Source organism: Thermobia domestica, unplaced genomic scaffold, assembly GCF_964235325.1.
Source record: "Thermobia domestica unplaced genomic scaffold, izTheDome1.hap1.1 HAP1_SCAFFOLD_219, whole genome shotgun sequence".
Lineage (NCBI taxonomy): Eukaryota > Metazoa > Arthropoda > Insecta > Zygentoma > Lepismatidae > Thermobia > Thermobia domestica.
The window spans coordinates 122,369-266,547 of NW_027655942.1; the positions used below are offsets into that span (position 1 = coordinate 122,369).

General features: G+C 34.1%; 1 protein-coding gene across 1 annotated transcript; it reads right to left on the reverse strand.

The window, feature by feature from the left end:
• Positions 1-4,429: 4,429 nt before the first annotated feature.
• LOC145676566 (uncharacterized) lies at positions 4,430-110,986 on the reverse strand. The gene is made up of 7 exons (XM_081747402.1): positions 110,751-110,986; positions 67,878-68,075; positions 67,480-67,633; positions 34,528-34,652; positions 17,518-17,620; positions 4,553-4,832; positions 4,430-4,455 (listed from the first exon to the last, which is right to left on the reverse strand). The coding sequence occupies exons 1-7, from the start codon at positions 110,984-110,986 to the stop codon at positions 4,430-4,432; spliced, it is 1,122 nt and encodes a 373-aa protein (XP_081603528.1).
• Between the last annotated feature and the right edge of the window lie 33,193 nt (positions 110,987-144,179).

Here is a 144,179-nt window from a genome sequence, read left to right on the forward strand (position 1 = left end):
TTGGCAAGCTGATCTTGTAGAAATGGATAGCGGAGTATTAAAAGGCGTTTCCAAATTAAATAAAGGCTATAAGTATTTGCTAACTATTAGAGATGTGTTTTCGAAATATGCGTTTGCTATTCCTGTTAAAGATAAGAGCGGTAAGAATGTTACAGAAGCGTTTGAATCCATATTAAGCACGAGAAAACCTAGTAACGTACAAACTGATCAAGGCAAAGGGTTTTACAATAAAGAATTTAAGAAGTTGATGGAGGAAAATAAGATTAATCATTACTCAACCTATAGTGGTAAGAAAGCTTCATATGTTGAGAGATTCAATAGAACACTTAAAAAAACATGTGGAAAAGGTTCACAACACAACGAAATTATGAATGGATAGAAATATTACCAAAACTAGTTAGCGATTATAATAATCGTGTGCATAGAACAATTGGTTTAAGGCCTACAGAAGTTAATAAGAAGAATGAGCAAACAATATTGGAGAAAATGTATAAGAAAGAATATAAGCGTGTCAAACCCAAATACAAATTAGGTGATCATGTTCGTATAAGTAAATCGAAAGGATTATTTGAGAAAGGATATACACCTAATTGGTCAACAGAAGTATTTGTTATCAGCGAAGTTATTCCATCTAATCCACTTACGTATAGAATTAAAGATTTAGAAGAAGAGGATGTGCAAGGTAGATTTTACGAACCAGAACTATTAAACACAATCCATAAAGATGAATACTTGGTAGAATAGGATTTGAGATAGAAAGGTGACAAAGTATATGTTAAATGGTTAGGATTTGATGATTCGCATAATAGCTGGATAGATAAAACTAGTGTTGTAATGTAAATATAAATGTATTTTATGAAATAATAACCATAAAAGGCTAGTTTGAATGAGATAAGGGTAACGAAATGTTATCCTTCAAGCAACAAAGGGAGACGATTCGTTCTTATTAAACAAATTATTCCAGTCATCTAGCTTAAACACAAATTGAACGATTCGTTCCTATTAAACACAATCATTATTCATCTTGGCTTAAACACAAGTGGAACGAATCATTCCTATTAAACACAATCATCATTCATCTTAGCTTCAACACAAGTGGAACGATTCGTTCCTATTAAACACAATCATCATTCATCTTAGCTTAAAATCATGTGGAACGATTCGTTTGTATTTAACAAAGGATATTCTTACCTTCGATAAAACTAGCTGGTAACGATACAAAGTTAAAAATAATGATATTCTATATAATAACTAAGAGTACTATAGATAGTTCTCTTAGTTTAAACACTATTTGCTACGAACAGATAAAAGACAATTATTGGTATGGTGTTTTTGGTGATTTTAAACTGATTATAGATAAGAGTACGGGATACTTTAACGCTACTAAGTTACGTCGAATGAGAGAAAGAAACAATGAAGCGAAAAATTGAATACTAATAAGCCTGTTGTAATAAGCTGTTTGAAAGCGAATCTGTCTGAAAAAAGCAGAATTATAATATACACCGTATCTCAATATCAGAATATTTCATTTACATATGTGGCCATAAATAAAAGATTTATCCTGCTTCTGCGTTTCTCGCTTGCGCGTTTACGGGAAGACTTACTCGCTAGTTGTGTGCTTCATCATGCTGACTTCACGGATAGGGAGTAGTCAGAAAGGGGCTGAGGAATTAGGCTTTTCGAATAGACCTGACGACAAATGGGTTGTGTGTTACATCAATTTTTGTAACTGCGATCTCTTCCTTTTAGTAGTGATATGTAGTTTGCAAGTGCAGTGAAAATGAGAATAAACTGTATCACTTAGCAATATGCTAATATTTAATTATTTGATTAATTTTCCAAATTATTAATTGTTTCTTTGAAGCAATTTGGACTTCTATGTGGATTAAAGTAGGGTTAAAGAAAGTAAAAATAGGCTTGGTGTAGTCAATTCTGTAATCTTTATCTTAATAGAGCAATATGTAGTCAAAATACTATTCATTTTTTCCATATGTTATATTTTTGATTAGGAAACATGTTTTTTCTTGGAAAGTATACGGATTTTGGCTTTGCTTTTCTGTTTATGATCTTTCGAGTAATTTGTGATAAGTTTGATCTTGGTAGCGAAGGAACTGTTCTTTGAGATGAGAAATTAATGCGGAACTTTATAGGACATGAGTTTTACTTATACTACAGACGGCACAGGTGTTATTAAGTTGATGAGATTTATGTTTAGATCTATTTAGAGATTGTCGATGTACATTTGAAAATATTTATTATCAGTGGAGGTATTAAGCAAATTCTTCACGACTGAATATATTTATCTTTGACCATTTGCTGTAGCTATTAGGAATTCATCAGCGGAAGAAATTTTAAGTTGCAATTATTTAAATAAAGATATTTATTAGAGAGGCTCTACTAAATAGCAGAAGTACTTGTCTTATCGAGATGAAATTTTTATGCGTTTCATTGATGTAATCTGGCCGAATATCCGCACTAGCCGCAACCGAATTACACCCTACTAAGCATATATTAAAAACAATGTGTATTTTTTGATCAAGGGGATTTTCATAGAACCTAAACTAGAAAATATACACTGCAGTGTCTGAAAATTGATTTTGCCACTCCACCGAGGGAATATGTGCATCTTTAGTTTGGGGCCATGTTTCTAAATATATCAACCTAACTTTTAAAGTCGACTCATATGGACATTTAGACAGTGGATTTTATCTTTTCTCCGTATAGCAGCGTCCAGCCTTACAGTAAATGATGTTGAATAGTATGTCACACACGATGAAAGAAAACATGTCGTTAATCGTACTATGCATCACGTTACCTTTTCCAAGGCTCTAGATTTCGAACGTATGGCTCTTATTCAGTTTTACTTCTACATTTGTATAATTAATTAACAGTCCAATACTCTAGTGCACCTACATATTTACAGATTCAAACGGTGATACTTTTCATTAATTAATTTCTTTCAGAACTTAGGCGTAAATGAATCATATTCTGGATTTCAGTAGCTCTTCTTTTTAATCTGCATCCGTAATCACCGCGTTCTTCGGGATTACACATAGATTGTTATTGAAATTCCACATTTTTAAAAATTATGAGATGCCTTCCGTATAAAACTCTGGGTTTCGAGAGAAGCGAGGTACTTCGTCTTAGTATTTAAATTCTCTCTATATTCAAAGTCTCTCTATATGTTTGTAAATAAGTTATTGGAAAAATTTAACCAATTATACTTTATAGTAGTAAACCTACCTTCACCTTTCTTATTATTTTGCAACTATTGTTTGCAACTTTAATTTTAATTCAGTTCCTTGCAATTTAGCTTAGTTGCCTTCAGTTAATTTTTTTAAAATTTCTTTCTGTTCATTCGTATGTTCTCTGCTCGTGTGCTACAAAATCATGCTACTTAGTGCTTCTGTAATATTAACCATTTCATTTATACAGGATGTTCTGAAAACAAGCTTGGAAGATCTGCAAAACTTGAAAATCTTTCCATGTGGTTGTGAGGTAAATTTCCTGTGATAACCAGAAGATTGTCGTGTCATGTCATCTTGATTTAGGACATTAGTACTTGGCCATCAGGAAAATGAGGATAAGCTGGTTTGGTATATTGACGTATTCCATGGTGACTTTGGGCACACGTGGAATAATCATCCGACGTTTCTATCTTACATCACACACCAGTTGGGGGACATCACTTAGATGGATTCGGATTCTTTTGGCATTCTCTGTGTGTTGCGACATATGACGATTATAGTAGATGTTGAAAGCAGATGGAACAAGTATTATCTTCCTCGTAACCATGACGTAACTTCAATTCTGTGGGTCACATAGTATTAGCAATATTCTTTTCTAGCCTGATAGTTGCCACATAACTCCCTTTGGAAAAATAAATTATTTATGAGTCTGGATAGTTACATATTTTCCTAGTCTAAATTTTATTAAGGTTCTAGTCACCATAACATAGTGGTAGATTCCATCGAACGTTTACTTTCAGCATTTAACACAAAGTTCTGGCGTATTACACTTGTGTACCTTTATATAAATAATATTAATTTGAATGTTTACACCTGAATAAAATTGTAATCCAAATTAAGGTAATATCACTTGACTTGAGAGTGCTCACTCTGAAATAAAGGGTTTAAGGGTTATCAAAAAGTGAATTTTACTTTTTTTAGTTTTATCTATAAGATTTTGTGTGCTTTTATAAAGTACGACACTATGTTAGCAGTTCTGATGATACGCAGGGACTGAATTTCGTGCTGTTCAGAAAATGAGTATAAGTTAGTAAGTTTATTTTCGCGAACAGTGATTAAAGGATGCAAGTTCCTTTCAAGCAATGATTACATGGTAAAACATAATTCAAAATCCAGTTACGTATCGTATCGCGATATGATCATGGTGGCTAATTTTTAGTCTATGCTGTAAGAAACAAAGTTTATTGATGAGCTCCTAAGCTCAACTCTAATAAAACATTAAATTATAACATACTTATATGCGATTAGATAAGGTCAAAGGAATAATATAAGAACAGTTTCATAATATTATTAATAAAACTTACCATGAACTTGGAATATTACTGGCGAACACTGGCATATCTCCATACTTCGTTCGTATGTACACTGAAGTGTGCACTGGTATTTCGTGTAAACAGGGCTAATAGTCAATATTTTCTCATCCCTGAAGTAACATTTTCTTTGCTGTGGAGTTAAGCCTCGGACATCCGGAGAACTTATAGTAGCAAGTATTTCTGTAGTATACACTCTGAAGTACCCTGCTTTATCGTAAACTATCTTTCGAAGAATGCTCTGAGGACTATCGTATGGAGAAAGCACGAATACCTGTTTAAAGAAAGGAATCAAGTTACAGAGATATTATTAAATCGGAGTTTAAGAACTTACTTTCATTTCCTTTCTCTCTGTGTCTCTTGTCTCTCACACACACAAACCCACGTACGACCATATATACGTTGAATGTCGTATATAAGTGTTAAATACTGTAAATGATAATTATGTAAAAGCATTCATATCTAGGTACCCAACCTACATACTGGTTGTTTGTAGATATCGTAGTAATTTTACTACATTACAAAATATTTAGAAAGAAGCTAATAATAAAGTGTTACTATAGTATTTTGTTGCGTAGGTATATAATAAGTAAACTTTTTTTCAATTCATCCACAGGTGAATTTCTAGTAAACAAAAATGGGAAATAGATCTATCATGCACGTTCCATCCAAATAAACCCAACATCACTCTAGAAGGCATTCAGTTCGTTGCATAAGTGACCAACAGCTACTAATAACTTGCTCATTTTGAGCTCACAAGATGTTAGGGAGAGTATCCTTGTTAGCCGTTCTAGCAAGTGGATCCTTCTATTAAAACATTCAATAAGGATCCGGTATTTTCGACAGTGTTGTGCTTTATCCGTCTTCAAGATGTTACGCTCTTTTGGGACTAAATCTAATCCTAAGATACATAAGTAGAACTGTTTTCAATAATGTTTTGAAGAGGAAGGTACTTGCAGGTTAATATTGTTAAAGTCTCTGGGAGTACGTAAGCTGTATGAATGCTGCGGCTGACATGTTCGAACACAAACATCACCCTGTAATACAACAGTTTTTAAGTAATGCATAGCTCAGAATTGTCATGAATTGTTTGAGAAGAGCCGAAATTCCATGTTTCAAAACAACCACTACTGCACAATTATAGCCCCAAAGAATACTTGTCGAGTGGTATATAATTGCAACCATGGACATCCTTTTACAGTGACGTGTCTCAGGTAATTTTGGCAACCACGTCTGCTGGATTTAAAACTGGACCTAACCAAATGTTTCTTCCATTTAAGTATTTTATTAAGTACTACCGCTTTATATTTGAACGTTTCTTTGCTTGAAATATAAAATTAAACTCTTTACATTTTCATGATTCCCAAAGGTAGGTGAGTTGTGCCCTTTAATTATGGAGCGTCCTTATGCGGGAATAGCAACTGCATCTCTATTCTCCTCCTGGATTTCTTGTATAATACGGCTACATATTATTAGGCTCCAAAAAAGCACTGCATTAATAATTCATTGTTTATAAGCAAACCCCATGGATACTTAATGTGTCGAAATCCTGAATTATTCCAGTTAAACATATTTGATTTTTATAATTCAAGTTAATCTGTCAACAACTCGAAAATCATTGATGAAAGATAGTAATATATAATAAAATCTTTTCGGACCCCAGGTCTTTGCTGGATATATTGTTAGGATGCCCTCAGTGACATCTGTCATTTCCTTATTGTCATTTCCTTATTGACTAACAAACTAACTAATTAAATCTATGGCCTATGGAACCCAGAGGTTCAATACCGTGTTCACAAAAGCTCTCCACTGACTTCTATCCTTAGCTAACTGCATCCAGTTTCTACTTTGTATTACAATATCTACAAGATTCATCTTAATATTGTCCTCCCATCTGCGCCTAGGTCTTCCTAATGGTCGTTTTCCGATTGGTCTTCCAGCCAATACTTTGAAAGCGTTTCTACTTTCTTCCATTCTAGGTACATGACCCGCCCATCTAAGTCTCCTAGTTCCTCGTTATCAAGTTTCCACCATTCCCCATTCCCGTTCCTCTTGGGTCCGAATATTCGTCTCACGATCATGTTCTCAAATACTTTAAGTCTATGTTCTTTCCTCAGAGTAAGCGACCATGCTTCGCAGCCATAGAAAACAACAAACATGATTATCGTTTTGTATATTTTAAGTTTCAAATTCCTCGACAGAATTCGCGACGACAAGAGATTTTGAACCGAATAGTAACACGAATTCCCTGCTTTTAGTCCATATTTACTTTCTCCGTGAATATGATTTTCCTTTGTTAATATTCATCCTAGATATTTGAAACTATCCACTTTATCAAAAGTATTATTTAATATTTTAATGCATCCATAATTTGCTGTATTCCGGTCCCGACGCACTTCCATGTATTTAGTTTTCTCTGCATTTACTTCTAAACCCATGTCCCTGCAAGCGTTTAATAATATCTCTGCATTTCTTTATATTGTTCTCCTTTTATCACCTATTAAATTTACATCATCAGCATATGCCATAACCTGGTGAATACCGTTCAACTGTAAGCCCTGGTTGCTATCTTTGACTTTCCTTATAGAATACTCCAGAACGAAGTAAAATAATAATGGGGACAACGCATCTCCTTCTTTCAGGTCATTTTCGACGTGAAAGCACTTGGACAAAAATTTTCCTACCCGGACTTTACTTTGGGATTCATTTAAACATATCGTATTTAATCTAATTAGCTTTCTCGGTATTCCAAGTTCAGTAAGGACGTTGTAAAATGTTTTCTCCTAACCGAGTCTTTCGCCTTTCTAAAATCAATAAATAGTTGATGTACCGGGGTATTGTATTCCCACTTTTTTCGTAGTATTTGGCAAATGGCAGTAGTAGGCCCCGGCGTATGGCTCGCCGAGTCAGCAAAAATTTTCTCGATTCTGATTGGCTGAGAGAGGTCACGTGACGTTAGGACCCGCCCAAGCGGGAAATTCAAATTTTCTGGTCACGTGGTATGACGTCATGAGTCACCCTGCGGGGAAATCCCTCACCAGAGATTTTTGAAATTTGTTCCCTTTTACGGGTAAGATAAGTGTTTCTGATTGGTTGACAAATGTCACGTGATCTTAGACCCCGGGATATTTGAAATTCGTTCCATTTTACGTGTAAGATGAATGCTTTGGTACCACGATGTTGATTGGCTGACAGAGGTCACATGATCTTAAGCCATGTGACTTTTGAAATTCGTCCCCTTTTTACGAGTAAGATGAGTGCTTTGGTACCTTGATTTTGATTGGCCGACAGAGGTCACATGATCTTAGACCCGCCACACGGTGAACAGATTACATGGTATAACGTGGGAAAACCCCTCACTCATTTGTTTCCATTTTACGGGTTAGATGATTGCTTTGGTACCACGATGTTGATTGGTTGATAGAAATCGCATAATCTTACACCCCACCCCAATGCTAGACATTCAGAGTGCTATGACGACGATCCACCCTAGACCTGGATTTTAGAATTTTGTTCCCTTTTATGGTTATCCTTAAAGTTCCCATGGAAGGTTCAACCTCCTCTTAAATAACCTTTTTGGTATCATGATATTGTACTGAAGTTTACATTAAATATTATCATTCTCTTTGGCAGATAAGATGATTACCAGCTTTCTTACCTTGATGGAGATCCTGTCCTTGAATTAGTAGCCTATGTCTCTGGAAGTAACAATGGTGAAAGAGGGGTCCATCGTTGTCGCTTGTAGATTTCTCATAACACATTGTTGTGAGTTTAAGCGATTTTTTAAACGCTCAGTAAGCGCTTCATTAATGGAAACAGTGTTGCCAGATTTTTTCTTACCTAAACTGCTCCGATTCTTTTCGAAACTGTTCCGCAGAGTGCAAGAAATTTTAAACTAAAATTTTTTCGAACTAAAAAGATTGTAACAAAAATTTCAAACAAAAAATTTTCGAACTAAATATTTTGAAACAAAAATTTAAAAAAAATTTCGAACTAAAAAATTTAAACAAATTTTTCGAAAAAAAATTTTAAACAAAACTTTCGAACTAAATTTTCAAATCAAAAAAAATTTCCAACTAATTTTTTTTAAATTTTCGAACCCAAAAAAATTTAGCATGCACTCTTTTTATTTAAGCGGTTAGCGTACATGCTTCTAACGTGGAAGGCCCTGGTTCAATCCTCGGCGGGGTTTGCTTTTCACATCGGATCGCTGTCAAGCCTTTTCTGAAATTTAATATTCTCACGCGTTATCATACATTCTTTTCAAAACTAAGCTAAATAGTTGACGTACACACCTCTGGCCCAGGTTCAATCTCGGGTGATTGCTGGAATGTCACGTTAAGCTGAAGGGACACTAAACTAAAACAATGGTTTCAAAGGGTATCGAACAATATTATTCTCAGGCATAGTTTGTGAAATTTTGTAATGCATTCTTTTCAAAACTAAGCGCACACATCTTTGACCATGGTTCAATTCCCGACGGGAGTTCACATTCAACATTAAGCTAAAGGGGCGCTAAACCATATCATTTAAAGTGCTTACTTCTAATGTGTGGGGGTTCCTGATTCGTACTCCCACTTTCCCATTCCACTAATTTCTTCATAGTCTAAATATTTCGTACTAAAAGTAAAACAGTGTATTCGTGATCCGCCCACAAATATGAAATAAAAATGATTTTCGAATCTTGTGTGAAAAATAAAATCTCACTGAACTTACCTCAAATTCAATGAACAAAAAGTCGGTGCAGTAAAGCTTCTTAAATGAAGACACTTTTAAAAGTAGACCTTCTCACTTGATAGTTAAGAGCGGTGTAGGATTTGAAAAATGAAATTTAGATTTTTATTTAGGTCGCTGTGAAAACGACGTCACCGTCAACCAATCAGAAACGAGGAAATTTATAAAATGACATCACAACGAACCAATCAAAACGCTCGCTGCTTTTGTCATGAATCACGAACCAAAACGATGTGTAACAATCGATCGTGACGTCATTCACGTTTCTCAATAGTTACAACATCTAGTATCGCAATTCCGATCATGACATCATCCCAAATGCCTTCTGTCAGGATCATGTCACTACTTGTCGTAACTGTGACGACATTTCATTTTCCTCATATTCCATACGAGAATGTCAATGTTTGCTTTTTTTCATGAATCATGCTGACACGTTCGTAGTAAAACAAAAGTAATACAACATCCGCTGACGCTTGCATTTCAATCATATGTACTTCTATGTCAACACACAAAGAAGTCTATCAGCATTTTATTTTAATCCACGAACGGAAGCGTTACACTGTCAGATTTATTTTCTTAAAGTATATGTGTATCCTTTTCAAGAACCATGGTTCGAAACCCACCAAGCATGATTAAATCCGATCTCATTTAAGCGGTTAGCATACACATCTTTGGTTTGAAAGACCTGAGTTCGATTCCTGAAAAAACATTTCTTAGGATTTTTCTAAAACTTGGTTTAAATTTCTAGTTCGAAAATTTTAAAAGTTTAGTTCGATAAAAAGTTTGATTTGAAAATTTTTAGATGTGATTTACATCTTTAGTTCGAAACTTTAGTTTTTAAAAAATGTTTTAGTTCGACAAAATTTTGTTTCAATTTTTGGGTCGAAAAATTTTTATTTGAAAATTTAGTTCGAAAGTTTTTAGTTTAAAATATTTTTTTCGTTCGAAAAATTTTTAATTTTTTTAGTTCGAAATTTTTTTGGGTTCGAAAATTTAAAAAAAATTAGTTCGAAATTTTTTTGATTTGAAAATTTAGTTCGAAAGTTTTGTTTAAAAATTTTTTTCGAAAAATTTGTTTAAATTTTTTAGTTCGAAATTTTTTTTTGAAATTTTTGTTTCAAAATATTTAGTTCGAAAATTTTTTGTTTTACATGTGCCGGGGCCTACTGCTATGGCAAATATTTGGTCGATACTTGATCGGTTTCGTCTAAATCCGCACGGATAATCTCCAATAAGTTCATCTGCGTATGAGACCAGTCTTGCTAATAGAATATTTGAAAGGATTTTATAGGATGTTGCAGAAGAGAAGTGCCTCGATAATTATTACAGTCAGTTTTGTTGCCTTTCTTGTGAATTGGAACAATGATTGATTCTTTCCACTCTTGTGGCAATTCTTCTTTGTTCCAGATAAGGAGAATGAGTTTGTGTATCTTGTTCCACAATATTTTGCTTCCAGCTAATATTACCTCACCCGGAATTTTATCTACACCCTGAGATTTGTGTTTCTTGAATTTCTTTATAGCGTTTTCTACTTCTATTCGGTTGGGTTCTGGAATATACGATTCTGCGGTGTGTATCTCCTTTTCTCCACTCACACTAGTTTTTGGTTGCGTGTTAAGCAAATCGTCAAAGAAATCTTTCCATCTATTTAATATGCTATCTGTGTCAGTGAGAACTGTACCGTCTGCTTTCTTTAATATATAAGCACGAGGTTGATAGCCTTTCTTGAATTCGTTGATTCGCTTATACATGTACCGGATGTTTTTATTTTTTCTATTATCTTCAAGTTCCATAATTTAACCTTTCAGAAAATCGCGTTTCTTTGTTCTAAAAGTTTTGGAACTTTCCTGCCTGATATCTGCGAACTTTTGTGTAGTTATTTCATTCGGATTTTGTAGCCAGCTTGATTTTTCCTGTTTTCTCTTCTCTGCTAATTTTATGCATACCTGGTCGAACCATGGTTTGTTCGTACGTATTTCCGCGTGTCCCAGTTTTTCTTTTGCTGAAATTTTGATGCTAATTCTAATTTCAGTCCAGGTATCCTCAACACTAGTGAACTCCGAATCTTCTAAAGCCGAGAATCTATTCGAAACTTCAATCTGGTATATCTCTCTTACCTGGCTCTCTTGTAATTTCTTTAAATTGAATTTCTTCGTTTTCGAACAATGAATTTTACCTTTATTCAACGATAACTTCTCTCGTATTATCGCTGCCAACAGGTAGTTGTCAGTGTCACAATCAGCCCCTCTAAACGACCGGACATCAATTATGCTACATTGCCTTCTTCTATCTACTAAAACTTGATCTGCATTGACAAAACAATCATTTCCTTATGCTTTGGAACGTTGTGCAAAGTATTCGGGGCAATGGGGTCAACATACTAGCTTTATTGAGTACTAGTTTGTCGCAATCCTACCCCCGTCACTGTATTTTACTCTCACGATAGTATAAGTTCCCAATGACTGGAATTTGTCCATTTCCAATTTTTTACTTAATTATTTCCCTTGACCATAGCTATAAGTTGGTACTACCAAAATCTAGCCCGCGTTCATGTAAGGAATGAAGCAGTGGTCTATGTCTCAAATAAGGAAGTTTGTAAGGTGGCATATTTTATGAACATTGCACGTATCATTTCCAATAATTCTATGTACACGAGCAGAAGTGCATACACACACTTACAATTTTCATATCCAGGAACGTTAGCCACCCAACATTTATTTGACCATATGATTTAGCATTGTCCATGGGACCTTAAACTGATTCCGGAAAGTAAAAATTATGGAATTGGCCATCCCTAGCTAGTAGCTGTTAAAAGAAAAACACAATAATGAATATATATTCTTGTATTAGTTTCTTGTTGTTGGATATGTCTTTATCACTTACGTAGACAATTGCTACTGCAGTTATTTACTGCTTTATGAAAAAGGTCTTATTTTCACACACAAAAAGCCGCCGGTATACCTGAAACATTATCGTGATCCCACCTGCAGCTGCTCCAAAGCACTGAGAAATACTTTTTAACCAGACGAAAGGCAGTTAAGGGAAAGAAATCTCAACAAATATTCTAATAACATTCGCTTATTGTCAACATACCTATGTACAGTAAATACAAATTTATAATTTCTGACTTTACGAAGTACACAATGTAATTGTTCAATAATCAACATAAGCAGGCATTCATTAAATTATATTAATATAATAATTAATAAAACTAATAAGAGGGTGATTGATGACTTAGTGGTAGAGTTTTCATCTATGGTATTCTAACCCAGGACATGTGGTTTTCAATGGCTAATTTTGTGTTCGAAAATTTTTCCGGTGGTACTCTTGGTTACCTTTCTTGTATTTGTTCCATCATCAATCATTAACGAATTTAGTTTACCAAACTGTATAGCCATATATTCGTTCTGTCCGTCAGTGAAACAAACAGTCTCAAGAACTATCTGATGGATTACCATCAATTTTGGCCACGATGTACAAAGTCAATAGTTAAGAATCGAGTTCCCTGATGAATGTAATATTCAAAGCGGAAGCGGTACAAATCAACCATTTCTGGTTTTAACGTTAATCATTATACAGAGAATATGGTAATAGATAGCGAGAAGCGGTTTCCAGTAATGGACATATATAACATTGATGTAGATAGAATGTTACCCAATTTGTGCATCTGCTGAAAATAATGAGCTTAGGTATTTAGAGAGAATGTGTGCTTGGTAAAGAAAGTAGAGAATTAGCTGAGTCAGGCACGTAGCTAGAATATGGTAATAGGAAGGGGGGTTTTGTAACGAAATACTGTGGTCATTTACAAGGGGCTCAATCATTCTAAACTATTTTATTAGCAACATATACTGGTTCGTTTAGTCAAGATTTCTAATGGGGGGATGATATGAAATACTGTGGTTACACACCACGGGCTCGATCAATATAAATATTTTACTGACTACATACCCATATTGATTGGTTAGGACAATAAAATGGGGATATGTTAGTAAGTATTTTAATAAGAAGGTTTGATGAAATCTCGAGTAAAAGAATATAAAAAAGTATTGAAAAATATATAGTCTTCCGAGGTTATTCGGACGGTGTCGAAAATTGCGCCTGCGATTACCTCCACCGGGAAGTTTGAGCCCTGTGAAATAAAAGAACCTATTCGAGCTTACGGTTTTACTCGGAGGGGCTGACATTACAGCATAAACAATCCTTCCCGCCACACCCATGCCATTTGTGATTTATTTTCATTGTGGCTATATAAGGGGAGAACAGACTTCAATATAAGCCAAAAAAACACAACGGACCAACGCAATCACTGCTTCTTCCAGAGATGATTTTGGGGGAACACTGGCCTCCCCAGAGCTCTCAGAGTGCCCCCATGGAGGAGACCAAAATAATATGTCTTTAATATAATAATAAATAGAATAGTACCAGCAGTGACACCCCTCCGGAATATTAATTGTGCCCCCCGGAACATTTTTTTGAAAGAACGACTGAACGCAATTATGTGTTTGAAGTGTAATTCCAGCAAGTAAACACATTGTACATAGTTTTCTTGATAATATTACTGAAGTAATTTTACATTCACTCTTCATTTTCTTTTCTATATTTTGTGTCCTGAAAAGCCAAACAACTCGCAAAGATTGTGAACATAGATATCTGGGTAGAGCCAAACAGCCTTTTGTAGATCAAATTATACTTTTTGATTATATTATATCAGTCATTTATAATTTTATTGTAAATTTTGTAGTATAATGAAAAATTATATTTGTATGGATTGTCCTTTAGTGAACTAAAATGGTATTTTTTCGTTTGTTCGGAATATTGTAACGGATGAAGTAACTCACTGAGACGATGAGAGGCAAGCCTAGTTCAAGTGTGAGTGGAAGTTACTTTACACAATACAAAAATAAGTTGAATTGTAGGGCACAAACATCTCAGTGCAAATATATAGCCGGCGCATTTTTCCCTCTTTTTGGGGTAGGGCGCAAACATCCCAGTGCAAATATATTGCGGGCGCATTTTTACCTATTTTTGTGGTAGGGCGCAAATTTCCCGTGCGCAAAATTCTCGCATTCAAGGAAAATATAATGTCCGTGAAGTTGACAAGCGACTTATGTCAGACCCCAATTTCGAGTTTAAACGTCGCTAGTGCTACTTTAGTGTCCCCTGACGTGCCCAAGATAGTGACTTTTTTGCGACTATTGTTTATCTGTTATTTATTGCTAGTCTGCAGAGTAGTCCTTACATTAATATGGAATTGTCCTTGATAATCATTGCGTATTTACAAGCAGTTTATTATTACTTTTAGAAGATATCAAAAAACAACAGATAAAATCTACTACTTATCGGTTCATATTTTTCTTTTACAGTACATAAACGATTATTATTATTATTATTATTATTATTATTATTATTATTATTATTAATAATAATAATAATAATAATAATAATAATAATAATATACTATTCCAGCATAAAAAATTATCAATTGCATCACAGTGGCAACAAGCGACGCATATTTTAACTTCATGAAAATTCGTTTCTTACGATTTGCTGGAAAGCAATTTATTATAACATTTTCATTATGTCAAGTTGTTTATCTGAGTGTGACATATGTCATACCTCTGGACAATATCACAGTAAAACAAGAATTAAATATTAGGAGTAGATCGCACTTTTGGACCACATCTCATTAACCATGGAAAGATTGAGTAGTGTAAAGTTTAGGATGTAAGTTTCAGCTTAACTTGCATCATACATTCTTAGAATTACAAAAAGGAAATTTGTTCCTTTGCATTTGAACAAAATTCTTAGGATTACAAAAAGAAAAAATATTTTTACCGAATTCCGGAATTGTTCTGAATTCCGGATTTTTCCGAATTCCGGATTTTGTATGAATTCCGGAATTTTCCGAATTCCGATTTTTTTCTGAATTCCGGATTTTTTTCCGAATTTCGGATTTTTTCCGAAAACCGTAATTTTCCGATTTTACTTTCCGGATTCCGGAAAGTCAAAATTCCGGAATTGGCCATCCCTAATCTAAAACAATTTAACCCAATAAATTTCATATATTGTTTAAGTTTTCTTTCTTGAATTCTAAGGTACTGGTAATGCAGTGTTGTGAAAAATAAGCTCCCTTGAAAAATAGAATCTTAAAATTAAGTGTAAACCTGGTATTACTTACACTGGACGTTTTAAATAAAACACGGGTTTTCTAAGTGTGGTTATATAGACTAATAGTGCAGTTGAAATATGTCTTGCCATTACTCTGATTTCAGAAACTATTACACGTAGAACCCATAAACTTGTTTGTTTACCATGCATCCTAGTATGAGAAATTAAAGATAAATTACGAAGTGTTTCTCCCAGAGAAATTCAAAAGATGGTCTTGATTATCTTCTTTTAACACCTACTAGATATTTGGAACTCTTGGATATATAAGTGATATTATTGAATAAATTAAGTAAAAAGTAATATAAATGGAATAAATTCGCTCATTGATCCTAAGCTGAGGACACTGTGGAATTTTACGAAAAGTGAACCAAAGGGGAGCAAGCATCTTTGAACTGTTTCTCGCCTTTAACCATAGCTGTAAAACAGTTATGCTTAGGTAACTCATGTTCATTTTTTCTGAGAGTATAGACAAGCCAAACAATATAGACAATTTTGAAATTCATGAATTAAGAACGCTGTAAACGGTTATAAAATTTCTTTGTCAAGGGATTAAAATTTTGAAGACAGACTACTTAGTAATTCTGTTCTGTAGCGTACATAGATTTATTTGAAATATTCAACAGACAATCGTGACTTTTATAGTATATGTACAATACGGAATATCATATAATAAGACAAGTTGGATAATTATAGATACCAGGAGAAGGCTTAATTTAAGTTTAGGATAATTGAGTTTCACGGTCACACATCTTGCAGAACAGTTTGCATGAAACGGAGCTAATTACTCGGTTTCGAATATTAGAAAGTAAGTTTTTAAAATAACGTCGACAAAAGAAGAATATTTATTTCAAGGTGTCGTTTATTGACTAAAAATTGGAACAAGGATTTGTATGGATTTCTTGAAACTTTTTTTTCGGAGACGGCGACTGTATTTCGTCTTAACAGCAAAAATTTCTTTACGAGCAATTTTTGAGTTTCTTCAGCGTAGTTTCAGCATAGTAGAAGTCAATTGAAAAGTATTTTAAGTTAGAAAAAAATGTATTTCTTCTAAAAAGTGTACAAAAGTTTCAAATGCTTTCTAGAAATCTTATTCTTACCGTATAACGGACGTACATTAAACTTGTTAAAATTATAAGAACATTACATTAGTCATGCAGAAATCACTGGCATTTTCTTGTGAAAAACTAGGGTGGGTATCCTCTTTAAACAATATGAACGTTTCGTACACATTGCATTTTGAAGAAGAAGGGAAAACTAGAATATTACCTTCTATCATCTGAACTGATTACATAATGAAATACAGCTTGAGAAAAACTTCATGGTAATTTAAGGCAACACCGGAAGTTACCTTTAAACATCGTCAGAAGCCTGTGGTGCTGCCACTTCATTGTATACACTCACATCAATCTATACAGCACATACTCGAAATGTATTTCGTCTCCTTATACACGATTGTTTATAACGAAACAACTTGGCGTTACATTGAAAAGGGTATGAATTAATTATGTAAAATAAATCTTGTACACTAGCGTTGTTTATTCGAAGCTTTCAACAATAATTTCGACTTTTATAACCATAACTTATTAGAATATGAATGTGTTATAAGACAGTAAGACGAATTGCTTCGTTGAATTAATTTAGCTGTTTGGGTCATATTCCTTTCAGAGTCAAACAGAGTCAACAGAGAGTAATCGCAATGTATGGTGTAATGCATTTAGTCCTATTTATGATTGATTTATTTACATGTTTTATAAATGTTCTTTTAAAAAAATATAAATAATGACAAATAGATATGCCATATCTTGACATAAAAGAATTAAAGTGTGATACAAATTAACGCATCAGAACATTGTGTGTAAGACTGATCTCACAGGATGGCCATTTTATTCTGGAAACACAATTAGTATTTAGAAGTAATATAGTTGATAAAGATTAAAGATGAAATATATTTAAATTTCTAGTAGTGCTGTAATTCTAGACAAAATGATAGTCTTAATTATAACAAATTGCAAAAGAGGTGTGCAATCTTTTAAAAATAATATAAGTGTATAGATTACCTGGGTCCCAAGTGGTATAAATAAAAGAGCTCTGTACTTTGCTTTGTCAAGACTTCTCACCGATGTATTATCTGTTAGTTCTTCTCCATATGCATATCCATTCCTGGAACACAAAATGATATTATGCTTATAAGCGTATGTATATTGTATTGTCGAGTACGAGTCAAATATTTAAATTAATAGTTGGTTATTAGAAATAATACTTCATGAATCTGTAGAATTATTTCTGGTTATAGTTTCAGGATTGCACATCAATAAAGAATGTGGACGGAAACCATCTGACCAAATTCTAAGGGCCCAAAGATAACTGTATTCACATTATAAAATAAATAAAGTATGATTTATCTCCGGATTGCCCAAGATACAAACATTGTGCACGATATTGTACAAGATATTGTGCTTATATGTTCCAGAAAAGTAAGCTTACTGTCAATGATAACACCAAGATCTCTGAAAGAGAAGAAGGATTTTGTTCTTATGGCCAATTTTTTAAATGTTATTTATAGGTTCCTTTTTAGAGAAATCGAAATAGAAGCACTTTTTTCTATGATTAATCTAAGTTTTCGAGAGTTACACCAGTTAAAAAAATTGAAACATCGTTTTGAAAAGCAAGAACATCGTTCTCGGATTGAACTTGTCTTTAGAGTTTGCAATCATCAGCTAATATTGGTAGAGCTGTCTGTAAACAAAGAAGTCAGACCGTCCATGTGTAATTGTAACAGAAGTGGACCCAGAACACTGCCTTGAGAACTCCAAAAGTTAATGTAATAAAGTCAGCAAAGTAACCTGAAACTGAAACTCGTTGTGTCCTGTTACTGAGTTAGGTTTCCGGAAGACTAAGTAATTTGTCATGTATATTGAATGTAGAACTGAGTTTGTATATAAGACGATGGTGTGGATGAGAATCGAAATTATTAGACAGGTCGAAATACAAAATGTCGAGCTTAGAATTTTCTGAGTGTTTGTCCACCTGGCAAAAAGCCGTGTGGTGAGGAATTTATAAATGAAGTAACAAATTGAAAGATCCTGTTTTAGATAATCTTTTCACAGACAAGTGAGGGAGGTGATAATAAAGAAGTAGGTCGATAGGCGGACAAATCATTTTTATATTTACCAGACTTATGAATAGGAATGATATTATCTCTCTTCGAACAGATGGGAAAGGTACCTTCTGCAAAACAGCGTTTTAGTAAATGCGAAAGGCGTTGAGAAAGCAAACTGGCAGCACTGCGTAAGAAAGAAGTGTAGATATTATCTGTCCCTAAGGCGCGCTATGGGCCAATGTCAAGAGAAGGGAAAGTACTTCGGTCTGTGTGTTGTTGATAAACACAAATACTCAGAACAAACAGGTTGAAGAGTGTAGGGGAAGGAAGGAGATGTGGGAGTGGATTAAGCAAAGTTACTACCAAAATATTCATTAAACAACTTTCCCTGTCTTTTTATTGACGCTAGCAAAGATTTTTGTAGGTCTGTTCCGTCGGAATACGATAACTATTTCTTCGATTGTTTATTAGGGTACAGTAACAGCTAGGCTTATTACTTGTATCGATTGTGATGTGTTCAATGTACCCCTCATACTTTCTTTTCATAAGATATTTACTATGTCTTCTATATCTGTAAAGTTTTTATAAGTATAATCACGAGGAAAATTATTCCACATCTTCCTTCAGTTGTTTCTTCTTCGTTTTTATTTATTTAATATTTTGTTGCGAAGTATGCATTTAGTTCCTCATGAAACCACGACGGGGAACTTTGAAGATGACCTTTTACGGAAATGTACAAAATCTTTAACCACAGCCTGTATGGCGTCAGTAGATAAATCAGCTGCATCGTCAAATGAGCCTTTGGCACGTAAGCTCAATGAAAAAGTATGAACAACTCAGTCTACGAGGCTTTTTTCCACCGGGGTAAAGCAGTCACTGATATTTGTCGTTAGAATATTATGTGTTTGAGGAAAGAACATACGGAATGAAATAACACACTGATCAAATGGGAAAACTTTAACTTTGGGACTACAACCATTGATTTGTTGGTTGACACAATATAGTCAAGGTCATTATCGCCTACAGTAGGATGCATATTTAATAAGAATTTTGTCCTTTATGCATTTATGAATATAATAGAATTTAAACACGAATGAACTACACATAGTTTTAATGTATGGCTAGGGAAATTATCAATTGTATTTATATTTATAAGTGAACCCGAAAATAGCTACGATGTTGACAACATTGAAACCTTAGTTTCATGCAGCAAACGAATAATTTTAACGTACGGTTCCAGACATGTAACGCATGTATTGCAGTGCTTTGGAGCGCATAATTATCACTATGTGCAAAGAAAATATAACCTACCAAATAAACGGAATTAAAAAAATATGTTTTGCTCTTTATAATTAGCTTTCAATAAACGTAATAATGACTATACAATTACTTTCAGTAATGTTGTTTAAAAGGATAAAATAATTAAATTAGGAGCAAAAGATTTAACTATTGCCTTTCGTCCACTCTCAACACTGTAACAAGAAAATTTCGTATGAAACATATGATTATATTTAGTTCTGAATCTTTTAAAATCTTTTCGAATAGACATTTCGAATAGGAATACAGAATAGAACTAAAACAGTAATGTATAAGTAGTAATGGTTTTTATATGGATTCAACGTCCGCGGAACAGGATAAATATTTATTCTTATTACTATATTTGCAGTTAGTACACATAGGTGCACTACTTTAAGTTCGAGCATTGATTTCACATAGTTTGAACATCATAGTTTCACACTCTAAAACGATACGTACTGTTATTTTTTATTTTGCCATTGGACTATCTACCCATGTTTGATTAGGGCATATTTGTTACTTCGATAGGAGGACTGTTTAAAAAATTTGCTAGTTTCTTCTTTTCATTGAATTCCTCTGTTAGTTTCTTACACATGAATGTCAATGTTTAGATACCAATGTTATTCTGTTGTAGCCAATATTTATCAAAATTTTATGACGAAAAAGGACTAAATAAAATCTGAGAAAGCCCTTTTAGGTGATCTAAAAATGCGCTTCGGGGAGTTAAGTTTCAGGGCTCAAACTTTCCTTCTTTCACTGTTGGCAGTTAAAGAACGTTAGCCCATATTGAGGTACAGTGCGTCTAGTTTAGTTATTTTATACTATTATCTAATACTGTGTTCTACTATTGAAACCTTCAATCGTTTTAAAAATTCAAAGTAAACGAGGGTGTTATTTATACAACCTCATTTAGCGGATAATGCTCCATATTTTACTTTTTGGCATATTCTTGTTCCTCATGGAACAATGGGTCAATTGTGTTTTTAAACATTCATGCACAACTTCTTTCACCTCTTGAATTCATGGGAGTGTTTGCTTTTCATCACCTCTTTGGATGCTCCCAAACCATGAAACTATGGTTGAGATCTGAAAAAGAGGAAGGGTGTGTAGACACTCAAATTTAATATTCTGGATTGTGAATACCAGTGAATTGACAGAATAAGTTTCGGAAAATGTTTTTGAAGAGTGAGACATCTGAGTATGCCGTAAGTATGGTATTTCATATTGTTCTGTAATGTAAAACAGAAAACTTCGATCTAATGAATAATTAGTTATCCTTTAGACATGCATTGCAATATTTTCGTGTCCTCGGCTCGATTTTTCAATGTTGTTTTTAAGTGTCACTATAATATACTATGTCAAGTTAATCCAATGTTCTCGTGATTGCTGCCAGAGTGAATGTTGCTTTGCTGAGCTTTAGTTACGATACAGCGGTAATATATTCAGTTTTATGAGTTGAAGTGTACTTTTCGTAAAGCTTATATTGGAGTCTTATGGAATTGCTGTGTTTCTATTGATTGTTGTTATAGGCCAATGGCGTGCTCTGATATTACCGGCAAAATAATCTCTGATTGGATGATGCTTCCTTCCGTACTGAAAAGCTGCAGATCGGATGTCAGGTAGATGGTACCTTCGGCTCCGTTGATGGAGTGTTTGTGAGTACAAGTGAATACAGTTTCACGTATTTTCCTGTCGAGAACTGTTTGTTTCCTTTTAGAACTTCAATTTGGTTCCACATAGCCATATGATTGTATTGTATAGAGCTATGGTCTCTTGCAGATTTTTCAGGTTGTTTCAATCTTGTGTCGCTGGTGTTCTTTCATTCTGTTTTCAATATTCCTTCCCGTTTCACCTATGTAAGTGGCGTTACATTTACATGTGATCATATAGATGCCCCGTGTCTTCAACCCGAATAGGTCTTTTGCGGCTGTTAGTAAACTGTTGATCTTCGGTGGGAGACAGTGTACCGTCTTGAAGTTGAATTTCTTCAGTAGTCTTGCTATTTGGTTGGAAGGTTTGTCATGTATGGAATTACTGCAATATTTTCCTTGTCTGCCGTACTCTTTTGTGGTGCAATTTGTGATACTGCATTTTCTCATGGCTGTTTTGATCTGCTTCGACTAATAACCATTGAATTTTAATGCTGTATCCAGGTTAGATAGTTCTAGGCTTATATTATCTGCATCTACTCTTTGGAATGCTCCATGTATTAGAGTATTAGGATCCCTATCTTGAGTACAGAATCATGAAAACGGTACCATCGAGGTAGAGATCAGTGTGCGTGGATTTCCTGTAGATTGAGTCGCCCTGATGACAGCATGTAATATTTTCAGCAGACAAAGGCACAACGTAAGTATATAGTTTTGTGACAATCAGAAAAAAGTGAAGCATGGATAATATTTGGGTGGACTATTTCACTTTGTACCAACTGGAAAAAGCGAAAGGACATTATAGCTTTTGTATTTTTCAAATAAACGAAGGAATAAGTTTGAATGGCCAATTCCATTTAGTACCAAGCAGAAAAAGTGAAGAAGGTCAATTTTGACTGACTCAGCATTTTACACCTCTTTGTACCATTTAAATAAACTGATTATAATTTGGCTGGTGTATTTATTTTTTACCAACCAGAAAAAAGCGAAGAATGTCCATTTTAAATAATTCAGGTTTTTATATCATTTTGTACTACTGAAATAAATGAAGCAATAAATCTGAGAGGGATATTACGTTTTGTAGGAACTAGCAAAACACGAAGAAGGTCAATTTTAACTAGCTCAGAATTTTATATCTTCTGTACTCCTTAAACTAATGAAGGAATAAAACTGTACTAACCTTAAAAACGCGTAGAAGAACCATTTTAACTAGCTGGGTATTTTATACCATTTTGCAATATTTAAATAAACAAAAAAATAAATTTTTACTAACCAGAGAGGGTGGAAAAGAATCAGTTTAACTATCCCAGAATTTATGTACTTTTGTGCTACTGAAATAAACAAACTAATAAATTTAAATGCTCTTTTTTTGTCAATCAGAAGAAGTTTCTTTTTAACTAACTCAGTATTTCTATAACATTTTGTACTATGCAAGTAAACGAAGAAATGAAATTGGGTGGAGTGTTTACTTTTTAACAAACCGAAAAAAATGAAAAATGAATAAAATGTGGGTGGACTATTTTTTTTGTACCAACTGGGAAGAGTGAAGGACCATTATAGCTTTTGCACTATTCAAATAAACGAAGGAATAAATTTAGCTGGAATATTCAATTTTGACACTACGAGAAGAAGCAAAGGAATGCAATTTTAACTAAGAAGTTTATACCTTTCGTACTTTTTAAACAAACAAAGGGGTATATATTTGAGTGGCCTATGTTTTTGTCAACCCGAAAAAGAACCATTTTAGGTAACTCAGAATTTTATACCATTCTGGGGGATTCAAACAAACGAAGGAATAAATTTGAGTGGACTATTTAGTTGCGGTGCACATATTTTTGTGTCACCCAGAGAAAGGGCCATTTTAAAGTTTTGCACACTAATTTTTGTACAAGCGGGGACTAATTACTATGTCTGTGCACTTTATGTATACATTCAAATTAAACGAAGAAGCACCAATTTTCAAATTCGAATCTTTTGTACCTGCAGGAAAAAAATCAGTTTTAAATAAGCAACACATTGTTGTGATACTTCGTGTGTGGTAAAACTCTAGGATCATGGACCAAAATGCTAAACAAATTTTGCTTTGCTACATAAATTATAATTGTGTCTCACGTTACTGCTTGGCTCACAGTTATATGGTTAATGGACGTGCATTTAGCGAATTAAGTCCAAAGTTTCCCGGCCACTATCTAAATATTTGACGTAAGATTTAACCATCATGAGCTGCCATGGTGTACAGAAGAAAAATATTCAAGTAGAAAAGAATAACGACATACAATCAATTTTAAATTAATTCTGTAGAACAGACTCCATAGCAATTAGCGGTATTAATGGATGAAGACGTACTAAAGAAAATTATGAAAGACAACGAATTATGACGATAATATAAAATAGAAGAAAGTGCATGTTTGGCCATTTTTGATCATCGCGCTGATACAGCAAAAGCGAGAGCCAAAACCAGACGAGTAACGGACCATATCAAAGGAAAAATCAGCTTACCAAGGAAGAAAAAGTTTTTAAAGTTCTTTGTTATTCACCATCTATAAAAATTGCTGAATTATCAGCTGTGAACAGATTTATTCAATTCTCAAAACTATTATTCTTTGTGTTGATGAGGATATATAAGCTTCTCAATATCAATACACTTTAAATAAAATAAAAAGAATACGTATTCCTTACCTAAGAATTCTCTTGTTAGTATAGTGAAGGTCCTAAGGTACAGCCTATTGACCGCAATTTCGTTTTTTATATAACATATGGCACCCTAATAATGTGAAAGGCAAACGGCAATTAACAATATTTTAAAAATATAATCTCATTAAACAAAAGCTGCTTAATTTCCATTTCTTTTTACATGACGAGAGGCAATGAAAATATATTTAGCAGTGCATCTTGTCTAGCATTTTGGCCCATGACTCTAGAGTTTTACAACATACAACGTATCACAAAAATGTGTTGCTTTTTTTAAAGCGGAATATTTTTTCTGTTGGTAAAATTATTCGAACTTAAAAACTGGCCCTTCTTCCTTTAGTTTGAATGGTGCACAAAAGGGCACAAACATAGTAATATGACCCTCCTTGTGCAAAAATTGGTCAACAAAACTTTAGACTGGGTGACAGAGAAATATACAAAAAACACCACAACTAAATAGGCCACTCAAATTTATTCCTTAGTTTGTTTGAATCCTCAGAAAGGTATAAAATTCTGAGTTACTCAAAATGGTCCTTTTTCGGGTTGACAAAAACATTGGTCACACAAATGTATCCCTTTGTTTGTTTAAAAAGTACAAAAAGTTATAAAATTCTTAGTTAAAATAGAATTTCTTTGATTTTTCTCGTAGGTACAAAATTGAATACTCCAGCTAACTTTATTCCTTGGTTTATTTGAATTGTGCAAAAGCTATAATGGCCCTTCACTTTTTCCAGTTAGTACAAAAGCAAATAGCCCACCCAAATTGTATTAATTTATCACATCTTTCTGGTTTGTTAAAAAGTAAACATTCCATCCAATCCCATTTCTTCGTTTACTTGCATGGAAATTCTGTGTTACTTAAAATAAACCTTCTTCTAGGTGACACAATAAAACAGAGCATTCAAATATATTTCTTTGTTTTTTTGAGTAGTACAAAAAGTATATGGATTTTGAGCTAGTTTAAATGATTCCATTTCTCCTTTCCTTGTTAGTACAGATTTATTCTTTTGTTTATATAAATAGTACTAAATTTGATAAAATTCTCAGCTAATTAAAATGATCCTTCTTCGGAATTTTTAGGTTAGCAGGAATTTATTCCTTCGTTTTTTTAAAGAGTACAGAAGGTATAAAATTCTTAGCTAGATAATATGCTAGCTTTTATTCTTATTCTAAAAGCTAGCTAATTCTTAGCTTTTTCCTAGTTCTTACAAAATTAAATAGCCCGATCAAGTTTATTCCTTCGTTTATTGAGTAATATAAAATGTTATAAAATTCTAAGTTATTTAATATGGTCCTACTTAGCTTTTTTGTGCTTGGTACGAAACTAAATAGAAGATCCAAATTATCTTCAGTTTGTTTAAATGGTACAAAATGCTGAGTTAGTTAAAATGAATCTTGTTCACTTTTCTCTGCTTGGTAGAAAATTGTATAGGCCAATCAAATGTATACCTTTGTTTATTTCAAGAATAGAAAAGCTATAATGGCCCTACTCTGTTCCAGTTGGTACAAAATGAAATAGTCCACTCAAATTTTATTCATTCTTCACTTTTTTCTGGTTGGCACAAAACTATACACTCCATTCAAATTTATTTTTTCGTTTATTTGAACGGTGCAAATTGGTATAGAAATTCTGTGTTATTTAAAATGAACCTTCTTCTGGTTCACACCAAAAAGTAACCAGTCAAATTTATCCCTTCGTTTATTTGAATAGCACAAAAAGGTACAGAAATTTTGAGCTGGTAGGAATGGCTTTTCTCGTTTCTATAAAAGTAAAACATCTAAATTTATTCTTCCTATTATTTGAGTAGTACAAAAGATACATAGATTCAGAGCTAATTAAAATGTTGCTTCTTTTACCTTTTCGGTTACTACAAATTTATTCGTTTGTTTGTTTAAATAATACAAAATAGTATACAATACTCAGCTAGTTAAAATAGCCGTTCTTCGTTTTTTTCTGGTAAGTGCAAATATATTCATATGTTTATTTCAGTTGTACAAAATGATATAAAATTCTGAGTCATTCTGATGATGATTCTTCGTCTTTGCAGTTTTAAGGTTAGTATAAAACTAAATATACCACTCAAATTTATTTCTTCGTTTATTTCAATAGCACAAAAGAGAGAAGAATTTATGAGCTTGTTAAATGGGCCATCATTTTTTCTGGTTGACATGAAAGTAAACGACTCAAATTTATCCCTTCGTTTTTATAAATAGTGCAAAAGCTGTAAACTACTCCGCTTATTAAAAATGGTCCTTATTTGATTTTCTCCTCGTTAGCACAAAAAGTTGAACTCGAAGTTTATTCTTTCGTTTATTTGAACAGTACAAAAAAACACATAAATTCTGAGCTAGTTAAAATGGGCATTTTGCATTGTTTCTGGTTACTACAAATGTAATTTTTATTAAGTTAAATAGTACAAAATTGTGTAATTTACTCAGCTAATTAAAATGGAACTTCTTCGGTCTTATTCTGGTTGGTACAAATGGCAGTAAATCAAATTATTCTTTCGTTTATATTAGTAGTTTAATGGAAAACAAATTCTGAGCTAGTTAAAATGGGATTTCTGTTTGGTGAAAACTTATATACGTCACTAAAATTTATCCCTTCGTTTGATTAAATAGTAGAGTATAATATAAAGTTTTCAGCTAGTTAAAATGGCATATCTGCTTTTTCCACTTTGGTACAAAAGTAAATATCATACCCAAATTTATTGATTCTTTACTTTTTGTTCCTTTTACAAAACTGAATATGTCACACAAATTTATCCGTCGTTCTGCTTAGAAGTTATTAAGGCTTAAACATTTGACCTTCGACCTCCACCTTTAGCAATTTCTGGACATATATTAGTTTATGTCTTGTTACTAAGTGTAGAAACAGAACCTCAGTTACGTTGCTCCGTTTACGAGTTATTCGAGTTTAAATATTTGACTTTTACCTCGATGATCAGTACATTTGGGATATGTAGTACTAGATATCCTATTACTAAACGTGCAAAAAACACTCTAAATATGTGGCTTCGTTTACGAGTTACTCGAGTCTAAATATTTGGCCTTTGATCACGGAGGTCATTAGTTTTGTCACATGTAGTTGATGCTCTATTAATAAATGTGGAAACAGCAACTCAATACGTTGCTCCGTTTACCAGTTATTCGAGTTTAAATATCAGACCTTTGCCCTCGATGGACAATACTTTTCGGGCAAGTAGTAGTTGATGACCTGTTACTAAGTGTGGAAATGCCAGCTCAATATGTGGCCTCGTTTACAAGTTACTCGGTTCTAAAGTTTTGAGTTTTCACTTCGATGGTCAGTATTTTGTGATATGTAGTACTTGATGACCTGTTACTAAATGTAGAAACACCACCTCAATACGTTGCTCCGTTTACGATTTATTCGATCTTTTTTCTCTCGCCTCGATGATCAATACCTTTGGAACATGTAGAATTTGATGACCTATTATTAAATGAAGAAACACCATATCAATATGTGGCTTTCTTTTCAAGTTATTTGGGTTTAAATTTTGTCTTTTGACCTCGGTGGTCAGTACTTTTGGGAGACGTAGTATTAGATGAATGAGTGTGTAATTTCTGCTATGTTACGTAGGGTTGATAAAATGTAATGATTACACTCCTGCTATTGGTTCATATTCTCTGCCGTATTAAATAGGGATGGAAAATGTGCTCATAATCTTATGTAATTTTTGCTTTGTTAAACTTTGGTTGAAAGGAAAGCCATACTTTTTATACAGAGGAGTGAAAAAGATGTTCGTAGTCTTATGTAATTTCAGTTATGTTATATAGGGGTTGAAAAATAAGGCATACTACTTTATTAACTCTATGTTAAGTAGTGGTTAAAATAGGGTTGACTCTGCTCTCTTTTATTGGCTCTGCTACGTGATCGTTTGTTATGTTAAAATAGGTGTTGAATAAAGTGAGCATAAAAGAGTGCGAATAGACCCCTAAGAAGTGGTCATAAAAAAGAACGAATTTTCGGGGTGTTTAATTTTCCATGGTTGGATGGCACGTGTGTCATGGCGTATCGTGTGACATTAGACTATCCAGTACTTCGTATCAGGTGGGACCTTTATTGGCCTGTTACGGCCCAGATTGGTAATCATTCATTACTTAAGACCTTTTGTAAAATCTTATTGGAAATCAAACGTTGATGTCTTCCCTTGATTCCTTCTGTTTGGTTAGAATTTCCGTGGAACGAAAACTCGCTTTTTGCTCTTTCCATTGGTTTAAGGCTATTTCGAAGCAGTGTGTTGGTGAGATCAAAATGTGTGAATAGTTATCACATGTTTTATTTCGTTTAATAACAAAATAAGGCTCAGCCAAACGCAAAACCACATTTTGTGTTTTTAGTTGTTGTGTTCTTTTGTATCCCAATATAAAGCATATAGTACGATGGATAGTATGTTTCTTAATCTGCTCTCTATCACTGAATGCTTCTGTGTTCGAGGAAGTTCAGAACACCAGGTAGGTTTGTCCTTTGCATGGAAAACCTTTTCATTATTTCTGAACTGATTCCCAACATCTCGAATCTCAGAATCACCAATCATATCAGAAACATCAGATGCCTCACTTTCCCAATCACTTTTGCTATCATCAAGTTCACTGCGCATAATATCCTCATCTCTATCCTCCAATAACTATCGAATTACTTCATTAGACAGCACAACCTTAAAAGAAGCTATCATTTCTGACTTCCAGTAACATTAACACACACTAACAATTCCACTACCTGCACCACAAATATCAACTGATAATAACGTGCCATATAATTAATGGTTTAAAGGACATTCAACCCTTCTTACCACTCAAATATATAACACAAACTAGGAACTAGTCCATTGAAGTCCCTTGACGATATGTGCTGTTAAATTAAAATATATATTATTTAAATATATCCTAGCCTGTATTTCTTGAATTCCGAATTGTCCTCAAACCTTGCATTACCTACACATCTATAAAGAGACACGTATTGAGCAATAAATCATTCCAGCCTAATAAAAATTATACGCGATGAGTCCATTGGAATCATGTTGGCCGTTTAGGGGTCACGAAATGAAATTGAACTCTTTACAATTCGAAAGAAATGGTGATGTAGGAAAGTGAAAGAGAAAATATGAATTAAAGGCAGAAAAACATCTATACAGCATTTGAGTGCAATATTAGACGATCCTCTATCATTGATTCCCTGGGTGGTCTGTAGTCGCCCTTCAGGAACATGGAAGCTCGGCTGTCGAAAATTACTTAGCTCTGAGAGAAACTCAACAGAGTTAGGATAATCTTATAGCCTGGAATAACTCGGAATATATATATATATATCTAAAAAGAAGATAATCTTGACACTTAAAATAGAAAAATTTGAAATGAAATCCTTAAGTTTCACGTCCAACAGTTATGCAGACTATAGTAAAGGAGGCGGTGAATGTAAGAAATAAAAGAAATGATGCAATGAAGTAATTGCTGAAAACGAGAGAACGCGAGAAAACTCACGCACACGGTTTTTGTCCAGGAGAAAGCTTACTTGGCTTTTACTGAGATCGTACCAAGGAACCCAGGTACCAGAAATGAAGCTCTACCACTGAGCTACTGCGGCACCGACATTGAAGAAACGATACATAACTGTAAAGGTTTCCGTTATCGGCATGGGTAAAGTATTGGTTCCAAATTCAAGAGTGGCGGTGAGTTTCGTTCTACATCATCATTGTTGGTCAAATCCGTCTAACGAAATGCTATCTCTGTCGTTTTCCTCTAAGGTATGGGCCGTTGAATTCTTACTTTAAAGAATAGAAGGCCAGCTGATGTAATGTAAAATGTGTACCTTAACGTAAGATAAGATGAGGTTTAGAGACGCAAACAAAGGAACAATCTGTATGTTTATTCATTAACAAATACTAAAGGAAACAGTCAACGCAAAGTAGAAATTACATTTTGGTGAACGTCTAAATGTGTTATAAGTTGAGCTGAAATGAACGAAAAATAAATGTAATCTGAGCATTGATCTGATAATATAAATTCACAGACTATGGTATCAAGTTTATTATTCTTTTAGGATCTCAGTCCAATATAATGTTCACAAAACTTGTTAGTGTTTTTGTTATTAGTATCTATATCACATTATTCATTGTGCTCAACAATATATCTTCACATAAGTACTTCTTTACTGTTGACTTTCAGGTGCTGAATTATTACTCGATATGACTTGTGGAGGTAGTAGATTAAATTCTATTTCATAGAAATTAGAGAATACTTTTTAGAAAGCTGATTTCCCATGCCGCTATGGCAGCCATTGTATTGTATAACTTATATCAGTCGGTTCACACTCCATGAGCAAACTTGCTACGTTCATGCAAAATCAGTATCAACATACGAAACGAAACGATTGAAATTGCATTTTAGTTTTAGTATACATCTGTATTTTATATAACACAAACTGTTAAATCTTAAGTGTTGGGCAAAAATTCATTAACACTGAAACTGAAAATTCAGCGACTATTTTATATTACGTGCTCTGGTGATCATAATGTTTGATCATAATTTTCAGTTCAGCATAACTGGTGTATGAGAAAGTCAGATGTTTGAGAACAATTGTGTTTATTGCAATAGGTATTGGAAATATGCAGTTAAATAGTTTGCCAAATTAAACGTTTTCTTCTAGTAATTTCCATTATAACAATTTTTGAGTTCTATGTAATAAGGGCCCATAACGAGAAACCATGTTCTGAGAAAACCGCGTGTAAACACTTCAAATAAAGATATATTTTTCTATTTAACGTGTTTACATGTGCACCCTACAAGAGGAACATATATTCATTCTTTCTCTTCTACAAAATCCAAATAAACTAACAGTTTGTTTCACTATAATATAAATATGATTTTTTAAAAGAAGCTTGCACAGGCCCTTTTTACAGAGAACGGCTTTGCAGGATTCTCGCATACGTGCATCGCAGCAGTCATATTGTGCAGTCGCTGGGGATGTCAGAACCGACAAGTTGCGCCCAGGATTTTGTATACATTGAACTTAACAAAATGTGAGGTACGGGATCTAACCTCGGTTGCATTCAAATAAAATCAAACATATCCAAAGAAACAGACTGTGATGTAAAAGGGGATGAAAATGGGTGAGAAGGGAGCAACTTTTAGAATAGGTTAACCTACTTGCACTTACTTGCAGATCAGGTTGTTGCCTTCTTGACAATTCTTCCCATGGGCTGAAGTCCGTCCATCTCTGTATTTCGCTGGCTGGTCGTCCAAGTAATCGAAGGTTAAGAGTCACGAAACCGGGACAGGGAAACCAACTTTACGAGGACCGCAAGTTTAGTCAGAGTCAAAACTTCTTTTCAGAAAAAAAATCATCGTCGTTAACAGCTAAGTGACGTTAGCTGAAACAAAGGTACTCTATAGGACAGAACAAGGCTAAGTTAGTCGTAAGTTTCAAAATGAAGTTCGAGGTCTACATCTTAACTCGTCGCTAATTCCATGTCGACTGTCTCTTCCAAAATTCTCTCAATCGATTTTGTATAGCGTCCCTTCCAGGTTCATATCCTCGGTTATTCACTCTGTTTTCCATGTAGATGAAAAAGTGTGCGCTCGTAGATTAACCAAGGTAAGGTGATGGTAGGAATGTGGGCGGGGAAGCAATCTGTTGTTTTCATTAATTGAGAAATTACAAATGTAAAAAAGAAATGACAATCAGCAATAAGACTTCCTAGTGAGAAAGGCAAATGAACTTAGAAAAAAAGTCGAAAGGTGATTTAACTTTAAATGAATAGTTATCCTTTTCACTGTAATGATTTTTTTTTAAATAAAATGTCCCATAGTTCAAAATAAGATAGAGTGTCAAGTGTCTAAATACACATATATTCACAGTATGATACACTTTGTGAAATTGAATAAAGAAACGTAATTAAAAAGTAAGAAAAACAGTATAAAGTAAACAGAAATATAGATGCGTAACAATAATTAGTCAATTTAGTAGTCAATTTATTATGTAGAAACTGGATATGTATGAGTCCTGGACACAACAAACTGTTTATGCATTATGCAGGGCTGGTAAAACATACTCGTGAAGATCATCTCTATCCCCGCTGTTTGTCTCTTGGTTGACGGCTTGGAATTGATAAAACATTTCCTCGTACCAATCAACATCATATAGGTCCAGAAAAGAGAACAAACTTTGTACCTATCGTTGTTTGGCTCCGTTATGTCTACTCTCTACTACGCCTGACAGCAGAGCATCTTGTTGTTCCTTTTTCAGTTTCATCAGTTTCCTTTTTCCCCAGCATTTAAATACTTGCTCCTGTCCACTAATGGAAATTGCTTTTCGCTAAAATCTTTGCCACTAATGGTTGTATAGTTCTCATTTTAAGTTTTTTATTTTTATTTGCATTAGGGTCACTTTTGGACTGTCTTTTCTGTTTTTTCGAACTATAATCCAACTCGTTCTAGCATCCTGTGACATTTTAATCGTTGTTCAAACAATCTTGCTATCAACATAACTGCAGCAGATATTCGCTTTCGTCTCACGACGACCTCTATTCCTCTACTGTAGCAACATCAAGACAAGATATCGGAACGAAATTTTGCAGATGTACACAACTAATATCAAAGAATTTGAAAATGCAATCTCACTGAAAAGGACCTATGGTGCTATGGAACATTATTACATAGAGTCCTCAATTATCAACTCTATCGACAACTCAAATTGTGTTAAAACAAACTTAATCTTTCTGTATAATGTTTCAAAGAAAAAAATTCATATTGCTTTATATCTTCACAATCGTATAATATATTTAGATTAATCTATAATGAGCTTATTGACACCATTAGAAAATATTATATTGGCAGTACGACAAGAAACCGGAGTAATTTCTTAACTTAAATACAATACATTGAAATTGTTAAACGCATATAATAGAGCTCAAGCGAATGAAATAAAATCAAGAAACTTAATTTGAGAGTCTTATATATATATATATATATATATATATATATATATATATATATATATATATATATTAAAAAGGGTGTGTGGGGGAGGAAAAATGAAAGGTAACTCCACCTACACACAAGCCGTCAAAATAACTAAAACGGAGGATTTAGCTCGTAATACAGTTATTGGATTCGGACGGCTGTCCTTTGAAGTAAAAGATCGTTGGAGATATAAGAGAAATTTATGAAGAATTTTTATGAAAAGAAGAGAGACAGTGTTTGGGATAGGAGTATTGGCTAGGAAAGGTGTACCTTTATTATGACGTCCGGGCGTGCGTTGGTTCCTCCTAGTGTCTCGCTTACTTTTTATGGATCCGGTTTTGGATTACTGGCAAGATATTGCGGGCTTCCGCCAGTTTGTAGAAGGCGGTCGAAGCTAATTTTAACTTTGAATTGTTACTCCCGGCTTCAAATCAATATCGCTATTTCTCGAGACGGAAGTAACCGGGGCTATTTAAGGAGAGCCTCCAGGCTCGGCAACTATTTCCGTTGATATTAAAAGCGAGTTTTAGACGTTATAGGAGATTTGGTATTTAGGTGTTGGGAGGAGTTAGAAAGGTGTTTTTTTGTAACAGTATTACAAGATAGAGAAAATAATTATAATAAACACATAATATAGATAAAATGCTGATGCAGCAAAACAACGATCAGTTGGCTGTTGACAGTTTTGAGCGCAAGTTTTTTACACACATATTTTTTGTTAGAAATTATACTCGTAAAATAATAGGTTTTTTTTTAGAAATATACTAAAACTCCACTAAACATAAAATAAAATTACAGAAACATGTTGCCAACATTATTGTCCGCATCAATTAATAAATCTTTAATAACAGTTTTTTTTAACCCATGCATGAACACACTGGTTTCTTTGCAATATATATATATATATATATATATATATATATATATATATATATATATATATATATATATATATATATATATATATATAGCTATAAGAAATAGATGTCAGAAAGAGAAACAAATAACATTTATCTTGACGAAAAGCATTTATTGAGATAAGAATTGAAACACAAAGTTGAAACAACTGGAGGAATCAAATAATTGTAAAAACATCTTTATTGAACGACCCACAATCGTAATTTGTAACATTTAATTGTTTGTAAGAACACCATTTGACAGTTTCAATTGTAAAGTAAATTTAGATACGTCAGAGGATTATAAAAGGTGATAGAAAAAACTAAAGCAAGGATATTAGGTATTTTTAATTGGTTTGAATATGGGTTTCTAACCAAATATATTGAATTAAACAAGGAAATCATTTTGAATTAGAACGTTTTCATGTCAGGCTAGAAAGTACAAGTGTAACTTACTTGATTATTGCTGGTAAAGCAGAGTCATACGCAATGCATGGTCCTAAAGCTGTGTTAAGCATATCGCCAGTTATACTCACGTTACTGAAAATATCCATATACACCATTTTAGGCATTTTCCGTGCCTGAAAAGTATAAATACAATAGCAATATATAAATATATTAATTAACTTAAATATATGTTTAACGATATTTACATCTATTACTCTAATAAAATTATAAGTAGTTTTTGAATATATTTTCTGAATATGTTATTACACGTGTGGTGATTTGAAGATTTTTCCTTATAAAACTTAAATCTAGAAGTACATCATTTGGACATGTTCTTTTAAATATCGCTTTGAAATATGAATGAATAATATTTGAAGGAATCTGTGTTTGAGAGAGATCATATTAGAAATGTCATATTACAACATAAGTATACAGGATGCTGGCAGTCGATGAAAAGAATATTAGCATTGCATTATAGAAGATGATGCTTGAATATTAGTAGAAAATTTCTTTTAAAAAGCTTAAGATATGTTTCCGTTCAAGAAACAAATCTTAGTATCTTATATTCTTCACATATTTGAGCTGCTTGAAATTTAAAATGAACTTACTACATTTTAATGTTCTGTAGGAAATTTGTATTGGTAGAAAACGTGGTAGAGAAAATAAAATTTAATATTGAAATGAAGAATGTAATTATTGTGACAAGTTAACTTATTGTTGGTGTTTGACTTGTTGCACTTGTGAAGTGTTACACGTTTCCACATGCCAATGGACAGTGTTGTACAAACAACCACGCACTTCGTTCAACGTAATTGAGACGTGTATGATAGGGAATATATATTTCAAGACAGTACGGCTCATCTCTAAAATACGCGAAATAAAAGGGGACAAGTTGGACTAATTTTCTGAGACTGGTGGAAGTACCTTAAAGAAAAGTACTTTATATAATGATATAAATAATTAAATAAATAGTGGGATTGTAGACATGCTTCTGCTTTTGTTGCATTTTATCACTGCTAGTGCGCGTGGATTATTATTTGCTTGAATTGGCCAGGTATTCCAAATTATTTCTTGTCATTAATACAAAGGTTGGATTTTTAGTAACGACAGCACTCCCATACATATACTCGTGAAAAAAGTAACCCATTATAACTCTTACTAACCGTAGGTTAGATGCCGACTCTCCCTCAGAGCACAGAGGACATGTACTCGCCTGCCCTCCCCTCCATACACGCGCAGCGCCAGCAGTAAGAAGGCAATTCTGAGTGAGTGCTTGGGACTAGTGATGCAAGGGTTCGAAAAATAAACCGGCTTTTTTGGGAAAAAACTCGGTTTTTTCTGCTTCGCTTTTTTGCTTGGGAAATTTTGGGCTTTTTTTGAAAATTTTGCTTTAAACTGATAAAGCAGACTTAGTTTCGCTTCTCTACAACAGAAAATCTCATTTAATTAGTGGTTGATGCAGATAATAATATGAAACCTCGAAAATAAACCATGAATTTCAAAAAGATTTTTTAAAATTCTTAACATATTTACACCATGAATTCCAAAGGATTAACATTTATATGTAATAATATTTTAACCTCTTATATATAATAAGTACTTTAAAAATGATACATAAATAACTAGCAAAATTGTATGTAGTATTTTTACTTCAAAATATCACACACCCTATTTTTGAAGCAAAATAAAGAAAAACATGAGAGAAATCAGCAGATCAAGAGCTTCGTTTCGGGTGGTTCTATACATTCTTGAAATTTTTCAGTTAAGTTTTAACTTTCATATACATTGTATGAATATTTCGAACAAATTTTTTACTGGTTGATCACATACGTATTAATCTATTGCCACCTATCAGGTGCTTCGGATCTGCAAAATCGGTAAAGCTCCAAATTCACTAATGCACTGACTATTCTTAAGCTTGTTCAGAATCGGGAAAGTATCGAATTTTCTGTTCATGGATCATATACATAGTAGACGGTTCATCTGAGCGTATGGTTTCCTAGGCTGTAGAATATATAACCACCATCACGGTTTACCCAGTCCTGAAGGTTTCTGAATTTTTAACAAGAAAATTCAACATATCGTTACGAAACTTTTTTTACAAAAAAAGAAAGAAAGAAAGAAAAGCTATGGAATACATATAAAAAAAAGTGGAAGAATCAATCACTGTTCCAATTCACAAGAAAGACGACAAAATTGATTATAATAATTATCGAGACATTTCTTTTAACATTCTATTAATAAGACTGATCCCATACGCAGATGAAATTATTGGAGATTATCAGTCTGGATTTAGTCGAAATCGACCAGATATTTACCATTCGACAAATACTCGAAAAGAAATGGGAATATATTACCCAGCACATCAACTGTTTATTGATTTTAGAAAGGCTTACAACTCGGTTAGGAGGGAAACATTGTACAACATTTTTACAGAATTTGGAATACCGAAAAAGCTAGATTTATTAAGTGTTTAAATGAATCCCAGAGTAAAGTCCGAGTGGAAAATTCGAGCTTCACGTCGAGATTGGCCTGAAACAAGGATATGCGTTATCGCCGTTATTATTCAGCTTTGTTCCGGAGTACGCTATAAGAAAAATCAAAGATAGGAACCAGGGGCTAGAGTTGAATGGTATTCAGCAGGTTATGGTGTATGCTGATGATGTAAATCTGAAAGAAATGCAGAAGCCTTATTAATCGCTTGCAGGGACATGAGTAAATACAGAGAAATTTAAATACAAGGAAGTTAACAAGGATCGTAATACGGCGAATTATGAATGCGTTAAAATATCAATTAATACTTTCGACACAGTGGATACTTTCAAATATCTTGAATCAGTATTACCAGATCAAAATCATACCCACAGAGAAATGTTATTATTCAGTTCAAAATATTTTGTCGTCGCAAATTCTGTCAAGGAATTTAAAGCTTAAAATATATAAAATGATAATCATGTCCTTTATGTTTTATGTTTGTGAAACATGGTCGCTTACGCTGAGGGAAGAACGCAGACTGATATTATTTGAGAATAAAAATCTGAGACGAATATTTGGACCCAAGAGGAACGGGAATGGGGAAGGGCGGAAAGTTCATAAGGAGGAACTACATAATTTATACGGTTTACCAAACATCGTTAGAGTCATCAAGTCTAGGAGCCTCAGGTGGGCAGGTCATATAGCCAGACTAGAAGAAAGTAGGGACGCTTTCAAAGTTTTAACTGGAAATCCAATCCAACTGAAACTATTAGGAAGACGATTAACAAATATTCGGATTTTAAGGAGGCACTGTTGTCCAATTATGAAAACGATTTCATATTAGAAAATAGGGACGCGTTACTTAGTACAAGACCTTTTAATCCTAAGGTACATAAAATATCACCGAATTTATAATTTCAACCTATAACGAACTAAAATCTGTCAACCCTAATCATCCTGAGACCAGAATAATCGCTTCAATACGTATTCCATTGCATTTAGATTACAGCAAATGTTAATATCAGCACAGTTTATTAACTTTAATCATTTAATTATGTTGGTACAAAATTTTAAAAGTCAGTTCTTAATGCAAAATAATAAGAGAGGGCAAGACAGAGAACAGGGTACTTTGGCCGTAGCCATATTAATTATGCCTCTGTCCACAATCTTAACGTACATGAAAATATTAATAATAGCAATTATTCGAACAATATAACAAATAGTAGAAGTGATACCGGTAATACGACACAATCTAACCGTAGAGATAGTAATTGGAATTTCAGAAACAGCCGGAACTACAACAGAAATAATAATTCTCGCATGGCTTTTCAAAATCAATTAATTGGTGGCAGAAATTATGGTAATAGAGATGAAAGTATGCCAACCACATTTAATAGACAACAAAGTACGCAAGATTGTGGGATAAAATGCGACTTAATTGAAACTATGGATCAGCGCAATTTAATCTAGATTCGGCTGACGTGGAGGGGGTCATAACCACGTCAGCGTTCGTTCCTTCTGAAGTTATAACTAATGTAAATGTGAGCGATGTTTGATAGATGGTATGTAATCTCAATAGAGAAAAAGAAGAATCTTATTTATATATACTCCAACTTATTATGTTGTACTTTTGTTATTTTATCTCTAATAATATGTATAACCCAATAATTTGTCTATCTATGTCGATTGTGTTTCCTAATGTTGGATTTTGTTTTTGCGTTTAATAATAATTTAATCTTGATATGTATTTCATTGAATATATTTGTGATATTTTTATTACTTCTTCATTTTTTTACAATGTACTAAGTTAGTCGGGTTAGACATAACGACAACTACTTAAATGGCATTGTGACCTTGAGTATCAGAACAGAGGATAATTGAAATAATTTATAATATACATTTAATATCAAATTATTTTTCTCAATTTGCCCAAATGATTTAAATTTGTTAATAAACATTTTAAGTCCTGAATGGACTTAATAAAGATTTATAATTCAGAATTCCTTATCGACGTTAGATTATGAAAATATTAATATATAAATGATTATAAGATTAATCTGAAATGAAGTATTCATAATGTTATGTGAGTGAAATATGATGCACATGAATAATTATGAAATGGGATTTTTTAATATTCGAGGGATGTCCGAAAAGTACTGATGGTTAATGTAGGAATCCCAGTGGTCCAGGATTCTTTTCTTTTATTTGTAAGCTAAATGAAAGAAACTGCATATGTTCGCGCGCCATAATACAACGATATGTTGGATATGTTGTATTTTTAATTGTATTCTTTGGGCAAAATGTGTGATAAATATGCACTAGCCAGCTACGTTAAAAAGAAGAAGAAAAGGAAATATATCTTGTTATAAATTGTATGTTTTGTTGTTATCACCAAGACGACATATATATATATATATATATATATATATATATATATATATATATATATATATATATATATATATATATATATATATATGTTACTATGAGAACAGAAGCAAGGTTAGATATAATGTCGACTACATTTTAAGGATGATAAGGTTTGTAATAAGGAAGTGTACAACAAACGACATTTTGCTTTATGTCTATTTAGTAAATTCATTGTGTGGCTCAATAAGAAAATATAATATTAGAATCAGGATAAATAGTTTTAATATAGGTTTGCGTTGTAAGCATGGTGCAAGGAGATGAGGGCAATACATGAGTGAATTTGCGCAGGTCCTTCCACAGCCCAAGTGTTCAAAGATAAAATTGGAGTTGTAGGTGAGTATTAGAGAAATTATACATTTAATTTAATTTGTAATACGATTAAGTAACTTACAAACTAAAACCTTTTAAACGGAGAGATCATACGTAACGGATTTTGCCTGTTATATTCATGTCCGTGCCGCACGCTTAAGTTGGAATCATTCCTACATTTGAAGGCTCTCCAATCTACTTCCAACCGAGATCTGCTAAACTAGATTTTAGAATAGGCATCAGCTGCGCTAGCTTAACCGTAATACCGTCACCGCCTTGAAGAGAGATTATATACTTCAATTACACAATAATTTAATATGGATTTTATGAGAGCTATAATTAAAATATCTAATTATCAATAAATCAATCAATCAATTAATCTATCTATCTATATATATATATCTATATATATATATATATATATATATATATATATATATATATATATATATATATATATATATATATATATATTTACATCTGCTTATGATTACGACATCAAATATGATCCGAAGCTTTCTGGCATCCAGTGGAAAGCTTGGAGTATATTAATATTTGTTTGCATATATTGTTATTGTAGCCTGTTCCCATAATGACCATCGACTTCGATTTTATAAAATTTGAGAGAGAAATTTAACTTTTTATTTTGTGGGCAATTTCAAGGTATTTTATTACACTGTCATTAAGAAACCCATATACATCATTTTACGAATCAATCATTATGGAAGAATTGCATGTGTATGTTGCAGCAGTGGTACCAATATTTGAAAGTTTCATTAACAACTATTCTTTTTTCTTTTTTGATTTGATGTTCTGAGTAATTGCGCGTTCTGTGTAAAGGTGCAATAAGATTTTTTTTTTCTCTCTCTCTCTCTGTTTCCAGCTAGCGACATAGGCATATGGGAACTACCAGATACACTTTCGTGTGTACATAAGTTAGTGTGTGTGTGTGGCGGGGTCGGGGGTATGAAGTATTTATTACGATCACTTAGTGGAACTTACTGTAAAATTCCGCACGATAACTTTTGAACGAATGCGATTTTTTTAATTCTGTTTTTTCTGAAATAGATAAATAGTGTAATTATCTCTAGGGAGTTCGTTAACGGGGATGATTTAGTCAACAGAAAGTGGTGCAAATGAGCCATTTCCGGTTTCAACGTTGATCACTGTAGAACACATACTGTAATAGATAGCGACAAACGGTTTTCGGCAATCGATTAAACGTTTCAAGGACAACTCCCATATTCATTCTTAACACTATAGTAAAACCGGAAGTGGTATAATGGAATTTAGGGTTTTATTGTTGATCACTATAAAGCAAAAACGGTCAAAGATAGCAAGAAGCAATTTTCGGCAATCGATAAAGCGTGTCAAGGATAACTTTCATCTTCATCATTAACATCCTAGTAAAACCGGAAGCAGTAGAAATTAACTATAATTTCCGACTTGAAATTAATCTACATATGGAAAAGCTATTTTGGGGAATCAGTTTAGCGTTGTGGGAATAAGTATCGTTTCCTCTCTTAAACTTCTAAATAAACCAGGAGTTGCTAAACCCAACTACTTCCGGTTTTAGTGTTGATCACAAAAGATTAGAAACCGTAATAAATAGCGAGAAGCGGTTTTCAGTAATCAATTAAGTGTTCCAAAAATTTTCTAATTCGACTTTAATCTTTCTACTCAAACCAGAAGTGACAGAAATCAATCTTTTCCAGTTTAAGCATTGAGTGTTATAGAATATATAGAAAGAAGGGAATAGAATGGAAAATGTATTAAGTACCCAAGAGTGTGTTCCATCTCGACAGTAATCACTCTACTCAACTAGGAAGCGAAAAAAAATATACTACAACTTCTGGTTTCCAAATCAATTGAGAAAATATTACGTAAATCTTCACTGTTTTTACTATTAGGGTTACGTAGTGAAACTTGTAACATCGTAGTGTTTGTATATACGTCCGTTTGTTACTCCGAACGATGACATTTGGACGGATGCGAATTTTTAAATTGTTTTTGCAATAGAAAGTTACAATGATTATCTCGAGGGAGTTCTTTAATAGAGAAGATTCACCAACCGGAAGTGGTAGAAATAAGTCATTTCCGGTTTTAATGTTGATCATTATAGAACAATAACGGTAGTAGATAGGGAAAAGCGGTTCTTGGCAATCGATTACACGTTTCATAGCTAACTCTCATCTTCATTCTTAATAGTCTAATAAAACCGGAAGAGGTACAAATAAGCCATCGAGAATGGACAATCGAAAAAGCGTTTCAAGATTAATCTATGTCTTCATCCTTAGCACTCTAGTAAAACATGAACTGGTACAAATGAACCATTTCCGTTTTAACGTTGATCACTATAGAGAGAAAAGGGTAATAGATAGTAAGAGGTAGTTTTCGGCAAACGATAAATAGTTTCAAGAATATCTTTCTTCTTCATAATTAACACCTTAGTGAAAAAGATGTGGCAGAAGTTACCTATAACTTTCGGTTTCAATTTAATCTATGTAGTGCAAAAACTATAAGTTATAGAAACTTTTTTTTGGGAACTAATTTAGCGTTGTAGGAACAGGTATCAATTCTATTAAACTTCTAATCGAGCCGGAAGTAGCAAAACCCAACAGGTTTTATTGTTGATTGCTATAGATTAGAAAATAACTAGCGATAAGCTGTTTTCTGTAATCAAATGAGGGTCCCAAGAATATGTTCTACCTCGATTCTAATCTTTCTACTAAAATTTGAAGTGGTAGAAATCAATCGCTTCCGGTTATAACATTGAGCGTTATAGAATGGATAGCGAGAAGGCTTTTTTTTGGTAAGTCATTAAGTGCTCCAAGAGTATATTCCATCACGGCAGTGATCCCTGTACTCAAATCGGAAGTGAAATAAATATACTATAGCTTCTGGTTCCCAAACCACTACACAAAATATCACATGATCCTTTTTCAGATTTTATTATTATTAGGATCACGTAGTGGAACTTGTAATATCGTAGTGTTAGTACGTACGTACATACGTACATACATCCGTTACTTCGAACGATAACATTTGAAAGGATGCAAATTTTCTATTTTTTATATTTTTATTTTATGTTTTACATGCCTCGGTATCCACCACCCGCTGACTCCCGGCCCGCATACTTGCAAGTCATCGCTAATGGAAGTGTCACCATTGATGTCAGCGACCGCGAAAACTATGGATTTGACACTAATATCGGTCATTTTGGATTACTTTTATATGTCTTGGTATCTCACCCCCCTCCGGTGATCCCCGGCCCGGAGCCGAATAGCGTGAATTTGGAAGTTAATGCGACTGGAGTTTCACCATTGATTTCAGCGACCGCGAAAATAAGAATTCGACATTAATAGCTCAAGTGGTAGAGCGTTAGCTTCGCATTCGGGAGGTCGTGGCTTCGAATCCTGACCACCATCCTGCCTACCATCCTGACTGAAGTTTTCCAGGGTTTCCCTCAGTCCTACCAGGCAAATGCAGGGATGGTACCTACTTAACTGGCCCTGGGCGATACCTTCCCAAATCCTTTCCATTGTTAATGTCGTTGGATATTCAATGCAAAATGGCCTCTGAGCTGTATCTGGTGATTGTTAAATAAATAAATAGTAAAATATCGGTCATTTTCTACTACTTTTACATGTCCCGGTAAACGCTCCCCTGAGACCCCTGGTTCGAATTTCGAAAAAAACGTTTACTCTGGTCTGGAGCCTTGACCAAGGTATTCGTGACTAAAATTTAGTAACGCTCGGTCAATTTGTCTGGTTCCCAAGTCGGTTCCGGTAAAAGACCCCTGAGACCCCACTGCTTCGAAATTTGAAAAAATCGCTGCGTCTTGATCTGGGGCCTGGGCCCTGACCAAAATTTGGTAACCCTCGGTCCACTCGTCTGGTCCCCAGGCCGCACACAGACAGACAAACACAGAAACAAACTCTTTATTTTATTTATATTAGAAGATAGTTTACAAGACAGTATTCAATATGTACTTTTTATAATAATTGAGGTCATAACGAAAGGAAAATTGTTATATTTGAATAAACAGGAGAAGAACGTAAATATTGCAAAATGTTTTTCAATACTTTTTTTATAATTTTGCTCGAAATTTCTTCATAGTTTGTTATTAAAATACTCGCCAACATATCCTCATTTTATTCTCCTAACAAACCAATAGGGCCTATATGTTGATAGTAAAATAGTTTAGATTGATCGAGGTACTGGGTCTTCAGAATTTCATGTCACTCCCCCTCACCGTTACGATATGTTGGCTAAACGAACCAATATATGTTCCAGTAAAATAGTTTAGAGTGATCGAGCCCCTTTTATGATGACCACAGTATTTCATGTCACGGACCCCCCCTTCACGAAATCCTAGCTACGTGCCTGCAACACTGTCAGTAGCTACGTCCTCGACTAATATACATTTACAAGTACAGCTTTATTTTGGTATTTTTTCAACAGTTAACCAATTTAAAACCGTGTTATAATTCAAAGTACTTATCATATTTTTATCGCAAAACAAGAATATGCAGTTAACTTATAAATACTTCGCTCCGCAGGAACTCGTTCAGCGCGTGCAACAAGCAAAAACAACATACTTGGTGTCTCACAAATGACAAAGGACAAAAAAGAAAAGCAAAAACAGCACAGCAGTGCCTTATCGCAGTCAGAGCTGACAACATAGTTTCGATCGTCACTTACGCCAATAGACCTACAAGCGGTGTACAAGTGTTATACAGTTACCATATACGTTATGCCACAGTAGCGCTACAGGCGGAATATGCACGAACTACAAATGAATATGTTTCTTACAAGTACCAATCACTGTTAAACCCTCTTTACATTCTTCAGATCCATTTTTCTCCCACTTTTGACCTTGACAAGCAGAAGTACCAGGCTTTCCGAGTTCACAACCATAACCTGTTTGTGTACAGAGTAATTTTTCAGTTCTTCGAATGACTTTGCGCGCGAAGAACAGGGGTGAGGATCGGGCAACCGCATACAGCAGTTAGAAACACCCGGTTGCAACTTTGAATGTAAAATACAAATATAGATAGTAAGACTATTCATCTACAAATATAGAGCCTTGACAATGCCGTGAGGATGTATATATATATATATATATACAGGGTGAGTCAAAATAAGTGTTACAAGCCAATATCTCGCGAACTATACATCATATAAGAAAAATATTAAGAGAGAATGTACAATATAGAGGGGCCTAAGAAATGAGTCAAACATTAGGTTTCTCCCGCCCCCCATTTTGGGGGGAGGGAGGTAAATGTGAAATTTTCAAATGAGAACATAGGTCGAGTGATACCTCGTTCGAAACAGCTTGAAAAATCGAACAATTCTTGTAGGAAACAATTTTTGATATGGGGCACCGTTTTCAAGATGGGCCCCAAAAATGGTCCGGTATCCGATAAAATTTCCAGTACTTATAAATAAGTGTTACAATCCAATATCTTGCGAACTATACATCATATAAGAAAAATATTAAGAGACAATGTACAATACAGAGGGGCCTAAGAAATGAGTCAAACATTAGGTTTCTCCCGCCCCCCATTTTGGGGGGAGGGAGGTAAACGTGAAATTTTCAATTGAGAACATAGGTCGAGTGATACCTCGTTCGAAAGAGCTTGAAAAATTGAACATTTTTTGTAGGAAACAATTTTTGATATGGGGCACCGTTTTCAAGATGGGCCCCAAAAATGGTCCGGTATCCGATAAAATTTCCAGTACTTATAAATAAGTGTTACAATCCAATATCTTGCGAACTATACATCATATAAGAAAAATATTAAGAGACAATGTACAATACAGAGGGGCCTAAGAAATGAGTCAAACATTAGGTTTCTCCCGCCCCCCATTTTGGGGGGAGGGAGGTAAACGTGAAATTTTCAATTGAGAACATAGGTCGAGTGATACCTCGTTCGAAAGAGCTTGAAAAATTGAACATTTTTTGTAGGAAACAATTTTTGATATGGGGCACCGTTTTCAAGATGGGCCCCAAAAATGGTCCGGTATCCGATAAAATTTCCAGTACTTATAAATCGGAAACGTATGAGTAGGAAACGATTAAACAAAAAATAAAAAACGGAAACATCATAGGCAATGTGGAATGATGTTGTCGTGGTGTCCGCAGGGCCCTAATAATGGGGCTCCGGGACCAATTTCAAAATTATTAATGGGAATATACCTGTAGGTTGAGTGATACCTTGTTTGATAGATCGTGGAAAGCCAAACAGCTTCGTATGAAATTTGTTTTCATTTTGGGCAAGCCTGTTTCAAAATGGCCGCCAAAAATGGTTTCACATTCAGATAGAAAGTGCAGTGTTCAATTTGAGTATTACACGCCAATATCAACGCAACGAACTACGCATCAAATAAGAAAAGTGTTAAGAGTCAATGTACAATACAGAAAGCCTGAAATTTGTGTTAAAGAAGTTCCCTCGTCCCGCTTTTGTATGGAGGGGTGTACATGGAATTTTCAAATCACAACATAGGGCGAGTGATACCTCTTTGATAGATCGTGAAATACCAAACAGCTTACTACAAAAGTTGTTTTGATTTCAGACAAGCCTGTCACAACAGCATTACCACAACCTAATATCCTGTAAAGTAGTAGGATAACGTTTAGTAATTCTACGGGTATGTGCGATGTTAAAAATTGTAATTTCAATCACTGTAAAGCAAATAATTTCAACACTTACCATGTTACAAATGATGCTCGATATGTCCTCCATCCTGCTCCACACACCTCCGTAAGCGGCGGCATAGGGATGTTCGTACATCATGTAGCATCTCTGGAGTGATAGATGCACACACACCTTGGATACGCGCCTTCATATCATCAGTAGTTGTTGGTACGTTGGACATTACCCGATCCTTAACATAACCCCAGAGGAAAAAATCAAGTGGGGTTAGGTCAGGAGATCGTGGAGGCCAGTGAATAGGACCTCGACGCCCAATCCATTTATTCGCCATACGGTGGTCCAATAAGGCTCTGACCTGACGTGCGTTGTGTGCTGGAGCACCATCATGTTGATACCACATTCTTATACGTTCAGCGAAAGGAATATTCTCTAACAACTCCGGGTATAGTACATCACTGATAAATGCGGCATAGGTATCACCAGTAAGACGTCCATCAAAAAAATATGGCCCAATGATATGGTTACCAAGGATGCCACACCATACATTAAGAGACCACCGATGCTGATGAGCAACTTCTCTCTGCCATAGTGGATTTTCCCTAGCCCAATAATGCATATTATGTCGATTTACGTGTCCTGTGTTTGTAAATGTAGCTTCATCGCTAAACAAGATGGTGGATATGAAGTTGCGCTGTCTGTTTTCCATACCTTCCAACCATAGACAAAATTGCAATCTGGCATGAAAATCATTGCCAGATAGTTCCTGATGTAAGATGATATGATACGGATGAAACATGTACTCGTGCAAAATACGCACTACAGATCTTTGGCTAACTCCACTGGCCTGAGCGAGATATCTCGTGGTAACATGTGGGTCTACGTGCACTGCTGCCAATATTCCTGTTGCACGTTCTTCATTGGTTGCAGAGCGGTAACGACCCCTACCTCGTCCCCGGACAAGACTACCATGTTGCCGCAAACGTCTCTCCAATCGCAGAAATGCCATGTGAGATGTTTGTTGGCGTTGGGGATAGCGCATTGCATACATTCGTGCCGCGCTACGATAGTTTCTTCTACATTCCCCCAACACCAGCAACATATCTACACAATGATCAAACACCGCCATTGCTCTATTCAAACGCTACCCAAACTAATAATATCAATACGATAGTGTTCGTTTACTTATACGGAAAACTTATCACCAAAGTTTATATCCCGTTCTTTCTACGTCTGCACACTTACACTTACATTTATTACGTTTCCATAGCGATTACATTAATAGTTGACGATCAAAAATAATCTAAAGATATTTCTTTGCAACTTTCTTTTCTTTGTATAAAACGGCTCAAATAATTCGCCTCTGATCCTTTTTTTTTATAAGATGGTACAGATTGTTAAAGCAATATACAACGTTATCGTTTTACTATGTTCCGAAGGCCATCGGTTCCATTCCCCAGGCAATGACATTGACGGGCTTTCCTTACTCTAACTGGGCACATGCTGAGATGTTGCCTACAAGTAGGGCCTAATAGGTACCTTCCTATCCCTTTCTCATAGGATTGTAGTGATTGAGGAACGACGTCTTTTTGCGCATACGTATTAGTATTATTCATTGTCTTATTATTTTTATTCATATTATTATTATTATTACTAGTTTTATTATTATTTTGCGTCTTCTTCTTCTTCTTCTTATTATTATTATTATTATTATTACGTTATAGGTCGATTTTGCCTCCGAAAATTTTAATTGTTATTCACTTACAGTATGATGATGGAACCTCGTGTTCGACATATTTTTAGGCCTGTTTGTATTGTGCATGGACTCTTAACACTTTTTATTTGATGCAATAATTCGCGTGATATTGGCTTGTAACACTCAGTTTGAACACTGCACTTTCTATCTGAATGTGGAACCATTTCCGGCGGCCATTTTGTAACAGGCTTGCCCGAAATCAAAACATTTTTTTTTTCTAAGCTGTTTGGTTTTCCATAATCTATCAAACAAGGTATCACTCGACCTATATTCAGATTTGAAATTTTAAAATTGTTCCCGGGGCCCCATGATGGGGTCCTGGGGCACCACGACAACACCATTCCACGTTGCCTATGGCGTTTACCTTTTTCATTTTTTGTTTCATGTTTTTCTACTTAGCCGTTTCCGATTTATAAGTACTGGAAATTTTATCTCTTACAGGACCAATTTTGGGGTCTATCTTGAAAACGGTGCCCATTTTCAAAAATTGTTTCCTACAAAAATTGTTCAATTTTTCAAGCTCTTTCGAACGAGGTATTATCACTCGACCTACAATATGTTCCCATTTGAAAATTTCACGTTCACCCCCCTCCCCCCAAAAATGGGGGGCGGGGGAAACCTAATGTTTGACTCATTTTTTAGGCCCCTCTGTATTGTACATTGTCTCTTAATATTTTTCGTACATGATGTATAGTTCGCGAAATATTGGCTTGTAACACTTATTTATAAGTACTGGAAATTTTATCGGATACAAGACCATTTTTGGGGCCCATCTTGAAAACGGTGCCCCATATCAAAAATAGTTTCCTACAAGAATTGTTCAATTTTTCAAGCTCTTTCGAACGAGGTATCACTCGACCTATGTTCCCATTTGAAAATTTCACGTTCACCCCCCTCCTCCCAAATTGGGGGGCGGGGGAAACCCAGTGTTTGACTCATTTCTTAGGCCCCTCTGTATTGTACATTGTCTCTTAATATTTTTCGTATATGATGTATAGTTCGCGAGATATTGGCTTGTAACACTTATTTATAAGTACTGGAAATTTTATCGGATACAGGACCATTTTTGGGGCCCATCTTGAAAACGGTGCCCCATATCAAAAATTGTTCCCTACAAAAATTGTTCAATTTTTCAAGCTCTTTCGAACGACGTATCACTCGACCTATGTTCCCATTTGAAAATTTCACGTTCACCCCCTCCTCCCAAAATGGGGGGCGGGGGAAACCTAATGTTTGACTCATTTCTTAGGCCCCTCTGTATTGTACATTGTCTCTTAATATTTTTCTTATATGATGTATAGTTCGCGAGATATTGGCTTGTAACACTTATTTATAAGTACTGGAAATTTTATCGGATACAGGACCATTTTTGGGGCCCATCTTGAAAACGGTGCCCCATATCAAAAATAGTTTCCGACAAAAATTGTTCAATTTTTCAAGCTCTTTCGAACGAGGTATCACTCGACCTATGTTCCCATTTGAAAATTTCACGTTCATCCCCCTCCCCCCAAAATGGGGGACGGGGGAAATCTAATGTTTGACTCATTTTTTAGGCCCCTCTGTATTGTACATTGTCTCTTAATATTTTTCTTATATGATGTATAGTTCGCGAGATATTGGCTTGTAACACTTATTTTGACTCACCCTGTATATATATATATATATATTCTACCTGTGAAGAAAGTAGTTTCAACTCTAAGGCCAAGCGAAACTGACAAGGTCACGAACTGGCTGCGCTGAGATACAAACGAGACTATTGTTTTGGGTTTGATATGTTATGACTAGACAAATCGCGAAGTAATACGTGCCACAGGGCGGGATATCGTGAATTAGAACATACGTTTTAATGTGAAAGCTTTTATCTTGCATAATAGTTTATACTGGGCCATTGTTTCGGAAACGGTTGGATAGAAACTCGATGATCACGTATCCCATCGTTTTCAAAGGCACACTTCTTTTTGGTTAAAAAAGTTTGCTTCATGGTCCGCCGTAGGTTCCCATACGGGGTCCAACTTAAGGTTCAAGTAGCACGGAGCTTAAGCAGCACGACATTTGAAAACTGGTGTAAAACGAAAGAAGAAACAGAATATCTCGACTCTCTGCGACAACTTTATACAAGATGGCAGGGGGCCAATGGTAAACAAAAAATCCATGAACACTCCTAAAAATCGGAAATAGTGAGACAAATGTATAAACACGAACGTATGTATGGTATTATTTCCAAAGTAGAAAGACATATACTAAAACTGTCTTATCCCGGGGCCCTCTAGGGTCCCAGGTGAAGCCCAACTCAAAGGTTTCGAGGGCAGCGCGAGTGAAGTAACCCATAGTTTGAAAACTGTTGAGAAATGCAAGAAGACGAGTTCACAATCACGGAGTAATTTATGTATGATAGAAATAGGATAGAAAATGAAAGTGAAAATAAAAACGATACGTAAATAATTGAAATGGTATATATAAAAAACAATAGTACTCTCCGTTCTATGATGCTTCCAATCGTCCCCTGCAGCGGTTAGAGCTACCGCCTGGTGACAACAACTTGTGTACTTCGATCAGGTCACTCGTAGATCTCTTTAATTCAATCGGTCGAATGAATGAACATGCAACAAAATTGTGAGCTGTGATTATCAGATCCAATATCATTGTTAGCATTTATATACAAAGTTATTTTTCACGATGGCAGGTATTTTCCATTACAGATGATACATCTTCGACTTTTTTTTACGGATATCTATTAATGACATTAAAGCAAACACCACATTTCATTTACCCCCCTTAATTGGTTTGAACTGGACATGAGTATGATACATATTACGGCATTTTGAACTCAAGGTCTTTAATTTTTGAACATTTTTTTATCTTTTCGTCACGTACACTTTTTGACTGGCATTCATAAAAAAAATTAGTATTCCTAGCTTCAGCAGTTTTTAATGTCTGTAGCTACTTTCGACATACGGGTTAAGCGCCAATCTATGAATCAAGGTGGCCATTGACTTTTCAATTAAATTTGTGTTTACACTTTGAATTCTGTTATTTTGCAGAGGGTTATCGTAGAGAGTCGAGTCTTGTTCCAGCTTCTCTCATTTAACAACAACTTTCAAACTGGGTGGTACTTAACACAACTTGCCATTGAAAACTTTGAGTTGGACCCACTTGGAAAACTGCGGGGACCCTGGGGCAATACTTGTTTTACTTTAAATCGTTGTACTTTAAAAATAACGTCACACATGCTTCCCTGCTTTCATATTTGTCTTGCCGTTTTTGATATTTAAGTGTGTCCATGGTCTTCTCAATTAAGGTTTTGTTTAGTGTGATGCGCTGCCATTTTGTATAGGATTGCTGTAGAGAATCGAAACTTGCTTTTTTTCATTTTACTTCAATTTTTAAGTGATGTGCTACTTAATCTCCCTTGCCATTTGAAACTTTTGAGTTGGACCACGTCTGAGACCCTCCTGGGGAACCTAGAGCAAACTCTTTTCACCCCAAAATTATGCCCTGGAAAATGATGAGATACGTGTTTGTGGAGTTTTCCATCTACACAATCGTTTTCGAACAAATAACTCGGTTTCAGACTATTCCGGAGGTATTTTTTGTAGCTTTTACATTACAAAATATTCTCTTAATCGTGATATCCCTCCCGGTGGCACGTACAAATTTGGGATTCGTCTAGGTATAACACATCAAATGCAAAGAATGTGGTATCGTTCGGATCACCACGGAGCCAGTTCGTGACCCTATTTTATAAGTATGTCTCATGTTAGTATACATCAGAAATATCAATATTGCAAATGATAAAAAAAATATTAAACGCCTCAAGAGGAATCTAGCACAGGACGCAAAACTTGTGAAATCGTTGCTCGGGCCACTAATGTAAAACATCACTGCTAACTAAAATCAGGCTCGATGTCCAACATTTTTAGCAAATTTTACACTTTCTCGATTCCATTGTTTTAATAGTTATGAACCACTCTGATTCCCGTAATCACAAAATAGTAAAGAATTATGTAAAAACACAAGCCATAAAAACACAAGATGTGCTAGGCGTAACATGTGCCATGTAGGTATCTTTTAGGTACCCGACACTTGGCACATATAATATTCATGTGCTAGGTATGTACTTTATCTACGTACAGTTTGAGGTGCTTTTTACATCTAATTGATATTTGCTACTATGTAACACAATTATAGCATTTATATACCTGGCTCAGATTCGCACTACAACAGTCAATTTTTCTATGTCGTCACTTGTTACCTCTATCTGTCATATTCTATACGTCCTTTAGGTACATACTGTTTCAGATACCCTAACTTCACAAGATGTGCTAGACGTGCGCTATTTAGGTATTCTAAATTATTCTCCCACATCTCATGCATTTACTGCTTCTTTTTCTAAGCGACTGTGCACTAGAAGCAACAAACGCATCGCTTTTATTAGATGTCAACTCTCGCAGATTATTTAAAAGTGAATACTGAAAAACCATTAAATAAAGTAAATAGGCACTCGTCATTTTGTTGTAAAATTACATGGTGAGCTAAGTGTTTATGATCCCAAAAGATTATTGTCGAATATACGCGGTTAAAGGAACACTCTGATTAGCCAGATTCAAAAGACTTCAACAAATTATCCATCTACAAGCGACGTTACATTCGTCACCTCTGTGGTCAAATCGAAAGAAAATTCGGCTGGTATTCCAAAGGTTGCTGGTTCGCGCTCACCCTGAGGTACATTTTTTTACCTGTTAAAAGAATTTTTAGATACACCTTAATGTAAACACATTGCGCATATAGGCGAATTAACATATTTTGGGAGAGTAATTTTGTGATTGATTCACGCTTACGGCATGGGAAACATACCTAAAACATAGTATGCACGTACCGCAAGTGCATGTCGGGCATGTACCTAGGAGCGGACATAGACTGACTATCATTTGCCATCCACGTGATTTCTCTCTCAGAGGTACACAAGGCATATACTGGACACACACTCTGTACCAGAGGGAACGGGAACATGATAGGCATATGCCTGCTATGTAATTTTGCTATTAGCGAGTCCAGAGAATTAAACTTTAAACTGGAAAACCAAAAGACATGCAAATACTCAAAGACATGAAGGGGAAATGGAGTTAAGAGGGATTTGGGCCCATACCAGACACTCCTCTCTATCTGAATCTGGTATGTAAGGCAACTGGATTATTTTATATACGTGAAAACGCAAGGAAATTTACAAACTTAACACTTTTCCACACCAATAGGATATGGTCAAAGGGTTAACTAGTAGAGTGGGGTGTTTCGACGAGTGTTTTACTTCAGCTCCGGTTATAATGTGAACCTGTTTCAAAGCGTTCTCAAAATAGTTTCTATTTTCTACTGATCCTTTTAATTTTCTATTTTCTGTTGTTGCATCTAAAGCATTAAGAGGAAAACAAGATAAATCGTAACTTTGTTCAAAAGTGGAACAGAAGATAAGCAATTACTTAATTTAGAAATTACTCATTACATACGTTACGGAAGTTTTCCAAAATATATAAGAATAATCTGAAAAGTGTCAATATACTGTCTGTTTCTAAATACAACCTAAGGAAAATACGGCTCGGTTTTTGAAATAAACTTATATTAGGTTTGAACCATATACCGAATCCAAATTGCTTAACCAAGTTCTGAACACTTCTAGTAACTAGACTGTAGTTATTCTTTTTATAGTCCAGTAATATTTTGAGCTAAAGTCCCTTATATCCTCCTATATATATATATATATATATATATATATATATATATATATATAGAGAGAGAGAGAGAGAGAGAGAGAGAGGTCGTACAGCCTACGTTTGGCCGATTTTGTTCCTTCTCCCTCCGGGGAAGAATGAACTCACCCGACCTGGCTCGTGGCGTCCTGCAATGTTGTGCAGTGGTTTCCTTGAAACGGAGCTGTTTTTCCGCGTAGACGACATTGACGCACAAAGCAGTACCATTCTTGTGAGTGTTGTGTTAAATTTGTTTCCAAGTGTGTGGGTTTCTTCTGTGACCAAAATGCTGTCCAAACTAAACCGGTTTTGGGAACGCTATGTTGCGGCTCTTCATGACCCCCACTAATGTTTCTGTCGTTAGAAAAACACAAAGGTTGAAAAAATTAGTTTAAGTGGAATAAAAATGTTATTAAAATGTACAAGGGCAACGAAGCTCTTTTATTTGGAACCCCAACGAAGATGCTTAGTAAGCGGGAAACCACCAAGGCCAACTCCACCATGCAGAGGAAACTTCGCAAAATGGCAATGCAAGAAAATCCGCCAACACAAAGGTGTATGGCTAATCGTCTTCACGTGTCTTTGGTGACTGTTAACCGGACGTTATACCGTCAACTCTAGCTGGAAAAAGTCATGAAAGCTCGCAGCCATATTCTCATGGATGCACACCAAAAGCTGAACGTAATATTTTTCCCAAACCTTCTTTCACAGTAACTCTTACATATTATGCTTACGTTGCAATTCGATCCAAAGATTCTCAGTCAGGATAAAGCCGGTACTGTAGGGTGGGGTTTCGCACAGTTTTGGGCAGTTTTAAAACAATCATTTCTTTACAACATATACTTTGTATGGGATCAATGTCTTGATAACAAGTCCTCCTAAGAAAATTACATAGATTTATTTTATCAGACTCTCATCAATACACACTAACTCTCCAACTTCAGGTGAACATATATAAAACAAACCCTTACACTTCCTCCTTCGTATTTTACAATAGGCTGTAAGTTCTTGATATGTAACTCTCTATTTAGTTTTAAATAATATCATTCTATCATCATATTCATGTAGGTTGAACTTAAATTCTTCGATAAAGAACACCTCCCTACCAGGCTTCCACCGTAACCACATTCCGAATCAATGCAGTTTTGTAGTAACGCCAGTTGCAATATTTGATTTTACTCCATCCACGCTTGTCGTCATTGTTGTTCTGACCCAATATTTTTGACTAAACCTGTATGGAGATCCACATATATGTTAATTTAAAAAAACGTTTTAGGAGAATATTATTCATATAATACGTGTTTTTATTCCTTGGTTCAGGTGGAGACATGAAATTTTTCACTTAAGTCCTTTTGTCGCAGGTCCCTTTTAACACGGGCCCTTTCGACGTGGGGCCCTTTTGTAAGGTTCCATCTGACATGGAATCATTTTACACTTACTTTCCGTACAAGTGTTTAAAATAAACGTATGTTTATACAATACATCGCTGTCCGGATAACGGATTTTTCTCAGTGTATATGACCTGCTGAATATATTTAGATATTATCACCTTATCCAACACATTGAAAAATGGATGGAGAAACTAGCGGTCTACACTATTTAAGCAATGGGAACACCCCGATGTTCATCTCCCGGGACAAAGGAAAGTCCTGTAAATCCCCAGACAGGATGACTGGCCCGAGGCAAACCTCCCGAATGCCGAACATACACTCTACCAACTGACCGACCGTGGCTCTGTAGCCAAAAAATAATACTTTTTCTTTCTCAGGATCACAACTTCTACAACGTATCATACTTACGTTCATTTTCACCAAAACCAAAATATCATTATCTTAGGCTGTTTCCTAAAGAGTGGCCCTGTATTGGCCAAAATGTCAATGATTGTATTTGAGCGCATAAGACTTTTTCTCTGGATCAGGATACAGTTTCAGTCATTTTGCATCGAAATTCAGAATACCGCTACCTTCTGCTGTTTTCAAACAAGTGGCCCTGTGGTGAACAAACGGTTAGTGATTTGTGGTTGCGAGTATTGAGACTTTTTCTCAGGATCAAAATATCGAAAACATATCACGGTTTCAGTCATTTTCACTGAAATCCAGAATCTTCTCCCAGAAAATTGAAATTCATGTCCATTGATTGGGAATGAATTTCAAGTTCTTTTCACCAACTCCGTGGAAAAGATCGGTAAATGTTTTAAATAATATCCAGTAAACACTTATTCACAATAATGTGTACATATATGCAGCCGGATCAAGTGGATATAGTATCGCGACAGCTAATGGCGGATGCAATAACCATAGCCGAATGCAAATATATATATATATATATATATATATATATATATATATATATATTGGTGTTTCCCACCCACACCTTATTAAGATAGGTTCGATTCTGTGCGAAATGTAAATGTCAAGAGAGATAATAGTAATTTTCTTAAACAGGAATAACGAAATCGACACTAATTTTAATAAAAATGAACATACTTCAAATTTCACAAATAATCAATGTATTGGATTTAATTCTTCACGTAATTATACATTCAACAACAGTTCTAGAAGTAGTAGAAATATACACAATATGTACAAAGAAGAAATGCAACGGATATTAGGCAAGGTATAAAAGAGGAACATGTAGTTACACTGTGACCTAAGACAACCAGTTAAAAGCATTAGTTGACGTTAGAAGTAGACGGCATGGAAGAGATTCAAACGGTATGAGAAAAATATTGTTATGGCTGTAAGAGGAAAACAGATATACTCCTAACAAAGCACTTCAAATACTTTAGTATGCTATTCTGAGACTGATATTTAGATTATTTAAACAACTGACGATATATCTCAATTCGGAATTCATACTCGGCATTTTATGATAATGTAAAGAATATTTGTTTACTTGATAAAGACTACATAATTTAATAAGTTTTGATTACTACCAAATGATTACTACCAAGATTTACTACTAAACGATTTTTCAATTCTAAGGAACGATAGGGTACCTTCAAATCTTGACGCAGTTGTGTGCGGCGAAAAGGCAAATAATCATGTTATTATTAATATTAATTGCACTGTTATTTTTTCCAAAAAACCGTAATTGACGTTCATATTTAATATTGACTTGTGCGTGAAAAAATATCAACTTTTATATTTTCTCGACGTCCGAATAAGAATTCGAATTACCATTAATGTTGTACTCTTGTTTCTAGTTGGAGAATACGTTAGGTTGTCTTACCCTAAAAATCATAGTAATTTTTGGAATAACTGAGGATAGTATAATGGACCAACTATTATTTTTAAATTATAAACGCCGTTTATTGATACACCTATTGATAAATGAAATAACGAGGTATAATTAGAAGATATAAATTTGAAATAAGATATATTTGTAGTATAAGAGTTCTATACTTATTTGTTCAACTAAATTATTAAATCGTATCAGTTCGGGAGCCATTTATGCAACGATAACGTTTATATATACTTTGTAACATGGTAACAAGGACAATAGTCTGGTAACTTATGATAAATCTTTGGCTATGGACAGACTTGTTTCAACTAATTTTATTTATGCTGTTAAAGAAGTAATAAATAAGGATAGTTGATTGAAGTGTATTGTTAATTTATGTAGATGGAATGATAAGTTTTAAGGAAATACAAAGTTTAAATAAAATAAAAATAGTTTAGTTTATTGAATTATAGTGGTAAATTTCGCTGGATATTCAAGAAGTTTTAAATAAACTAGGACCGAATTATTTAATTAGTAACGTGTGTTCCTAATGATTTAATACTATAATTATATGCCCCACTTAATTTTCTTGAGTTCTTCAGTCTTCATTACCTCTCTTCAAGAAAGAGCGAGCGAAAGTTGATAATCTCGACGTAAAAATATCTGGGATTCCTATTTCTGACAGCCGTTCTTTTCGAAAATGCAACACTTGATGATTGCTAATTGATGTCGAAATAACTAGTGTTTTGTTTGGTTTAGAAATTCCGTAATATCGGGGAAAAGGCTTCAGTCGGAAAGACATACCCCCATATACCCTGCCCTTGTGCAAATCCGTCAATACTTGTAATTAGTAATAGCAACGATTTAATCTCACTAAGAAGGATATTGGCCAAAACTGACAAAGCCCGCACTATTTCTACATTGACAGATGGAATTAACTTTTCTCAGAACATTCGAATGCGGGATTGAATTCCGTATTTCCCGATAGAAGCGACAATTCACTCATGTTTATTGTGCAGTTGACCTTGATTTAAATGTATTCCGTAGGTCCTTTATAAAGGGAGAGTTTTGTTATGTTATGTTGAACTTCACTTGTTAAAATTCAGAAACTTTCAGGACTGGGTAAATCATGATGTGGTTATATATTCTACAATGTTGGAAACCACAGGCTTTGATGAACAGTGTATTACGCATTTAATAGACGAATAGAACACCTGGTAAAATCTCGATTGAAACAAGCTTAAGGAATAGTCTGTGCATTACACAATACTAGACTTTATTAATTTTACCGGTCCGAATCATCTGATACATAATAACAGATTATTATGTATGTGATAAATGAATAGAGATTAACGGAAAAATACTGAATTTTCGAGGATTAATGTGAATCTATTAAGAATAAAAATATTTCAAATATCTTTCCAAAATTCATTCTTTTCTGTTCATATTTTGTATTATTATTTCCATCAACTACTAACTAAATGAACTTTGCGTTGTAGAGAGGCGAAAATTCATCTTTATCAATAGAAGCAGACTTTTCAAAGAGGCCTAAAATTTCAAAAGCCAAAAAAGCAAAGTAGGAAAACCAAGGTCTTTTTCAAAGAGACCGGTTTCTTTCGAGACCTTGTATCTCTAGTTTTAGGTAATGAAAAAATTTTAAAAAAAAATGATCCTTTCGTCATAAACGCGATATGCTAGTAATGAATAATGCTGTAATCAAAGCCAACAATTGCATGTTTACATGTCTATGTTAGAAAATGGTTTCAATATCTAATGACAATTATGGTTAAAGTATAGTGTTTTCTCTAAGCAACATTTCGCTAAGCTGTAGATAGGTTAATGAAAGTTCTACTTAGAGATTGTTTAAAAAGTGTTTTTTAAAATATTGAATTGTTGGTTGTCTAAACCACATGACATTTGCTGTTATTTCAAAAACATTATGATGGCAAGTGCACACAATATTTCTCACGATTTTGTGTTATTTTCGTGGTAATGTCACAGGCCCGTTGCTATGGAATTTCATGGCTCTCGTCAAACAATGTCGACATGTGCTTTACACGTCCCTTTTCGAAATTAACTCAACATCTCCTTTAGAGAAAAATAAATTATTTTCAAGCAATACCACCTCCGGTCTAAACAATTGATTCATTAAAAGTTCCTAGAAAATTTGTCTTAATGTCTTAAGGGCCGTTAAAAATTTATGCGATCTGGCGTTGTAGGTACGGTATGAGTTACCTATTCTGCTTAAACAGTTACTGGCGTTTCTCTTGAATTGCTAAGTGGAAGCATCTGTAGTATCGTTTTGCACAGGAGAAGCAGCTGGAGATATAATATGACTTTCGAGTCTCTCCAAACAAAGATCATAACCATCCTAGACATCATTTCCAGCAAATAGTGCTTCCGACTTCGACCACGATAATTCTAGCATATTGTAGCCATACGTTATTCATTTTTCATCGCTTATGAACAAGTTACAAAATGTTTCGATTTTATTACATTTTAATAGACATTAGCAGATAGGAATTAAATCCAATAAATGTTTATGAGGCAGATCATCAGGAACCTAAACGTCACACTTGCAATTGTCTCAGTTTCCCTTAAATATTTAATACTGTTTAATAATTGGAGATATCATGACTGCTGTAGTTGCTGGATTATTGCAAGATTACAATTAGCTTCTTCTTTGGAATGTCGTCTACTGAGAGTAGGATATTGGTCATTGAAGTTTTCAGAACAAAAGTAACTGAACGACCTTACAAGCATTATCTTTAATAACGTATGTTGCACATACGAATACATATTTCTTAACTGGCGTGCTCAATAATTGTACTTCATTAAATAAAATTTTAAAATTAAACATAGATTAGAGAAGGTTCTAAAATTTTCATGACGCAAACCTTCATGCCAAATTATAAAAATTCCCACACCTTTACTTTTAACTTTCAGCTACTACATTATCCGCTGCCACTCATAGAGGCTAAGTATTGTTACATGCACGACGTTTTGTGTGCAAAGGCGCAATATTTATATGATTACTATTTGCAGATATGAGGTAAATAAGATTTAGTATTACAAACCAATTTAGTGTAAAATATGGCTCGGAGAAGCAAATGATGGGAACCAAAAATGAACAGCTCAGAAATATAAGTTTGAGGAAAGGCGTCCGTCGAACTTCTTGAAAATTTTTAATGACAACATATGTGGAATGACATGTCGTTTAACCCTCGCACAGCCAAGCTTAAAGTCATGGCATAGACGATGAAGTGGGGACCTAAGTGACCCCATGAGAAATTGTAATTAATGTTCTTCTTGCTTTTTTTGTTTACACAACTCCTGTTACGCTGTATATATATCTATTTTGCCTTGAGACTATACTGGTAAGATATACAAGCAACTCCAAACATTACATTCTTAAGAAAGTTTTAGTAAAAATTTTTTTTTGTGTTCTATCTATACTGTGTCTCACTACATACCTTTTACGCAATTTATCCCTTTTCCAGTCAGATTTTGTGCACAATTGTTACACTTAAAAATTGTTACAGTTTTCTGCACCTCCCACACATCCATCGCTTAACAGGTTTCACATTTAACCTTTGACTTTCTACCCTGCTTTCTGTTGCACATGAAACACCTTCCTCGTTCACTTCCATCTGTGTTTTGTTTCAGTTTCATCATCAGACGCACATTTTAGAAGGGTTCTAATAAAAACCTCAGGATGCATTTCTGTATTTATATATATATATATATATATATATATGTGTGTGTGTGTGTGTGTGTGTGTGTTTCTCTTTGTACAATAGCAGGCTATTTCTATATTACTCTAAGTTTATACATTATATGCAAACAATTCATGATTTGCATTTATCGATCTATCTTCCTATCTATGTATACGTTCTTCCACCCATCCATTCATACATACCCTCTCTATATATCTATATCTATCTGAGCTGAACTGTAGTAAAGTCGGTAGAGCGTTCGATTGGTTATCTAGCGACCTGGGTTCGTTTCCCGGTGAGCGAATAGAAGAAAATTCCAGAAATGAGTATAGGGGGGCTACCCTGGCCTCAGTTTTTACTCATAAAGCAGCTGGGAAAAGCAGTTTGCTGACCACGTACCACCCTCAAAATGTCGCGTGTCAGGCCTTAACCCTTTAGGGCTATTGTGGTTAGGTTTAAATACGTATCTACCTGTTTGTATATCTTTGTCGTACAGGTATAATCAGTCATCACTGTTTAGTAATTTTTGTGGGCATAAAGACATGCTGCTAATTATAATGAAAGGTGCCTTCTTGGCATTTATTGTGTGAGACTGAAGACAAGAAGGAAAGTCTCAGTAAGGATGGCAGATCATGGAATTCGAATCTTGAACTCTCCGATTATACAACAAGCGCATTCATGCACTTCCTATTGAATATATAGAAACGTCAATATTTTTCTCTTAAAAGTTATTGTAATATTTACATAACTGAAAAGCAAGCTCATAATAAAAGAATAGAAAACTTACCGTGATAAATTTGGATTGACTTGGAAGCGGTAAACTACATGGGGAAGAGCTAATTCCTTGCAATGATGTTCCTTTATGAAAACCTTCCGACGGGAACTGTATAACTGACTGCAATCAGGGTACTCCGTAATGTAAATAATTCATTTTATCAGCAACTTAATAATTCTTCATGAAGGTCATTAATATTCATGGGGTACCTAGGGTCCCCCACTATAACCAAAAATGAAGACAAAATTTTAGGCGATGTGAAGGTATACAGGGGGGACCTTAGGCCCCCTGACGCTTATAACAAATAAACCAGGAGGTTCGTCGGAATGACCATCATATGAACATATGCACACTTCGAAAATGAAGAAATGAAATGAAATCTTTAAGTTTAACGTCCCACGTTTATGCCGGTTAGGCTAAAGAAGACGATGATAATGAGAAATGAGTGAAATGGTGGAATGAAGAAAGTGGGAGGAAACGGGAGAACCCCGAGAAAACCCACGAGCACGGTGATTGTCCGCCACAAAGACGACCTCTGATACCCCACTTGCCAGTGCGAGAGTTAATACTTGGAAAACGAAATAATTTTGTTATAGAACACATGTTAAAAATAGAACTGTTTTCCAAGTAAGACCCACCTCAAAAAAACAGATTTATGTAAAATTAATGCTATGTAGCAATAAATGACAATGTACTCTACGAAGTAGTAAAGTATATTATATTCAAGTATCAATATAGCCGCCTTCAGTGAGACGCGGCATGTTAATTTCACCATCTTCTAAAATGTCAGAAAGAGTTATTTCTAATTAATATGGTTTCTGAAAACGGTTATCATAATCTGTGATCAAAGCTCGAGAATTTTTTAGTTACGGCGCGTAAAATAACAGTATGTATTACAGTGAGTAATTGAGATTAGTCATACAAGAAAATAGTAAGTTCAGCAACATCTTAAGTGTTTTATTTCATCGTCGAGTTTATTATCCAACGGCTAGGCTTGGTGACTATCCCATTTTCAAGTTGTTAGTGAGGGCGGTAGTGACTTAAAATAGTAGTGACAATAAGGATACATGTACAGAAATAGTGTGTTCTCATTGTAGTTGAATAAATTACATCACGAACAAGGGAACGGAGTGAAAATAACAGATTGTTTAAAACACATTGAGAAAAGGAGTTTGCAAACAAAGAAAAATGCACATAATAATTATTACATAAATATTGGAAGACAATTCAATGTTACTAATATTATTGTGAGCTACGTTCAAATAGGAAAATTGTATTTGATATCTGTGTGGATGTGTTATTAGTGTTAGGCGAATGTAGACAAAGCTCTTGAGAGCGAAGCGGATTATGAACGAAACAACTCACAACGCTCACAATCTTCTCATGTTTTATTTTTGGAATTGAAGAGACGTTTGCAGCACATCATAGTATTGGCGATGAGGATGTTTGGGTCGTTACCCTTCGGATGCCATTCTAAAACGTCCAACATCAATTTTGACCGCAGTTAATGTAGTCTCGTGTAAGTACCAGAAATCTGCTTAATAGCTGTATACTTAGTGGAGTGTGTGTTTTACATGAGCGCAAGCTGCATGCATATAGTGGACCATCCATAAATTATCCCCATTCTAGAAGGTAACTTGTATATTGATGGACATTAAGAGAGATAGAGCGCTCAACTTTGTATCGATTATATTTTTTTAGCAACGAGCAATATTTGAGAACACAGGCATGCAAATTGACATAATGGCTATTGTTGTGCTAGAGACAATCAAGTATTGTAGCGATTGCTTCATCAGTATCGTTGTGATTCAATATGTTATATGTCATCCTTACTGATTTAAACATTGGGTTATAATTCCTTGGTGAAAAGTTGAGTTGTGTTGATATGATTATGAGTTTAACGTCCCTTTCAGCAGTGAGGTTATATGAGACTGGACCTACTGATTAACGTGGAATCCAAACCACACGATCCCCCGCCAGTAATCGAACCCGAGTCTCAAATGCAAAGGCGAGTACGTTAACCGCTTAAGTACGAAGGAGCTAGCTTGGTGAAAAGCTTACAGGTAAGACGTGTGCCGCACATGTCAGTAATATGTTATCATAGCTGCTTAACCCTTTTTCTCTTGATGGATGTAGGCTTATGAGATATATACATAATGGAGCTACAGCATGCATCGCACGTCAGATCAGAGACCTCTTGAATGAAGTATATCTGATGGATGGATTGGCCATGGAGGTTCTGCTTATTCACCTTCATGATCTTCTGACATAATCCTCTTGAATCTAGTGAAAACAGCTGTTGATGATATAAAGGAGCTTATTACACATGATTGTGTTTCTACATAGAAAGGTTACATGATGTACCTTGGATCCCTAGGACGCTGTTCACGGAGGTTTGTGGAACAGAATGAAACGCACAGTGAGTATAATGTGCTAGGTTCTAAGTGATGTTATTACTATGCTTTACTCATCATATTTTTCCATTGTCTCTAAAGGTTAGCTATTCTACTCCGATGCATGTTGGATTGGTTGTTTCGGTACTCCTATTAAGGCAATCTATCTGAAAAGGGACACATTTTTCATTAGTCATTTTGGAAATAGTTAACATAGTTGTTTGTTTTCCAAGATATATTGCTGGAGATATCACTCGACTCATATTACCATTTAAAATATATAAGTTCGTTTTCGGTCTTCCTTATTGGATCTCCAGAGACGCTTGCTTCACATAACAATTGTGTGTCTTTCTTCTTCCTATGTCCTTATTACTTTGCTCCCAATGCACATTTCTTAGTAAATATGCACGTAACATTCAATTGATTCAACGTATGTAGTTAGTCGTATCATAGTAACTGTCCCAAATATTGAGTACATTGACACACAATGATTGAATATATTTTAATATTCTAATAACATGTTTTGAATGAATGCATTGTGAACGAAAATCACAATTAATTATTCAAAATGGCAGCCAGTAGAGTGCAGAAAGACTTAAATCCTTGTGGTTGGTCTTGGTACAATGCTGAAGTTTCTTCCTCATTTCACAGAAATGGAGTTCCGTTGTGCTTTCATATTTCACAAACCACCACATCATGACTGAAGGAGGGTGCTGACTCCTTTGGAGTCTTGGAGCCTATTCACCAGCTTCTCCAGATGCTGGTGTATATATCTTGTCAAATTTGGGCTTGGAAAATTTCTTCCTAGCTAAAAATGAAAGAATGCTGTCCATTGGATTCGCAATGCTTAAGTAAGAGCCTTACTTTTAGGAGCACCTAGAGCTTCAGTTGATTCTCAGATTGCTCTTTGAGTTTTTTATAAGCACGGAATCCCAGGTCGCTGCTTAACGTGCAGCACTTAGTATCGATTATTGAACTCGCCAGCCATAGCTGACTGTTTCACTACAGTATTTTGCTGCTAACAAGGGACATCACCCAATTGTCCGGCTCCGATTTCAATGAAATTTTTATTGCTGATAGAGGACATGTATTCGTTACTTGTGATGACAGAAATGTTTGCCATGATGCATGTTTTCTATTTTTTAATAAATTTTAAAGGTTGTGATGTGGTTAATAGAGATTACTGCAGAAGTCCCTTACTACACTTTGTAAACGGAGTGTTAATGAAAGAACAACCATGTAGATAGGTATACGGCCTAGGGGGAAGTCATATGGTACGTATGACCTTGACGGCAGCCATCTTGAAATCCGCCATTTTGAATTAAGGTCAAGTTTTTTTAATGGGAATAGGGTAGTCTGATACATAATTTCGGGCTAGAATTTAATCAGAAAGACAATGGTGAAGTTAGGTTTAAGATGCGCCCATTTGGTGAAAAGTTACAGGCATATTAATTGTTTATACTTACTATGTGCTTAAGTCCCTTACCTCCGCTTCTAACCCGCGTATTAATGATAATAAGTGGATAAAGTTTCGGTAATACATATTATGCCTAGAGGGAAGTGATACGATAAGGGTATCATTGACGGCAGCCATCTTGAAATCCGCCATTTTGAATTAAAGTGAAGTTTTGAAAACTGAAAACCATAGCATATGGCACCAAATGTTAATAGTAAATTCTTCCCAAAAGCCAATAGTATGCTTATTTTTTATCTATAGTTAACCAATATGAATTTATGACCCTTCTAATATGCACGAAACGTCCATTATTCGATCTTTCAAATTGACAACACTCCTAATTTTTCATCGCATGTTTTAAGATTCCAACTGGCACTTTGCAATTGTTTCTATGGCTCATGTTTTCTACATTTATTACATTTTTTTAAGAGTTGCGATTTGTCAGTTCATGAATAGTGTTGGGATAAGCATTTGGGATCCGTTGCCACGGGCGATCCTTCATGGGTCCACTTTTAACAAAGCGCTATATAGTGTGGTTAACAGTTTATTTACTAGTGTTTAGCTTCGGGATGCTTTCGAAAATCTTTCATTGTGATTTATCAACCTTGTGCAACGCTATCATTGCCACACGATTTTCATACTCATCCCATTTCAACTTGATCAATTAAGACTGACGCCTATACACTTCCTTCTCATACTCATCCAGCAATGACTCATGCTTCATGATACCACTCTTCATGGTCCTTTCTTGTAATTGCTGAAGTACAGCAACCCTCAAACTTTGGGACAGTGTGTATGGTAAACTATACTCAGACGTGCTGCCAACATAAGTCTCAGACGTTATCGAATTTCAAAATGATCCAATGTTGAAATATACAACTGTGAACACAAAATTCTTTAGCTGGAAGACAGAAGCCACTAAGGTTAGGAAACGCCAACACTACGGTTTATCTTGTTCGGAATAACGCGTGATGCAATACTTTGTTTCCCACTTATAAGTGACAAGACGTAAAAAAAGTATCGTGAAAAGTACGTGCAATACGTACTATTTCGAAGACAAAATACTTTTCAATTGACACTGAATCATTCCTTGTCCACTGTCATCAAAACGCACCATTTGCATATTTTGCACACAGCTTGAATCAAGAAGATAGCGGTGAATGCTTTTGAGAGCATATTCAAGAAGGAATCATGTAAGGAATCCCTTGTGCGCCCGTTCAACTTTGATGAAATATGCATTTATGGATTATGTATTTATTACTTTCATTATGTTTTACCACCATTCCAGGGATTTCGAAATAATGCGTATAAAATATAACTTTCTGACGATTCCGAACAACACTAGCTCTGGAATTATGCACTTTATCCCACAGGTTAACATGATTTTTGTCCCGTTTAGATGCGATGAATTACTTCTTGCAGTTGGTCCGTATAGTTCATATATATATACGGTTTATGGGTGTGATTCTTTGATAACGGTAAGTAGAAAATAGTATATAAAGACTTTGGAAATGTATGTAAAATTATTTCTACAAACCAATTTTTTTAAATTTAGATATCTTGAAGATAAGGCGAATAAGTGTCGCCTAATAAACTAAGGTAATCCGGTATGCTACATTCCTGTACTTATTTTTTAAGGTTAATATCAAGGTGTATCTTTGACTATGAATTTTTAATCTATGAATAACCAGTTACGTTCAACAACGCATTCATACTTCTATTGAAGAGATATTTAAATGTATAAATTAAATAATAGTAATAATAATAATAATATGAACGGAAGCATAATTGTGAGAAATTAATCTCTAAAATAGATTAAAGTTTTAAGAATACGGAACGAATAAATTATAGTTTTCAACGTAGATGTGGCATTGGTTAGGATCAAATCTAAAGTTATCGGTTCAAATGTCAACCCGTAGCACTAAAGCTTTGTCCGTTCTAAAATGTACTAAAATAGTCACATACTCAAGGAGAAATACTTAATATAGATCTGGAATTTATTAATACTATTTTGAATCTTTTTAGTAATTACCTTCTCCTGAATATCTGTTAAATCCATTTTCGTCAGTTCTTCGTCATCAACGTATTCTTCAAATTTATTGATTGTCTTTTCATTTGCATGTGCCACAAGAGTTACAAAATCCTTATAATATTGCTTCTTCCCTTTATCAAATTTTCCAAACAATCTGCAATACATTATAAATTAAACTTATTATAAAGCAAAGTTAAAAATAAAAAAAATAATTAGTGCATAGACATATTATTCAACATTTAAAGTTCTTATGTTTGATGAGAAATGAGCCATGGACAATGAGAAAATTTACAAGGTATACTCAGAATGATGAATCACTTAATAGAATATGTTTTCCATTATACATATGTTATTCTTAAATTGTAGATATAATTGTCAATGAACTTTGAAGTACTTACTCTTTGAGTACTTTATTCAAAACTTTTGGAAGAATATTTGGAGGACAAGCAACCATTGACTGCGATGGAACCTTCCATTCCAAATTATTCCTTTCAATAACCAAAACTGTTGGATTCTCTTGACATTTTGTCCATGATTGCATAATTAAGATTCCTGTCGCAACTAGTCCAAGAATGACGAAAGCAATCCACAAAATCCTGTTAAAAATGGAACATTATATCATTTATTTTGTTTTGTTTCCAGAAATGTACCAACTCTATGTTGTCAATTTTGTTAATTAAGTTGGGGTGCTCGGAGCACTCCATTTCAAGTATTTCATATAAATATAATTAATGATATTATATTTCCAAACTAATTGAAACATAGATATTGAAGCCTTGCAGAGCGTCTAAATTTGTAACTAAATCCATTCCTCTGTCGGCAGATATAAGAGCAAAGTGATAAAGATATTGGGAAGTGCTGTTGATCAATTCTCAGTGCAGATTATATATATTACAACTCAATCTTTCATCCTTTAGTTAAATAGGAAATTCTATTTTCTTCCTACTTTCTATTCCAATATTCGAATGTTACAGAACAGAAAGAGTAAAAGATATTTTTAAACATTAAAGAGACATTTAGAACGGTTTAGCGTTTAAAGGATAAATATCAATTTCATCCGTAGATTTTACTGTAGTATTATTAACGACAATATTGATTCGAATGTTGATCTCATTGGCCAACGAGAAGAGTAAGAACTATCGACAAGAGATTTTTAGAATGAGTCAATCGTCCCAAGACTAATCTTCTAAACTACACCTGTTTAAATCTTTATTGATCTACATAGAACTACAATCAGCATTTGAATCGATTCAACGTCTGAACAAAATATACTATCTTCACCTGCAACCTAACAGCACTTAAAATTAATGTGCTTGAAACTTACTTTTACTTCCAGTTGAGAAAGCGATCTCCATTGAAAAAAAAAACATAAATAGATTACTAGTAATCACTCATTGAAGTGGATTTAGCAATGATCTTATGCCTCTGTTGGAGCTAGAATTTATTATAATTTATATGCATTATTCCCAGTATAGCACTGAATTCACACAGTTTGGTAGTCGCTGTTATTTCAACGACTCTCAGTTATTTCATTCAACATTTTACAATATCTGAAGCATATAAAACAATATAAGAATGAACAATTCCAACTTGTAACACAGTACAACAGGCGAATCGTGTTCCTGTAGGATTTTTACAACTATAAAAAATTGCTATAATAAAGCAGGAACAGAAACGTCATTCCTGTGGTTAGGGCTTAAAATTAAGTCTAGCACCCAAAGGGAAAAAGATTTACGCACTGAGAATGAGTGGAAGATGTTTAACCGGGAAAATTGCCCAATTAAATCTTTTCCCTTCTTAACACGAGTAACCAATGCTAAATTCTTTATGTGGTGCAGCATCAGGTTTCACTAATGATAAAAGAGCAGACACGGTAGGCTCTCACCTACATAATCTGTTCAGCACATTCATTTTGGCCAACCAAGTTCTACTTTATTTAAGAACCATGAATTATGGTCACAATAAGTTATGGTCTGCATTCTTGTGCCTAGACTAAATTCTTTTAGCATCACACTTAGGAAGAAAAGTGTTAAGAGTGCCAGAATTGCCACATAAACTGACTACATCTCCGTATAATACAAGATCTATAGTAAAAGAAACCATATCTCAGGAGTTAGAAGATCATATGCGATTTCGTGAAATTAAGGGAAGTAGGCCTAGTAATAAAAGAAAAGGAACTAATTGCAGAGTGGATGTATATTATATTGAGGAAGATACAATTGTAGTAAGATGGGTAGTGTTTTAATTCTTATGAACTGATAATTTCAAAACCGTGAAGATAGATATTGCGTATATCACATTAAATACAAGACTTGTCAACCTTTCTCAGAAATATACATTACAAGTTTGCTACCGTAAAAAAATAAACTCTACGAGAGTATTTGGTAGAATTCTACAACGTAGTTCAGAAGTGGACGCACCCCTTATTGGTGTTTCTTGATAGTTTTAGGTTTTACACTATCTGACGACACCAGGTATTGCTCTCTGGGGTTTCATAAAACAACAAGTAAGAATCACTCGATACTACACAACACAAGAATTACGAGCATCTGTGGAACACGCCTTCATCCTCGTGAATCCGAAATATCTCCTCGACAAAACATCTGCTAGAATTTTTCGCAGAACTCAACAGTGTTACGACATGGATGGTGATCATACTGATGTGTATGGCTCTAAATACTCCAAGACTTCTAGGTAACTGTGTACAGACATTCTGCCATAACTATACTGTTGAAATTAATGGGGGGTACGCCTACTTCCGGACCACCCTGCACAAGTGATATTAAAGATTTCAGTAGCAAAGGAAATAATCACGTTAATGTAATAATGAGAGGTTTAAAGGCAAAATAGGAAGAAAAAGGTATTTGAAAACTCACTATTAAACTACTGATATGTAAGCAAGACGAACGTAAAAATCTTCTATTAGAATTCGACGAAGATTGAAAGTGTAATAATAATAATAATAATAATAATAATAATAATAATAATAATAATAATAATAATAATAATAATAGTAGTAATAATAATAATAATAATAATAATAATAATAATAATATCGTAAACGTACGAGGACGATACACAAAGTTTTAAGAACACAGAAACGAAATAAATCAATATTGAGGGATTCTCTCACAATTTACCGATCGCGTTACGAAATAGAAGTTACCGATGCTGAGTTAACAACAAAAAGACAGTACGATTTCGCTCAACTAAAAGAATATTGTTATTTTCCATGCATGCTTCGTATTTATAACAAAACGTATGTGCTCCATTAGAACTACTACTAGGAGCAAGCAGACTGCAGACATCATCAACAACAAGACACGTGACCAAAGATAAACACCGTGACAGTGAACCCACGAACAAAAAAAAAAAAGACGCAGCAAGACCTCCAACGGCATTACTTTCAGTTGGTAAACACCTCTTCAAGTTTGTCTGCAATTAAGAAATTACTCCTAAAGCAAACCTCTTAGCTTCCAGGAGCTCTTAGGTTCCTTGACTATTTTGCTTATCTACAGTTCTGTGGGAACTTAGGAGACTTCTTTTTGTACGCAAGAAGGGCTGTGTATTTCTAACACAACAAATTAGCTTCTCCCTGGTACTCTGTCAAATCATAACCCGTTTCTATACTATCCTGGAAGATTGGGAAATCCTGAACCGCAATTAGTAAGCTTCCCTGTATTTTTATGAGTTCCTAACCTACGTTCTTACCTCCTCTGGAGTTCTGGATTATGCTTCCCTTCAAGGAAGTGAAGTGTGTATGTCGTAGATCGTGACTTCAGCAAAAGTTCTAATGGTTTAGTATTTACTTTCTTAAAAGACCCATTCTATCGTAATACTGTTAGTGTTCGTCAGTACTAATATTTGAATATGTAGTACAGTAATATGTTTGAATATTTAGTGTACTATAAGTACTTTCAAGAATTGCTTCCTCAAAGCCAATGCAATTCTTCGATGAAACTTTTCAAAACTAGCCTTGGATGTTATCCCATCAGTATGCTTCATATTTGTAAAAAAAAATTTACTAAGTTGCAAATACTACTAGTGCAAGCATACAGCAAAAATGCCTAATCAATAGAGCATGTGTCCAAAAATAAACAATATCCCCATCACTCACGAAGGGAGGATGTGTCGGGACCAACAACGGTATCAGTTTTGGCTGGTCCACTCTCCTGTCTTAGATTGTCTGGAGCCCTGAATGGTTTAACATAACTTAAGCCTTTTAGCTTGCCTGGAGCTTTTATGTAGCTGGTCACTTTGCTTCTCTGGAGACCCGATAGTCCTTAATGATTCCGATTGCTTGCCTGCAGCACAATGAGAATCAAACCTGAACTATATTGCTTGGTTAGAGCTCTCTAGGTTTATAATACCTATGTTTGCTTGTCTCAAGCTCTGGAAGATCCTAAACCTTGGGAATCCTCTTCGGTACAATTAACATATGTTGTTTCTTAACTTAACTCTTTGTCTTATTTGGAATTCTGGAGTGTACTTCTGTTTGCTGCCTGGGTTTGCAGAAAAAAAATGCAACATAGAACAGTTAGTATTGGTCTTCTGAACCCAATTATAGTAATTTATGTTATATTTCTATATAAGCGGATTTTTATAACAAACGACTGTGAGAGGGAAGTCCGAAAATCTCTTGTACTAATTGCTCTACCTCACGTACTAGCAAGTTATTATTATATGCTGGATTTAGAAGTAGTTGCAACACATTATATTATATTCAGCAACTGAAGGACCTAATAGAAAGTTCAAAATCATACTATTAGCTCTTTGTTCTCCATTAATCGATTACGAGAAATCGTTTTGATATTGTAATGAAATAGGTGGTTATTGAGGCTCTTAAGGCAAGTACTGTAAGAAACTATTGTAAAAAACTGATATACAATATTTGTATACAATCGAGTGCAAATAGTCACATGTTTGGATATACAAAGAGCTTAAGAAATAAAGAAATTTCTATAACTGGTGAAGCAATTTCTCTCGAGCTGTTTACAATCTTGCATTAGTACGTGCTTAGATCTCTAAACGAAGCATAAAGGAATACATATGAATGCGGGAACACTGGATCATATTTATTTTGCTCATAACATCATTCCCCTCGCAAATAACAACATAGATACGTAATAGATCATACAAGAACATAATAACATGAAGACAAATATAAACTCAAGATAAATATGGAAATAAGACCATATTTAGGAGAGACCTTCAACCAGTAGTAGATTCATATTGTGTGACTTATATTTATATAGGATTTGTGATCTACCATATTTCTGTTAACTTCAATATCACTTTATGAGTACGAAGTATAACATCTAATTTTACATACACATAAAGTCGAAAATTCATAAAAGTAGAAAATAAGTACTAAGATATGAGTAGCCTCAGTGGTTCAGAGTTGAAAATTTGACTGTGTTTTACTCTGTGCATATGTATGCATGCATATATATGATTGGCCAGCTGATAGCACAATAAGTATTCAAACACACATAAATGCAAGAAGAAAATACCGAAACAAAATTTTATTTATTGCTTATATATATATATATATATATATATATATATATATATATATATATATATATATATATATATGGCAAAAGAAAGGATGAGTACACACAAATCCCAACTTGAAAAATCAAGAATGCTTGAGTGAACAGCACTGCACACACACTTCTGGAATATGAAACACTTCATACAAAGAAGAATACAAAAAAATTCAAGGTATATGTATGGATAACAGGTGAACTGGTATAGCCCGTATGGAAAACAGATATACCTCGTATCGCACAGTTATTCCTCACACCACGCATATACCAGAACACAATTCACTTGGCTGTATGGCTTTTACTATTGACCAGGGTAGAAATATTTTGATTTGATAAAATACACTAAATTCCAACAAAGCCTTGTTTGTTTTCAATAATGATACACGTTTTAGTTCAAATTAGGGATAATACATTTTGACTTCACTTATCTTTGGTTGTATGTTAGGGCTGTAGTCCTGCAAATTTATTCGATATTTTGTGTATTCCATATGTGAACTAGAGTACTCCTCTAGCTTAAAGTATGTCCGCCAGTTGTGAAGAGGTGTTTATGTGTTTTCTTTCACTAGTACAAAACCTCGAATTCCTCGCTTCCACCAACATTTGAGAATAACCCGAAAGAACGCTGTAGGTGGCAGCGTCGTTTGAAGATTTACTCAGAAATAGTTCGTAAATTATGTGTTAACGATCCATGCAAATATATTTATGGTATATTAGGTAGTCCTGGCAACGAGGCCATTTAGTCCCGTGGGAATGTGAAATTTGCTGTCGAGGTAAAGTAAGTGTTGCTGACCAACTTTATAAATGCAGTCTATATCTATTGGATATTTTATATGTTAGTCAAATGAAAAATAGCTGAATAGAGAAGAATACAGATTGGCAAGTCTGGAGAGTAAGATTTCACCTACAATTCACACGGACAGCAAGAGTTATTCCAATCGGAGTTTAGATAACAAAGCATCGGTGTGAATAGTTTTGCACCTGTCTATCAATGTGACAATCTCGTATTTATGACGGTTCTAGGCGTTGACAATCATTTGTATGGAAAGTGCACAGAAGATACTTTTAGAAGCCAAAAATCGTGATTTGGTAACTTCACTCAAGAAAGAAAAAATGTCTGCATCTCAGAAGAACTTTGTTAAATAGATAAACATGCAGGTCATTAAAGAGTAGTTCCTTTACGTTATTCTCGATGCCAACCTATCTGAAGCACACCAGCATGCAAAAGCAGGGGTTCCCTCCTACTGTAAAGCGTCCAGAAAGAATGAAGAAAATACCGTTTTCACTTGAATAAAATATTAGTTTTGCTTGATGATTCAAAGTCGGCGTAAACATACAGTTTGTCGAATAAGATAATTATGTGGCCGAACTGACAGTCACAATAATTTTTGTTATGAATGTTTCGACTGTTAATATATTGAAAAATAGCGAGTTTACGGAAAGAACATATTAACATAGTATATAGAAAAAAAGACGTAATGTGTTAAAAAGGAAAAATTCTTAATTCGTATAAAAATTAACATACGTTTGCATTACTGCAGTGAAATATAAAGTACACATCCAAATTAATGCAATATCTGGTTAACGTTAACCATAAAAATAACAAATACTTGACAACTCAGTTACTAAACAACATAAAAGGAACTATATGAGATCCCTAGTGCAAAATGTTTTCTCTCTGTTTGTCAATTCTCGTATTTAGTTAACACTTTTAATTTAGCAAATTGCATTTTTCCTAGAAAAAACTTTATTTCAAATTTCAGCTGTAAATTTAAAGTTAAATCGTGTTCTCGAAGAAAATATCCAGTATGATTAAGTTAAGGATGGCGCTTTACAGGTTTTATGCAATGCACATTACTTCATATATTTATTATCTTAGATATATCTTTGTAAAGCAAATCTTAAAAGTTTGTTTTGTTCATTTGGTTGAACAGTTATGGGATAGTGAAGCATTATTTTCTGAAGAAACGCTCTAATTGAGAATTACAAATCCTAAGGCATCGTTATAATATAGATCACATAAAATATTTGCAGAACTTTACTTTAAACAATTTCATTCGACATACAGTATCTACTACACTTAATATATATATATATATATATATATATATATATATATATATATATATATATATATATATATATATATATATCGTTCTTTTTGATTCAGTCAGTCTACCCCTTTTTGATACCTCTTTACCAAAAACCATGCAAAGGTAAATATATTTAGTAGTTATCAATACTATATAATATACAAATAATAAATTACATATTTCTCCTGAATTCAAATATCCAATTTTTACAATCGGATTAGTCCAGCAAGTTTGAAAGAGGAATATTATGGATTACCTTGGCATTGTTCCATGTTGTCTCTTTGAGGACTCATTTAATCCGTGGAAGCTAGTCTCAGAAAATACTTTCTCGAAATAGCGGATCATCTCTGAAATGGTATATAAGATAAAATAAGAGTATCCTACATGAGAAGATATAAAGTTTTAAGATCTACATAAAGTTTGTTATGTAAAATTTTTTACAAAATTTTGAATTATTAAGATTTTTAATTATGAAAAGGGGCTTTAGTAACAGAGCAACAATTCTTTTAGTGTAGGTTCTTGGTAATAAGGACAGCAAGTATTTAATACTGCTAATATACGTCAAGCAATCTTAAGAAGATATTTATACGAAAAAATAAGGCTGTTCAACAAAAACTCAAATCACGGGTAATTGCGACAAGGACGCGACGCAATTCGTTGTTTGTATATAGACGTGCACAACTGACTATCTGAACGTTATGTATGCCTCAATTGTCGAGCAACAGTTGTTTAGTTGGCTGAGGATAGTCGTCTAAAGTGAACATTCCTCTTTACGACCTCGAAATTTCTTCCTGCACAGTTTCCACAATATGGTCCCGGACTATCAAATCAATGTTTTGAATCTAATGCTAAAAGGACGTCTCCCTAAGAAGAGAAATAAATCACGTCGAGCACTGGGAACTGCATATCAATATTGTGCATGACCTAGTTACTTACACAAATGTAATGGTGTTTATCTCCATTAAGATCACTAAGACGGTCCCAAATCCCGAATATTTCGTAGTCTAGAAGTTGATCCTAGTTACGTTTTAGTACGCCCAATGCTCCATCTCAAAGGACGCCGTTTTCCAAATTGTCTAGAAGCTGTGAAAGTTACGAGATGATTTTTGTCCGTAAGTCTAAAATTTTGCTTACAAAGATGTTTCCTCAGTGTAATAATATTGGTCGAAGTTCATTGCTTTCAGTACTGGTTTTATTGAACGTAATTCGAGTATTACAGGATAAACGTATATAACTTTGACATGACAGCTTTATCATCATCCTTTATTAAACACACTTCGTAGCAGACGCGTATATACTTTCTTTATTAGCTCAGATCTGAGTGATAAGAAAATAGTAAAAGAGAAAGTGACGAGTATCTAATTATAGTTTTTATTATGTACAATCATCAAATATTCTGTATTAGATAAAAAAAAACATTATATAATGTGATAGAATCACGTAATGAATCATGACAGCATGGCTATAATAAGAGGTAATTCCCTCAAGAGAAAAGAAGGAGATGCTCGTGCTTGATGTGAAGTAGAACAAAATTTTGCTTCTCGATTAATTGTACTGTCCGATTCTTCACCGGAAACACGAAGATTACCGAAAATGCGATGTATGAGTTGGAAGTCTGAGAAAGTTAATCTTCGTAAATATTATAGAATCCATTTTTATAATAATATTGTATACATCTAGGCTGTACCTCGTACGTTTATATGTTACTTTTTGGATGTAAAGATCGTAAGAACAATGTTATATAATACTACGAATAAAAGAATAAAATAAACCAAGCAGTAGAATAACTCGTGTAATTTATTTAAATGCTATTTCCACAGTGAAGTAACGGTAAAGATGAAAGTGAAATCTCATTGCATAAACGGTGTCGCAAATGGGAAATAAATCTGTGTATGTAAAAATAAATGTACTAAAATGTATATTTGTTTACTCAAAGATGGATCCTCCTGTAGCAACAGGAAACTTTAGATGGTCTAATGAAAACTTAAATGTTTTTAAGGTACTTGCCACAGCATTCTAGATGGCTGAAATATATTCAACCCGATAATTATGCTTCTAATTCAGTCATAAGAAAGTACATCACTTCCTAGTTACGTTCCTTCCATAAGAAAAGGAACATGAAACCTGCACAGAGATTACGTTACTTTAAATTTCCCATTTATATTTGGTGAACTGTCTCCTTATTCAGACCCTTGAGTTCTGATACAAACAAGATATTAGTGTGTGCCTTATTTCCTAATGATACTTCTAACTTCGTATATAGATTGCATCGTTTGGATAGATTTACCCGGACTTATGGTCTCTTTATTTTTCTCACCCTTCCTGACGGCAAGAAATTATTGTGCCATGCAAAAGTTCACCAAAAAGGAACATAATTGTCTGCATGAATATCTTTCAACTTCTAAAGTTCAACAAATCTTGATTCATTTTGGAGCGACGAAAATGTATCACAAGTTTATATTTAGGAACTACAGCAACATTCCATGTTTTAGTTTATAGCGTATTTCCAGCGTCACAGACAACACTCATCACTGTCAAAACCTCTATATCGAAATCAACTTTGCGGTAAACGAAATATTTTCGTATAATAAACACAACACTGTATAGTAAATGAACACAACTTAATATTATTCTACAACTTTACAGAAATAATGCTGTATCTCATACATATACATACTAGGCTATTTCCTATTGAAATGGAATAAACTTTATATTTACACTAAAATTCGATTCCCTCCTATAAAAATCAGGTACATGAAAAGACTAATATCATGTATAATAATATTTTGTTAAATGTGATGTTGATGATTTTTGTTAATCAAATCTGTAATTGGATTGGCACTTAGTTTCTATCTAAAGATAGTGTAACAGGGAATAATTAATGGAACTGCTCGCAGTATATAAATTATATTATGAACATGTAATATTACTCAACTTACCTCCTACTACAGTCACTCCAGTAGAAATGACATTATTTAAATTCCTAGATAATGTTACTAACAGACATGTCCTAGATATAGAAACATCCTGGTTAAAGATTGTATCTGATTTTGATTCATTTTCTGTTTTTATGTAGATGTAAATATGAAGCAAGTATCTCCGTAAGTATATTTCTCGCGTTGTACTAGCTAATGTCAAGATATTGAATACATTCCCAGAATCAAACATCAAGGGATGAATTATACATACTTCTTTATCCATAATTGTAAATATGGAGTTATTTAAATTACAACTGGCAGAATATTTATCATATGCACGTTCCTTCTAAAGAAATGGTCCGTTACATGATAATTCATTCCGAATGAAAACAAATATGCTTCTTCGAATCTAATTAAAACTCACTTTGGATTTGCAACGTTTTTAATAACACTTTTTAAAATGATATTTGAGCCTATACTAGGTTCACGTTAAACACGAGTAATATATTTCCATATGTCTCTCTTGTATATCTGGTCTGAGTTTTGAGACTACGAAACTCATATGTACAGTATATGTATTCAGAATTATATAGAATGATTATGCTTGTTTGTCAATTTATCTTTCTTTTTTCAGGTATCAGAATAATAACGAGAATATAAATATAAGAAAACGATTATCTTTAATTGACTCAACGTTTCATCATCATTTCCATCGTATTTCTTAACTTTTCTTCTTCAAATATGTACAAACAAATAATTTCAGTTTTCATATGGATTACTTAAAATTAGGGAACTAACTTTCTAACATAATTGGCCTTTTACAATCAGTTTATCAACCCGTTAAAGAGTTCTTTGCCTTTTAAAATCAGTTTATCAAAAGCTTAACGAGTTATTTGTCCACGTATTTCTCTCTAATATTTCCAAATATGATAAAATGAACGAATATTTCAGTCTGAATATTGATTTCTATACAATATAAATAGTCCGAAGAAGTAAAAATGATACTTATTTTAATAATTATAAAAAATCAAACAGTGAGAGATACATGTTAATAAATCATTCAGAACTAAATAACCAGATGTGATGCTTTAATTGCTTGCCTTATTACTATGGAATGTAATAGCTGCCAATTTTGATTTTCTACTAACATTTGACTTTCTCTAAGATGAAAAGCGGTAATTAGAAGTTATACAGCGTCCAAAGAACATGCCTCTTTAGACTTTATCCATCTTTTGAAACCATAAGAAAATAGAAACTTCTAATTCACGTTTCAGCACTAAACTGTTTCGTACAAGTAGGGTATTGCAAAATAGCAATTATATATACATTTATATTAGACCGACTTCGGGAATCATAATGGTATGTCACATTCTCTAACCTTCGCGTTAACTGGAAAGAGAACAAAACATATCAATTAAATTCAATGCAAGAAACATATCAAACAACCCACCTCTGACATTTAGAGAATATTCCTCAATTTGAATTACATTCATAATATTCTGCGATCCATTCCATCTAGTAAATGAATTTCATCGGAACTGTCTCTTACCGTTACTTTTGCTTAAGTTGCTCATATATATAAGTTCCATTTGCATGTTTGAATTACGAAACTTATTCCGCAATTTCAAGACAAAGGAATAGAAATAAATTTCAACATTTCGTTTTAATAACGGATACCGACAAAACAAAGAGTATGTGAGCGAAACAACCTTTTATATTTTAAGACGTGGTCTCAGCATTATAACCACGGTTTAATCTCAGCATTTATTGTTTTAATTTAAGCGAATATAGTGTAAGAAAATTAAATCCTGTGCTTACAATACTGACATAGCGATTTTCATATCGACTAAAGATGTGAAGAAGAGTTTCCATTTCTATCTCGAGTTGTTTTCTTAGTATGTTTATTATGAATATACTTTCTTATATTATTAAGAATGTTATGAATATACTAAAACTAAATTTTAATTTTCAACATTATCATGAATATTGAAATTCAACAATAAGATGTAATTGTTGCACGGAAAATATTCATTACTGTTTTCTGTAAATTCAAAAAATTTACGATTTTAACCCTTTGCTAAAAAAAATAATGTTCTCAGGATTAGACACGGCGTGGAAATTGTGATGTGAATGGCAATCTTAACATATGCCTCTCACACGAATAAAATAGCTTAGTAGTAATTGCGTGACCCTATCGAACTTTTGATTATCCAATTTTGGGCCTCCTGGACTATAGCGTTAATGCGAATTGAGTTAGGGATGCTCTGGCCCGGGATTGCGTCACCTCTTGAAATTTTGCTTATGCTTTTTTAGGGGCCATGCAGGCTGGTGCGAATGAGTCAGATGTACCTCGGCCTGGCAAATGCGTTTGAATGACGTCATTGAATTGGGAGTTTTGGATTAGAAGTTATGATGGGTCTTTTATGGGTATAACATTACTAAAAATATGGTCTTGATGATTTATTACGTTATGACTTAGTACAGGTTTATGAATGTTTTTATTTTCGTTCCCTTTTATTTCATAAAATTTGGAGATTGTATCTCTTTGATGAGATAGTATACAATTTTGACTCACACTGGTGTAAATGAAATCTTTAGTTTTACGTCCCACGTATATACCGGTTATGATAAAGGAGATGGAGACGATGAGAAATGAATGAATTGGGGAATGAATGTGTGGGAGGAAACTGGAGTATCCCGAGCATAATGTTATCCAGCAAAAACTACTTTCGCGGTGTCGACCCAGGGACTCCATACAGCAGAGGTGAATGCTTTACCACTCAACCACCGCGGCCCCTACTGGTGCGAATGAATTAGAGGTATTTGGCTCCAGCTAATTGTTCGTTTGACGTCATTGATTTGGGAATTTTAGCTTGGAGATTATGATGGCTTTTACGTTCCCTTTTATGGGTATAAAATTCCTAAAACAAGCGTTGATCTCTTTCTTGATCATCTATTACATTATGAATTAGTAGATCCCCAATAATAGTATGAATTAGTATTAGTATTAATATGAAACTCAAAAACTTTGGAGTTCCTCCGTGGCTAACCGGTTAGCGTATGCGCCTATAACGTGGGAGACCAGAGTTCGATTTCTGGAGGGAGCTCATGCGATTCGGAGTTCACGGTAATTAGTAGGTTCTATTTTCATTGCTGAACGGGACGTTAAACTCAAAATCAACTCAACTCAACTCGAAAACTTTGGAAGGAATACTTAACTATTGTTTAAGGTTTAGTTTTATTTCATGGAACTTATGGGACTCGAACCACGATATTCAATTGTCAGAAAGTGTACCCAGGAAATAATACATTTATTTGAGACGCATAAAATAGGGGGAGGGACGATCCTGGACCTGGCTAGTACCTCTTAAATAACAACAATAATTTATATTGTATTCGTTTATGGATTAAATAAAAGTGTTGGAAAGCTATGAACGCCTTCTTTCTGCATTGGTTTAGTTAAAATCATCTTAAAACATTTTAGAAAATCTTTTTCAGTGGGTGCAAAGAATGAACTGTTTCACGGTTAACCGTCAAACTTTATCCAGTTTTTAACTATTCGATTAGCAAATAAACGTTTTTTAACTGTTTGATTAACAAATGAATGGTGTTTAACTATTCGATTAACAACCAAACTGCTTTCAACTATTCGATTAACAAATAAACGGTTTTCAACTATTTGGTTTGAATTTTGAGTCTTCAATAATTTCGAGTTGTAAAAAAAAGTTCAAGTAAAAATTTGCAACTAAAATTTCCCGAACTTCAAATTTTAAAATGAAAAATAATAAAACTGATTTTTTTTCGAACTAAAAACATCAAACTAACATTTTCGAACAAGAAAACCTTGAAATATTTTTTTTCCGAATTCGAATTTTCAAATCAAAAAAATTCAAACTGCAATTTTTGAATTAAAAGTTTTCGAAACAAATTTTCAAAAACTAAAAATTTTCGAACAAAACAGATGAAATAAAAATTTTCGATTTCAAATTTTTCAATTCAAACAATTTCACACTGAAATATTCGAAATAGAAATGTAAACTAAAATTTTCTAAACACGAAATCAAAATTTTCCAACCCAAAATGTTGAATACAAATTCTAGAATTAGAAAACTAAAATTTTTGAACATAAAAAAGATTTTTCAAACGAAAAAGAATCAAATTGAAATTTTCGAATTAAAGGTTTCAACGTGTCCAACTAAAACTTCTGTAATGAAATTTTCAAATCAAATTTTTGAACCTAAAATTACATACCAAAATTTTCGACCTGAAAGTTTAAAGTTTCGAACAAAAAATAATTCGAACATTTTCATAGAAACTTTAAAGAATAAGCAAAGGTTTGAAAATGATCACTTAATCGGATAACACCTTAGAAATAAACGGTTTTCAACAAATGGGCGTTTTCAACTACATTTGTAATCTTAAAATTCAAAGTGTAAAATTAATGAATGGATTTCAAGGTCGAACTAGAAGTTAGAGGTAGAGATTAACGAATTTAGATTAAAGGTAACTTTTCATCAGTAACTACCCTATATTCAAGTATTATAGTCATAAAAGTTCACCATTTCAGATGACGAGAAAAACCATGAAATTAAAAAGAAAACACAATGATCTGTTTCGTCATAACTCTTTTCATAAGCCATAACCATAGACATTTACTGTCTTTAAAATTTTAATTGACTTGAAGAAATATTCGGGATTAAGGTTTTGAGACGATGAACCGTGTGGTAAGTCATTGACATCGAGACATTGATATTGTTTGAAATGAAGTTTAATTAAGCTTTATCTCATCAGCAGCCCTAACTTACGAACCGCTTTAGTTAACTGTAACATTTATTTGTTTCAAATCAACGACGACGTGATGAGCTAGTTGCCCAGCCATAACCGGAACTTTCTTTTTGTTTGGTTTCGTATAATCATGAAACAACGCGAAGTTTCTCAGAATGGTTATAGGCGTTACGCTACGTGAAAAACCAGAATCTCTACCACAGAACAATCATAAACGCCACAAGGTATTCTCAAGACCTTGAATCGAACCTGGGATCATTTTGAGAGAAAATTTCTTACATCAGCGATTCCCGTCTGATGAATCCAATCAACCCAGGAAAGCTTTGAAACAACAATATATTATAAACTGAATGATTTTCAATTCAAAGAAATCTTGAATCTTTACTTGAAATCACTCAGTTTCGTAATGAATTTCGTCATAGGCAAAGAATGCAGCATTTGCATTCTTGTTTGTGACATCATTCAAAGCTCAGTATGCTTCGTGCACTGCAATAGTGATTCCTTGAAATCCTGTTTCTGATTAAGCATGTAGATGTTCTCAGTTTGATTTCTTGCCTCCCATACGATACCAGAGATTTGAAAACAGTTCGCGATAAGTGCCTGCTATTAAAGATCTCAGTTTCACAACGGTGCGTAAACTTCATTCATCAGTCTTTCCATTAAACATTGTCTTTCTCAAGGAAGTACAGCTGATGCTGACACTTGCAGAAATTATCATAACCGAACTTATCAAAGCATTTCTTTCAGTACGAAATCGAAACATGAACCTGTACCTTGTGTTTCAAGGTGGGAAGCTCAAATCGATAAAGTAATATACGCTGTAATGTAGCCACTGGAATTTGTCACCAAGTTAAGAAATCGTAATGCATTTAACCTATCAAGAGCTGTACTTTGATCTTATGAGAGGAGAGAAAGTGAGAAAGTGAGAGAGAGAGCAGTAGATGATTAATGTCAGCCTGAATCAATTTGCAGATCTTAGCAATTAGTAACACGTTCGTTTCAAACAAGCGGGATTGGTTTAAGATTTCTTGAACTCATCAGAGGGGAATCGTTGTGGTAAGTAACCTTCTCTTAAAATGGTCCCAGGTTCGATGCAAGGTCTTGAAAATATGCGTTATGTTTGTACTGTGGTAGGGATTCGGGTGTTCATGCAGCGTAACGCCTATGACCATTCTAAGAAACTTTGCATGCTTTCATGATGATATGGAACCAAACAAAAAGAAAGTTCCGGTTATGGCTGGCCAGCTCGCTCATCACGTGGACGTAGATCTGAAGCAAATAAATGTTACAGTTCACTAAAACGGTTCGTAAGTTAGGGCTGCTGATGAGATAAAGCTTGATTAAACTTCATTTCAAGCAATATCAATGTCTCGATTCGGCTATGGCTATGGTTCTTCGTCTCAAAAACTTAGTCTCTAATATTTCTTCAAGTCAATTATTTTTTAAAATCAGTAAACGGCTATGGTTATGCCTTATGAAATGAGCTATGACCAAACTGATCATTGCAATTTTTTTTTTAATTTTATGGAGTTTTCTCGTCATCTGAAATTTTGAACTTTTATGACTTTAATACTTGAATATAGGGGTAGTTACTTATGAAAAGTTACCATTATTCAAAATTGCTTAATCTCTACCTGTAACTTAGTCTGACCTTGAAATCCATTCATTAATTTTACACTTTGAATTTTAAGATTACAAATTAGTGGAAAACGTTCATTTGTTGAAAATCGTTTATTTCTAAGCTGTAACCTGTTTAAGTTATCACTATCCAACATTTTTTTCAAAAAGTTTGTAAGGAAATTTTCGAATTATTTTTTGTTCGAAACTAAAATTTCAGTTCGAAAATTTTGGTTTGAAATTTTAGGTTCAAAAATTTGATTTAAAAATTTCGTTACAAAATTTTTTCAACTTTTTTGGTTCGCAAATTTTGATTTGAAAGTTTCAAGTTCTAAAATTTTTAGTTTCACACAGGTTGAAAGTTTTAATTCAAAAATTTCAGTTTGAAAAATCTTCATTTTGTTTCTTCCCGAAAATTTTAGTTTCTCCTTCTAGTTCCAAAATTTGGTTTCAACTTCTTTTGGTACGAAAACTTTGATTCAAACTTTTAATTCAAAAATTTCAGTTTGAAAAATCTTCATTTATTTTTTTCTGAAAATTTCAGTTTTACCTTCTAGTTCTAAAATGTGGTTTCAATTTTTTTGGTTCCAAAATTTTAATTTCATGTTTGGAAAATTTTAGTTTCAACTTTCTAGTTCTAAAATTTGGTTTCAACTTCGTTTGGTTCGAAAATTTTGATTTCATATTCCGAAAATTTTTGTTCACATATGTATTTCGAAAATTTAAATGTGAAATTGTTTGTTCAGAAAATTTGAAATCGAAAATTTTTATTTCATCTTTTTTGTTCGGAAGTTTTGATTTTTCCAAAATTTGTTTGGAAAACTTTTAATTAAAAAATCTTAGTTTGAACAATTTTATTTGAAAATTCGAATTCGAAAATTTTTGTTTCAAGGTTTTTTGTTCGAAAAGTTTATTTTGTTATTTTAAAAAATTCAGTCTCAATATTTTTGATTTTAAACTTTTAAGTTCGAGAAATTTTAGTTTCAAATGATCACTTGAACATTTTTTACAACTAGAAATTAGTGAAGACTTAAACTTTAAACGAATAGTTAAAGCCGTTTATTTGTTAATTGAATAGTTAAAAACCGTTTATTAGTTAATCAAATAGTTAAAAGCCGTTTATTTGTTAATTGAATAGTTAAAAACAGTTTGTGTTAACCGAATAGTTAAACACCGCATACGGTTTGGCGGTTAACGATGAAACAATTCCCTCTTTGCACTAACTGAAAAAGTTTGGCTAAAATATTTTGAGTTGATGATTTTAACTAAACCGTCAATGTTATTTAAGATCAAAATTACACGAACTAACAACATGACCAAGAAGGTAACCTTAAAGTATCGTGGTTCCCTCTTATCTGAAAGCTTAAGGGGAGTGCATTAAGGTACGCATATCCTCGTTATATGTAAATAAAGTGACAGCAAACTACTTTGAAGAGCTCACACAACCTCTATGTAGAGCATAAATCCTAAACAGCAGAAGAATTTAAGTCTCATAAGCTCTCATCGGGAATCAAACTCATGATCTTCGGAGACTAAATCTAGACAGTTCATACCTATAACGCAATAAAGAGTTTACGTGAGGTTAGAAGCCTTCCCAAATTATATCTTTAGCAATTTTAGGTGATCAAATACTAAAATTAGTTCTGGAGACCATGACTCTGGTTCTGCCAAATTAACCCACAAATCATGAAATTTTTGTGTTCGTTCATGCGCCCATGCCCTATAAAAGCGTATGCTCATGACGTCATTATTATTTATTCAGGAACGGAAAGAAAGGTGGTAACTAGATTCAGCTCATGACTGCTCTCTTTTACCTACTCTAGGAATGAATGTATTCTTTCAAAGTAAACCATTACCCATATATGTTCTTGTTTTGTCATAAGAAATAACTCCTCAATGTTATCTCGTTACATAAGTATGTTTAATCATTATTGCAATGAACCAATCAGGTTTATTCAAAAAGCAAATGTGATGTCATTTATTTTAATCTACAGACGAAATCGAGAGGTAGTAACTAGGTCCAAGATAACCTCATCTCATCCCTTTTCTCCTTCTCAGAGAAAGAATATATATTTTCAAAGTAAACCATTACACATTATTTGACAATTAAACACCGTACTTGTGCGAACAAACAATGCCAACGATACTGTGACAAGGAATATGTAAGCATATGTAACACGATATAGTTGACGTTCCCTTTTCAACATATGATTATACGTCAATGCAGAAAGAAGCTTTTTATATCTTTCCAACAGTTTTATTTAATCCACAAACGAATACAATATAAATTATTTTTGTTATTTAAAAGGTACTATACAAAAATTCAGGTTAGGATCAGAACGGAAGTGACGACAGTTAGCAGGGTTCCCAGTACGTCAGGTAGAAAATGTTGTTTATTCGTATGTGAGAGTGTTCAAACCTTTAGAGCAGGAAGAACAAACTAGGCATATGCAGAAATGAAATGTGGTGTATGCCAAAGATTACAGATTTCATCGCATATATATATATATATATATATATATATATATATATATATATATATATATATATATATATTTCTTTTCTGCACAGTAGATTATTTTACATTAGTTCCACAGAACATCCACTTAGTTTGTCTTTTTCAATTTTATCACAATGATCTTTAGATGTGTCAAATTATGCGTAAACGTTTGAAAGAAGAATAAACAAAACAACTGCAACGGTAGTTTTGTTTGTACCAAGTATTAACGAACCAGTGTCACTTTAAGCTTTGAACGATATTAGTGATTACAAGAAATACACATTATTTTATATCTAGTATTATGCTTTGTTGACATAAAAAAATCTACAATTTATTGAAGATTATTCCTTATATTTAATTTATGTAGAAGCAGATCTGCAGTTTTCTCAACTCCATGTCATGACATTTGCCAAAATGCCGTGCGACTCCGGAGGAACTTGAGTCACATACATCTACTATAGGAACAGAGATAATCTCTGCACCACTTTGATATTCTATTCTTAGAGAATATACGAGTTATTACGTTGAAAGGGATTCTTCAAGATGTAAGTGAAAAATAACTGATGATGTGATTTGCACTCGACCTTTCATTTTGTCCCAGATTAAATGGAATCGGGGGGCGGTGGTTCATTGGTAGAGCGTTCACCTACGGTGCTTGGGGTCCCTGGTTCGATCCCAGCTCGCGCCATGTGGACTTTGCAGTGGACAAATACCGTGCTAGTGGGTTTTCTAGGGGTTCTCCAGTTCTCTTCCACTTTCTTTATTACACCATTTCACTCATTTCTCATAATCACTGTCTCCTTTAGCCTAACCGACATAACCGTAGTACGCAAAACTCAAAGATTTTATTTCATTTAAATGGAATCGGTTTGAATTACAACTGAATCCTTAGCCCTGAAATAGCAGATCACGAAAAGTTTCCTTCTTCCCAAATATATCAACCTGAAGTGTCAACTGACACTGACAAAAAAAAGCATGAGAGTTTAAACCTTATGGTTATTATTATTATTATTATTATTATTATTATTATTATTATTATTATTATTATTATTATTATTATTATTATTATTATTATTATTATAGAGGTTCTCTAGCATTGGTTGCTGGGCAATTAAGATCATGCGGCACAAATACTTCTGGCAAATGTATAGTAAATAATATGGGAACGTTTCCGCTGTAAATTGATTTTATATGGTACTATGGATGCAGATATGTTTTAACATTGGTGGGACGGGCAAGGCCGTTACCATAATCTACTTTTTAAAAGAAACGGTGGTTAAGATATTTATAAAGTTGAAAAACAATGCTGTGGAGGATCAGAGGAGTAGGGCTGTCTTCAACATTTGTATTTCATTTTCAGAAATATGTGGAATAAAAAAAGAAATGTTTAGTGTTTTAGCTCTTAAATAACATACAAATACATAATTATGTCTTTTTCTGGTATATATTTCACAAACGGAAGAGAAAGCAGCCTCTTCCCCCAGTACTAGACAACGCTAAGTACAAGTTTTCGAAAGATATTAGTGCATGAATATGACGTTTACAAGTTTCACATTTCAAGAAATAAAGTTAGCCAAGCCCTCTGAAAGAAAACCGTAAATACCCTACTGTCCTAGTAAGGCAATCTCTGATGAATCCCAGAATACCCTTTTAGCCGAATTCTAAGAAGGATGGTCATGCACTGGCAACCGTTCATTGACAGAGGGGTAGGCCTTGGTAGGGGTGGGTGTCAGTCTTGTCGGATTTCCCGTGTTGCTGTGTGTGATATATGACTTTTGAACATTAACCTTAATACATTCACGCAGTCTTTGCGGAAATCCGACAACAATGACCGGAGTCGTCGCCACGGATTGACAATTCACTTTGACATTTTGGTGTCTTTGTAGTTACCGAGCGGTGGTGTGCCAAGTGTTTTATCTATTTCTATATTTGAGGCGGCGTTTAACCTTTTGTTTTGTAGTGTTGTGTTGTGTTGTGTTTAGTTGCTATTCTTGATTTTCAATTTGCGAATAAATCGCAATGGCTTCAAATTCTCCTCAGTGCTACAAACAGCAGCGGAAACAAGGGAAACCTCTCACTACAGGAGAGAAAAGAATTTTGTTAAATGTGTATACATACTTTCGTAATCATGGTGAAAAGGGGGCATAGAAACTGTTATAGAGTCTTTGAGAAAAACATCTGAAGCAACTCTGTTTTCTCCCTCCACTATTATGAACGTGAAGGTGGAATTTTTGAGTAATAATGGCCAAATGTCCACTCCTAGGAAGAAGAGACAGAATGATAGGAAAGTGACTCGGCTACAGAAATATGATACATTTACACAAGCAGCAATACGGCACAAAATTCATAACATGTATAGAAAGAACAAACTCCCTATTTAGCGAAACTTTAGCCCATTATAAATGAAGATAGTGACCTACCGAAGTTTTCTATTCCTACGCTTCGCAGATTCATCATTTATATGGGGTTTAACCCTTATTCGGGCAAGACATTTTTGTGACGTAAACGGGCAACCGGGGCCTGTGAAGCCCAGTATATATTTTAAGTGCAGAATACACAAAATCAATGCCTATTGTCACTTACTTTTCAGACTAGTCTAAAATGTACCGGTATATATTTTTGTCAAGTAGCGAAACTTCGTGTCATGCTTTTCTAAACCGACCAAGCAGAATAGCAAATCCGGTGCAGACAGTTTTGTAACGTAAACGGGCAACCGGGGCCTGTCAGGCCCAGTATATATTTTAAGTGCAGAACACTCAAAACTCAATGTCTGTTGCCGCATACTGTTCCGACTAAAGGTTACAATAGGCACGTGTTCAATATATAATTATGTGACAATTTGATCTAATATTTGACAGGAATTTCACTAAAGTTATACGGGGCCTCCTAGGCCCCGGTTGCCCGGTTACGTCAGGAAAAGATTTTTAAATTAAAAAAAAAGATTTACCAACTCGATATCTTCATGATTTTAACTTCAACGAAAGATAGAAGAATTCAGTATTTTATGTCTTCGAAATATGAATGGTTATTGAGAAATTTTGGAAAAATGAAACTACTGGGCCTGGAAGGCCCCTGTTGCCCGGATAAGGGTTAAATTTATAAAACGTGGTCGCAAAACGTTGTTGATTGCGTAAAAAATGTTGAAAAGCAAATGTGGAAAAGCAGACGGTCTTATCAAAATAATACACTACAAGATATTAATAAATCTCGAGAGTGACACGTCTACTACTTCTGAAGAGGAGGGTTATTGTGGCATTTGGCAGGGAACAATTGATAATGCAGTGGACGAAGGAATGGAAGACGAACAGGACCTCGGAGTTAGTATTCTACAAGATTGACCTTACATGGTAAGTTTTTCGATGAATTTATTCCCTCATTTCATTTCCATGAATTTGCTTTACTTTCTCGCAGTATGCAATTAAATTATGAAATTCATAGTTCACGCTAGATAACTTACTACGAAACTAATGTTACAGTGTGAACGTAATTAATATTATTTGACCATATAAATTTTTTAAATTTAGTATCTGAAAACAAAACAATGAAACTGCTTTTTTCTCTTCCTTCTTTTTTCCCTGCCTGTTCAGTACTCGAGATTGGTACTCCTTGGTCTGAAGCAGACGATACCATTCCCGCACGTTAAGCAGCGGCAACGCTGTACTTCGCTTCCTCTCACTTCCGCCTTGTTCCGAACTAAAGGTGAATTTTAGAATAGCCTGGTACGGGATTGTCCCTCCCCCTAATTAATTCGTCTAAAATTAATGTATGCTTTACTGGAACCACTTTTTGACAATTGAATATCGTGGTTCGAGTCCCATAAGTTCCATGACTAAAACTAAACCTTTAAAAAACTTAAGTATTCCTTCCCAAGTTTTCGATTTAAGTTGAGTTGATTTTGAGTTTAATGTCCCGTTTAGCTGCGAAAATAGAACCTACTAATTACCGTGAAATCCGAATCGCATGAGCTCCCTCCAGAAATCGAACTCTGGTCTCCCACGTTATAGGCGTATACGCTAACTTGTTAGCCACGGAGAAACTCCAAAGTTTTCGAGTTTCATATTAATACTATTACTAATCATACTATTACTGGGGGACTACAAATTTATAATGTTATAGATGATCAAGAAAGAGACCAAAACTTGTTTTCATAATTTTGTACCCATAAAAGGGAACGTAAAAGCCATCATAAACTCCAAGCTAAAAATCTCAGTTCAGTGACGTCAAACGAACAATTAGCTCGACCCAAGTACATCTAATTTATTCGCACCAGTAGGGGGCGCGGTGACTCAGTGCTAAAACGTTTACCTCTGCTGAATGGGGTCCCTGGTTCGGTCCCCGCGAAAGTAGTTTTGTGGTGGATAATGTTATGCTCGAGATACTCCAGTTTCTTCCCACACTTTCATTCCCCGAATTCATTCATTTCTAATCGTCTCCGTCTCCTTTATCATAACCGTATAAACGTGGGACGTAAAACTAAAGATTTCATTTGCACCAGTGTGAGTCAAATTGTATACTATCTCATCAAAGGGATACAATCTCCAAATTTTATGAAATAAAAGGGGACGAAAATAAAAAGCATTCATAAACCTGTACTAAGTCATAACGTAATAAATCATCAACACCATATTTTTAGTAAGTTTAAACTCATAAAAGACCCATCATAAATTCTAATCCAAAACTCCAAATTCAGTGACGTCATTCAAACGCATTTGCCAGGCCGAGGTACATCTGACTCATTCGCACCAGCCTGCATGGCTCCTAAATAAGCATAAGCAAAATTTCAAGAGGTGACGCAATCCCGGGCAAGAGCATCCTGACTCATTCGCATTAACGCTATGGTCCATGAGGTCCCAAATTGGATAATCAAAAGTTCGATAGGGTCACGGTATTACTACTAGCTTACAGTAAAGCCAAGGTAAACGTTTTCTTAATCAGAGTTGCTTCATTAATGATAATAAAAATTGTGACACATTACGATGTATTTTGCCTACGGTAGTAAAAAGTTAAGAAAATAATTATATATACTTGACAGTAAGATGTACGTCAGGAGTCTCTAATTGAGTATATAGGATAAAATTTGATTCAGACTTTTGTATTTGTCCTTTAGATCTGCACCTTTAAAATTAATATATTAGTATCTTTAAGAGACGAAAAGGTTTGCAATTGTCTATTATTAGAAATGTGTTTTTAACTATATAATATATTATACAGGGTGTTTCAAACTAAACATCGGGGTTGTAAAGTTTTTTAGTATTTACTACTATTAAGCCACAATTATAAATATTACATCCATTGAAGAAGCAACTGAAGCACTTTTGTACGCATACATGAGTACATACTGTTTCCTCTATTTACCACCAGAAGAGATTGGTACCCCACCGTGGATTGGCCGACGTTCCGAATGGCAGAGCTTGTTTCGCAAGTTCACTATGTTCACCAAATCTGACGCCACGCGATGTTTACCTTTGGGGATTCACAAAACATCATCTGCATGTGCCACTACCATCCGAACTAGTCGACTTGAGAAAGAAGATTAATGCAATTGTTGCATCAATTTCAGCAAACAACGCTGATCAAGGTTTTTGAAGAACACCTATTCACTCGAACCGTGACTAATAGTGCTCACATTGAACACATGTGTGAAACACTGTTTGAATTGCTTTCTCAGTTGATGTTTAATTTATAATTACGTTAAATGTAATAAGTACAAGCCCTTGAAATCCCGCTGTTCATAATAAAACACCTGTATGTTTCAGAAATTCGGTATCATAACACATAAGAAAGATATCCAAATATATTGATATCATTTTCACAGCATTCACCACTAATATACCTTACTACACTGCACGTTACTATTCTAAAGAAGGATTTTTTTATTTGTTGCAATAGTTACAGGTAAATGAATATGAAGTAGTAGCTCATGTGCAGAAAACATTCTACATAATTATTAATAAAAAAATAATACAACTTAATAGCATTTGAAAATACTATTTCACATATTACATAAAACATATTAATGAAAGTACATAAAATGACATATCAATAAAAATGATTTTTTCATGTTTTTATAAAACTCATGGCAATGCTACATTTATGATCTATATCTAAGTTGAAACTAAATTTTCTAAAAAAAAAACACATGCGACTGGTGTAAGTAGTGGTTTTTGAATTGCATATTGAAGCGGATACCTTCGTGCGTGTTTAACTCCAATGATGGGCAGAACTTGTCTTAATTCTTTTGGGTGAAAACGAACACAAATTTTTATGTTCTTTCTGTGATAAGAAATATTGTTTTTGCCAAAACACGTAGCACTTTACGTCTTCAACGCTATATATGGAAACTTCAGTTTTAAATTTAAATTTTATATTCACATATACGTATATTAAAAATGTCCAAACTTGTTTTGTTCTATTTTCATATTGTCCACCCCAAATTATCATATGATATATATTAGTGCTGGGTATTCAGAAAAGTGAGATAAGAAATGTTTGGAAGAGCTGTCTTAGATAAAAATAATTTAAACATTTACGTTTTTCTGCAAGATATCAATGATTAAATCATACATTGTAGATTTGATGTTTGGTGGATATCATCGTGATTGCAGATTATCTCGGAGATATATAATTTTCTCCACACACTATCAGCCTCACAATTCTTTTATAATCATTTACTTTCATTAATTAAACATGAATTGATTTACAATGCATACGCGAGGGCACAAAATTTGAAATTTAATTTCAGGTTTATTTTCGATTTTTATTTCTATTTTTCATGCTTTAGGAAACAAAGGTACATCTGATGCACAGACTTCCATACAAATATACTGTTCACCAACACGAGCATTATTTTTCTTACTTGTATTTGTTTGTCAACATCTATTCACTGCTGTAAATAAATCATATTTACAGGGCGGAACCAGTAGTTTGGTTACCACAACAAATGACTATTATTATTATTATTAATAATAATAATAATAATAATAATAATAATAATAATAATAATAATAATATAATCTAACCGAAATTTATGTTCTGGAACTCTCCATGGCATTCTTATTTGCATATTACGTTGATACATTTACAACTAGGAATTTCTTTGTTGGCTTTGGTATGGGTTAATTTCTTTGTTGTAAAGGATTTAATACCGGCCAATTTATTAATTGTACAATACGTCACGCCTTCACTACTGTACAAGTACCACAGTTATTCGTTTTTCAGAAGCCCTGTTTCATGCGAGTCAAAATTATTCGATGGTATTTATTCGTATGTTAGATCCGATAATCATTTAAGTATTATACTATTTTATTTTTAAGTTATTGCGATGAAATATTTACTGATTCCATTACATTAAATCAATAAACTGTTAGTTTGTAACGTGGAATTCTCTCATGATCCACCACTTTTCAGTTGTTTATTTCCTTTGTATACTTTTAGTATTTAAAAACATTTAATCTAATTTGAGAGTGTAGAGTTTAGCTTACGTCGTACTTCTAATTCACCAGCTAAACGATGATAATAGTGATAGAGAATTCGGCTTTGAACATATGAACGTTTGATTAAATTTTGTTCCTTAGAACAACCAAGCATTAATCTTCATGGTGATGCCTACTTTAGAATGCCATTGAGGTTTGAACGGAATGGATGTGGATCAACCGAGAACTGCTGCCCTATATCTTAGAGCTGGACTAGGAAAGTTTGGAAATGTGAATGGCGTTTTGAAATAAGTTAGGTCTGTAAAAATTACTTGCTAGGATCTAATAGAAGGTAATTAAAACTCTGTACTGCTTTTATTCTACAAAGTTGAAACAATTAAATATTTATTAATTATTTTAGCTTATGGGGACGAAATTTTAATTTGCAATGTCACATCATTTTTAAATAGCAGAAACTCGTAATTTGTTTTCCCTTGTTGCGCTGAATTCAGATATAATATTTAAAACATTAAGGTTATTTCAATTAAATACGTTAAAAGAAGTTTCGTAGTAGTTGGGTCATAGAAAATTTAACTTTGATAGGAAAGGTGCCTAATATAATGTTAGCCCATAAAACAAGGGAACTGCACTGGAATATCGATGACGCCTCCTTGAACGCTGTTATCCTTTAAAATACCTAGGTATAGTGCCATTGTAAGAATAAATGCAATTTAAATGTAAGTCGTTTTTGTATCATATACCTTCTGATCTCTAAAGGAAATTTAAGCTAGCACCAAATTTAGCTCCCATCCTACAAAAACTGAATTAATTTTATCTCATGGACGGGAATTAAAACCTAACACAAGAAATGTGATTAACTTTAGATACTCCTTAATATTAAATATATAATCAATCTATAATTAATCTTTAAAAAAGAAACAATTAAAGATTGGTGATTCTTTACAGAAACTCACCATCGTGAAAATAAATGTTATTCCTTAGCATTAAGGAAACCACTACATATTTCATTGACACAACTTATTTATATTCGAAGGTTAGAAGGGACATTAATTTTCTTTTAATTTGCAGAGGTTTGTAGATATCAACCTTACCAATGTGACTTCACTCAAGGTCACAACAGACTTTGTACCTCAAGTAAAATCACATTCCAAGTTATTACAGTGTTTCAAGAGTCATCTTGTCCTCTTCCATTGGGGCGTCCTCCTGCTTAGAGCTAACAGGAATTTAAACATATATATATATTGAAGAAAGCAACAGCTTTGCCAAGGGGTGAATATTGCTCCCACATTTTTCCTCAACTCCAAATTCAATTGATATATAAACCTACATAAAAAAATAATAATAATTCTAATTATTTCTAACATTAAATGCAATTCAAATTCAACCATGAGAACAACAGATTTTTAGTGGTTGGTAAAGATTGTCATAACTTTCAAAATTAGCATTTTATTGGTGTTAAATTAAACCGAAACTTTTTCTTTTCCAAAAGTGTTATAAACAATATGTCATTTACAGCAATATGTTAACTTAGCCGATTAGGGAAATATGACAAAAATATATAAAATTTTATATTTTGCTTGAAATGGAGAATTTGTGGAAAGTTTCTTTGAAAAACCGTTACTTTACAAGTATGGGGTTAGAATAAGTTCTCGGCATTAAATTTTTTAAACATCATTTCAAACTTTAGCATGTCTGCTGTAAAGGACATTATCAATCCTCATATCTATTGAAAGATATCCATGCAATTAGGTAGGGTTCTTATCTAATCAGTTTTTTTGGAAATTAAGGATTTTGGAGAGAGTACAATTTCGTATATATTTTAATTTTATTTGTATCAAATCGAACTCTTCCATGCTATGATCACGGTATTAGACACTGAGGTACTTTATTTCTATATTTCGCATATGTTCGTTTGCCTTATTATTCTTATAGAGGTGACTAAAACTTGGATCTTTTTAATAGAGCACCGTTCGTAGGTTCAAACATTGAATAATACACGCAGTGTACGTAAATGCCCGTTTAACACGTTGGTTTGAAACATGAAATAACCTTATCGCTATTTAAGAAAAATACAACTTTATATAGGGTTCTCAAATCTTTTGATGTGGTATCATTGTGGGCCGAAAGCAATGTCCTCTTACCTATGTTTGCATAGCGAGAGGCTTAAATGGTTGTATTAATTCAAATGTTAATAGGGTGTAGCAAGAGAAATGTTCCACTCTGTATAGAGGTGAAGATTATATTATTAATTTTATTAATGATAAAATAAGTGAAATTCTAATAATCGTAAAGTATTTTAGCTTTTAATAAACGAAAAGTAAATGACGATATTACTTTCATTTTGACAGCTCTGGTATGTGAAGTATGCCTTTTTCCTTATTAATATCAATCCTAATTTTGTTTCAAATAGAATAAGATTGAAACGTTTTGTTTTCAAAAGAAGAGGTAAAATTAATTACCTGTTCCTACTTTTCTGTAATTATTATATATATATATATATCCAAGAATACCTTATAAAATATACTTTAAGCCACTTCCCCTGCAATCGTATAATTCACGGAGAAAACCTAGAAACAACTCTGAGAAGAACTCACTATTATGGTACATAAAGTACAAACATTAGCTCACAGAAAAGTAACATCTGCCTTTGAAATTAATTTGACAAGTACATTTAACTAGTACACGGCCTCTCCATTTGTTGCGTGAACGCTAGACAATAATCGAACTAACTATTGCTTCAGTGCCGTGACAGTGTGATACTGGGAATCCCGATTGCGTGCAATGGTAATGATATTGACGTTATAAAAATCTGAAGGAGCAAAATAGAAATGTTTCGTAACTCTGGGTGACCAATATTATTTTATTTTTTGTTTCTTCCCTTGTGTGTGTGTGTGTGTGTGTGTGTGTGTGTGTGTGTGTCTTTTTTTTGAATAGAGATATCGATTTAAATCTATTCATTTTCTTATTTTCAGTGCCGTGTCAATATCATACTGTGAACTCCGCTTGCGTGCTTTCGTAATTTTATTATTGACGCTATAACAAATGAAGGATCAAAGTAGAAATATTTCTTAACCCTATCTGATCATTGTTATTTTTATTTTTTGTTTCTTCAGTGTATGTTTTATAAATATAGTTATCCATTTAAACATACTGAATTTCTTTCTTTAAAATTATTTACCTGATTATTTATAAGTTCTCATATTTCTGGCAAACATAGAGTGCAAATATTTTAAATGTAGGTTATTTTGAAAAGTCCAGTCAATTTGGGTCATAACCTATTTTTAAAGGACTGTTGGGAACATTACTGGGAATCACATCTTAGGCTTGGTACCACGAACGAATCGCAACAAATGCTAATGCACATATGAACATGTATCATTTGCAGATGAATTTCTGTAGAAGATCCTAAATATCGAATATATTAGAATCAAAACTATCTACTTCCGGAAAAAGTGATACTTTAATGGATATTTGTCTACACTTGCTAAAATAAATCTGGGGGTGGAACCTAAAGAACTCAGCATCCATACTGAATAATTGGCGCCACATTTTACATTTAAAATAGTAAAAACATTTATTTGTAATTTCAAAAATTTTGTTTAAAAATTACCTCTACATTGACTACCAGTGGTGCATTGAATATGTTGTATATTCACTAGAAGGGATAAAAGAAGAACAAATATTTTTAATAGAAATTGTTACGTAAAGTAGTCTAAGATTTTTTTTCAATTTTTTGTATTGTCTAATACGATCAGAATCATATAGCTGAGTGCAAATCCAGACATTCCTCCTTTCTTTCTTTCTTTTCTCTTCTTTTCTTTCTTTTTCTCCCACAAATGTGAATTACTCGTCCCACTTAACTTCACGAAAGAATAATTGCCTCAGGTGCAATTGATATTATAGAACACAGTCTTTCATCCACAATGTCTGTTACTTCTTTCTGTACGACGGACATTTGAGTCCAACAACATTTTGTATAGGATAAAGGCAAAATAATGGAACGTTATGTCACTTTTAAAGAAGATTCAAGTTCTAGAAGAGTGTGAGATCTTCTGGAAACTATATAATGATTACATCACTCTTTAAAACTAGCATATAACAAAAATGGCCAAATATAATGAGACAGTACGAATCAACATTATCAACGACAAGATAGAAAAGATGGCTCAAACATGTACACTCTCCATCAAAAAATTGCGACAACTAACGCCGTGCAGTTGCGCCACCAAATATACACCTTCTTATCCCATAATCGTGTCAGGTAAACTAAAATGAACTAACAACACGAGCGCAATTTCGATTTCAAACCACATATGTCTTCGTTTCGATAAAATGAAATAAAAAAACAGAGGCGAAACAAGATTCATAAGTTGATGTAGGGAAAAACTGAAACACACACAATGAAAAGTTGATACCAATGGATGTCTGTTACACAGAGATACAAATATGAAGAAGAGAGAGAGAAAAAAAGAAGAAGAAAGAAAAAGAAAAAGAGAACAGATAAAACTGTGGAATTCAAATGTAGTAAGAAAAGAACCTAACATTATAAGGTTCCGTTTCCTGAAAACCAACAGTGATATGGAAATAACGTTTGTTTTCACATATTTTTTTCAGAACTATTCGAATATATAGAGGATGATTCAAACATTCGTTATGTCACTTTCATAACGAATAGCATACTCAATTTCCAGTAGAACTGTATAATTGCGACATACATCTAGGATAATGTCAAAAGTTTAACACACATGCTTTGTTTCCGTTCGGTTAGATTGCAAATTCGGTAGTGTTCATTGGACATACTGATCCAAAAACACATTCTAATATACCAAGTAGATAGCGTTGATCATATCCTTCATTTCAGGCTATTAATGCAAACAAAAAAAACGAAAAGAAAAAGAAAGAAAGAAAGAAAAAATTGAAGAGTGCTATTTTACTGCTATATTTCTATCAGAAATACGCTATATTAAAGTAGAAACTGTGTCGTAATGAAAAGTTACAAATGTTTGAAAACAAAAGTTTATTTTCCTCTTAGATGTAGCATGTTTCAAATTTCAACGTGAATAAAACACATTGAATTATAGGATGGAAATAAATTTTATGTCGAACTAGTATAAATAAAATTCTGTTTTTAAATAACCAAAGAGATTACCATTTTCTAGGCTTTTCCAAAGATTTATCTGTTCCAAACCTCCAGTATTGATTTCATCTCTTCCGGATATAACGTAGTTTGCACAGATAGAATGAACACATTAAGAGCTCAAACGGATCATCGTGTCAGTCGGATGATGTAGACCGCCACTGGGTCGAGGATTTAAATGAGTAGTGACCCGGTAATTCGACTGAAACTCGGTAACCCAGAGGATAAAAAAGATGTTTTACTTACTTCCGTGCGTTTAAAGAGTATTTTTGTCACAGGTGACCCGGACTGGAGATGTTATCACCAGAGCACGAAAAACACGACGCAGAAGTTCCCAGTTAATTAGATTCTCCAGACCAGGTATATTGAGCTCTTGCTTCGTTTTAACTTTGGAACATGAAGTGCGTGAGTGTGTGAGATAGAGTGGGGGGAAAAAGTGAAAAATGCAAAAATAGGATAGGTAAAAATCAAGAAAGAGAGAGAGAGAGAGGCATGGGGGACGAATATAAATATGGAACATACCTATCATTGCAGTGTATTATGTAGAACGCACACACTGTTTATTCAAATTATCGCCAGAGATGCTTTGTAAGTTCTCCGTCAGAAGATAAATCTCTTTTTGCAACCATTATTTTATGCGAAAAAATCATACTACCTGATGGGAAATCGAACCAAGATTTTCCATTTGGAAGTCTAGCACGCTACCACTACACCACCGACTGTTTTAGTCAAACTTTGTTCAACAAATGGTGTAGTGTTGCTTTCTTGAACGATAACACGAAAAGTGTATAGTGCAGATCAATGATGTCTTTGGAATGTCCTGGTAATTCTCTTGCCCTTTCCCAACCAACATTCGTAAATCGTTTCTATCGTGATATAGGGTTTGCTTCCACCTTCTTATGTATTGCTTGTCCAGTATGATAAGTCGATTACAGAAATTAGAGAAATGCAGAAATAAAACATATCTTACAGTAATTTCGCTGTGCAAATCAAAAGTACGTGAATAATAATAATATTAATAATAATAATAATAATAATAATAATAATAATAATATTAAACGTTCACATTCACAGTAGTTTGCTATTATTATTATTATAATTATTATTATTATTATTATTATTATTATTATCAATTACCCGCTTCATTGGTTTTAAATTGAGAGAAAATAGTGATATGTTCCGTTACTCAGTCACCGCATAGTACTAAAGCGCTCTTTTATGAATTTTACTAAAGCGCATTTTCGATGAGTTTTATATATTTCCTCTTCACCCTATGTTTTGGGGAACGGCATCTGCAGTGTCATTCTTCATCACAGCGAGTCCAAAAACTATGAATTCGACACTGATATTAGTTATTTCGATCATTTTTATACGTCTTCCCCTCCTCCAAGCGAATGGGCTGAATTTGGATTAAAAAAGCAACAGACGTGTCACTGTTAATATCAGTGACTACAAAAAGTATAGTTTCGCCACTAATACCGGTCATTTTTCGTTAACATTTAAAGGTCGCTTCCCCTCCCCGTCCCTTAAATTACACCGTCAAAGTGATATGACATAAACCATCTCAGGTTCGAACTTCATCTAGATTGAAAATTTATCGAGATTTGTTCAAGAGTCATTAAGTTTTATTTATTTTTATATATCTCTCTCTTTCATTCCCCTCCCCAAGTTCTCCCGTAAAAGTGAAATGATAAAAATCATCTCCGGTGCGAACCTCACCTAAGTTAAAAATGTGATCGATATTGATACCTTTTTTCATGAGTTATCAAGTTTTAGTTACTCTTTTAACTCCTCTTTCTCCTCAACGCTAAGTTATATCGTCAAAGTAAATAGATAAATACCATAAGGCCTGAACTTCATCTATGTTGAAAATTTGATCGAGATCAATCGGTTGGTTCAAGAGTGCTGAAGTCACAAATACAGCCACTTGCATTTCTATTTTTTGACATTCCCTGACACCGGCTCCTATGTTGCACCGTAAAACTGAAAATATAAAAGTCGTCCCAGATCCATGCTTTATCTATGCTGAAAGTTTGATCGAGATCGGTTGAGTGGTTCAAGACATTAGCAGCCACAAACCTAGTTACATTCGATTTTATAATATAATTTATTATTGTTATTATTATTATTATTATTATTATTATTATTATTATTTGCGTACTTTTGAACTAGCACGGGGAAATTACTGCAAAATATGTTTTATTTCTCTATTTTTTCCTGGATTGTATGTTTTTCCTTTATTACTGGGCATTAATGTCTCTTCAGGCTGTCGGATAAATGAATTTCGTTGTGCACTTTGGTGGAAATAACGTTACAGGAAAAATCCGTTTCGTTCCAAAGATCAGGACTAAACTAAGTACTATTTGGCTTGTAATTTCAGGTAACCCAATAGTGTAGGGGTAATGTAATGGCCTTATGAATAATACAGCGACCTAACATAGGTTGAAATCCTGTTCACGCCAAATTTAACTTTTTACAAAGTGATTCTGAAGAATCGACTTATCATGCTGCACAAGCAATACATAAGAATGTGGACGCAAACACCTGTATCATGATAGACACGATTTACGAATATTGGGTGGGAAAGGGCAAGGAAATTACCAGGACATTCCGAAGACGTCATTGATCTGCAGCATATACTTTTCGTGTTATCGTTCTCAGAAAGAACACTAGACTATTTGTTAAAGAAAGTAAGGCTAAAGCAATAGATGGTGTAGTGGTAGCGTGCTAGACTTCCAATTTGAAAATCTTGGTTTGACTTCCCATCAGGTAGAATGATTTTTTCGCATAAAATAATGGAGATTTGTCTTCTGATTGAGAACTTACAATGCAACACTGGCGATAATTTGAGCATACAGTGTGTAAATTCTACATCATACACTGCAATGAAAAGTATGTTCCATATTTATATTCGTCCCCCTCCCTCTCTCTTTTTCTTGAAGTTTTCCTATTTTGTGTTTCCATCTTTCACATCTCCCTCACTCTCTCTCTCTCTCACACACACACACACACACGCACTTCATGTTCCAAAATCAAAACGGAGCAAAATCTCGACATACGTGGTCTGGAGAATCTAATTAACTGGGAACTTCGGCTTTGTGTTTTTCGTGCTCTGTGGATAACGTCTCATGACCGGGTCATCACTGAAAGAAATACTGTTTAAACGCACGGAAATAAGTAAAATGTCTTTTTTATCCTCTGGTTTACCAAGTTTCAGTCGAATTACTCATTTGAATTCACTATACTCATTTGAAAAAAAAATAAAATGAAATCTTTGAGTTTTACGTCCCACGAGCATGCCGGTTAGGTTAAGGAGACGGTAATGATGAGTAATGAATGATGCGGTGGAACGAAAAAAGTGGTAGTAAAGGGTATAACCCCGAGGAAACCCACGCGCACGGTGTTTGTCCACCACAAAGTTCACTTGGCGGGGGCTGGGATCGAACCCGGGACCCCAACCACCAGAGGGTAACGCTCTACCACACTACTCATTTGAATCCTCGACCGAGTGGTAGTCTACATCATCCGACTGACATGATGTTCCGTTTGAGCTCTTAACGTGTTCGTTCTATCTGTGCAAATTATGTTATTCCGGAATTTTGAAATCAATACTAGATGTTTGGACAGATAAATCTTTGGAAAAGACTAGAAAATGGTATCCTCTTTGGTTATTTGAAAACAGAATTTTATTTATACTAATTCAACATAAAATTTATTTTCATCCTATAATTCAATGTGTTTTATTCACGTTGAAATTTCAAACATGCTACGTCTAAGAAGAAAATAAACTTTTGCAATCGAACATTTGTAACTTTTCATTACGACACAGTATCTACTTTTAATATAGGGTACGTCTGATAGAAATATAGCAGTAAAATAGCACTCTTCAATTTTTCTTTCTTTCTTTCTTTTTCTTTTCGTTTTTTTTGTTTGCATTAGTAGCCTGAAATGAAGGATATGTCCAATGCTATCTACTGGGTATATTAGAATGTGTTTTTGGGTCAGTACGTCCAACGAACACTCCCGAATTTGCAATCGAACCACGCGGAAACAAAACATGTGTGTTAAACTTTTGACATTATCCTAGATGTGTGTCGCAAGTATATAGTTCTACTCGAAATTGAGTATGCTATCCGTTATGAAAGTGACATAAAGGATGTTTAAAGCATACTCTAATAGTTCTGAAAAAAAAAATAGTTCGAATAGTTCTGTGAAAAATATGTGAAAACCAAAGTTATTTCTATATTACTGTTGGATTTTTGGAAACGGAACTTTATAATGTTAGGTTCTTTTCTTACTACCTTCGAATTTTAAAGCAATATCTCTTCTCCTTTTTATTTTTCTTCTTATTTTTCTCACTCCCTCGCTTTCTTTCTGTCTGCTTCATTTTTGAATATCTGTGAATATCTGGCATTCATTGGTATCAACTTTTCATTGTGTGTGTTTCAGTTTCTCCCTACATCATCTTATGAATCTTGTTTCGTCTCGTTTTTGATATTTCATTTTATCGAAACTAATACATGTGTGGTTTGAAATCAGAATTATGCTCATGTTAGTTCATTTCAGTTACTGAGAGAGTATGGGAGAGTATAGGAGCAGGTACAGTATGGGAGAGAAGAAAGGAGGAGAGAGAAGGGTCCCTTTACGTGACACGATTATGGAATAAGAAGGTTATATTCGGTGGCCTAACTGCACGGTGTTAGTTGTCGGAATTTTTTTGATGCGGAATGTACACTGTGAGATCTCAGATGCTCAAGACTTTACTCGGAATGAAACGTGGAAAGCATTTTTGTGCTAGTATTTTACTGAAGTGCACTATGAAGAAGCACTTAACGAACTAAATTTTACTATCCTTAACATAAATCTGTATTTTCAACTTTATGATTGATATTTTTCTGACAAGATTTCGTTCCTGATTGCTTGCGTTTAACTACGAAAATAATGCTGCGAGATTTCTACTGCACATGTGAGACATTAAAGTATTGGGAAAAAATGAATTTTGTAATCATGAGGAGTTTGAAGCAGAGAAGTTTACCGCTAACATAAGCGGGAAATTATTTTCTGCATTGATATTGATCCAGATGCAACACCAGCGTAATGTTAACCTTAAGAGCAAAGATGCAGTGGAATTAACGGAAGTCCTAGACGAATTGAGAGGATGAATGGTAGCTGATCTCAAGGAAACAAGATTGAAATGCTGAATATAGTAAAAACACTGACAGCGTTCATACTTTCTTATATTCTGACTACATGACATGCCCATCAGAGCGTGCTTGATTTGATGACTAACAATGTTTGGTAAACAGTATGAATTTATATGTTGTTCTTTGTTTTGAAATTTCGACTATTTCTTTTTCCCGTTTCTCTTGTATTCAAATATTCTTTTAAGCAAGATTATCATCTCATACATCTTAAGCTTCAAAGACCTCAATGGAATTCGTCAGATCAAAATATTTCGAACTAAATAATAAAAAATATTGTATTCAGTGTACTCTTCATTTGTTTCTTTATATGCTTTTTGGCCAGTTAATATTGATCCTAGATATTTGAAAACATATACTCTGTGGAAAATATTATTTGATATTTTGATCCATCTATAACACGCTGTATTACAATCCCGGTGAACTTCCACGTATTTAGTTTTCTCTGGATTAGCTCCTAATCCAATGTCGCTGCAAGCGTTTCGTGATTTCTCTGCATTTCTTTATATTGTTCTTCTATCATCTTCTATCCGATTTACATAATCACAAAACGCCAGAAATTGATAAGTAGCATTTAGTTCTAAGCCTTGGTTCGTATGTTTCACTTTCCTTACAGCGTACTCAGAACCAAAGTTGAACAATAATGGCGACATCACAATCCGTTGTTTCGGTCTATTCTCGAAACTGAAGCTCTGGGCAAGGAACTTCCTACTTGGAGTTTAGTTTAGAATTCATTTAATCACACACTAAATAATCCAAATAGCGTTTTAGATATTCCAAATTGTGTAAGAACGATATACAATGTTCACCAATAACTAAGTCATATGCCTTTCTAAAATATAGTTGATGTACTGGAATATTGTATGTTGTATTCAAATTCCCTTTCGAGTATTTAATGGTAAGTATTTGATAGAAGTTGGTGGAATTTTACTAAATTTGCATTGATAATCTACAATAATTTCATTTCCGTATGATATTAGTCTTGCTAACTGGATTTTAGTTGTGATTTTATAGGATATCAACAGTAGAAACATGTCTCGATAATTATTAAAACCCGTCTTCTGGACTTTGGTGTGAACTGGAACAAAGATTGACACTTTAAACACTTGAAGCAATCCCCGCTTGTTCCAGATAAGGATAAGGACTGTATAGTTTTCTACAATTTTTCGCCCTTAACTAAAATTAACTCAGTCGAAATTTAATCTAAATCCAGAGATTTATGTTCCTTTTATTCTTTTATAGTAATTTCAACTTCTGTTTGGCTAGGCTCTGGAATATAGTTTTCTACGGTGTACATTTCACTTTTTCCAAGAACATTAGTTTTTGAGTGCATGTTAAGCAAATCAATAAACAATTCTTTCCATCTTTTCAAAATGCTATCTGTATCAGAGAGAATTGGCTCGTCTTCGTTCTTTAATATACAGAGAACGGAGTTGATAGTCTTTTGTAAATTCTTTGATGGCATTATACATGCACACAATGTTTTCGTTATCACTTTCTACAAATTCGTTACCTTAAAAAAATAGCGCTTATTTTTTTCAAAGAAAATGGAAGTTTCCCTGCTGCTATTAATGAAAATTTGTGTGAAAATTTGCAGCCATTGCAGTTTAAAACATTTTCCCTTCTTTGCTAATTTAGTGCGTTTCGGGTCAAACTATAGTTTGTTCCTATGTATTTCTGAGTGCCCGTCTTTGCTTTTGCACGGATTTCAATATTATTTATAATTTCATTTCAAGTATTCTGCACAGAAGTGAAAACTAAACCTTCTAAAACCGAGAACCTATTCGGGATTTCAATCTGGTATTCCCCTGTCGCCTAGTCTAATCGTAATTAATTTTTTCAATTATAATCTCTCTCCTCCGATCGATGCTACCAGATAGTGATCTTTATCACAGTCATGAATAACTAACCGACCGAACATCAACAATTATTCTAGACTGGTTTCTTCTTTTTATTGGAACGTGATCAATTTGATACTGTGTTTTTCCACGTGGTGATGTACAAGTATATTTATGAACATTGGGCTTTTGGAATTATGTACTCTTTATAGTAAGTTTTGCGATGTTGCAAAATTCACGAGTTTAAGGCAATTGTCATTACTCAATATATGCAGAATTTTATTTTGTATTATCAATTTGAAAATATTCTCTCGTCCTATCTTTGCACTTAAAATTCCTAATACAAGTTCTATATGGTATCTCGTGAGTTGGTCAAATACTACAACGAAGAATAGTTTAAGTTTCTTCATAAGAATTACTTTTAAATCACCATGCCTATGTTCTGTTCGTGCATTAACATTAAAAATAAATCATAACACATCACCAAAAATTAAAATAATAAAAATAACTTACCATTAATAAGTTCAACCCGTATAATTGCTAATATTATTCTTTTCTGAACAAAAAACTCTGTTCCTAGTTGGTGATTTTTATTTCTTTTCACGACAATGAACATGAAATTTCCGGAGATCACTCCTCCCTTTGTTTCCCTACTAAATTACTGAACTCTTACTAGGTCCATCGTATATTTCTGTAACTCCCCTTACATATTTTTACTCGAGTTCCTATAAATATTTCTAATATTTTTGTTCCATATTTCATGTTCTTTTACTTCGCTGAGGTCGTGCCAAATTATCGATCCTAGTCCAAGGCTTTTGTGATCTTTTTCTTAACAAGCTCATATTTGTTTTACCGGATGAAGTCAACCTCACGGCAAACTCCCAATGTGCAGGACCACACATGCTCATGTCTCTGCGAATACTTATTTAATATATTCATGCCTGATGTCAATATTTAGACTTCTCCTTTAACCTTACCGGCCTAAGTGTGGGACGTAAAACTTAATGTAGATGCGTTCTTCTCTAATTTGTAATTTGAGGATGCGTTGTACCGTGATGACAGGGACCTATATTAGGCTTAACTATAAAGTACTGTATATTACTTATCTATAGGAATTCCCAAAACGTTCGAATTAAATTTAGGTAAAAAAAAAGAAAAATGCACTTTTACCTAATGAGATGAAGCAAAATAAAATACAAATCGCAAAGATCGGAAAGTGTTTTCATAGTGTTTAGCAATAGAACAGTAAATAATTTGAAAACTAAGTAAAATCTTGAAAATTTACAAAGAAGTGGGTAAAAACAAATCACAACTGGTAGACAAGACTGAAAGTTGGTAAGTACCTTATTACATAATAGACAAAAGATTTGTTATGAAATGACTGTTTGCATAATACGGAACCATGAAAAACGTTTCTGCCGGTAGAGAAAGCGGATTTCAACATGGCGGGTTAGTCAAGAGGAGAAAAAACTTGGTTGTTATATATAATTTCAGAATACCATACTCAGTAGTGTAGGAAACGTTGAAATTTCATTATATTGTTTTGGCACAATATCATAGGGCACAATATCATTTATAATACCACTTTATAAATCTTACTTTGAACAACAACATATTAAGAGAAAAACAAGTTAACGTCTCGTTAGTTGTTATTTTGAATTTTAATAATTTTAGTCATATTTTCAGGTGTTAAGAACTACGTTTGCCACACGAATTAGACAAAGAGTGCCGAAAAATGCGGCTGAATATGTAGCGGAAACCTTAGTATATAGATGAGAAAGTAATATGTTGAATATTGGCACATACAGTCGACAAAATAGTGGTGGGTAATGGTACAGAAGATTACAAAAGAAGTGGATAAAGCTAAGGAAAACTAAATTGGAACCATCTTTCGATAAAACGTTTGGTGACACCAATACGGATAACGTCCGTTTCCAGCAAGACAACACAATTATAGATAAGTTGGAGTACGATGTGGTTTGAAGGCCGTTGGATTTACCTCTACGTTGCCGGAGATTTTGAGCCCTATTTAAAAGCTTTGGTCAGTACTGAAGTACGAAATTAAGGATCATTCTATCACATCAAAGGACTCAGAAAAATGATTTGATGGAAGAATGATCTTAGTGCCGTACTTAGTGCAGATCTTAGCAAAAAGAATGACTGCTTTTGTTAAAAAAATATTTCTCTATATAATATTCATATATTATAATTAAAATTCTTATTTCTAACAAAGCTCATTTTTTTATTGAACATGAATGTAAATCAATTAAAGTTATTAAGGTTTCAGATAAGTGAGAAGTAACTTTGGCCAAGGCAGGATATCAAACGTAGAAAACGTAGTACCACTGGAATACATACAAACGGACACAATTTGTACTGTAGAGTATAGGAACGAACGATTTCAATTTAAGTAGTATGCTCATGTCCCATTTTCACCCCTGGGGTTTAGGCTTGAGTAATTTGTGAGATAACCAAACGATCATTAAGATGTATTCTTTTTTCATTCTTTTGCTGCGCGTATAATATTCAAAATGAATTGTTCCGTCGGCTTTCTTTAATACAAAAGCGCGAGGTTGACAGTCTTTGTTAAATTCGTATATGATCTTATGTCTGTGTCGAAGTTTTTGTCTATATTGCTTTAACTTCTGTGCTGCTTTAAAATGAATATTTAGCTGTAAATTTTGCACCTTTAAAACAAAATAACGCACTTCTTGCACACTGTGCACCTAAAAAAATCCGGTCTCTAGTAATTATCCATGCATTGAATGTTACGATGCTACGCTCGTAATTTAACATCTAGATAAATATGTTATATGTGTTCTCGCGATATATGGGCTGTGTTTCCGTTTTGTCGCTGATTCCTTGACAATTCTTCTCTGAAAAATTTGAAGTATATCCCTTTCTCGTTGATATGTTTTATTTTGGCTACATTCCTGAGTTCTCTAGCAAGCTTGTCCATCTTGAACTTCGCTGTAGGTAAGTTATGGTTGATTTGGTGTATGTTGTTTTCCATATAAAAGTGTGTTAGATTGGTATCTGATGACGATTTGTACAAAACATATCCTGAGGTTAGTCGTTTCGTCTGACACGAATAATGGCTAACTGTCCATGCGGAATTTCTGGCGTGTGCCTGTTAAAATTTTAGATTCCCCTTCAGTTATCTGACTAAGGTCAATTTCTTGCTTACTCAAAATAAGCAATAAACACGTGAAGGGTGGAAGAAAAATAAGGTTGATGGATTGAATTTCAGAGAAATGTATTGGTTAAAATATAACTGATTTTAAGATATGAAAGAATTAGTTATATTGAAATAATACCGTATATCGGTATTAAATTAACATATAATCCACTGTTCCAATTCTAATTCAAAAATGTTATAAGTGAATTTATTTCTTATTTACACATAGCTCAGAAAGAACTTAATTATTTATTACTACGTTGAAATTAAAATTCTCCCTCGGCAATCTATATTGTCAATACTGATGATAAATTAATCTTCAATAAACACGAAATCTAATGTTACTAAGAATCCAAAGCAATTAGTTCTACTTGAATCATTTTCCTGCACAAAGGCATGTGTTGCTGGTCGAAAATAAATTTAAAGTTTTTAATAATGCACTCGGCGTAAAGGAGCACAAACATCCCATAGTCATATCTATTTGTTTGTCTAGGAATGTTTCGAACACGCGAATTAATTATATAATTTGCCATATCAGTTGTATTTCCGAATTTTTCAACAATGAACTGTAGATAGATTCTAACTGCAATGCAATAATTTCTACCGAGTCCACCTAAATAGTCGTAGTACGAAATTGTTCTTTCCGCATTGTCAACAACAACTAATGCCCAATGGTTTCTATTTACATTTACTGGAAAGAAGACAAAACGCCGTGAAAAATGATCACGTTCTAGAATGAAATTTGCCCATACTCTTTCGTAAGGTCCGTAAGAGCCAGTTATCATGTCGATCACAGGACAAGCTTCAGCATATGTACTATCGTGTGTCTCTTCACGATAGGAAAGAATAGCTCCAGTTACACTATCATTCAAACAACATTTGTCTTCCAACAATTTTAGGTTTCTGACAAAACATTGCGCTCTATTACCATTGTATATTAAATATTCGTCATCTTTTCACATATATTTACTTATTTTTCTCATGTCTTGTTTAGTTACTTCAGGAACTGGAAACGGCCTTACACTTGAGATTTCACTTTGATCACTTCAGTATCGCTACTTACTGTAATATCTTCACTCACATCTTCTTTATCTACATCGGAAAAAGGCCTTTCAAGACTTAATTCTTTTCTTCCGAAACCAGCATACACTTTCAGAATATCGTCCAGAAAAATTCGAAAGTTAGGACCATCATCTAACTTATTATCTACAAAAATTTGTCTTCGGCAAAGATATTCAGCTATGTAGTTGTCAACCATCTTGATGTTCTTAAATGCTTGCTGGGGAATGATTTGCTTCAGATGTCGCCATATACTCTCCCAAGTATTAGTAACTACTTCTTTTCTAACCCATTCACCTTTCGGAAGGTTAACTGTGTCATGTTTATATTACTTTTCATACACACGTTGACTAATTTTAGAATACGCTATAGCTTTATGAGAGTAAATTGTTAAACTCGGAGCAATGTACTTTACAATGAAAGGATCTAAGGTTTCGGTTTTTCTGTTTCTGGCCCTAATAATGAAAGCTCTACCTTTTTTCTTAGGATTCTTCCTACGCTGAACTCCACCGAAGAAACAAATTTTTTGTTTCTGACTTTTTGAAAGCCTATCTCGGTTCCCTCCTTTGTTTCTTTTTCGTTTACATATGAAAGTCTCATCGTTTCAACAACTTCCTCATCTCCACATATAGGGCCACGAACTTCGTAACTATTAAAAATACAAGCACTGGCCACATCACGACAAAAGTTCAATAAATCACTCACAGTCGAAGATGAAAGTCCGGTGCACTTAATGATCTCTGAGTTGGTGCATTTTAAGGCAAAACGAAACACAACTTTCAAAAACTGCAGAAAAGTAACATGCGATCCTTCAAATGTAGTGTTCTTAAGTGGATTGAACTTACGCATGCACAGTATACAATGGTGACGGAACCCAAGTAATTTCGCAGGCTCGGACCATTCTATCATGTGACTGCTCGTGTTGCAATTGGGACACTCAGGCACTGAAGCTGATCCTCTCCTAGGAATGATTCCAATCTCTTCACATATTATTTTTGCAAAGTGTTCTGTTGGAATTTTCCTTCCAAAGTTCATTAGACGCAACCCTTCAAATACAGATTCCCAATGCCACACACTTCTTTCATTGCTTGACAATCATTTCTGTTTCAGTATCATAATGAAAAGACTTATTTTAGTACAATCGATCAAAATTTCTTTAATGAATTCACCAAATGAAGACACAGAACTGTCTGTAAACTTTTCTAAATATATGAACAAACAAAAACTCTTATACTGACAACTAACAATTTTCGATTTCAGTATGTCTACTCAGAACGCTAAATTTCAAATGACTTCTGTTACTAGAGACGATAAAAATAAAAGTTAGAAATTGCTTTTGTATTCAAAGTTCTTCAAGTATATTGTTGAGGTCTCATATTTCTTTCTATATACAACGTAACAAGTATTAAAAAGGCGACGCAGCTATCGGCTTTCCAGTTATTATCAAAGGAATGGATTGTGCCCCTGCTGAACTTTCGCGTTTCATTTATTGTTATACCCTAGGTGCTGTCTTACTTCTTTTATGCCAATAAGAATGCCATATCATATTGCAAACCTATGCGGAATTGTTCATCTAAATATTTAATATTAATTTTAAAGAATAAAGAAAATTTTCAAGGTTATTTCAGATGACGAATTATAACAGGAAACCTTATTTTCTTTACAAATTAAACAATGTGTATTATTTTAAATCCTCCAGAGTAATGAGTGAATACTGACAAGGAGACTTACGGAAGTGTCACTCAATGATTTAAATGAAATTTTGCATACTTGCACAACATCGAAAAATAATCGATACGTATTTTTGTATTTCGGCAAAGGTGCTGGTTTAAGAGTAAGAATCACCCTTTGAACGGTAGAGGTTGTCTCAAGCATAGACAGAAAACAATCATTCATGTAGAAGAAAACATACTACCAGGGGGGGTTAGAACAGCTTATGCAGATTCTGACGTCAAAATTTCAAAATTCAAAATGGCGGGTCAAATGCTGTGATTACAATTAGAAACGGTCTTCTTGTTTGAAACGCTCTGTAGTAAGACAAGAACAATAATAGTTGGCAGGAAGTTGCTGACCGATTTGAAACCCTTTCCTCTACGTACCTTAACGGGATGCTTGATTAAAGTGCGTCTCTGCACCTCTCATTATTAGGGGAAATATTTATAGTGAGAACCTTATCTGTCATTATTAGGGGGTGCTTATTTATAGTGAGCCCTTGTCTCTCACTATTCAAGGTGATTATTGAAAGTGAGTCATTTCGCCTCTCACTAGTCGGTGTGTATATTTAAAGTGAGTCCCCATGCCCAGTGGCGTATCTAGAAGGTAAAAACTGGGGGGCTGTCAGACCCTAGACTATGATAACTATATCATGAGTTTACTATGAAGTTTCAAAAATATATACATAATAACTTAAATTATTTTCGTCACTCTGAAAACTGGGGGCAGGCCAAATCCGTCACTGCCCTCGCTAGAACTTCATATGTCCTCAATTGTTATAATTATGAATTTTTCAAAACAGCGTTTTACAATAAGCATATTCAGCAAAAAAAAAAAGAAAGAAAAAAAGAGAAAAGGAAAAAAGAAAGAAAAAAAGAAAATGAAAAGAAAGTGTGTAATGTATAAACATCGTTTACATCACGTACGCTTATGACAGAAATAACTGTAAACAAATCGTAAAATGCTCCAGAATCTTTGAAGCAAAATGTTACGGGATTTTCAAACACACATGAATTTTCTTCCAAATGACCGCTTTTGTGAAACACATACCTAACAAGACTAGCAAATCTGGAGAGATAACTATTATGAATCGGTGATAGGATCTTAAAGATATTATTACGGAGATGTAAATTTCTGTTATAGTTGTAGAGAAGGACAATGTCAGAAAAATGTCTCATGATGGTTTTCCACGGCCTAAAGAAGTACAAATCAAAAGGTTGAATCCTATGTATAGAGCCTGCAATATTTAAGTATTTACATATTAAAGTTTTTGTTAATTCCTATATATTCCTATTTTGCGTATTAAAGGAAAGGATACAAATATGGAATATCATTTACTAATTAACTCATTACTCGTCACCAAAACTGAAAATATTAGCAAAATATACTTCAGAAGATAAAGTAGAATGTTTACTACAGCACTAAGGAGTTACAATCGTCATATGAATAAGACTAAGATAGATACCAATGATTTACTGATAACATGTGATTTTTTTATGTTTAAGTAAATGGGTCTAAATATGGAATACTTGTAATAATCTATTTACAAAACTCACAAATATAACAACATCGTCGTTCATATCCAAAGCATTGTACGTGGCATCGTAATTCACACATAAAACATATCACTCATTGCTCTCCATGATAATCTTGTGTGAAGTTTCCACCGCAAAAGGGACATTCTGCATCAGGACTATTGGGATAACTTCATCGTCTGGCTGAGAAAAGTCTAAAGATGAGTCTTCGAAATTGATATTACATTCTTTTGGTGGATTGGAGAAACCCTCCCTGTGTCGTTTTAAACGTGTGTTACTACTTTAACGATATCTTGAGTTAGTTGTGGGCTCATTTGTACTTTTTCCTTGTCCTATACGCGTATTGTTTATTATTTGCTTTTCTTTCTCTATATGTTGTCTGTTGGGATTTTTTCCTTCTTCTGCTGAAGAGCATTTTTGTATGGTGAAGATATCAAAACTGCAACTGTTTCTGTTTTTCTTCCTCTGCTGCCTAACTGCTTTCTAGGATTTCGAACTGGTATTACTTTACAGGACTTATCAGACATTTAGTTTTAGACCTCTTCTACCATATTCTTAGCGTTAGCCTTCGTGAATATCTAATATATGTTTTTTTCAATTAACAGTGAATATTTCACTAATTTTAACTAGTGGATTTTCGAACTCTGTAGATAATACAGTTTTGCGTGAAGTTTTGTTTGCGTATACAGTGGAAGTATAACGTGCGGATTTTTATTTGCACGCCTAAATAGAGTAGATCCGGAAAGATAATAATATTTCGCCTCTTTTAGATTTGTCATTTTCATACTTCTGGCCTGGAAGATGGCTACTTGGTCATTGTTTCCGATGACAGTCTCTCTTTTCGGATGTAGGCGTACCTGTATGATACAAAATAAAAAGAAAAAATAGTAGAAAATCCTGAGAGATGCAATTATGGATTACTACTCCATATCTATCACCCCAATGCTATTCCACATTTGTATCTGCGCTACCTTGGAATGTCACATGTAGAAACGTATAAAACACTTCAACCCTTTTCTGGTTTGTACGAAAATGATAACTGATATTTGCCGAAATTCAGAATGCAAAATGACAACAATTTAACTTCATTAAGAATAAAATTTACTCAACTGAAAACTTACCAACAAAAAATTCAAGAACCAGAGAAAACGATCAACAGCTGTATCACACAGGTTCTTTCATATGACACATTCTACTAAGGTATGGAATAATACTAGTAGCTTTATAACTCTAAACCGGAAGTGGATAACTGGAAGTAGTTAAATTTGGTATCGATCGATTTGCTTTGTCAAGCTGAATCGATTGATATACAGATTGTATATGTTTCGTTGCTGATTATAACCCACCCCAAGAAACCAAATTAGTTTCATTAAACCGGAAGTGGTTAAGTTTGGTATCGAACGATTTGTATTGTCAAAGTGAATCGAATGATATATAAGTTTTATATGTTTCGTTGCTGATTGTACCTCACCCCATAAAATAAATTAGGCTAGGTAAACCGGAAGTGATTAACCTGAAGTACTAAAAATTGGTATCGATCGATTTGCACTGTCATGCTGAATCGAATGACATATATATTGTATATGTTTCGTTGATGATTATACCCCACACGGAGAAAGTGTATTAGGCTCAGTAAACCGGAAGTCGTTAATCGGATGTAGTTAACTTTGGTATCGGCCGATTTGGTTAGTCAAGCTGAATAGATTAATATTTAGATTGTATATGTTTCGTTGCTGATTATACTCCACCCCGGGAACTGAATTAGGCTCAGCAAACGGGAAGTGGTTAACCGGAAGTAGTTAAATTCGGTATCGATCGATTTGTGTTTCAAGCTGAAAGGATTGACATATAGAGGGCATATGTTTCTTTGCTGATTATACCCCACCCCAGGAAACTTAATTAAGTTCAGTAAACCGGAAGTTGTTAACCAGAAACACTTAAATTTGGTATCGATCGATTTGCATTGTCATGCTGAATCGAATGACATATAGATTTAATATGTTTCGTTGATGATTATACCCCACCCGGGGAAAGTGTATTAGGCTCAGTAAACCGGAAGTCGTTAATCGGAGGTAGTTAAGTTTGGTATCGACCGATTTGGTTAGTCAAGCTGAATAGATTGATATTTAGATTGTATATGTTTCGTTGCTGATTATACTCCACCCCCGAGAACTGAATTAGGCTCAGAAAACTGGAAGTAGTTAACCGGAAGTAGTTAAATTCGGTATCGATCGATTTGTGTTTCAAGCCGAATGGATTGATATATAGAGGGCATATGTTTCTGTGCTGATTATACCCCACCCCCGGAAACTGAATTAAGTTCAGTAAACCGGAAGTGGTTAACCGGAAGTAATTAAATTTGGTATCGACCGATTTGCTTTTTCAATCAGAATCGAATAATATATAGACTGTATATGTTTCGTTGCTGATTATACCCACAACCGGAAATTGAATTACCCTTAGTAAACCGGAAGTGGTTAACCGGAAGTAGCTAAATTAGATATCGGTCAATTTGTTTTTTCAAGTTAAATCGATTGATGTATAGATTGTATATGTTTCGTTGATGATTTTACCGCACCCCAGGAAACTGAATTAGGCTCAGTAAACCAGAAGTGGTTGACCAAAAGTACTTAAGTTTGGTATCGATCGATTTGTATTGTCAAACTGAATCGAATGATACATAAATTGTATATGTTTCGTTGCTGATTGTACCCCACACCGTAAAATAAATTAGGCTAAGTAAACCGGAAGTGATTAACCTGAAGTACTAAAAATTGATATAAATCGACTTGTTTTGTCAAGCTGAATCGAAAGATATTCAGATTGTATATGGTTCTTTGCTGATTATACTGCACCCCGGAAACTGAATTAGGCTCAGTGAACCGGAAGTGGTTAACCACAAGTACTTAAATTTGGTATCGATCGATTTGCATTGTCATGCTGAATCGAATGACATATAGATTGTATATGTTTCGTTAATGATTTTACCCCACCCGGGGAAAGTGTATTAGGCTCAGTAAAACGGAAGTCGTTAATCGGATGTAGTTAAGTTTGGTATCGACCGATTTGTGTTTCAAGCTGAATGGGTTGATATATAAAGGGCATATGTTTCTGTGCTGATTATACCTCACCCCAAGAAACCAAATTAGTTTCATTAAACCGGAAGTAGTTAAATTTGCTATCGATGGATTTGTTTTTTCAATCATAATCGAATAATATATAGACTGTATATGTTTCGTTGCTGATTATACCCACAACCGGAAATTGAATTACCCTTAGTAAACCGGAAGTGGTTAACCGGAAGTAGCTAAATTAGGTATCGATCGATTTGTATTGTCAAACTGAATCGAATGATACATAAATTGTATATGTATCGTTGCTGATTGTACCCCACCCCGTAAAATAAATTAGGCTAAGTAAACCGGAAGTGATTAACCTGAAGTGCTAAAAATTGGTATAAATCGACTTGTTTTGTCAAGCTGAATCGAATGATATATAGATTGTATATGGTTCGTTGCTGATTATACTGCACCCGCGGAAACGGAATTAGGCTCAGTAAACCGGAAGTGGTTAACCAGAAGTACTTAAATTTGGTATCGATCGATTTGCATTGTCATGCTGATTCGAAAGACATATAGATTGTATATGTGTCGTTGATGATTATACCCCACCCGTTGAAAGTGTATTAGGCTCAGTAAAACGGAAGTCGTTAATCGGAGGTAGTTAAGTTTGGTATCGACCGATTTGGTTAGTCAAGCTGAATAGATTGATAGTTAAATTGTATATGTTTCGGTGCTGATTATACCCCACCCCGGAGACCAAATTTGGTTCCGTAAACCGGAAGTGGTTAATCCAAAGTAGTTAAATTTGGTATCGATCGATTTGTTTTGTGAAGCTGAATCGAATAATGTATATAGATTGTATACCTTTCGTTGCTGATTATACCTCATCACCGGAAAATAAATTAGGCTAAGTAAACCTAGGTAGAAGGAGGTGGTAGAAGGATTGAAGAAACGTTGGGCAGTATGCAGAAGGATTGGCCACAATGTTTCTGTTCCGGCGGAACTGATTGATCGGAACCGGATATTATATAATCGGTTTTCAGAACCGGTTCCGGAACCGATTCCAGACTTGGACCCGAAAACCTGATTCCTGAACCGAACCTTAGGAACCGGTTCCAAAGCTTGATACAAAAGCCCTCCAAACACCGTAAAAAAGGCAAGATAGTTCACCTTCAAAACACTGAAAAGTGGACCAGGCGCTTGTGTCCTCCTTGCCCAGACCAGCTTGTGGCCCGCCCAAAAAATTTTTGGGCCACCAGTGGGTCTTAGCCAAGTGACTTTGCCAGTTCCCCTGTATCTGTTACTCACTTTGTTTAGCCAAATGACACAAGCGGTCCTCGCCTGGGCGTCTGCCTTTCACTTCTAACATTTCATCTAGCACATTGTTTACAGCTTGCCAACAGCTCAGGTTTTGCGCAGGGATAGACACAATATTCCGGTTCCGCAAGAAACCGGTTCTTCCAGATCCCGTTTTGACAACCAGTTCGAGGCCTCGATTCGAACAGACCGGTTCCGGAACCGGTTTCAGACCCGGATCCGAAAATCTGGTTCCAGACCTACATCCGAAAACTCGGTTCCAGAACCAAAACTTCTGGAACCGAATCCACACAGAGCCCAAAACCGGTCCCAGCAAGGAACCAGTTCCGTCTGTCCTTAGTGCGCAGCCAGAGGACTCAAGAAAAATATGCGAATTTAATACAAATGAAACGAAGAGGCTTTATCACGGCAGAGCCCTCTATTGGCAAAATGTTGATATATTATATCGAGAGAACAAGAGATGATAGTGGGATGGAACGAACATTGCACACCTTGGACCCATAAGGTGCATCGAAAGAAGTATGAGGGGGTACCAGCCAGCCTTACTTGTTTCCACATGATAATATAAAAAAATATTGTATGAAATATACGCACATATCAGCTATTATTGTTGTTGTTATTATCACATGCGTCTTTACATTACATCTGCATGTTTGATGTGAAACCAAAGAGAAGATCCATCATTCGTAGAAAGAATAAAAATAGACAGTTATTTTATCTGTGAAGGACGACGAAAAATATGAAAAACGTGATTATTTGTAGCGAAAAGAAACAAATACTCTTTCAAAAATGGATAAAAATCAAGCCAAGATAGATTCCAACTCGGGTGGCCGGCGAGAAAAACAAGTGCTTTGTCCATTCTCCCACTGCGTCGTTAGGGATTACAAACACTGCATTAACAGCTATCACTTACGTGGGTTGTATACTGTGATCACGTGTTCCTTCTTTGCTGGAAGTCGACAATGTTATTACATTTAGTTGTTAACTGCTATATAATACCTGAGGTATTTAGACCTACATGCTCTCAATATAATGTAATAAAAAGGTGATGCTGATTATAAGATACAGCAGATTGTTTGGACAAAACGGAAAGCATTTGCATGAGAAGAAATATAAGGCATGTGCGGTAACATAATTCGGAATAGTTACTTATTACTTCATTAGACGAAGTCAAAGTATAGAAAACAAACATGCCGCGTCAACTATTTCGACCAGACTTCACATATGCGGAAAGGGATATTAAATAATACACCACCTTTGGTTAAATTGATAATTCGTTCTGTATCCTGGAAAATGTCGCACGTTATATGTTACAACTTTACGGGAAAGCAGAGAAAAACTTACTAACCATTTCATATAGAAAGCCTTATTAGCCCTATCATATAGGCTCAATTGGATATAACTGTGAATACTACAACTTAGATTTAACGAAAGACGTTTAGACATGCAGTGGTTTGCAGGATTATATATTCGTTAACCCTTAGGGTATCCAATGGTACAATTTGTACCATAAGGGTGTTTCATAGTACAATGCGTTATAACTCGTATTTGAGCCTTTTCGTACGTATTTTTTTGTTTTTGTTTTTCAAGTCCTATGTTTTTCGAGGCATAGGAGGTAATGACTTCACAATTCTAAAATATATATTTTCTTTTATTAAGCCTATGTTCATTAGTTTGGCGGGCTTATTTTTGCACCTGGAAGATTGAAATTGTGCATAAACATTTAGCAGTAGTATTTTCAGATTTTTTCCAGAACTCTGCGTTAAAACAGGTGGTCCAGTGGGGCTAAACGTTGAAAAAATTGATAACTAGACCAAAAAATCCCTTCTTTCGGCATTTTCCCGCCTCAGATACATGATAGAGACACGTAAGTCATACCGTCTGAAAGAGAGTTCTATTCTGAAGAGAATGATGGGCGAAATATTTCCATAGGGTAATTAGGGATGTGTCAGGGAATTTTTATCAAAATATACTTCTGTATAAGGGAATGTTGGATATTTTCGGTATTTTTTGTGGGCTTATTTTTGCACCTAGAAGATTGAAATTGTGCACAAACATTCAGTCTACCGAGTGGTATTTAACAGATTTATGTTTGATTTCTGCGTTAAAACAGAGGGTACAGAGGGGCTAAAAGTTGAAAAAAGTTATAATTAGACCACACAATCCCTTTTTTTCGGAATTTTCCCGTCTTAGATACATGATGGAGACATGTGAATGGTGCCGCCTGAAAGGCAGTTCTATTCTGAAGATAATGATTGGCGGATTATAGTACTAGGGTAAATAGAGATGTTTCTGGAAATTTTTTACCTGAGGTCATGGTGTTTTGCGGTAATTTGGGGAATTTTGTGGGGATTCTTGATAAAATTTCTCCCGCCCTTACTATTCAAGATAGAAACTTGAAATTTGGCATACACATTCACTATACCAAGTACTATTTATCAGATTTTTGAGATCTCCACGTTCCCACAGGGCCGTTCCAGAGGGGTCCAAAGTGTGAAAAGAAATTTTTCCCCAAAAATTTTCCCTTTGACATCACTTTTCCCTCTCATGGTATATGGTATGAGCATGCAATTTGTACCATTTGAAATCCAGCTCCATTCTGAAGAGAATGAGTTATGAACCATGATTCTAGGATAAATAGTGAGAATGCAGTACTGCTTGACTGAAAGTCTAATAAATACCCCCAAAACCCCTGATCCCTTAAGAGGTATAAGATAAGGCGCAATGCAATTATTCAAACTTCAAAAGGTTTAGGATAGAGAATTGGTACATACGTACTACGTTACAGGAAGGAAAATTAGAAAATCTTAAAGAAGAAATGAAACAAAATAATTTTAAATTTAGTAGGCGTTTGAGAAGTTAGCTGGGAAGGTAATGGGGTATTGAACAGTGAAGGATATAGAATGTTTTACTCAGGTAAAGAAAAGAGCGGTCATAATGGCATAGGAATAATTCTTGGAAAGCGCTTAAAGGAGAAGGTACGGAAGTAGAATTTATTGATGATAGAGTTATGATGTTAAGACTTAAAGGGAAAACGAAGGATCTAGTGGTGATACAGACATATGCACCGACGACTTCGCATGCAACTGAAGAAGTAGAGGAAAATTATGAGAAAATAGAAGAAATTTTAGATAGGGAGAAGAAGGGTGCATGCATAATTCTAATGGAAGATTTTAATGCAGATGTGGGAGAAAAACAGGAAGGTAGTATCACAGGCAAATATGGTTTAGGCGAAAGAAATGAAAGGGGAGAGGGACTGGTGAACTGGTGAAAGAACGCGAAGACCCTTCAAGGGGCTGATATTCTCTCTGATCATAATCTTGTGCTCGCCGAAGTAGATATTCAACTGAAAAATGTAGGTTTGAAGAACAGTAGGTAACAAAGTGTTGAATACTGAAAAGTTGAAAAACGAGGAAATAAGAAATCTTTTCGTTAAAAAATTAAAAGAAAAAAGTTCAAAAGAGGAAAGAATAGGTGCAGGTAGTTACGCATGGCGGGAACATATTAACGGTGTTTACAGTAGGCTGCATGAGAAGCAGTAGGTTACCGCGAACACAAAACTGCTAAGAAACCATGGGTTACAGAACAGATGTTGCAGAAAATGAGGGAGAGGAAGGTGTGGAAACAGATTGATAGAGAAGAGGGCAGAAAGATGTACAGAAAGTGTAATAATGAATTACAAAGAGAAACACACAGAGCGAGGGAAGAGTTTTACAAAAGAAAATGCGAGGACATGGAAGAATTAGGAAGAGTTGGGAAATATGAGGTAATGTACAAGGCGGTGAAATATATGTATTTTCGGAGGAAACAATGGGCTATTATGATGGCAGTAGAAAATAAGAATGGGAAGGTAGTGAGCGAGAGAAATGAGGTCATAGGAAGGTGGAAAGAATACGTTGAAGACTTATATGAGAGTAGGGATAGACCGTGTAGCCTAAATGTTGAAGTTGAATATGAAATAGGCGAGGATGATAAAGGATTTAGTATTATTAGGGATGAGTTTGAAAAGGCTGTATCCGATATTAGGAATGGAAGTGCAACCGGAATAGATATCATACCAATTGAATTCATTAAAAATATAGGAGACAAGGGAAAGAAAAAATTGCTCCGACTATGCAATGAAATATATGAAATAGGAGGATGGCCAAAAGACTTTCTGAAAACGATCATGATACCGATGGCTAAGAAATCGAAACCAAAGGGATGTGGGGACTATAGAACTATTAGTCTCATATCTCATGCAGCTAAAATTCTGTTCCGAATACTGAACAGAAGGTTATATGAAAGAACAAATAAAGAAGTTGAGGAGGAGCAGTTCGGGTTCAGAAGAGGCAAGGGCACAAGAGATGCAATTGGATTATTAAGGGCGATCCGTGAAAGATTTATAGAAAAAGAGAAAGAAACATAGGTTATTTTGATTGATCTCGAAAAGGCTTTTGACAGCTTGAATTGGGAGTTCTAACGAAGATAGGGTTGGAATGGAAAGATAGAAGACTCATAAGAAGCTTATACATGAACCAACAAGTGTTAGGATAGGAAAAGAACTGACGGAAGAGAGTGCAATTGGAAGGGGAATTTCGACAAGGATGCTGCCTCTCACCAACACTATTTAATGTATATCTAGAAGAGATAGTGAAAAACAGTTTACATTATGATGATGCATTTCGGTAGGAGGTAGAATGATTAGATGCATAAGATTTGCAGACGATATGGCGCTTGTTGGAGAATCTGGAAAGAAAATCAATAAAATGTTAGAAAAAATGAGAAATTGCTTTGAAAAACATGGGATGAAAATATATGTTAGAAAGGCAAAACCCATGGTGATTCGAACGGAGGGGTCTATATCAAATATAAAAGAAAGAGGGGAGAAAATATACAAGTGAATAGTTTTCGATATCTGGGTAGTATTCTTAATAATAACATGAAGTGCGAAAGTGAAATAAAAGCAAGGATAGGAATGGCGAAAGAAGCCTTTAGGAGGGAGAAAAGTCTGTTTTGTGCGACCTTGAATAAAAAGTTGAGAAAAAGACTCATAAAATGCTTCGTGTGGAGTGTTGTACTGTATGGGGTGGAAACGTGGACATTAAGTAAAGGTGATAGAAATTGATTTGAAGCCTTCGAAATGTAGGTGTGGAGAAGAATGAAAAGAATTAGTTGGGACGAACGGAAAACGAATGAGAGAATGTTAGAAATGGTGAGTAAGAAAAGAACACTTTTATATATTATTAGGAAGAGGAAGAGAAACTGGTTGGGACATTGCCTAAGAAGATATTGTATCATGAGGGACGACCTAGAGAGTATGGTGGCACGAAAGAGAGGGAGGAGGCGAAGGAGACTACAATTAATGGATGATATAAAAACAGACAGATCATACGCGAAGACGAAGAAGTTAGCGTTGGACCGTGGAGCATGGAAGCTTCTGAGCTGCAGCAATTCGCCTACCAATAAAGGCAGAATACCTATGATGATGATGATGACCGCCTGGAATAGCCAGATACATACGATTACTTCTTAGATAATGAAACTGTTGTCGGATTTTGATACAAGATGTATTGTAGATTACAAAATGCTTTTCATTATTTGTTTGCTTGTAAACACCTATAAGTTTAGTGTTCTGAAAAGTTCTGAGTAAATAAGGCGTGGCCAAATCCAGTATTTTTTACTTTCCGGAATCCCGAAAGCAAAACCGGAAAGGATCCAGAATTCGAAAAATTCCTGATTTGGAAATTTTTGAATTCGTAAAAATTCCGGACTTCGGGAAAATTCCGGAATATACAAATTTCTGATTTCGTAAATTTTCGGAATTCGAAAAAGTCCGGAATATTTCCAATTTCCGGTTTTTTCTGAGTTCCGGATTTTTTCCGATTTGAGAAATTTGTCCGAATTCTGGAATTTTACCGAAGTCGATAATTTTTCGAACACTGGGAAGTGCAATTTCCGCTTACGGAAAATGACTTTCTCTCGGTTAATAGGTAAATGACTCTTGCGTCTCATCTGTAGATTTGAACTTTGATGAAAGAGAATTGATCATTTATCTTCCGTGCACCCATTACTTTATGCGAAAGAAAGATGTAACCTAGTGTGTAATCAAACCGAGGTTTTCTAGTTGTAACCTAAGCATAATACCCAGTGCTTTAGAGGGTAGGCACATTCTTACAAAAAAAAAAAAAAAAAAAATAGGAAAAAAGTTTAAACATTAAAAGTTGCGATAAAGAGTAAATATGTTTTCCAGTATTTATAATACTAGTAGATAATTATTTAATAAATAGCATCAACCACTCCTATAAAATTTATTTCCTACTGTCATTTATCAATCAAATTTGTATATGTATCCAAAAGTGAGGGAGAAAGCCTACCCAAAATTAAAATGTGCCCCTGATGATACCGATACCCTACAGATTACCCTACCCAAATCAACAAATGTGTAGCGATTCATTCTAAGACCAATCACACGAAAAGAGGATATTTCAGATCAGTTAAGTTTCGAACGTCACAGGTAATCCCTGTAGATGTGGTTTGTCCTTTCCAAACCAACATTTATAAATCATTTCCGTGATATGGTGTGTGCTTTCACCCTCTAAAGGATTGCTCATTTAGTATGAGAAGTCACTCTTCGATTCTTCACAACCGTTTTGTAAAATAATCTTTGAGTTGAAAAGAAATTGAACCTATGTTGATTAGCTGTATTACTCACAATCCCAGTATGTTACACATACACTATCTTCCAACAGGAAATCATGTCCTGATGTTTGGAGCGAACCGGTAACATTCTTCCTGTAATGATATTTTCACCAAAGTGCATGCCGAAACCTATCTATTCGATGACCTGGAGACAAAATAATGCCCACTAGTAAACTAAGTAACATACAATGGAGGAAATTAACAGAAATGATAACATATTATACAGTAATTTGTACACTAATAATAATAATAATAAATAAATACTCACCTTCACTGTATACTTTTAACTTTAACAAACTACTTACGTCTTCGCGCGAGTGGGTCATTGGTTCGAGTCCGTTGGGGACTATTGAACAGAGTGGTTCTTAACAAAGTTTGGCCACTACTGTAAGTCCCGTCGTTAGGAGCCCAGCTGTTCGTTTTAGGGTTTTGTAGCAACTTTTATTATTTGCATTATAGTTAATGTTTCGTACTGATAATACTTTTTGTCTTTGCATATTGCTTTTACTCTTGTCGTCATTTCGAAAGAGAAAAATATCCGAACAAATACTACTATAATTCGTTTCATTTTAAATGTGAAAGCCATTCGCAATCAGTAAAGAACAAAATTTGAACGCTCCGATGTAGCTGCAAAACCTAAAAAAATAAAGTGGTGGAGTTCCAACTAATATTCATGGTCATCAAAAGTAAAATAACCACATGTCTTAAATCTCTTGACGAAGATTTCTACATTGAGTAGAATATAACTTATTCAATTACTATATTGCTTCCATTATATCAAGTTGATGCGAAGATATGGAAATAATGTTGATATTTCTTATCACTTACAAACATGCGAGTAAACACTGTGTGCGTTCTTTACTGTAACGTGAATATGGGCTGCATTTTTTCATTCATCTTTCTCTTTTTATGTCTTTCTTGACATTTTTTACCTTGCCTAAGTTTCTTTTTTTCTCATATTCATCTTTATCTCTTACTGATTACTTCTTTCTTTTACATACATTCTCCTTTCTCGCTCATTCTCCCGTTAACCGGGCCTCTTTGCAAAACGTATTGGCCAGGCCTAACGTAAACACAAGCCTCCAATTACTCACCGTAGAAATCGTAGTCGAGAGGTTTAAGGCATGTTGAGATTGTATTTTTAACTTAACATACTACACATCTTGGGTTTACTTTTTCATATTATATTTTTTTCTTCGATTGCGTTTTCCAAAAAGACTGGGAACGAACAATATATCACCGAAAAATATTCTCCTTAACTTTAGTGTATAAATGTCGCACAAGAATAATACATTTAAAAACTGGAAACTACGAAGGATTTGCGGATAATCAAAATTCTTGCAAAATAAAGCTGACAGCCAAATTACTCTATGCGACAAGTTATTTTTTTCATGAAGTTTCAGTAGATACATTAAAACTAGAGGTAACATAATTGAAATAACGTTTGAACGAATAGTGTAAAATATTCGTATATGTTACAAAATACTGTAACCTGTAAAACAAATGTGTAAACAATATTGACTTTTCCATGTATGTCTAAAGTTAAATAAATTCTCTTTGTAACATTATCGTGATATCAATCGCCATGAACCAACTTTCTGCTATCAATGCCTCTGAACCCATTTTAGAAATCATGAAACCTAAAACTGTTGTGAGTTTTCAGTTCCAGACATCTTGTAAAAACATCCGAAACGCAAATTAGCAATATTTGATGCGTTTTTGTTTGGTTTGAGGGGAAAGTTAAAATTTGGCGAAAATTTTAACTCTTTTCTATATATTAGACGGGGAAAAGAGAGATAGCCATTTTTATTACAATCCCCAGAAAATCTTTCAGTAGGGGACTTTGTTTTTTCCTTTGCCGTCTGCTTGATTTGATGTCCGCTCTTCAACAAGAATTCGATTGTGCTAGTAGTTTAGCCACCGTGGAGCTCGCCGTTGAGAGAGTTATCAACTTCGGATATTTTGTTCCACTACGGCGAATGTAAAGCGGTTACTCTTATGTTTTTGCAAATATTAAGAGGCCGTTAAATCAAACTGTGTGCATGCAATTTAGAAATACATAATAAACGTAATAGAATTTTAACTTAATCGAGTTGGACAATAGTGTTCCGAACACTAAACTGTTATCTGTCTACAAACAAACAGGTAATGCAAAACATTTTGTATTCTGCAATACGTCGTGTAATAAAATCCGTTATCACTTGTTTCATTATTTAACAAGAAATCACATGTATTTAGCTAATGGAAGCTGAGGAATGAAAAATGACATTGTACGAGGGACGGCTGATGAGTTCTCGGCCTGACCCTCTTCCGAATGTACTACCCTGATGTTATTGATTGCATGTAATATATTGATCTTTTATATGTTTAAGTACCAAATTTCACGATTCTACCATGAGCGGTGTTTATTTTACAGGTAATTGACTGAACCATGGCGGAGCCAGATGTCAAATTCATCAAAGAGGAGTTGCGAGGTATAATGAAGTTCTTCTTCCTGCAACAGAAGTCTCCCAAGGAAATCCATGGTTGCATGCTAGACACATTTGGTGGACAGTGCCCTTCATACTCCACTGTGAAGAAATGGTGTGTCAACTTCAAGCATGGTGAATTTTCAACAGAAGATGGTGGTAGGTATGCAACGCCAGTGTCAGTGTCAACTACGGAAAAAGTGGACCAGATGACCTGATTTTGAGCAACAGACGGATTTCGCTTCAGGAGATAGGTGGCAAATTTCTCATATCCAAAGAACGTGTTGGTTCAATAATTAATGATCAGTTGGACATGCGCAAGCGTTCTGCGAAATGGATTTCGAAATGTTTGAACGCGGATCAGAAACGCGAATGTGTGAGATCATCGCACGTGATTTTACGGAATTTTGCGAACTCCAAGGACGATTTTTTTGAATCGGCTTGTTACCCAGAATGAAACGTGGTTGCATTACTTTGATCCGGAAACCAAACAGCAGTCTTGCGAGTGCAGCCACTCAGGATCTCGAAGGCCCAAAAAATTCAAAGCACAAAATTCCGCAGAGAAGGTGTTTGCCTTAATATTCTTGGATAAGGATGGTGTTTTGCTCTCAGAATACCTTTCAAAGGGCCAAACCATAACTGCAGAGTATTACTGCAGTCTGCTGTCTAAGATAAAGGATGCTACTAAAGAAAAGAGCGGGGGAAACTTGACACGAAGTGTCTTGTTCTTGCAGGACAATACTCCCGTCCACAAAGCTGGCAGAACAATGCATTTTCTGAGGGAGCTAGGGTTTCAGTGCATTGACCAGACACCTTACTGGCCAGACCTGATTATTATCTGTTTCCAAATCTCAAAACACCACTGAAAGGACAAAAAATTCACAGTGATGAAGATGTTATAACAGCTTTCGGTACAGTTTTTCGGAGACCTTGAGAAATCTTTTTTTGGGGGGGAGGGGTTGGAGAAGTTTCAGCATCGAAGTGCCACGTGTATTGACCTTCGTGGGGACTATGTTGAAAAGCCTCACACTTTCATGAATGCAGCTCAAGTCATTCTGGGTCGGGCAGAGAACATATCAGCCCACCCTCACATGTTATCTTTTTAGTGAATTCACAACCCTTCCAACCACTGAATGCCTAAATGGCTTTCGTTAAAACCAAGTTGTAATATTCGCAGTTCAATCCATTTTTGTCTATATGATAGCATTAGTAAAGATTTCTATATGATAAGGTTAGTAAGGCTTTCTCCGCTCGTAAAGTTGTGATGTATAACATACGATCTATTTCAGGATGCAGAACGAAATATAAATTAACCAAAAGTTATCATATTACAGAACATCTCTTGTCATCTCGGTGAACTCTGGACTACTTTATTGACGCGGAAAGTTTGATTTCTGTACCACTGTCTTAATTTAATTAACTAAAGAGTAACTATTCTGAGTAATGTTACTGAACATACTTTCTAACTATTTCTTCTAACCAATAGTTTCAGTTTCCTCAACCCAATCTTCCGTTTCTTATTTCTAGGTTAAAGGTCTTAGGACATATGGAGAGCATGTAGGTCCAAGTACCTATTGTATTGCATGCATACAGGTTTAACTACTACACCTAAGCCCAGATTCGAGTTCCAGCAAATAAGGAACACGTCAACCTACGAAAGTGATACCTTTAAAGGATTAAGTGGGTGAGTAGACAAAGCACTTGCTTCTCGCGCCGGCCACCCGAGTTCGAATCAATCTCCGTTGTCTATCTATTTGAAATAAACTTTTATTTCTTTTTGGTACATGTTATCTCCATATAAATTATTAATATTTTACCGGTAAGGGAGATATTGAATTTGACTTATTACGTTTGATGAAGAATTGAGAAAGATAATGCATTGACACAAAAAACACCTTTTAGTAATAATAATAATAATAATAATAATAATAATAACAATAATAATAATAATAATAATAATAATAATATATTATTATTATTATTATTATTATTATTATTATTATTATTATTATTATTATTATTTTACTTATCATTACTGTTTCCTATCACTATTTGCAATGCAATTTGTTACTAGAAAACAAGTCACACAACACTCCTCGCCGTTCACGCTCTCCAACTCCAAATTCATGATTTACAGAATCTCTGTGCTAGGATAAAGTGCATTTATTACACTATTCTTTCAAATACAACGTTTCGGAAGTTACTTCATTTTCAATGTCTATTTTATGCATTTTCAATGTATTATTATAATTATTTTACTTATCACTAATGTTGCATATCACTATTTGCAACAATTTGTTTCAAGAAAACAAATCAAACAACACTTCTCGCCGTTAACGCTCTCCAACCCCAAATTCATGATTTACAGAATCTCTGTGTTAGGAGAAAGTACATTTATTAAACTATTCTTTCAAATACAACGTTTCGGAAGCTACTTCATTTTCAATGTATATTTTATGCATTTTCAAAGTATTATTATTGTTTTACTTATCACTAATGTTGCATATCACTATCTGCAATGCAATTTGTTACAAGAAAACAAATCAAATAACACTCCTCGCCGTCCACGCTCTACAACTCCAAATACATGATTTAAAGAATCTCTGTGTTAGGAGAAAGTACATTTATTACACTCATCTTTCAAATACAACGTTTTGCAAGTTACTTCATTTTCAACCTATAAGTTCACATCATCACCAACACTCGTCTTGTTCGGACAGGAAATTATTACCCAGCCAAAAATAATAATAATAATAATAATAATAATAATAATAAAATTCGACCCTCGCCGGCGAAAGAACGTGGAATATTTGTGATTAATCGGGTCAAATAGTTTAATAAAAAAGGAAATTTTCTCCGCACAAAAATTTCTATAAAAGAAGAAAAGTCGCTTAAACGCTGTGAATAGCCATTTATTTGCCAGATTTGAATCCTTTTGATCTTTATAACTGTATGAACGACCGTCATTTTGAACATCTACTTCTGATTATTCTGGCTACTTAACTCTTTTAAGATATTTCAACAATTAATGTTTGTGCCAAGTTTGGTCTCAATCCACAGAAAAATACGAGAGCTATGGCGTTCACAAAAAGCGACATATATATATTTTGTGGGAAACTTTCGATCTTAATATGGTTTTAGTATTAGAAGGTAATGATTGGCAAAAGTGCATATACATTTTTCTGACAATAAGTACATGCCTGAACAAATGTGTTTATTATAGACACCCACACGTTTGATGTTCTGGAAAATATTCAGTTCTTCCGATCCCCGCCTTCTGATACATACCCCTGATAAAATATACCTGCTTCCACCTTTCCATTGTTTCACTTCTTAAATAAATTTCATTGGAACGTTTATCTCGTTTTCACTTAAAATATCTCTTTACTCATCTCTCAAGAGCTGTGTCCAATATTAATACAAATAAAAAGAAACTACTTGGAGAGGGTTCTAACTGACTTCGTTTGCGTTTATAATCTAGCACTTTAACCATTACACGAAGATCGTTGCTTGGTAAAGGTCTAGTTCACAGCGTATTTGTACGTATTTGTATTTCATGTTTACACTTCGACAATTTCTACTCTTTTTCCTGCTTTTGGCAGCTGTTTCTGAGTTTCTCTTTCGGTTTTGTTCTTTGCACTATTCGTATACAGAAATTGTGTCCCTTTGCAATGTCTTATTCCCATTAGATCTTTCTTCTTGTATCTCTCTACACATTTGATTGATTTAATTCTCATATTTTCCATGACAGAAGCGCAAGAATGCCAGGCTCAAAAAACAGACGTACATTTATTTTGCTGACAGACAGTACCAACTGGTAGAAAGTATTATTTAAATAACCAAAGAAGAGCCATTTTAACTACGTTAGAATATTGTACCTCTTGTGCTATTCAAATAAAAGAAGTGTCACGGGCTATAATTTCATGACCATTCTACCTACTTCTTGGTTCAATTCTCGTTAACTTTATTGGAAACAGACTTTATTATTACTTCCCTCTTTTTACATTTGTATTGCCTATAGGAACAATAATCTTAATGTTTGATTGTAATTTCCTTTTAATTTCCAACTTACATCAAGTAATGAGTGATTCAAGAAGAGATAAAATAGAGAGATAACGGTTGAATGACAATACATTCTAGTTTCATCCAAACCTGGAAATTATGTAAACACCTCATTTTCTTCCTGATGCAACGGCATCGGATAACTAGTCAAGAAAACGCAAACAAAAAAAAAAAAACTCAAGGTTGTGTTGAACGACCAGTGCATATGTGACCTAGTTTTCAACAAACAGGATATTGACTCGATATGAATCAACCGATGCCACAATTCAGGAAATTTCAGTATGATGATATAAAGTTTCAGCTAGGAGTGATGTGATGCTTCCGATCAAGTGAGATGCCATCTCCCGAATATCCGAATTCTCCCTCTCCCTCCTTAGACAATCATTGATTTTGATTGTTGAAGAAAACAGATTCCGGTTAAGGAATTGCGTATGCCTCTTGTACTATCTTTCTTTCTTCCTCACATTGACACGTGAAGAAGAGACATATCCTGAATTCTGGAAGATTCCAGAATATCACACCACCATATGTGTCAACAATGATGGAGTTGGCCATGATAAAATGAATATCCGTCAGACTTGGGGTGAGTTGACTGCAATTGGCAGTGTAGTGTTCATCAAGTGTCAATACGTTGCACGAAGTCTAAGGTAAATATGTTTCTGTTTTAAGTAGCTTATTTTTCGGCAGTCAGCCTCGGAACAAATTCAATATGGCAAAATATTAGTTTAGAAATCTCAACAAAATTCATTATCTTTCACATGCTAGTTATTTGAATTCTAAAGTAAAAGTTATGACCAGCTTTGATTGTAAATGGTTTCAATTAATATTTGCCATTGTAATTTGTAATTTCGATTTTCACTTTATTCTGTAACTATCTATATTCTTTACTTAAACTTGAAATTTTTAACAGCTAAGAAATACTAATTTGTCAAAGCCTTTCGCAGTATTGTCACAGCACTGCGTTGTTACATATATTCAGAGATTTGCAAACTATTCTGTAGTCTTCTTTCTCTTTTCTGGTTATCTTTATTTTATTTTAATAAACTGTAAATTGTTAAATGAACGAAGAGAGTTCTTTCTTTATGCTAGTCCTAAAACCCATCCATTCTAGGATAGAAGTTGGCGGTACAATTAAATGGGCGTATCTTGATCCCAATATCCCTAGACAAAATTTAACCCGTTGTATGTCATGCTTCTCTTCCTCCTGGTAGGGAAAAGCGAGCTGTGATAGTAGAGATAAAATTAGGTGACATATTTAGTTATGGTGTAACATCTTAAAATTTAAATCCTGTGCTATGTTTATACATTTTGTACCACTATTGAGTTATTAGGTATTTCTTTTTTTAATTTAAAATGTTGCATAAATGAAAAGTGTCCGAGTTGCCCAGTAACAGCAAGAAAATATTGTATCATTCAAATAAACTAAAAAGAATTATTTACTTGTGTTGTAATAAATTTAAATTTAAATTTTGTATTATTTTGTGTATATTTGTTCCCTTTACATAAGTGAAGAAAAGCCATTTTAAATTGTCATACCTGTTTATGCCACCAAGAAATTTAGTCCTATTTAAATGCAATAACTAGTACATTTGTGGCCTATTTAATTTTTACCAACCAGCAAAAGTGTATTATTTAAATGAGCGAGAAAATACCATTTTAGCTAGCTCAGAAATGTATATCATTTCGTGCTACTCAAATGAAGGAATACATTGGGTTAACCTATAAATGTTTGTATCAACAAGGAAAAGAGTGTTTTTTTTAATGTAACGAAGGTTCATTGTAATTAGTTCAGAATTTTATACCACTTAGTACTATTCAAATAAAGGAAGGACATTTTTTGGGTCGACTATTTTATTTTTCCGCCATGCAAAAATTGTGCTATTTAGATTAGGCAAGAAGGGCCTTTTTAACTATCTCAAAATTGTATACTCTCATGTACTACTCAATTAAACAAAGGAATAAATTTGGGTTCTCTACTGTTTACCAACCAAAAAATTTTGCTTTTATGAAATAAGTGAAGAAGCTCATTTTAATTAGTACCTTTTTTGTGCTATTCAAATAAACATACTCTTAAATATGTGTGGGCTATTTAATTGTGGTACGTTATTTTAACATTTGAATTTTATGTTATTTTGTTACAGAAAGAAATGTTTGTATCATTCCGATTTTGACATTAGTCTACAAATTAAGAAAAATATTCTATGTAAATAAGCAACTCTTGCTTTAATATTCCTTTAGTGGTAAAACGTTTGAGCCATCGACCAAGTTAGTTATGAAAAGTACCTCAAAAAGTCAAAAGAGGAAAATTTTCAAAATTTAACTTCCTTCCCGTTTATTATGTAAGGCTCATAGTTATGTTGTTTAAGTCTTCCGCTCAATTATAGTTGGACGAAATACTAAATCAAACACAGCAGTCCAAAAGCTCCCCAAAAGCAAGTAAAATATTTGAATGTAAAAATATACCGTACAAGTAATTAATTAGTTTAATGCTCCCATTATTTTCCATTAAAGCATTCTTGCTAATAAATTTACACTAAATCAAAGAAGCAAAAAAGTTGTCTTTAACACTAATAAGGAACACATGTTAAATAAAAGAACAAAGTTACGCTCAACAAAGTGTACTTTAGCGCTCTACTATGCTAAAGCATTCCATAACTTATTTTCCCCCTTTCCATAACAATATTCATATGTCTTTATTGGAAACTTTGCATGAATAGTAAAAAAAGCCCTAAATGACTACCGTCGTCAAAGAATAACATTAAAAAGTTGAGCTGCTCAAACTATACCTTAGAACCTTCACTATAGTATTAATAAAAATAAGAATTATATTAATTGCCGTAATTGAAGGGATTCTACTATGTACTTTTAATACCACAGCAATAGCTTTTAGAGTTAAAGAAAACTGTTTACAGATAATAATGCAGCATTTTTATTGTAATTTTAGTCATGCTAATTGTTGTTGTGTTTGTTATATAGAAATAAGAAAAAACTGAATTTATAAAATTACTCTCTTCAATTTAAGTATATTTTGTGAATAATTATAGTAAACCGTCTAGTTTTATTCAACTTTCAAAACTATTATTATTGTGTTGTTTTCTGTGTTCCATAAACTGAATTGCGGCTGTCATTTTCAATTTATTAGGTCTTTGCAAATGAAATTATACAGATATTTTTTTGGTTACTAAATAATGTAAAACTTATGTTTCAAAATATAGAGTTACAATTAAATAATCCTCCCACATTTATTCCTTCGCTTATTTGAATGGCACAAAATGCTACAAAATTCTGAGCTAGTTAAAATAGTGCTTCGCTTATTTAAATAATATTGTTGGTTTTCTGAATGGTACAAAAAATTGGACACACACAAAATTTGAAATAATTCTCCTTAACTTATGTAAATCGACAAACATTTTCTTAGTAAACAAAAAGGTATAAATGAAAATGGATCTCCTCAATTTATTTTAATTATACATTTTTCTTGTTGTCAGAAAAACAAATACACCACATTAATTTATTACTTCGTTTATCTGAGTTGTACAAAATGGTTTAAAATTCGAATGTAGTTAAAAAAGTCCTTCGCTTAGTCAAATAATACATTTCCCGTTGGTACAAACATTAAATTGTCCACTCAAATTTATTCATTCGTTTATTTTAATAGTAGGAAACGGCATAAAATTCTGAGCTAGTTAACAAGGACATTCTTTACTTTTTTTAAAATACAAATTTGAAAATAATGCACGACATTAGAATAATTCTCATTTGTTTATTTAAATGGTACAAAATTAAAATTTATATATGTCGCACAATAAGTAAATTCCCCTTTGTAATTTATTCAAATAGCACAATTTCCTCTGAGTGGTGCAAAATATATAAACATAGTGCAAAATTTAAATTTGAAAATCTTGCAACAAATCTAAGGAGGCCAATAAAATTTCTCTCTTCGTTTATTTGAATAGCAAAAAAAAGGAATGAAATTGTGCGCTGATTATAATGGGTATTTTTTGCTTTCTTTAATAAAAGATTTTTTGTTGTTACTACATAAATATAATAGTTTGAAAATGTCGCACCACAACTAAATATGTCACTACATTTTAAAAATAAGTCTCCTGTATTTATTTAAATAGTAAAAAATTCAAATTTATAAATGCCGCACTCCAAATATTCAAACTAACTAAATTTTTAAAAATGGTTCACCTACGCTTTCTAAATAGCACAATATTGTGGAAGTACAAAAAGTAATGGCACAACATTTCTTGGGGTCACGAAAAGGTACAAAATTCGAACCTAGTTAAAATGGCATTCCTTTACTTATTTAAATAATGTCATTTTTGTTGGTACATATATATACAAATTTTAAAATGTCGCATCGCAGCAAAAATAGGTCACCTAATTTTAAAAAATGACACAGCTTTATTTATTTAAATGGCACAAAATTCAAATTTTTTAATCTCGCACTACAAATATTCAAAGTAACTAAACTATTGAAAATTGCTCTCCTTCGTTCTCATAATAGTCCAATATTTTGGAAGTACAAATTGTAATTGAATTTTGAAAACAAAATCGCAACACAAGATCTTGAGCTAGTTAAATTTTGAATTGGAAATTCACACCACAAAAATTGGTCTGCAGATACTAAAATGGCCATTCCTCGTTTATTTCAATAATGCAATTTTATTGGTATGTACAAAAGTATACAATTTGAAAATGTGGCACCGCAACTAAATGTTTAAAATAATTCCTCTCCATTTTTTAAATTGTACAAATTTTCATGGTTGTACCAAATATAAAATGTAAAAATGTCGCACTATATGTAATTAAAGTGATTTAATTTAAAATTAGGGGCCGAGGTGGCTCAGTGGTAGAGAGTTCACCTCTGGTGCTTGGGGCCCGGGTTAGATCCCAGCCCCCGCCAAGCGAACATTGTGGTGGACAAACACCGTGTGCGTGAGTTTTCTCGGGGTTCTCCCGTTTCCTCCCACTTTCTTCATTCGACCATTTCATTCATTACTCATCATCACCGTCTCCTCTAGCCTAACAGGCATAACCGTGGGACGTAAAACTCAAAGATGTCATTTCATTTAATTTAATTTAAAATTGATCTACTTCGTTTTTAAATAGTATAAAAGTAATACCAAAGTCGAAGAAAGATTTCGTGCATTACAGACGTTAAGAAGCACAAAACTTACTGCCGTTATTGGTAATTCCAAAGATTCCTTAAGGTGCAACTTAATAGCTTGCAGTATTTAAAGAAGGGAAAAATGAAACTAAAGGTAATAATAAAGCTATGGAAAGATTGTGTGACTTTTTTTTCAACAAAATAGGCTCTTAAAAAGTATTTCAGAACAAACGAATGAAAAAGACTGTTTTAGAGCTATAGCATTGTAAACTTGCTTCCTGTTGTTTTTTGTCTGAATTTAAAGAGTGTATTACGTCGCACACGCTGCTTTAGACAAGGAGAGGTGGAGGAGGAAGGGAGTTGGATTGAAGACAAGAAATAACTAATCGATCGAGACATGTATTTCTGGATTGCATAAGTAAACGGGGCAAGAGTTATTTATTAATTTGGACTTAGAATTTTTGTAACTATTTCTAAGCCGCGGAGTGTACATATCAAATTCATAATACACTTATATTATTTTTCTGCTTACATTGTGTTAATCATATATGTACTGAAAATCAATTTATTTCTGCATATCTAATACCCATCTAAAACTTTGTGGAATAAAATCATGCATTTGTTTGTAAACTTAGTGTCCAATTTTTTCTTATTATTTAACCTTCCAGATTTGTGCTAACAGATTAAGATGGACAGGCAGTAACAGCGGAAAGTTTCTTATTATAATTAACTAATAATGTGCTGATTGTAAAAGATTAAATGAAATTGATTGACTTGTGTACAAAAATTTATTTTTAGAGATTATTTTCGTAGTTGAAAGCTGCTTGTAAAATGGAATTAACTGTTAAATATTTTCCGTCTAGAACCTTTTCATTAGTACTAAATAAAAGAATATTTCATTTGATACATGATATTTCGATTTTTAATTTTATGACAATCTACTTCAATAACTTTTAGAAGTAATTCGTTTGGAAACTAACTAGTAAAAGTTTCGAAATATATTCGTGGGTATAACAAGAAGTACATCTTAATCGAAATATTTTTTCAACATATATCTATCTATCTATCTATCTATCTATCTATCTATCTATATATATATATATATATATATATATATATATATATATATATATATATATATATATATATATATATATATATATATATATATATTGATTTTTGCACAATAAATTGCTAATTAACCGAAATTATTTTTTGTGAAATTTATTTCATATAAATAAATTAGTAGTACTTACCCTCCTCGTAGAAGTTGCTTGTGTATTTATGAGTGGTAACACCTCCAATTGTCGGAAGTCTTAAGCGAACCACTTGTGGTACTCATTCTGATGTCACAAGCTGCTCACTCTACAGTTTATGTTGGTTTGTTATCTTTTGTGATCCATTTTTGTGCAATCTTAATTCCTTAAAATTTCCAACGTTGACTCGAAGTCTGCAGGCCCAGAATCACTGTTAATAGTAATGATGTCCTCTTTTCCTGTCGAACACCTAATTGAATATAATTATTTGACATCAACAATAATCTAACTTAAAAGTATAATTAAATATCCTATATATTCCTTGAGGCACCCACATCTAATCATTCCAAATTTGAATATAAGGCATTTGAAAATCGTTGAGTCACTTCTTATTACATAGTTAACGTCACCGTTAAAATTACGCTGAAACTACTAGCTGTACTATATAAGGGTAGTACTGCAAGTAGTAACTATAGGCAATATAATATATTTGGTGACGATGAAAGCAGTGTAAATTTGTAGCTGTAAATACAAATGAAAAATAATAATGTACATTCTACATTTCAGAATACAAGTGACAGATTAAAGTGGTAATAAGGGCCACATACCAATTAAATTTTACATTATACTGAAAGTTATCCTTATACATGGATTTTGATGGGAATTATTGAGTAAAAATAGTTATAGATAGAAAGAAACAGTTAGTTGTTCTGTTGATTCAGTACAGGATTTCTATTTAAAATTTTATTCTTCTAGTGTTGTTGTCAGAGTTGTCAAAATACAGTAAAATATTAATATTCGAATAACATGTAAGAGAAGAGATAGCAAGAAATGTCATGTTTATAGTATCAGCTTGGCAGTAACAAGTTATCATGAATGACTAGATCGGTTCATTATAAACTGAAATTGCAGATCTCAATAATGACATTAGAGACTAATTTCAATATTGGGTTCGCATAATCTGGAAATGTATAAAAGTTGAAACGATAAGCATTCGTTTTTATCTTGATCATTAACATATTGGGTCTGCCTTTAATACAAATACCAGTCGTCTTTCGCGATCAAAATAGTTTTCCACATTGTTTACGTTTTATTGAACGACATTTCCGAAATTAAAATCAATGATTAAATAAAAGTATATCCCTTTACCTCGAAATCTAAGCATTTCATTCACAACAAACCAGAAGAATTTTCAAGAAGTAAAACATACTTCCCATCTTCCCCATAAACCACTCCAGCCTCTCTTTCTTGGCAAACTAACGCATTATGTAAATGGCGTTTATATTAATCGAATTCAACATCTCAACAAATTAATAATTCAGTTTATAGCACTTTACACGATACACTATTGCGTACATAATTATCGGGTAGGGATATTACGAAACTTTGTTCCTTATACTATCTAAGTTTCATAATAATATTTATCGATTGTTATTTTATTTTTGTTATTTTCCGCTGTCATGAATTATGACCAACATATTTTTTCTGTTATCTGATGCTTATGTGGGTAGCCTATTTCGTGTAGTATATCTATAACTAATTTTCCTCTAAATCATTTTATTCTTTCTGACGAATTTAAATTGACGATACACGAGGGTCATTGGGAAGTTCTCGAAGTAAAATTGAAACCGTCCATTTACGTTTTCCAAATTCTGATCACCTTTATCGTCTATAACACTTTCAGTTGATACGGAGACCATGTCAAACCTTTATAACATTCAAGGAATTAACTACGTGTCTGAAGTCAGCCCCTAACACCCAGATTATTAAAAAAAATATCGGTAGTTCATATTATTCCATATAACACTAATGTGTTCTAACAGTATCATTTATTAGTTATTATTAGTGCAAATGGAGATATACAGAAGTTACACTATTTGGCATATGAACATACGGCAAGTGTCACTTGTCAGTACATCGTCATTCCTCATTACCGCTCCAACGTTAAGGTTAATGCGCAAAAGAGTAAAAGCTTTAATCGATTATAATTATCAGTGCGGATCTAATTTTAGATTTGCCAATTTTTACGCTAAGCCTAAGGAACATGAGAGATGTGCAATTCGTTTTTACATATTAGTTGCTGCCCACTAATAATCACAAGTATTTCTTATCCTATTAGAGCACTAACTTGAGTATTAAGTTCACTATGTCCAGAAGCAACGCTCTAACAAATACAACTTTTCCGATACTTGGGAGTCAATTAGTGTAAAAGATGGTAAACCTCAATTTTGTTTTCTCACTAATAAAGACTAATAACTCTTATAATATTAGAGCACACTTGTTTGTATTTTGTGCACTAATGTGTACTGATGATGAATTAGCGAATGATAGGTGCGAATATTTGTGAGACAATTAGTATAAAAATTGTTAAATCTCAAGTTGGTCGTCAATAGTAATTGCTTATAACTTTTATATTATTAGAGCAGTAACATCAGTATTAAGCCAGTATTGTGCTTTAAAGACATATTGACATATAACTTTTTCCGATGTTCATGAATCAATTACTGTAAAATTTGTAATTCTGTAGCTGACCCCACTAATAATCGCTAGTGACTCTTCCACTATTAGAACACTTTTATTAGTGCTAGAGTATTACTGTTCATTAAAGATGTATTAATGAATGATGCTTTTCCATGTGTTGAAAAAAACAGTGTAAATGTTGTTAAATCTCTAGGTGATCCATACTAATAATCGCTAATAAGTCTTACTCTATTAGAGCAATAATGTTAATATTAGACCTCTAATGCGCGCTAACAATGGATTATGTTATCTTACTTGTTCTATATTTGTGAAAAAAATGTACAGTAGTTCATTAAACTGAAACTCAACTCTCTAATTATCGTTAATGCTACTTATTCGTTATTCCAAACATTCATGTAAAAGTTGTTAAATCTCTAGGTGGCCCACACTAATAATCGCTAGTAAGTATTACTATATTGGCACATTGATGTTAGTATTAAACCTCTAATGTGCGCTAATGATACATTATGAAGTCTTACCTTTATGTTTGTGAGAAAATTTGTGTAATAATTGGTACTAACCTTAGCATTATGTGCACTAACAAATGGCAATTGTCCCATTTTGTGAGATATCTCAATTCAGCCCCGTCTACTAATCGCTAATAACTCTTACATATTTAGAGCATTAATGGAACTAACGATGAATTAACAAATAACACTTTTCGTATGTTCATTGGTCAATTAATGATAAAATTGGAAAATCTTAAGTTAGGCTCCACTAATAATCGCTAATCACTTACGCTATTAGAGCACTAACATTGGTATTGGAGCACTTATGTCTATTGAAGGTACACAAATAACGGCACTTGTCCCTGGTTGTGAAACAAGTAGTAAAAGGTACCTTAAATCTCTTATTTGCTCCCATTAATTATCAGTAATGAATATTATAGTTTTAGATCGCTAGAGAAGGTGTTAAGCACTGAAGTTGTTAACGATATTTTTCTACGAAGTTGTTTAATAGCAATTTGGCCAATATAATCAATAATGAATATTAAACTTTTAGAACATCAGCAAAAGTTGTAAAGAAAAAATAATTCGTACTAACGATAGAGTACCGACTCACGATTGTGCTGTTTCTTGAGAAATTTGTGTAATATTTAGCAATACGGAAATTATACCTCATTAGTACCAGTTCTAGACCAGCGATAATTAAAGAGCAATACAGTGGATGGCTACTTTTAGGTTTCAAAGCAAATTTCCTACACCATACATCACCTTTTGCAAACGTTTCTGCAGTTACAAACACCCTACTAATAAAACTCGGGAGTCGTGGATGTAAAGAAATCCGCCGTCCCACGTTTCAGAAGGATCTCCCACGCATGGGATTATCTAAGGAATGAAACACGCGGTATTCTGTTGGCGGAAGTTCCTGTAAATATGGTTAATCGCACAGTGTCTCCCACGCAAGATCCTGAAGGTCATATTTTCTACATGTCACTTGCAAGGTCGAGCAGGAACAGCACCCTCATGCAAATCACAAATGTTAGCTCCTTCTACTGCAATGCAGAGTGCCCTCTTTAAAACTGCTGACAGTATAGGTGAGCAGTGGTGCTCTGATCAGGTGTAAGGAGTTCGTAATGCATCATTTCTCGACAATTCTACCTTTCAGATAACATACCTCTTAATGGGTGTACAAGTATCTTGAGGTGTGAGGAACAGGGAGAGGTACCGAAACCATAGTCTGGTAGACCCACAACGATATGTTGTATTTTTAATTGTACTCTTGTATTCTTTTGGACAAAATGTTTGATCTTGTATATAAAATATGCACAAGCCAGCTGAATTAAGAAGAAGAAGAAAAGATATATTATAAAATCAATGTATTAAATAAATGAATGTGTCGTTGTTATCACCAAGACGACATATTTAGTTATTGCTATGGTGACAGAAGTAAGCTATGGCAACGTGAACTACCTTGCAAGAATTATAATGTTTATATAAAAGGAAGGTGAACAATAAACGAAATTTTGCATTATGTCAATTTAGTGTACTGTTTGTGTGGCTCAAACAACTATAAAATAATTTCGTTAAGGATCAGGAGGTGACAGACAGTTAGACTTAGCAATGTCACAGAGGATCCACTTTTCGTCAGTAGTGAGCAATTAATCGAACATGGATATGTTTAGCCGCCGAGTAAAGAAAGACAAGCAGGTAATCATTCGCTGTTCCTTGTTGGTTGCCGACGTGTAGTGTACTCACTTTTTTTAAAAATGTATGACATCCTTATCCCATGCAGGTGCAGACTGCCTGTTTCAGCGGAATCATGAAGTATTTTTGCTAGTTCATCGCATGTTAGACCATTGTCCTCCTCGATGGCTGCTTCTGGGATACTCGTCATCCGATGCATGGGCTCGTTCACTGCAAGGTTCATCCTAAATGCTCATCTCACAAACGACATTTCTGGAACAAATGCTTGCAGATGCGTTTATTCATTTCAACACCCCTAATTGCCTGGCATATGTATGCGACTTAATGCGGCAGCTGACAGGACGATTTTATAGTCATACAACAAACACAAGCCAGCAAGTTGCTTCCATACCTCAATTTATCTTCGCCACTTTATGAGCTATACCTGCTGCATATGTGGAACGTGCCTGTATTACTGAAGGTCGATGGTGAGCCTAATTCCTATATGCTTGGCAGCACCGTACGTCATTTCGTTTCTTCTCTGTGAGCGCATGATAAATGTGACGTGAAAAACGGCTCTAACCTTTTGGTAGCCTTGGACTAAGTTTAGTGTTATGAGCATTAGTATGCACTAAGTGTGCAGTAACGAATGACTGTTCTTTCATGTTTGTTGGTCAAGTAGTTAAAAACTGTTATATCTTAATTTGATAGCCATTGTAAATAGGTAATAACTCTTAAACTTAAAGCAATAACGTGGACTAAAGATGTACTAACGAATGATAATCCTGTTCTGTTAATGTGACAGTTAACGAAAAAGTTGGATATTCTAAGAGTGGACCGAACCAATAAGTCATCAATTATTATACATAAAAAATGTGTTTTCTCAGGGAATGAATATTTCTCCTTTGTGATTTAATGCAGAGACTAAAATAATCCTAACAGTCATGTAAGGCTTTCACTCACATGCTCCAACAGATAGCTTTTAGAAAGGAAACAAGAGGTCATGTCGTTTACATAGAATGTTTCAATCCCTTTGTCGAGCAGACAAAACTCTATTTTTCAAATTCATTTAAATTCGTTTTGAAGATATTGTGGATATTTTGATCTTCATTGCTGGTTCCTTGTCAAGAGAAAATGAGTCAATCCGAAACGAAAGGAAATCAATCCTATGTCAATTGTTCTCAATTGCTGTGTGAATACAATCACAATAACAGGAAATATTCTCCCATTGTTTTCCGTACAGACGAACAAAATGTAATCTGTAGACAGACTAAAACCACATTATATCTTAGCTTCACCTGATTTTAGTTTACCCAGTTTCTTACAAATCTCAGCCATTTTTTTCTCTTCAAACTGTATAGTGTCAACGATATATAATAGGTGAAAATATTATGAATACTGATTTTCAACTCGATGTTGTATTTTATATTTTCCATGAAAGTACTAGCTGTTTTATCAATATAGATACTCTGATGACGTAAGCAAATTCTTCGGAGGTTTGTGTTTTATGTCAGACAACGTGGAAAGCTGTAAAAC

Excerpts from the sequence above, each read along its gene's own strand:
- LOC145676566 (XM_081747402.1), bottom strand. The coding sequence starts at position 110,986 with ATGGTTGACAACTACATAGCTGAATATCTTTGCCGAAGACAAATTTTT. Across the intron at positions 68,076-110,750 it reads ATCAAAGTGAAATCTCAAGT|GATTTTGTGGATTGCTTTCG; the intron begins GTAAGGCCGTTT and ends CATTTTTAACAG. Across the intron at positions 4,456-4,552 it reads AGTAATATTCCAAGTTCATG|AGTTGAGCTTAGGAGCTCAT; the intron begins GTAAGTTTTATT and ends ATGTTTTATTAG.